We start from the raw sequence: 144179 nt of genomic DNA on the forward strand, positions 1-144179 counted from the left end.
ACATACATCTTTTCTCTTGTTATACATCCTTTTAGTCTTACAGGCCTCTTTTGCTGGGTGGGGAAGCCCTGGGATGCAGCAAAAGAGGTTGCCTTTCAGAAGGTAGTTGTTTTTACAGAGTTCTCCCTGTTCCCTCTGAGCATGGATGCTGGAAAGACTTGGTTCAGTCTTTGACACTAAGCTAATCACAATTTAGTCAACGATTTTGAAGCATTTTCTAATAGTGAAACTTCATTCCTTTAGATGATGGAGCACATTCCACATAGTTCAAATAGATTGTGAACTCTTTAAGTCCAGGCTTGCTGCCTTACCACTTATCACAGTCCTTAATACACTGTAGGAACTCAGTGAATGCCAAATGAAAGAATCAAAGAAGAAAAGCCAAACAAATCTTACTTCTTAAATAAGTTCATTCTTTCAAACTTTTTAGGTACCATACAGATGAAATGTTGAGTCAATTTTTATGTGGCTTTTAAAAAATTCAACTGTTATCAAAGTCCTTTTTATTATTTATCTTTGGACTCACAGAGTAGCACTGGGAAACTGCATGTTGAAATTAATTTTAAAATTTAAATCCAAGTTTCCAATATTCCAGATTTTTCCAAGACTAATAAAAACTTAGTTTATTTTTCTTTTTACAAAAATGTACCACACTCACATTTTTATCATTGGTTTTATTTTTCTTTAAAGAAGAAAAATTAGCTTTTCTTTCAAGAAGTAATAAATGCCAAAGTTTTCCAGATCTATTTCAAACCAGTTCTTCATTCCACCATAATATTATCCCATCCAGTTGACATTCTCAAATATTTTTATGTAGGTTTTTTTTTCTATTTGACATTTCAGCAATAATCTTGAGAAAACTTCTGAAAACTTTTCTCCGTTTTGAATATTATGGATAACTGCTCTTAACTGTGACAGTTTATTAACTGTGTGTTCATTTCCTTAAAATGTTATCTTCTGGTTTGCCTTCCAGTTTGAGAGTTGACAGGTAACAAAACCTTTCGATCAGCATTTTTCTGAAAACTTACAAAAAAGTCAGAGACTCAGTGTCAAGCTCTCTGTTTATTTAATCACGATGAGTGGAAAGGAAGACATATTTTGATTAAGACTGGCTAACCCGATCAATAAAGACCTTGAACTTGTGTAAGTTACTACTGGCTATTCCCAATAATGGTGACAGCCTAAAAGTGAACCTTCAAACCATTAGCACAAAATGAACAACAGATAACCTGGAAAATGAGCTTTTCTCCCTACAAGTATTATTTCAAGTTTGTATACCTACATTGGTATTCTAGATATTCATATTATTCTATCCTTGCTGTTGTCCCTGTTGCTTTTTCCTTTTAAAAATATTTTCTCCAGCTTATCCTTTACATAACTTTATTCCCCAAGTTCCATTAAAAGCACAAATCAGGGAAATCATAGATGGAATAGCCGGCAAGGTATGCCGTTGCAGCTTACCATTTTTGCAGATCCCAATTTTGACAAAGTACTTGAACTTCAAAAGGCAGAGAAGGTCAAGGTGAAGGTGTACTACTTCAGAATCCTCAAGATCTATTGGATATAAAACTTAAACAAACAAGAAATTACTTTCATTGATTAAATGTAGATTGAATTAGGAGGAAAAAATGACAGGCACTACTAAGGTTATGTCTCCCACTCATTGTTTAACTCAGCATGACTGATTCAATCTGCTGAGCCCCAAGGAAGGCCAAAGATGTCACTCATGGACTCCACACAATGCAGGAGCCTTAGAAGAGCAAAATCGAAAAGTTGCACTTTATCCACTCACAGCCTGGAGCCACTGTTCTCATTCGGTCTTACATTAGCAGAACAATGAGCTGCAGCAGGCATTGGGCTGCTCCGCATAATAATTATAGGTATCCCACAGGCAAATCTGTTGTTGCTTTTAAGACTTGACAGAATGTGTCTTGTAGGCATGACCTAGCAGATGGGGACTGTTTCCTTTCATCTTTCACCAAAAGCCACCTAGGTGAAATATATAAAGCATCTTGATAAGGGATATATTTTCTCCTATAGGGGTAGTTTGATTACTATAAGCTGCTCTTCTTGTTCATTCACCTTAAAAATAATTGCCACTCTTGTGGCAGAAGAAGTCAAGTGTAGCCACAGAGACTGGGATAGACCTTTTGCTCCATCCTGCTAATTTGTGTCACCTACTGCACTGCCTTATGTATTGATGGTAGGAAAAAAAAAAAAAAATGAAGCAGAAAATTAAGTCTGAAAGGATTTTTTGTCCTGCTGTCACTTTGTACAACATTTAGTTCAGTTGACATGACACTGTGCCTTTTGTTACATAAAACTGTCACATTGTCCCCTTCTGGTTAGCTGCAGTTGCTGCCCAGATCAATAATAACTGTCAAAACTGTCAAATAATGAAAGGATCCTATGATATGTTGGCTGCAGTGAATGATATTTTTGGCTATCTTTTAAAATGTTACCCAATTAGTTTCAAACACATATTAGAAGTAAAGAAATAAGATGAGCTTTGTAAATGGTATCACAAACTTGAAAATGAGGACTCACTTATGTATATTAGTTGTATATTACTTGACACACTTTTAGTTTTTTAAATGTCACTTTTAGATAGATCATTTTTATATAATGAGAAGTTTAATTCCTAAGCAGAAAAGCAACTCAAAAACCCCAAGCTTCTATCATTTCCCTGTATGTGTAATGGTAGTATTTAGTTATTAGGGGGATAATTTACTCCAGATCTACATACCTATGGAGAAGCTCCTAAAGTATGGTTTGATTGTGGGAAGAAGTTGTCTCTTTGCTGTCATTGTTTTCTATCTGGGTTACTCAGTTATTGCCCTCTTATAGCATTTGTAAGCAGGAAATCAAGCCACAGACAGCTGTAGCAGAATCGATGATCTTAAATATTCCTGGTCAGTCCCTCTAATTGAAAACCACTGGGGAAAGCTCAAGAGTGGTTCCTTAGAAGCTTTGTGTGAACTAAAAAATGTATTTTGTATTTTAGTTAAACTCATCTACTATACTTTATTCTACTCAGAACTAACATCTTTATATCTTTGTGTTTTTAGTCTCTAACCAAGATCCACCCTCCAGGGTTTCATCTCTAACCCCTGAACCACTTATTCCAAGCTTTTCCATAATTTGTTGGTTAGCCTTTGTGTTCAGCATGCTCTCAGTGAACCTCTTTTCAGACCCTTCTAACCATACTGCACACCCTTAATTTTTCAAACTGTCAGAAATATTCAGAATTAATTTCTCTCTCTTACACGTGATGTGACTTAAGGTCCATGATACCTATGTAGGTTTACCTTGAATCTCTGCTTCTATGGCCTATAGAAATCTAACATGCCTTCTGTGTCTACACAGAGTGCTGTGAACTCCCACACAAGCTTATCATTGATGTGGCTCAAATGTAAAACTGAACACCTGAGTTCTCCAAAGAATATATTACTATATAGAAACATTAAGTATCTGGGTAGACTTTATTCGATATATTTTTGATTAAAGGTGATGATATTAAACATTTTCCAGTGTACTTCACATATATTCTCTCACACTGAGTTAGCATTTTCAGGGGTGTTTGTAATTTCCTCAGTTCTGTCTCGTCGCAACAAAAATTAGAAGTGGTGGATGGACCAGTGTTACAGCTCCGTGTTACAGCTCAGTTTTATTTAGAAAGTAAAGAAAAACACATCCTGGAGGCATGAGGGCAGGCCAACTCAAAAGACGGAAGAGAAGAGAAGCCTCTGGCCCACTTTTGACTCCTATTTTTATGTCCCCACCCCCACACCCCCTCCCCAAGCCAGTTCAGTTCAGTTGCTCACTTGTGTCCAACTCTTTGTGACCCCATAAGTCGCAGCACGCCAGGCCTCCCTGTCCATCACCAACTCCCGGAGTTCAAACTCAGGTCCATAGAGTCGGTGATGCCATCCAGCCATCTCATCCTCTGTCATCCCCTTCTCCTCCTGTCCTCAATCCCTCCCAGCATCAGAGTCTTTTCCAATGAGTCAACTCTTTGCATGAGGTGGCCAAAGTATTGGAGTTTCAGCTTTAGCATCAGTCCTTCCAAACAACAGCCAGGACTGATCTCCTTTAGAATGGATTTGTTGGATCTCCTTGCAGTCCAAGGGATTCTCAAGAGTCTTCTCCAACACCACAGTTCAGAAGCATCAATTCTTCAGTGCTCAGCTTTCTTCACAGTCCAACTCTCACATCCATACATGACCACAGGAAAAACTATAGCCTTGACTAGACAGACCTTTGATGACAAACTAATGTCTCTGCTTTTCAATATGCTATCTAGGTTGGTCATAACTTTCCTTCCAAGGAGTAAGCGTCTTTTAATTTAATGGCTGCAATCACCATCTGCAGTGATTTTGGACCCCCCCAAAATGAAGTCTGATACTGTTTTCACTGTTTCCCCAACTATTTGTCATGAAGTGATGGGACCAGATGCCATGATCTTCGTTTTCTGAATGTTGAGCCTTAAGCCAACTTTTTCACCTTCCTCCTTCACTTGCATCAAGAGGCATTTTAGTTCCTCTTCACTTTCTGCCATAAAGGTTGTGTCATCTGCATATCTGCTGCTAAGTCGCTTCATTCATGTCTGACTGTGCGCCATAGACAGCAGCCCACCAGGCTCCCCTATCCCTGGGATTCTCCAGGCAAGAACACTGGAGTGCGTTGCCATTTCCTTCTCCAATGCATGAAAGTGAAAAGTGAAAGTGAAGTTGCTCAGTCGTGCCCAACTCTAAGCAACCCCATGGACTACAGCCCACCAGGTTCCTCCATCCATGGGATTTTCCAGGCAAGAGTACTGGAGTGAGGTGCCATTGCCTTCTCTGCATATCTGAGGTTATTGATATTTCTCCCAGCAATCTTGATTCCAGCTTGTGTTTCTTCCAGTCCAGTGTTTCTCATGATGTACTCTGCATATAAGCTAAGTAAGCAGGGTGACAATATACAGCCTTGACGTTCTCCTTTTCCCGCCCTATGTAAATTGGGCTAGCCAGGAGGGCTGTTTGTTTTACCTGAGGTTCTCACTCTGGTCCTTTGACCTTCTTTTGTTCTATTTTCCCTTCTTTGTCTTTTAGCCACCGCCATTCTGGACTCCTATTTCCTATTCTAACTAGCTAACAGTATCATAGACTCCTGCACAGAAAGGTAACAAGAATGCATTCCCACTATTTACTATTTAGCCCTAAGTATTCCAAAGCTGTGCCATTTTTGGTATTTTAATAAAAATTATTTAAATTTAAAAAATAGAAGTGGCTACTATCTTTCCTATATGAATTTTAGTAATGGGCTTAGAGAAAATATTTCTCTCATTGATGCATTAAATCAATACCTATTCTATAAAATTCTACAAGGCTTCATAAGTACTTACCAGAAAACAAACAAACAAAAATGATATTGGGTATAAGAATGAATAGATAGTCAATTTACCAAAAACATTTAAAACAACCCTTTATATTTATCTGTATGCTTTCGAATATAGTCATATTAGTAAAAATTATAATCCATAAAATTAAAAATTTGCTTTATTTTAAAATAATGCTCTGACAAAATTCCTGTACATTATAAATCATAAACATGCCAATATCCAATTCCATCTAAAGTGAAAGTGAAAGTGAAGTCGCTCAGTCGTGCCCAACTCTTTGTGACCCCATGAATAGTAGCCTGCACCAAGCTCCTCTGTCCATGGGATTTTCAAGGCAAGAGTACTGGAGTGGGTTGCCATTTCCTTCTCCAGGGAATCTTCCCAACCCAGGGATCGAACCCAGGTCTCTCACATTGTAGACACAGACGCTTTACCATCTGAGCCACCAGGGAAGTCCATTCCATTTAAATTTGTTGTTGTAGTAATCTGTATCAGTAGAAATCTTAGCTTGAATCTAGAACTCAGGCATTTGTAGGTTAGTCTGCAGTTTGCTGGGTTATGCTCACTAAAGTTCTGTTTTATGATTGATTGGGGATATTTATGAGTAATAATTTATCATGAAAGCATAGCTAAAGTTGAACTCATGGACAATGCAATATTATTGAAGAAGTTACATAATTTAGAGATTAAAAGCATCTGTTTCTGATTTCTTTCTGGCTCAGCTTTATTGAAATTGTCTACGTCTTAGGATCAGGAATCTACAAGAGAGTAGTAGCAAGGGAAAACTAAGAGTTAATTCAGGGTTATAAACAAAGCAGTGGCAGCATAGATGTCAGGGGCTGCAGCAGAATTTGAACAAAATTATACTAAAAGCAAAATATACCTGATTTTGTTGGAAACAGATAAAACTGTGTTTAGAAGGGAATCTACAGTTTTTTGCGGGGGGAGAGAGCTAATAAAATTAGCAAATCTACAGCTCTACTGATCAAAGAAGTGAGTAAACAAAGGATGGCACACATTGCAATGTCACTTATTTAGAGGGGCCACCACTATAGACTCCAAAGAAACTAAAATAAATTAAGAAAATATTACTATTTACTTCATGTCGACATATTCAACAGTTAAGATGAAATGGACATATTCTTTACAAATGAGCTATCAAAACTGACTCAAGAAAAAGTTGAAGACACAAATAGCCTTACATGCATTAAGCATGTTTGACTCTAGAACAATGGTGGTGTTAAGTGCCCATCAACACCCTGGGCAATGGAACATCTGCATATACCTTTGTAGTCTGCCCTCCATATCCAAGTTTCCACAACTCAGGATTCAACCAACAGCAGATCATGTAGTTCTGTTGCTGATATTTATTGAAAAAACTCCAAGTATATATGGGCCCATGCTGTTAAAGCACATTGTTCAAGAGCCAATTGTAAATTAAAATTGTAATTAAAAGCTTTCGGAAAAGAAAACTGAAGTCTTCAGCAGCTTCACTGGTGAATTCTATCAAATATTTAACATAGAAATAATAGCAATCATGCACAGTTGCTTTTTCAAGGAAAAGGAAGGGTATTTCTCAAATATTTTATGAGCCTGAACTATTCCAACACACACAAAAAAGCAAAAATATAATGAAAAAAGAAATTACAGGCCAATATTCTTGCATAAATGCAAGTAGTCAGAGAAATTTGACAAATAAATATGTACATATTTGTGTATATATATATATATAAATATACCACTTTATTGCTAAGCGGAATGTATTCCAAGAATGTAAGATTGAGATTCAAAAATCAGTTAATGGAAATCAATGCATTAGCAGAATAAAGGGGGAAAGGGTATGATCATATTTTAGATAAAGCAAAAATATTTGAAATGAATCAACATCCACAATAAAACACTCAAACCAGTAGAAAAAGAACTCCCTGTACCTGTAAAGAAATCCATGAAAATTTACATTAACATCATATTTGATGTCAAAATAAAGAATGCTTTTCTCTAAACACTTGGAACAAGGCAAAGGTTTTTATTCTTCTTCCTTCTATTCAAACTTATACCAAAGTTCCCCAGCCAGTTAAGTAGGACAAGTAAAGAAAATAGGTATATAAATTTGAAAAAAAAGGAGTAAAATTTTCTAAATTCACTGATAACATGATTGTATATGTGGAAAATCCTAAGGCATCTAATAAAATAATCTCTTAGAACTTGTTACTGGATTTTTTTTGATAATACATTGTACCTTCCTTTTGGAGGGAGAAAATTTTTTTTATAATGCAGTTGATTTATGTTTTGTGGGAAAATATTTTATTTCTACTTTTTCTTTATATTAAAGAAAGAAAATACATTTTATTGGTGTTGGTAATGAGAGCATAGACTTCAGTGAGAACCCATCATTTGTATCTGTTCTGACATTTTGGAACAGTCCTTCAACATTTGAAAAACTGTCTCTGTATTTAAAAATCCTTCATTATTCATGTAGAGTAAAAAGAATCACTGTATTTACAGACTTCATTGTCATTTGATATTTTCACCTGCCAGGTGAATCAGAGGAAGACTTTGATTTTAAATATATATATGTATTGAGCCGTTAAGCAGAGAATGAGGTATCCATCTCTTGACACTGGTTACAGCAGATACTAAGTAAAGAAAGGCTGTGGAAGCTTCCAGACACTACCTAAGGCAGAATGGTTTCGGTGCTAGAGGCAGTAACAGATTCCTGGTTCTGACAGATGCTTCATGTGTGATTGGTGAGACTTTCACCAGAATTAACAGTTAAGCTCTGAACTATGATGAAAGTTTGGATTGGCTGAGTCACTGACTTTATTACTTACCTAAACCAGGCATCTTGCAGTGCAGCCACAGCTCCAACCCATCTGCCACACCTCTCTGGGAGCGTCAGATCTCATTTCACTCTGCACGTTAGCATTAGATCCATGAAAACTCAAAAGCTGACCTTTGTTTCTTTCTTCCCTGCTTTTATGCTGTATACCCCTGCCAAGAGGTAGTAAGCATATATAACCTCTTGCAATGGCCCAATTGATGAGTGTAGGGTGAATATAAACAAATTGGAAAGAGCAATACACATTCATTTAAGGACTGAAAATTAGCCTTGCCTGTTCACATGTTTATATATTTGTTCCACATAAGCAAACTACACACCCTTTTCCCAGCATCCATAAAATACAAATATTTATTTAAAAACAACTCCCCAAACCATAAGTGAGTATAAAGAAATAAATTGCTTAAACCATATTTTCTGCATATAGGAAAAATAATACAGAAAATTAATTTTTCTGTCTCAATTGCTTAGTAATTTAAAAACATCAAATAACTCTTGGATCACAGCCCAAAATAAACTGATTATAGACTCTTAAAAAATCACTAACAATGAGAATTCTAAGTTTCTAAGTTGTAGCCAAAATGGTATCCTTTATAATAGAAAAATTTTCCATTTTGGGGAGCACTCCAAGTCTCAGTTGGACTTCAATATATTTTTGGGAAGCTTTTAATCATGTGGTTTCTTCTTTAAAGGAAATTAATCTCCATTTATATTTGTGGAAATCCTAATTCTAAAAGTTACCTCCTGTGTTCATAAAGGTCTAACGTTAGGATATAAATTGGCTTTTCCACGTTATTGTCTCAGAGCTGGCCATGAGCATGCTCTGTCACTCTGCTGCTCCCAGCTGTAATTAGATAATAGTGAAAGGCAAGTCCCCATAATCCTGAATTTCCCTGAAGTAATCAAATTCTGTATTTTTATCACATAATGAACAACCTCTCAGTAGCTTTTCCATGTACTCGGTTTTTCTCTGGGAAATGTTTTGCTCTGCCGAAACATTTGCTCTACCAAACTGTCGAAGCACAGATTACAGGAACACTGAGAAACCACTTCTCTTACGTCCAAAAGCAGTTCCTGATGGCTGAATGGTTTCTGTGAACAAATGACTTGTGATCAATATGTACGTTTTCCAACACTTTTTTTTAACCCATTGAATATTCCCTATGCATCATAAACTGAGTTTCTCTTCAGTAAAATGATCCAGAAACCGATCCAAGTTAATGGCAGACCTCACATGCCCTTTGTGCTGGTGCACAACCTGCATCAGAGGCCACTTTGAAGCTCTCCTGCTAGTCCTTGCTAGTCCTCCCTGATTCAAGAAAGATGTGTTCTTGGTCTTTTCAGCCAAATTCCTTGTGAAGGTGTAACTGGTTCTGGGATCCAGGCTTAGGCATCCTTCTAACTGTCACTGCAGAGTGTAGAGAAGACCAATCTGGTTTTTTAAAACAAGAAATGTGGTTTTCTTATACTGTGTAATATAGAATAAGCAACATGAGATGTTGCACATACAATTTCAAGGAGTAAATTTTAGTTTTATGGGTTATTCTTTGGAAATTTTAACTCTTCTACTGGAATCTTAGAAACTAGTATTCTCTATAGAGGGCATTGTGACAGACACTAGAAAAGCAAAAATACAAATTATTGAGTTAGGAGAGGCTTACCTTTGAGATTTATTTTCAAAAATATCTTCTTCTGATGGATCTTTCAAATTTTGTGAAATACAAGAGAAGGGAATGATGGAGAACGACTTGGTTGGATGGCATTATTGACTCAATGGACATGAGTTTGAGCAAACTCCAGGAGATGGTGAAGGACAGAGAACCCTGGTGTGCTGCAGTCCATGGGATAGCAAAGAGTCAGACATGAGTGAGAGAATGAACAACAAAGGCCCCTTATTATGTGGGCTACAGGAGTAGCCCACGGAGCATTCATGCTGAGTGCAGGAATCTGTCACTCTGGCCTTTACAACTTTCACTCATGTTTCTGGTTCCATGACCTGGAATATGCACTGGAATCTTTTTCACTCAGTTCTAACATATATCAGTGACATAAGGGACAGAGTCCCTGGAGAAGGAAATGGCAACCCACTCCAGTATTCTTGTCTGGAGGATCCCATGGAGAGAGGAGCCTGGTGGGCTACAGTCCTTGGGGTCTCAAAAGAGTTGGACCCAATTGAGAGACTAACACACAAGGGACAGAGTTAACTGTATAACCCTTTCTATTGTAATTTTTAGTTTCAAGATCACACTGCCCCTGAATTTTTCTCTTAACTGACTTTTGAAATTCATCATATCATCACTTCAGTTCAGTTCAGTTCAGTCACTCAGTCGTGTCCGACTCTTTGTGACCCCATGAATCGCAGCACGCCAGGCTTCCCTGTCCATCACCAACTCCTGGAGTTCACTCAGACTCACATCCATTGAATCAGTGATGCCATCCAGCCATCTCATCCTCTGTCGTCCCCTTCTCCTTCTGCCCCCAATCGCTCCCAGCATCAAAGTCTTTTCCAATGAGTCAACTCTTCGCATATTCTTCACATATAGTTTTAGTTTTCCTTACAGTCTGATGGATTCATTCACTCCTCACATTGGCAGGCTCTACTAAGGAGAATGAGGCGGGTAGGGTGGGGGAATTGAGGGAGTGTGAAAGGGAAAGCTTGAAGGTGACAGATCCCTGGCATCTGTGTGTTGGTTGTTAGTTACACTTTGAGTCTACTTCAGTTTGCTTAGTAATATTCATTGATCTAAAGTTTGCCATAAAATTTTCTAGTGGGGTTATGTTTCATAGGTATACTTATCAGAAAATTCACAGACTTAATGCAAGAAAAAATTGCTTAATTCTACCAGGTAGAAAATTGCATAATTCTACCAGTATGCTTAGTTAAATAGAATGAAACAAAAAGTATAGGAAGGTTGAGAATCATTTCAGTCTTACATAAGCACAAAGTTTCTATCTTAAATAAGTGATAAAATAACCCCCCAAAAGACAATACCTATATATTTCTATGTTTTAAATAAAAATCCTATTTTATGTCAGTTCTGCTATGAACTATGTCATTTATGACAGAATATTTCCAAGACATTATTACATTGACAAGAAAAACGGGTCACAGACTAGGTCTTTTTCCTTGATACAGCAATTGTGTTTGAAATGTACTAACGTTCTCTTGGTCTGGGTTTTTATTTAGGATTGCTTTTCTTTCTGATTACCAAATGGAATTATGAATTTTCTAGAACATACTATGTGTATCTATCCTATACACAGCTGGATCTTCTGTGCTTGCTCTATAGGCTGCAGAACAATAAGAATCTTGACACACTATTAAATACATTTTTATATCCAGTCTCGTTTTCTGACTGAACCAACCAACTTCCCTTGGTCATTAATTTCTAAATGAGAACAGCTTGTATAGCACTGGGTTTAGTAATGCTGGCCTGAAAACTACCCTATAACCTAATTCTCTACAACAAAACTTTCTAAAACCCCAGTGCTTAAGCTACTAGAGCACTTCATGTGAGGGAATGCATCTGGTCGGTAGCAAGTTTCCAATGAACTCAATTTGATCTCAGCAGGTTTTTCTGGTGGTCTTTGCAGGGAATTAGATATTAATTATAATATGACATTGTGTGACTTTTTATACTATCTAAATTTATGTGAAAGATTTCCTTTTCCATACATATGGTTGTATCTTTTTAAGTTTTACTGCTGCACAGGATATTAATTAGTACAATTCATCAACCGTTTCCCCTGCTGTGTTTATCTATTCCCAGGCCCGTACCACGATTTGATAGTCAATACTTGTAATATAGTTTGAAATTTTTTAACTGTTCTTATCAAGCCAAAAAAAATTGTCTCATCAGTTTTTCCCTTTTATCCTTCCACAAGCAGCTTGTTAAATTTTTTTGACTGCTTATCATTTATTATTATTATTATTTTTTTACTTTACAATATTGTATTGGTTTTGCCACACATCAACAAGAATCCACCACGAGTGTACACATGTTCCCCATCCTGAACCCCCCTCCCACCTCCCTCCTTGTACCATCCCTCTGGGTCATCCCAGTGCACCAGCCCCAAGAGAGCAAAAGAGACACAGATGTATAGAACAGTCTTTCGGACTCTGTGGGAGAGAGAGAGGGTGAGATGATTTGGGAGAATGGCATTGAAACATGTATAATATCATATGAAATGAATCACCAGTCCAGGTTCGATGCAGGATACAGCTTGTTAAATTTTAAGCAAAGTTCTTTTCTGATTTTGATTCAGGTTGTACTAAATTTAGATAAATTTGGAGAAAATAGTTTGATAATGGTAAATCTTTCTATCTAGGAACCAATTTATATTTTTATAATTCTATTTATGTATTTAGGGATGGGCTTGGGAAGGAGAAAGCTTTCAATATCATCTCTTTCAAGACTGAGTAAAGGTGTAGAGAAGAGGAAATCAAGAAAAACATAAAGGTTGCACAATATGTTTTTAAAATAAACTGTGTATTTATTTATTAAGGGTCCATTTGTATAAACCACATATTTTGGATAAATATATATAGAGATAGGTGAATTTTACTAACATGCTAATTATAATTTGTTTAAGGGTAGTAAAAATAATTAAGGAAATTTTAGATTTTTACTTGTAGGTTTTAAATTTCAGAAATTTTTAAAATATCAGAGTATTTTATATAATAAAGAACTATAAACTATTTTATATCATAGCATATTATGATTTTAATAACTATTAATATTTTAAAACAAAATTTAATCATTTGGTTTATTCTATTTTTATTTTTTATACAAGTCTAAATTAAGATAGTTTTACTTTTTCCAATTACATATAGACATCTACTAACACAATAATGCATTTCACCTCATTCAATTTTTAATATTGAAAATCATTTAATGATTTTTTAATACTGAAGCATTTCTACATTCTTGACCTAAGATAAACTGCATTTGGTTATTATAGTTCATTATTTTATGCAATGATAGATATTAGTTACTATATTTTACTCATGAAATTTGTACTGATATTCATAATTTGCATTACTTTTTAAAATATCATACTTACCTCTACAGATTGCCAGCCAGTCAAAAAGTCAAAAAATAGTTCCATCTGTTTTACTGGATGAGTAATGTTTCAATAATAATAGATTTATATCTTTTTTTTCAAAGTTTACTAAAATTCACCAGTAAAATATATCTGTCCTGGCACCCTTTTAAGATGTATACACTTGACTGTTTCAATATCATCAAAAAGACAGCCGCATTCATTTTCTCCCTATTTCTTAAAGAAATTTTGATCACTCAGTTTTTTGGAAAAGAGACAGTCTAGTTTGATGGTTGTCGAATTGGACATCTCTGGAGGATATTTGAAAATGTGTACAGGTGTTTTTAAGTTTTATAATGACCAAGTAGACCCACTAGATATTAATGATGGATTGCAAGTATGATGAACACCATCCAATATACAGAAAAGTCTTAAACACACACATATACACAAAAGCCCCAAACAATTATCACACTCCAAATTGCACATTTTGAGAAATATAGTCCTATATTAATGCAAATTCATTGTTGTAGTGTTTCACACATTATTTTATACACTTAACTATATAGATTTTATTTTTAATTCTTTATATGTGTCATTTTTAATGTTTTTGCTTTGATTCTTCAAAAATCTTTCAAAACTTACAAAAGGTTTGTTAATGGCATTTGTACTTTTGAAATCAGTCCTGGGTGTTCATTGGAAGGACTGATGTTGAAGCTGAAACTCCAATATTTTGGCCACCTGCTGTGAAGAGCTGACTCATTTGAAAAGACTCTGATGCTGGGAAAGACTGCGGGCAGGAGGAGAAGGGGACGACAGAGAGTGAGATGGTTGGATGGCATCACTGACTTAATGGACATAGGTTTGAGCGAACTCCGGGAGCTGGTGAGGGACAGGGAGGCCTGGCATGCTGCGATTCACGGGGTCGCAAAGAGTCGGACATGACTAAGCGAGTGAACTGAACTGAATCTGAAACAGATTTTGGTTAATATCCTAGTTCTTCCTCCACTCTACTAGCAATTTTTACTTTGGAATAACAAACACATGATATCAGTATCAGAACCAGGACACTGATGAAGATATTACCTGTTAAGTTTAGCCCCATATCACCAGCTTTATATTTACTTATTTGAATGTGTGTTGGTGTGTGTGTATGTGTATTTAGTTCTATGCACTGTTATCATATATGTACAATTGTGTGACTACCACTATAATCAAGATATAGAACAGTTCCATCATAAGTAGCTACAATCACCCCTATCCCTCCATTCATTTCAAACCAACTACTGGCAACCATTAAGCTATTCTCTATCTTTATTCTTTTGTCATTTCAAAATTGCCACATAAATGAAATTACGTGATTTACAGTTGATTTTTATTTATTTATTTTTTTAATTTTAAAATCTTTAATTCTTACATGTGTTCCCAAATATGAACCCCCCTCCCACCGCCCTCCCCATAACATCTCTCTGGGTCATCCCCATGCACCAGCCCCAAGCATGCTGTATCCTGCGTCAGACATAGACTGGCGATTCAATTCTTACATGATAGTATACATGATAGAATGCCATTCTCCCAAATCATCCCACCCTCTCCCTCTCCCTCTGAGTCCAAAAGTCCGTTATACACAGCTGTGTCTTTTTTCCTGTCTTGCATACAGGGTCGTCATTGCCATCTTTCTAAATTCCATATATATGTGTTAGTATACTGTATTGGTGTTTTTCTTTCTGGCTTACTTCACTCTGTATAATCGGCTCCAGTTTCATCCATCTCATCAGAACTGATTCAAATGAATTCTTTTTAATGGCTGAGTAATACTCCATTGTGTATATGTACCACTGCTTTCTTATCCATTCATCTGCTGATGGACATCTAGGTTGTTTCCATGTCCTGGCTATTATAAACAGTGCTGCAGTGAACATTGGGGTACATGTGTCTCTTTCAATTCTGGTTTCCTCGGTGTGTATGCCCAGCAGTGGGATTGCTGGGTCATAAGGGAGTTCTGTTTGCAATTTTTTAAGGAATCTCCACACTGTTCTCCATAGTGGCTGTACTAGTTTGCATTCCCACCAACAGTGTAGGAGGGTTCCCTTTTCTCCACACCCTCTCCAGCATTTATTGCTTGCAGATTTTTGGATCGCAGCCATTCTGACTGGTGTGAAGTGGTACCTCATTGTGGTTTTGATTTGCATTTCTCTGATAATGAGTGATGTTGAGCATCTTTTCATGTGTTTGTTAGCCATCCGTAGGTCTTCTTTGGAGAAATGTCTATTTAGTTCTTTGGCCCATTTTTTGATTAGGTCGTTTATTTTTCTGGAATTGAGCTGCATAAGTTGCTTGTATATTTTTGAGATTAGTTGTTTGTCAGTTGCTTCATTTGCTATTATTTTCTCCCATTCAGAAGGCTGTCTTTTCACCTTGCTTATATTTTCCTTTGTTGTGCAGAAGCTTTTAATTTTAATTAGATCCCATTTGTTTATTTTTGCTTTTATTTCCAGAATTCTGCTGGGAAACTGGTCAACCACTTGTAAAAGAATGAAACTAGATCACTTTCTAACACTGCACACAAAAATAAACTCAAAATGGATTAAAGATCTAAATGTAAGACCAGAAACTATAAAACTCCTAGAGGAGAACATAGGCAAAACACTCTCAGACGTAAATCACAGCAGGATCCTCTATGATCCACCTTACAGTTGATTTTTAACAACATTGATTTGAACTGCATGAACCCATGTAACACAGTTTTTTTTTCAGTAATAAATACAACAGTATTATACCATCTGAAGCTAGTTGAATCCACAGATAAGGAGCCTTTATACAGAAGCTCAGATATGGAGAAACTGGTGTATATAGGGAGGTCTGACTATAAGTTATATGTGGATTTTCCAATGTGTAGAAAAATAAGCCTGCTTTATTCAAGGGTCAACTCTATTTGTATTGGTTTTTGGTATATCATTCATATGGTATTGGCCTTATTTTTCATTCAGCAAAATTCCCTTGAAATCTATGTGAGTTGTTCTATCAATAGTTCATTCCTTTACATCGCTAAGTAGTATATTTCATGAAAGGAATGTATATAATTTTGTTTAACCATTCACATATTGATGGAATTGATGGTTTAAAGTTTTTACTATATGAATAAAGCCACTCTGAATATTCATGTGCATATTTCTGTGTTGTCTTGTCTTTGAGATAAATGATTAAGTGTGCAATCTCTGGGTGGTAACATAAGGGAGTGTGTATAAATAAGGAACTATAATATTCTTTCCAAAACTAGATATAACATTTTTCATTCCTATCAGTGATATTTAAGTGATTCATTTTTTCCTGCCTTCTTGATAGCATTTGGTGCTATCATTAGTGTTTGCCTTAGTAGTCTCTATCTTTTAGAGAGTTTTGGTCTACGGCAACATTGAGTGGGTTTTACAAAGATTTTTCATACACACTGTTCTGCACAGGCACAGCCTCCCCTATTATCAATATCCTTCACCAGAATGGTACATTTTTTCATGTGATGAAGGTACACAGATGCGTCATTGTCACCCTAAGTCCGTAATTTACATTAGGGTTCACTCTCGGTGGTGTTAATTCTATGGGCTTCGACAAACGTATACATGTGTAATCACCATTACATGTACCCTATAGAATAGTTTCTCTGCCCTAAATATCCTGTGTGTTTCACATATTCTCCTGCTCCCCTCTAATCTCTGGCAACCACTGTTTTTTTCACTCTCTTCATGTGTGTGTGTTAGTTGCTCAATTGTGTCCAACTCTTTGCAACCCCATGGACTGTAGCCCATCAGGTTCCTCTGTCCATGGAATTCTTCAAGCAGAAATACTGGAGTGGGTTGCCATTTCCGTCTCCAGGGGATCTTCCCAAGCCAGGGATCGAATCTGGATTTCCTCCATTGCAGGCCGATTCTTTACCATCTAAGCCACCAGGGGTGTCCTTCTTTTTCCAGAATGTCATAGATTTTGAATCATAAACAGTGTGTAGCATTTTAAGATTGGCTTCCTTCCCTAAGTAATTTGCATCTAAGTTTACTCTATGTCAGTTTATAACTTGATAGCTCATTTGCTGTGAGTAAAGAATGATAGTCCATTGGCTGGCTGTACCACAGTTTGTTTATGCACTTACCTAGGGAAAGACTGTCATTTTCTTCCTAGTTTTGGCAATTATGAATAAAGGAGCTATAAATATCCATGTACAGATTTTGTAGGGGTGAGTTTCAACTCCTTTGGGTAAACACCAAAATGTGCCACTCCTGTTTCATATGTTCAGAGTGTGATTAATTTTGTAAGAAACTACCAAACACTTTAACAAAAGTGTTCCATCATTTTACATTTCCACCAGGAGTGAGTGAGAATTCCTGTTGCTTCATATGCTTCCTAAAGTGTGGTGTTGTCAGAGTTCTACATTTTGACCATTCTAATAGGAATGACAACAGCAATAGGAATGTAGTCTTATCTCATTGTTATCTTAATTTGCAGTTTCCTGATGATATACAATGTAGAGTATCTTTTCAGGTGCTTATTTGATATCACTCTATCTTCTTTGGTGAGGTACATGTTCAGATATTTGGCCCACTTTTTACTTGAATTGTTTTTATTTTTACTTTTGAATTTTAAGGGTTCTTTGTTCATTTTGAAAAATAATTTGCTGTTATTCAGTCCCTAAGTTGTGTCCAACTCCCTGCAACCCCATGAACTGCAGCATACCAGGCTTCCATGTCCTTCACTATCTCCTTGAGTTTCTCAAACTCATGTCTATTGAGTCGGTAATATTATCTAACTATCTCATCCTCTGCCTCTTCCTTTTCCTCTTGCCCTCAATCTTTCCCAGGATAAAGGTCTTTCACAATGAGTCAGTTCTTCCCAACAGGTGGCCAAAGTATTTGAACTTCAGCTTCAGCATCAGTCATGTACAGATGTGAGAGTTGGACTGTAAAGAAAGCTGAGCACTGAGGAATTGCTGCTTTTGAACTGTGGAGTTGGAGAAGACTCTTGAGAGTCCCTTGGAATGCAAGGAGATCCAACCAGTCCATCCTAAAGGAAATCAGTCCTGAATATTCATTGGAATGACCGATGCTGAAGCTGAAACTCCAATACTTTGGCCACCTGATGCAAAGAGCCAACTCTTTAGAAAAGACCCTGATGCTGGGAAAGATTGAAGGCAGGAGGAGAGGGGGACAACAGAGGTGGTTGGATGGCATCACTGACTCAATGGACATGAGTTTCAGTAAGCTCCAGGAGTTCATGATGGACAGGTAAGCCTGGAGTACTGCAGTCCATGGGGTTGCAGAGTCAAACACGACTGAGCGACTGAATCGAACTGAACTCATGAGGCTGGATGCCATAATTTTAGTTTTTTGAATGTTGAGTTTTAAGCCAGCTTTTTCACTCTCCTCTTTCACCTTCATCAAGAGGCTCTTTAGTTCCTCTTCACTTTCAGTTTCTTATTAGATATGCTTTTGCAACAGTTTTATCCCAGTACATGGCTAGCATTTTTGATCTCTTGACTATGTTTTGCAGAGGAGAAACTTTTAAATTAATAAAGTTCATTGTATCAGATCTTTTTTTTTTTAACGGATTGTGCTTTTGGTTTATTTAAGAAATCATTGCCAAACTCAAGATCATCTACATTTCTCCAATGTAATCTTCTAAAAGTTTGCTCTTTTGAATTTACATAGGTCTGTTGTCCATTTTGAGATTTTGTGTGTGTGTGTCTGTCTGTCTGCCTGTTTGTGAGAGGGGTTTCTCAGATGGCGCTAGTGGTAAAGAACCTGCCTGCCAATGCAGGAGGCAGAAGAGATGCACATTGAATCCCTGGGTTGTGAAAACCCCCTGGAGGAGGGCACAGCAACCCATTCCTGTACTTATTCTTTCCAGGAAAATTCCATAGACAGACAGCCTGGTGGGATACGGTCCATAGGGTCACAAAGAGTTGGACACAAATGAAGTAACTTAGCACGCATGCACTTGTATGAAGGGTGCAAGATCTCTGTCTCGGTTCATTTTTTAGGCACTTGAATGTATAGTTTTTCCAGCACCACTGCTTGAAAAGACTATCTTTTCTCCTTTAATGTCTTTGCTCCTTCATCAAAGATCAGTTGACTATATTTGTGTGTGATCCATTTATCTATTTCCCTATTCTGCCACCAATATAGCTATGTAGTAAGTCTTGAAGTTGAACAGTGTTAGTAATTCAACAATATTCTTCTTCAATATTGTATCGAATATTCTGGAGTTTTTTCTCTCCATATAAACTTTAGAATCAGTTTGTCACTGTCCACAGAATAAGTTACTGGGATTTTGATTGTAATTGTGTTGAGTCTACATTTCAAGTTGGAAAAACCTGACATTCTAATGATACTGAGTCAAAATTAACATGAAATAGCTCTTCATTTATTTAATTCTTCTTTGATTTCTTTCACCAGAGTTTTGTAGTTTTCCTCATATAGATTTGTTTGCAATATACATTTACAACTAATCCAAATCCACTTACAATGCTATATGGCTTTATCAGTTCAGTTAGTTCAGTTCAGTCACTCAGTTGTGTCTGACTCTTTGCAACCCCATGAATTGCAGCACGCCAAGCCTCCCTGTCCATCACCAACTCCCAGTGTTCACTCAGACTCGCGTTCATTGAGTCAGTGATGCCATCCAGCCATCTCATCCTCGGTCGTCCCCTTCTCCTCCTGCCCACAATCCCTCCCAGCATCAAAGTCTTTTCCAATGAGTCAACTCTTCGCATGAGGTGGCCAAAGTACTGGAGTTTCAGCTTTAGCATCATTCCTTCCAAAGAAATCCCAGGACTGATCTCCTTCAGAATGGACTGGTTGGATCTCCTTGCAGTCCAAGGGACTCTCAAGAATCTTCTCCAACACCACAGTTCAAAAGCATCAATTCTTCAGTGCTCAGCCTTCTTCACAGTCCAACTCTCACATCCATACATGACTACTGGAAAAACCATAGCCTTGACTAGACGGGCCTTAGTCGGCAAAGTAATGTCTCTGCTTTTGAATATGCTATCTAGGTTGGTCATAACTTTCCTTCCAAGGAGTAAGCGTCTTTTAATTTCATGACTGCAGTCACCATCTGCAGTGATTTTGGAGCCCCCAAAAATAAAGTCTGACACTGTTTCCACTGTTTCTCCCTCTATTTCCCATGGAGTGATAGGACCAGATGCCATGATCTTCGTTTTCTGAATGTTGAGCTTTAAGCCAACTTTTTCACTCTCCTCTTTCACTTTCATCAAGAGGCTTTTGATAATGAAATTTCCTATAGTGACAAAATGATCATAATTTTTCCATCATGCCCTTTTTATCACTGCTGTCGTTCACTTCACTTGTATGTAAATGTGTATAAATATATTGCAACTAATATTATTTTGAAAGACTGTTAAATGTTGGCTCAATTAGGAATAAAAAAATAAAAGTACTCTTTTACCTTCACCTATTCCTTCTCTGATGTTGTTCATTTATGTAGATCCTAATATCTAACCTATACCATTATCCTTATTTCTAAGGAATTTGCTTTTGAGACTTTTTTACAATGTACATCTACTTGCAACAAATTGCCTCAGTTTTTCTTTATCTGAGAAGCTCTTTATTTTTCCTTCACTTCTGAAAGATAATTTTCCAGGATAAAGAATACTAGGTTAATGGGGTTTTCTCTTAACATTTTAAATATTTCACTGCACTTTTTTCTCACTTGCATGTTCTCTCAGAAGTCAGGATTCCCTGATAGCTCAGAGGGTAAAGAATCCAACTGCAATGCAGGAGACAAAGGAGATGAGGATAGAATCCCTGGGTTGGAAAGATCCCTGGGAGGAGGAAATGGCAACCCACTCCAGTATTCTTGACTGAAAAATCCCATGGAGAGAGAAGTCTGGTGGGCTGCAGTCCAAAGGGGTTCAAAGAGTCAGACATGACTGAGTAACTAAACAAGAATGTTTTAAGCAATCTGAGAAGTCAGACAGATATAGTTTACCTTGTTCCTTTACAGAGAAGGTGTATTTTTCCTCTGACTTTTTTCAAAATTCTTTTTTTATCTTTGATTTTCTGAAGTTAGGATATAATACAGAGAAGGTGATGGCATCCCACTCCAGTACTCTTGCCTGGAAAATCCCATGGATGGAGGAGCCTGGTAGGCTGCGGTCCATGGGGTCGCGAAGAGTCGGACATGAGTGAGCGACTTCACTTTCACTTTTCACTTTCATGCATTGGAGAAGGAAATGGCAACCCACTCTATTGTTCTTGCCTGGAGAATCCCAGGGATGGAGGAGCCTGGTGGGCTGCCATCTATGGGGTCGCACAGAGTCGGACACAACTGAAGCGACTTAGCAGCAGCAGCAGCAGCAGCAACAGTAGCAGCAGAAGGATATAATATGCCTAGGGTTTTTTTTTTTTTTTTCCCTGCATTTACCCTCCTTGATGTTCTCTGCACTTCCTGGATCTTTAGTTTGGTGTCTGACATTGTCAGGCAAATTCTGTCATTATTATTTCAAATATTTATTTTGTTCCTTTTTTTCCTTTCTTCTACTTATGATATCCATATTAGCATATGTCACATTTTTTGTAGGTGGTGTACTACAAAAAAAATAGAGGATGGATAGTGGAAGAAGACAGTCACAAGTTATCAGCTACAATCAAATGGCTAGTTAGAGAAACAAGAATAGTAATTGTCATGAATATTTCTTCCTTGCTTTGTGTTGAGTGCATGTGTGTAACAATTATCTATTTTTTTCTCTTAACCTTTTATTATATAAGATGCACTAACTTTACATTATAGCATTTACTCATCATTGGTTTTACTTCACAGTATTTAACTTACAGGATATTAAAGGAAAAAATTAACAGCACCCAAGGACTCTTGCCTTCTCTTCTGGGGAGTTAGTGAATTTTCAGATGCATGAGGATAGTTGTATCATGTTCGGTGGAAGTATGACCTTATTATTATCTTAATTTGGATATTAAGTAAGGTGTCAGGGGATGTATATGAATGTCGAATTGTTTACCGGGGGGCAGGTTGAAATGGTTACATTTATGTATTAACTTGGCCTGGCTATGGTGCCCAGTTGTTTATCCAACATTAGTATAGAAATTGCTGTGATGGTACTTAAAAAAAAAAATGTAATTAACATTTAAATCAGTAGACTTGAGTAATCAGGCCCACAACTGCCTGGTCCCTGCTTCCCTTGCTAGGTGAGGCCATTTTTTAATACCTCCTATCTTCAGAAATATCAAACAGAGGCTTGTGTTCACTTTTGCCCCCAAATTAGGAAGATCTTGTGATAGGTCCCCAAGGATTCTGTCAACACATTTTGCAAGAATAAAACCACTTGATGGAAGTGACTCACTTGAAAAGACCCTGAGGCTGGGAAAGACTGAAGGCAGGAGGAGAAGGGAATGACAGAGGATGGGATGGTTGGATGGCATAACTGACTCAATGGATATGAGTTGAGCAAGCTCTGAGAGATGGTGAAGAACAGGGAAGCCTGGAGTGCTACAGTCCATGGGTTCACAAAGAGTCAGAAAAAACTGAGTGACTGAAGTGAACCGAACTGATGGAATTATAGAGTCAGCAATTCAGAAAACACCCAGTTAGGAAACAAGAATTCAGTCTCTAACTGTTGTAGTCAGCAGCTTCTAGGCGTGATGTTATGCAGGTCTCTCTGGCCTCTTTTCTTGGCTTAGAGACATTTCTCACAAGGCCTGTTACTCTCAACTCACTCACTCCTGCTATGGTGCTTTTTTGCTTGTCTTAAATGTAGACTTGAGAGTAACTGGGTGGTAACTGATGACACTAAGTTTGACTTTCTTGCCTCATAGTAAACCTCAACTGAAACATTTTCTCTTGACTATAACTATATTTGTCATGCAGAAAAGTTAGTACCCCCTACTTCAGTTTTAAGGTTTATCTTAATTCAATGACAAAGAAAGTAATCTCATCCAACATCTTTGTACACTCTAGAGTATTTTGTAAATTATCGGTATGGGATTATTTTGACAGTCTTCAAAAGCTTTTCTAAACATGTATTTTATTTAGTTTAGTTTTCATTATAGACTTTTGAAGCTTACATTTCAGCTAAAGTTAACTAATTCTATTGTTAGAATCACCCCTATGGTTTTGCCCTTTTATATATAATTCCCCAAAATGAATGTTTCCAATCTTCTTGTCTCCTTTTCATGCCATTACTGTGTCTCACACTACCCACACCTTGAGACTCTAAAACTTACCCATAGAAAGTATATGTTCTTCTAGTATAATTGAAAAGTGAAAGTGAAGTTGCTCAGTCATGTCCGACTCTTTGTGACCCCATGGACTGTAGCCTACAACGCTCCTCCATCCATGGGATTTTCCAGGCAAGAGTACTAGAGTGGGGTGCCATTTCCTTCTCCAGAGGATCTTCCCAACCCAGGGATCAAACCTGGGTCTCCCACATTGTAGGCAGATGCTTTACCATCTGAGCCACCAGGGAAGTTTTATAAGTATAAGGTCTTCTAGTATAAGGTCTGCTAAATAGCTTCATTTGTGTCCAACTCTTTGTGATTCTATGGGCTGTAGCCCACCAGGCTGTCTGTCCATGGGATTCTCTAGGCAAGAATACTGGAGTGGGTTGCTGTGACCTCTTCCAGGGGATCTTCCCAACCCAGGGATGGAAGCCCACCAGGCTCTCTGTCCATGGGATTCTCCTGGCAAGAATACAGGAGTGGGTTATGGTGCCCTCCTCCAGCTAGTATAAGGCAGTGTCAACTCAGCATACAAAACTCCAAAGTAAATTAAGAAGATAAAAAGTAGGAAATATTTTCATTTTTCGTATGTGCTCTTAACAAAATTCAATTTCTTCTTTGTTTCCTAAATAAATTGTTTGATAATTTGTCCATAAATTTCAGATATTATTGGCAGTAAAATGGTTTTCTTCCCTGCAGAAAGGGAAAGCCATTGAGCATGATTTATTTAAAAATAATATTTTATTGTTTACATTTGTGCCTACATGTATGCATATAGATATCTGAGGAAAAGTTAGAAATAATAAATGAGCAAATTAAAGTGAAATAAGCCATAACTGCATTACTTTACTAGTATGAATTATTAATGGAGATTACTGTTGATGGTGATATAACTATTTCCATATTTTATTTAAAAAAGAACTATACCAGTCATCTTTCTTTGCAAATATTTTTTATTTAGTTTTAATAACATATTTGGAATCCAATTTTAATATAATTAATTGACTTTAGAATACTATATTTTTAAATAACTTTAGTATATTCAGTGGCCTAGAAGTAACAGAGTATACATACTTGATCTTCTGCTTTGGAGCAATTTGTTTATTGTTTCTAGTATATAAAAATTTACATTAGAAATTCTCATTGTATTAACATTTTAAACTATATCCTTACTCTAGTTATAGAATAATGTACAAAAATAGAATAATACAGTGAAATGCTACTTACCATTAATTTTGTTTTGAATTTATTGCCATTTGCAGGAGGTATGTAGATATGGGGACTTCCCAGGTGGCACTAGTGCTAAAGAACCCGTCTGCCAATACAGGAGGTGCAGGAGACCCAGGTTCAATACCTGGGTCCAGAAGATCCTCCTGGAGGAGGGCATGGCAATCCATTTCAATGTTCTTGCCTAGAGAATCCCATGGACAGAGGAGCCTGGTGGGCTACAGTCCATAGGGCCACAAAGAGTCAGACACAACTGTAGTGATTTAGCACACACTCACCTACTGTATGCATGCACATAGATATGGACAGTGCTATTGCCTGAGTTCCCAAAATGAAGGCAAGATAATGACTACATGAGAACCAACATAACCTCACTGGGTTAGATCTTTGAGGAAGCCAAGGGAAGATGGGAAATACAGAGAAGATGGATGGGGAAAGAATGTTGGAGATCATATACATTTAAGAAATGGAAAAGAAATGGCAAGCAGATGAAAAAGAATCTCAAGAAGAATGAGATAGTGTACTTTTTGTAAAGTGAAAATAGTTTCAAGAAGGTTGTGAGCAATAGTTTGAATGATATATGAACAAATATCAAGAAACTGTAAGTACACCATAATTTATTCACTAAAGATTTTTTTTTTTAATTTCAAGAAGTGTTTCTTAAAAGCCAATTTTGTTAGGCATTATGAGCATGAACACAGATCAGTTAAATATATCTTCTTCTCTCAAGAAGTTTAGGGTTTAGCCATTCCTATTAAAATAAGAATGCAATCAATTTTAATATAAATAGGAAGGCAAATGTAGCAAAACAGTGACACTATTACATAATCAAGGAGTTCTGAGAGCAAAGGAAAAATGAGATGGTTGGATGGCATCACCGACTCAATGGACATGAGTTTGAGTAAACTCTGGGAGCTGGTGATGGACAGGGAAGACTGGCGTGCTGCAGTCTATGGGGTTGTACACGACTGAGTGACTGAACTGAACTGAACTGAACTGATGATAAACATTATTAATTATTTTGAATAAATGTTTGGTATAGGGTTAAGTGGAAAATCATGGGTAGATGAGCTGATAAATGTTGCTTCAAAATTTTACATGTTCTCAACCACAAGTTAATATCTAATTTTTTCAGTTATATGGATTCAGGCAAGTAGACAAATATTTTAATTTTTATTAAGCTATATAGATTTTCAATATTATTCTACAATTCAAGCATTAAAAATGAAAATTTTGAGGATAATTTACAAACTTTGAATACCAAATTTAAAAAAATGAGTCCCACTAACTTTGTTATTCATCTTAAAATTTAATAATGAAGTGATAGACCAAGATCCTCTGTCTCCAATATTATAAATCAACTATACTTCAGTTGGAGCAGGAAATGGCAACCCACTCAGTATTCTTGCCTGGAGTATCCCAGGGATGGAGAAGCCTAGTGGGCTGCCGTTGGACACGACTGAAGCGACTTAGCAGCAGCAGCATACTTCAATTAAAAAACAAAGCAGAACTAAGAAGAATATGAAGAAAGTAACCATATTGTCAAATTGAATAAAGGCAATACAATTAGAAAAGAAAAAGAGAAGATTTTGTATCTCTGTAAAAGGAGGTGACAACAAAATGAAGCACTGAAGCTGGATGCTGTAGAGATTAGCTGTAAAATTTGCAGTCTCAACATTTAGCCTGTCAGCCTGTTGGTCCAACAGCACAATTCTTACCAAATTAATTACAGTGAAAGAACAGAATGTGTAAGATTCTTAAAATAAAGAAAATGAGATTCTTTCAAATGTGTTTTCTTTCCGTATCTGCAAAATGGTTCTGAATTCAGATATCCACACATAATTTTGTAGCTCTTTGCTCTACAGGGCAGCCATTCGTTATGTAAAGGAAAACATAATGCTTAGGGCATGAGTGTCAGTTTTGGAGATGATGGAAATTTCTCGTAGACCAAGGTAATTATGGGCTTCTCTAGCAGCTCAGTTGGTAAAGAATCTGCCTGCAGTGCAGGAGACCTGGGTTTGAATCCTTGGTAGGGAAGATTTCCCTGGAGAAGAAAATGGCAACCCACTCCAGTATTCTGGGAAATCCCATGGAGAGAGGACCCTGGCAGGCTACATTCCATGGGGTTTCAAGAGTCGGACATGACTTGGTGACTAAACAAACTAGGTAAGCATGTTATAATGGAATTCTGTGTCTACAGCAAAACTCTTATAAAATAACTGTGGATAATGAGTTAACAAATTCACTTGTCAATGTCTTTTTTTCATGCTCTTCAATTAATGTAGTAAGGAAAAAATTAACACAATAATTTCCTAAAAATTAAACATCTGGATTCCCATACAGTGCCTATGTAGGACTGCATAAAGAGTTCATCCCCAAAAGAAATTATGGCATCCTCAAGACAATGTTTAGCCCTCTATTGTACCAGTGATAAAGGATTTAATACGTACAGAATTTCGGAGTGTTTCTCTTTGATCTTCCGCATATGCACATGTCCAATACGCATATGACGCATATGAAAATGAAAGCAAAATGGTGCACAAGACAATGAAAGCAAAGGTCACACTTCTAAACTAGGGTTTCTCAACAGCAGTGCTAAGGACACTTTGGGTTGAATAGCTCTTTGTTTTATGGTATTATCCTGTGCATTGCTAGATATGGTCTCTAACCACTAGATCTCAGGAGCCCTCTGTTCCCTAATCATGACAACCAAAGTGTTTCCAGAGATGTCCATTGATCAAAATCAGAGACCATTACTCTCTGTTGAGAACCTCTGATTTAACCTATTATCTCTTAAAATCAAAATAGCAAGGGCTAGTAAAAGTAACACTCCTAAAGAGAGGATTCATCGTTAAATTACTTATGCTAACCATTTTAAGAGACTTTTCTATTGATTTGGAATGCTATATCTTATCATTTTTGTGATGGAAATATATTTTCACATTAGTCAAGCAATTTGCATACAAAGAGGGAGATAAATGTTGACAGATTTGCCTCCATTTGCCCCAGTTCTCAGAGAAGGCAATGGCACCCCACTCCAGTACTCTTGCCTGGAAAATCCCATGGATGGAGGAGCCTGGTAGGCTGCAATCCATGGGATCGTAAAGAGTTGGACAAGACTGAGCAACTTCACTTTCACTTTTCACTTTCATGCATTAGAGAGGAAATGGTAACCCACTCCAGTATTCTTGCCTGGAGAATCCCAGGGACCGGGGAGCCTGGTGGGCTGCCATCTATGGGGTCGTACAGAGTCGGACACGACTGAAGTGACTTAGCAGCAGCAGCAGCAGCAGCCCCAGTTCTATAATAAAAGTAGAATTAAAATAGTCTAATCAATTCTAGCTCAAAAGTCTTCCACCAGGTGAAGTTTACAGTAGGTTTTTAAACATTTTTAATTTAATTAACTAATTTATTTTTGGCTGTACTGGGTCTTCATTGCTGTGTGTGGGATTTCTCTAGTTGTGGTGAGCAGATGCTATTCCCTGAGAAAGTTGCAGTGCATGAGCTTCTCATTGTGGTGGCTTCTCTTGTTGCAGAGCACAGCTCTACAGTTACAGACTTCAGTAGTTGCAGCAGGTGGGCTCAGAAGCTCAAAGCATACACACACACACACACACACACACACTGGACAGAAGGGGAGGGTATTTACATATGTTTATTAAATTCTCACTTTAAAATATGTATTACTCTATGCTATTGGAATAAAGAAATTTTTAAAAATTTGCATTCATAAGTTAAATCCTTCAAAAATTTTAAGCAACTATACCATTAACTGCTGTTTAGTTCACTGAGTCATGTCCACCTCTTTTGTGAACCCATGGGCTGTAGCCTGCCAGGCTCCTCTGTCAGGGATTTCCCAGGCAAGAATACTGGAGAGGGTTGCCATGCCCTCCTTTAGGGGATCTTCCAGACCCAGAGATTGAACCAATGTCTCTTACTCATTGGCAGGCAGGTTTTTACCACTAGTGCACCTGGGATGCCCAATGTCCTCTATCAGCCCCATCAAAAATCTTTTTAATTCATTTACATTCCCTCATTCATAAAACACTTTTTGAGGTTTGGAAAATGTTACTTGACTTTGTTGCTACTCTCACCATGGGATTTAAAGTGAAGTTTTTATTTTTGCAGTCTTAGAAAATTGAGGGACGATATCTGAGTGAAGGGCTCTTCTATTGCCTGTTGGACAGCTAAATGCTTCTTCAGTATTTCTAATACAGGTGTAGCTGTCAAAAATCTCATTCCTTGATATTTAAATGTGCACTTTCATTACCCTTCTTCTGATAGATTCTTACCCTTTTATAACTTAGATTTTATTTACATTATATATATACATATATATATATATATAGTATTCACTTATGCTTTATCTAACAGCAGGAGAGCTTTCTTCAACCTTTAAGGTCAAAGTACAATTCAGAACACATCCATCCAAGATACCTAGGAGGTGTGACATTTTACTCCAAATACACAGGAAATTGATGAGAAAAAGATATATTTTATAAACTCAATAGCAGCATACACTTTTGAGAATAAATGACCTATATCTATTGCTTTGCAACTGAAAACCAATGAGAGAATACATAACATTTTGGTATGATGTTCCAAAAGGCAGGATAAATTATATTTTTAATTTTTAAATTAGATAAACAGTTTCATAAGCAGAAATTTTGATTATAAAAATATCATTACTGTGGTTTATCTATAACATTGTATTTTAGATTTTCACAGATTGCAGTCTTCTTGCCAGTGAATAATGTGTTGACCTTTATTCCAATGTTATATTTTTACATGCAGAAGCCCAATGGTCTCCCTTGTGACCTGCTTCTAGTAGTGTTTATAATACAAATGCTATGTATGTAACGTATGATTGTAACAAGACATATATTTTACACACATTTGATTGTGATCACATTGTGATTGTGTGTGTGATTGTGATTGCATTCTGAAATTTAATTCTTTATCCAAATCAATAGTTTTTCATTTTTTACCAATGTATAATTCCTAAGGAACCCTTTCAAGAACATATTTTAAACATCCATGTTAATGACTAGAAGCATACCTGCACACTGAATTCACATGGATTTAAACAAAAAGGAAATACTAATAAAATAGATTCCCTCCCACACAGATTTATGCTATCTAAATACACAAGAGGGAATTAGCACAATATATTCTGTTTATAAATAGAAATTTAAGCAATTAAGTAATGGCTTACAGAATAGGATGCTGTATTCAGGAAATATTTGGGGGAATGTCTTTGACATGCTAAGATATATAAACTATATCATGGCTCAGGAATATTTAGAATATTTCAGATGCTAGAAATGACATAGCCTTTGTGTATGGTATGCCTACAGTACAATTTAGACCACCATTTGTCCTCAAGTAGGTCTATTTAAAGTATAATTGACTGCCCTAGCAATTATTGTGAATAGCAGCTGTCTGCTGGTAAAAAGGCATATATATAATGAGGGAGAAAGGATCAAATACATGCAATAGAAAAGAAAAGCATAAAGAAAATATCTATATGAGGTATTTTAGCCCAGATTTTATACTTGAAAGGGACAAGGCCTATTAGGCATTTCCAATTAGGGACTATAAAAAAGTGAATGAAAGTACTCATCTATTTATGAAAAGCAGCTGGGACTCCCTAAATCCAAAACTGGCAAAAGTTTATTTGTTCTAAAATTGTCACAGCTTACAGCATTTCATTTATTTTCATTAGCTATGTTAGGTTTTGTGAAAACCTTTCTTGTATCATGTACCTTCTGCAACACACAAAAACACCTTGCTTTGTTTTTCTCCTAAATAGCTACATAATTAGATGGATTATTTCATGTGTCTGTGCCTGTGTTTGCTGAAGAGAACAAGCCAGATAAATTAGCACTTAGCAGAACTCACAATAGCACATAATATGCCCTTGTGTTTCATATAAAGCTTTATTTGTCATTCACGGCTGGTTGGCAAAACTGACTTTGCTTTTGAAAATGACAGGTGGTACTCTGGTGAGCTCTGTGTGGAAAAAGAAACAACCTTCACCAAGACAGTTTCTGTCAATAGCTTCCATGATTTCCTATTCAATCTGGGTTTGTGTTTCTTCTAAAGTTCTGTTTCATTTGCATCTCTTAGGTCCGGCCTCACCAAGGCTCTTTCATAATTGGGATTCTCTACCACAAGGCAGGAAAGGCTGGCTTCCTTTCCTCTCTGCAGGCCTGATTAAAAGACAGGTGAAGTTCAGTATATTTCAATAAGCCTCAACATTCCATGTCAGGAATCAATAGCCCTCCTTCTTTTTTTAGGGGTTATTAAATTGCAGCTGTAACATTAGCCTTCTTTATCTAATTGATTGTCTTTTCACAGGGCTAAGAAAATCAATAGCAGTCAATGGTACTGCCCTGTTTTTACCTAATAGATGTTTTCTCCTAATTGGCTGCCTGGGTGGCTTCACAGAGCTCAGTATGTTTTCAGAAGTCCACAGTATGTTGCAACCCTTGTAAACTATTTTACCCTGTGCAACAGTTATTGATTTTATAATGAAATCTAGAAAAATCAATAGCAATCAGGTATATAGATCAGGATTCCTAGGTACCTTATGACAAAGGGCAAACTCACTTTGCTATCACTTCAAACTGTGATCCAATTAAACGTGTCCTTAAAACATTACATTTTCCAAAGACTTTGATCAAAGTCACTTGATTTGCTAGCCAAGACCTGGTTCAAAAACCAAGAATGAAAATGTGTAATTAAAAACTAGCATAGCAGTTTTTTAATGGACTGTTTCCCTACAAAATAAATTGAAATCATTAAAGGTAAAATCATGAATTTGCTGGGGGAATGTGACCTATCAAAAGTCACTGTACACATGATATGATCAGCTATACTCATTTCCTGAAACTATAGTGTATAATAATGTATATTTTCCTTATAATTCTCAAGAAATGAATATAGCTAACTGTATCATATGTACAATTCTAAAATGTGCTTGGTAGACTTGCCTAATTCTTTACATTTAATAGTAAGCAGTATTTTACCAATATGGGAGAAGCACCATTATTTTCCCATTGGTCCTCCATCACTGAATCTGTTCAAATTCCATCTGTGAATGCTATTAGATTTTTGCCATTGAATCTAATTTGAACCCGTACCTGTGTAAATAAGAAAATGCTGTAAATCAATGTAAGCTATAATCAGATAATGAAATTCTTAGAAACAACCATTCCCTCTTTAAAAAAAAACCTCAATTTAAGAGATATGAATATTATTTATGGCTTTTAAAATTTTAATTTCTTTCCTGAGAGAAATAAATGGTTTTTGCTTCCAAAAATCAAGAAGAGTAAGATTCCCTTACATCTGTGTTTTTCATTTGCTTTGCTATTGCTGACTTCTGTTGTTTATTGCTCACTTTTATATTGCTTAATTTTGGAATCATCATGTTTCTTGATATCTTGAATTCTAGACTGGTTATGTTTCTCAGATATATTCTTGTTGCTCATTTTTATTCCACCTCTTTGTGAGATTTACATGTTGCATCCTTAAATCCCGTTGTCTTGATTCCTACCTAATAATAAAACCAAGAGTAAAAAGTCAGAAATTTCCACTTAAAGCTTGCCATTTTGTAAACAAGTCTTTCCTCTTGTTATGACGACAAGCTGGACAGTGTTGTTTTTCAAACTAGAATCACAGGCTACAAGGCAGTTTTCTAACACTTTCCAGATTAGCATGCGTGCAGCTTAGTCTTTATCATTCTTCAGTGAATTGACATGCCCTGCTGAAGTGTCGTGCCATTTAATATGCCTAAGCATGATGGGGATGACAGTTCTGTAGCTGTGACAGTCAACCCATGTGTGTGGAGCTGTCTCCAGCTCTGAAATCACGTATCTTCTGTATATGTCGATTTGACCTCAGCTCCACCAGTTCTTTCTCTATTATCTGGCAAATGAATAGATAAAGAAATCACATTATAAATTTAACGCCATTCACAACAATCGTACATTCACATGTACTATTCCTGAAGAAACTGGAGTCAAGAAAAGATCAAGTATAGATCTTTTTTTATTTCGCTAAGCATTGTAGAATGGGGGCAGGGATGGAGGGTGGGAAAGAACATTGAAGATAATGATACCTTTTTCAAGCCTAACAAAGACAAATGTCAAAGAAAGGAACTAAAATGTCAACCAGACATTGTCAATAGTGTCCACGTGCCTCAGAACATAATGCCAGTTTGCCTAGTTTAAAGAGTAAATCAGTGTCCTTCCTTGCTTTACAGCACAGATTAAATAGTGGTGAAATAAACAATGTTAGTTTCCTATTCTCTCCTCCTCTGTGGTGGCCTCCCCTCCAATCTCAGACACTTAGCTCCTTGGAACTATCCTCTCTCCTCTCTCCTATTTATAATTCTCAGGGCAGAGCATAATAAAAAACTAATTCATGTTAAGTATGAATGACTGATAAAGTTAAATATATTACCTCTCCTAAGCCCAGCAACTTGATTTTTTAGGATTTTTTTGGTGTGGATCATTATTGCAGTCTTTATTGAATTTGTTAAAATTTTGCTTCAGTTTTATGTTTTGTTTTTTTTGCCAGGGTGCAAGTAGGATCTTAGCTCTCCAACCAGAGATTGAATCCACACTTCTACCCTGGCTTTGGAAGTCGAGGTCTTAACCACTGGACTGCCAGGGAAGTTCCTTCAGCAACTTTTAATATGGATCAAAACTAGATACTAAGAGTATAAATCATTAGTACTGAAACATTTGATCACTGATAAGGTTCCCTGTTGGCTCAGACAGTAAGGAATCCTCCTGCAATGCAGGAGACATGAGTTCAATCCCTGGATTTTGAAGATCCCCTGTAAGAAGAAATGGCAACCCACTCCAGTATTCTTACCTGGAAAATTCCATGAACAGAAGAGCCTGGCGGGCTGCAGTCTATTGGGTCAGACACAACTGAGCAACTGAGCATGCACATAGGGCCTGGAATATTTTTAGACTCATTTTATGCAAAGTAGTAAGTTCTCATAGCATTTTTGAACTAAGTAAGAACATAATATGTCTGTATTCAGCAGGCTACAGTCACGGATAATAGGAGTGCATAAGTATAAACTAAAATATGTAAAGTTGAGTTATGTATTACCAAGGATGTTGTTTCATTGGTACAGATATCATAGCCACTTACAAATGTGCAAAATGATTTTTGCTTGAAAAAATTTCTGATTTGGTTATTGAGCTAGTTAGAGCCTTACACATCATCAAATGCACTAAAGTTTATGAGCAAATAAATTAATTTAATTATCCTAGTTTTCCTCTTCATTGTGATAAGTAATCAACAATGAAATTTCTTGTAGCAACAAAAAGAAAATTCCGTGTGCTCAGAGTATTTTGCCATTAAAGGCTTTAGCTACCTACCCCTTTGGTATTTCTTTCATTTGGGCATGTTGTATTCAATGAATCAAATGTATTTACCTTTTATCCCAAAGTGGATCTTATTGTCTTTTAAACAGAAGCACTACAAAATCTAAATGGATTAAATATAATAATATATGTACACTTACATTATACATATGTGTGTATGCATATATAGTATGTTTATATATATGTACAAATATTCTTATATTCACTATGAAGTGAAAAGGGAAATTGTGAGTCTCTCAGTCGTATCCAACTCTCTGTGACTCCACGGACTGTAGCCCACCAGGCTCCTCTGTCCATGGAATTCTCCAGGCAAGAATACTGAAGTGGGTTGCCATTCCCTTCTCTAGGGGATCTTTCCAACCAGGGATCGAACCTGGGTCTCCCACATTGCAGGCAGATTCTTTACCATCTGAGTCATATATATATATATATATATATATGAGTCCCTGGTGGCTCAGAGGTATATATATTTATACAATAGTTGTTGGGACTATTCATGTCAGACAGATTTTTTAAAAAGTTTGTTCCCCAACATTTCCACTGAAGAGCTGATTTTTTTAAAAATGGCATTATCAAGATATAAAATTATGTTCACAGTACAGCTGCTGCTTCTCCATCTCTTTCTCCTTCATTAGCATCATCACTGTCATAGTTTTATAAGTCCGATGTGATAATAGTTTTAATGATAAAGATGGTGACTTTGTGGCTTATTTCATTTGAAGAGCCATGGTTTTCTTTTTATGCACTTTTTCACATCTCAGTTATCTCAACTCAAGACCTCTTTAGATATCCAAATATAAAATATTTGTATCAGAGAGCAGAAGTAAATGAAGGGAAACACTCATCCTTTTTCTTTCTTCGAGTACCTTTTTTCAGATTGGCAACAAATATACTGAATTTTAATCCAAATAATTTCAACAGTTTTTTGATTCCTTTTTTTAAAAAAATTTTCTCCAAATAACAACCAATGAACCATTGCTCTTAAGCTTTTATGGCATTTTATTTTCAAGTTGGAGAAAAGAAAGGTAGCTTTAAACAAAGCAGTTTCGTAAGTTTAAATGACAATCTTACATTTAAATTCTTGCATGACAGATCAAAAAATGTAAAGATTCAGTCATTTCATTGTATTTCCAAAACAGGATATATATTATGCTTTTATCAGAAACATGAATTACTGAGTATCAGGCAAATATTCCCTGGTTTCTGGCTGATCCTAATCTAGAAGAGGAACAGGCACCAGAGTCACTCTGTGTAAACAAGGTCACAAGAGATGACCAGAAAAGGACAAGGTGCGCAGCCAAGGAGATGAAGGAAGTATTTTAAGTGAAAGACCTCTTGCTCCCTCCATGGAAGCTAAGTTAAAAGCTGCATGTTCTGTTTGGATTGCCTTCTCCTCTGCCTTCATATACTGTGCTAGATGAAAGCCATAAGTAATCTGAAGAAGATAATCATTAGAAAATCATGTTTATTATACTGAGAACTGAGAGGAAGAACTTGTCAAGAATGAACATGAACAAGGGATTTATCTGTGATCTCTGCAAATAAGCCAGATGATTTAGGAACTGAGACAAAATGATGACAGTGTAGAGGCTAAATTCTAACCTCTGCAGGCTGGATTGTCACAGGTTATTGAAAAACCTATTGGCATCAGCACAGTCTGTCTTGAGTTGGAAATAGTTACTAAATACAGGTCTTTCTTTGACAACATAATGAGCCATAATTGTTACAACACCTGGACTTCACAGGAAAATTAGAGTAGCCTTATGCAGTATCAATCCTGAAGTGGGTGCTCATGATTTTTAAATATTGCTTAGATTTTTGGATCCAAAAGAATTATAGATCATCTGTTCAGTGGGTTTATCAAATGAAAACGTGTTTGATCATGGCCCTTATCATGAATATAGGGAGCATATTAAAATCATGAAAATAATTTCTTCCAACACATTTATTTATGTTCTGCTTATGTCACAAAGGGAACTAATTTCATAAGAAATGAACAGCTCTATTGCAATGCCAGCTGTGATAGAGACAGTTTTTGACACTGTGTTGATGCTGTGCCTGTGTTGAAAATTCATCAAATGCTTCATGGGAAAACTGACATTGAGAGATGTCATCAAGTAAATGAAGATTTTAAAACTCTCCCACATTCTCTGAAGAATCATTTTAATTTTTTAGTGATTTAATTCAATGTATACCAAAAAGTCTGACATGTAAAGACTATGTGGAATAAAATGGAATGTTCTATAGAAATGGAAAAGAAAAGCCAACTCTACTTCCAGTGGGAACGTGATTGCTACCCAGCCTTCAATCCCTACCAAATCTATTCTTCCTTGGTCCTCTAGGGATCAGGATAAAGGGGGAGAAATAGAGAGTGTAGGAATGGTGTGGGAGGTCAGAGCAGGATAATATTATGCTGGGGTAAAATGAAGTCCCCTCTAAGTTCTTACTTCTTGAGGGCAACCATTCTGCCTTAACAACCTCAGCAACTGATGTTTACCAGGGTATTCGTATAATGTACTGCTGCTGCTAAGTCGCTTTAGTCATGTCCGACTCTGTGTGACCCCGTAAATGGCAGCCCACCAGGCGCCCCCATCCCTGGGATTCTCCAGGCAAGAACACTGGAGTGGGTTGCCATTTCCTTCTCCAATGCATAAGGGTGAAAAGAAAAAGTGAAGTCGCTCAATTGCGTCTGACTCTTAGCAACGCCATGGACTGCAGCCTACCAGGCTCCTCCGTCCATGGGATTTTCCAGGCAAGAGTACTGGAGTGGGATGCCATTGCCTTCTTCGAATGTACTGCTACCTTAATGCAATTCAAATGTTCAATATGTGTGGTGTTTGGGTGAACTATTTGGGGGGATTCACTGCTGCTGCTGCTGCTGCTGCTGCTAAGTCGCTTCAGTCGTGTCCGACTCTGTGCAACCCCATAGAAGGCAGCCCACCAGGCTCCTCTGTCCCTGGGATTCTCCAGGCAAGAATACTGGAGTGGGTTGCCATTTCACTAGAGCTGATGTACTCACACATTTAACATACATGTGCAGCATGCTTGAGTTCCAGGTGTTCTTCTAGTACTGGATGGGACAAAGTCCCTGCCCTCACAAATTTTACATGGTAGAAGGTTAATATGAAAAAGAATATTATCATTATTAACCCATTCTCACTGTTTAATGATCATGAGCACATCAGTAGTCTCTACCTCAGTTTTAGAATTTATGGCATGAGACCTTTTTTCTGGTCAATTTCAATGCATATTATTTAAATAAGTGTTATTAATATATGTTGGTATAATTATACATGCTGATATATAATATATGTTCACATAGTACTAGACTGGTAGCTAATGATCATAAGCCAACCACCCTGCTATAAATTCAGACGACTTTTTCTATTGTCATTATAACTATTATAGTCAGACTTGCAAATATAAAATTATATTAAATTTCTCTCCATCTTCAATATCCCAAAGTCATCAAGAACTGCTATTTATTTCTGTGAATTTACATTTTTTAGTTTCAGTTCAGTTGCTCAGTCATGTCTGACTCTTGCGACCCCACTGATTACAGCACAGCAGGCTTCTCTGTCCATCACCAACTCCCAGATCTTGCTCAAATTCATGTCCAATGAATCACCATCCAGCCATCTTTTTATATTCTTTTACCTGCCCAATTTTGAAGTAAATATCCATTTCAAACTTAATAAATTACTTCACTAAATTTCAAGCATTTCCTTACTGTCTTCAGAAATGCCAAATGATTTCCTAAACATATTTTTCTTCATACTTAATGTAAACTAAAGATTCTCTTGATGAAAGTGAAAGAAGAGAGTGAAAAAGTTGGCTTAAAGCTCAACGTTCAGAAAACTAAGATCATGGCATCTGGTCCCATCACTTCATGGGAAATAGATGGGGAAACAGTGGAAACAGGGTCAGACTTTATTTTTTTCAACTCTAAAATCACTGCAGATGGTGATTGCAGCCATGAAATTAAAAGATGCTTAGTCCTTAAAAGGAAATTTATGACCAACTTAGATAGCATATTGAAAAGCAGAGATATTACTTTGCCAACAAAGGTCTGTCTAGTCAAAGCTATGGTTTTTCCAGTGGTCATGTATGGATGTGAGAGTTGGACTGTGAAGAAAGCTGAGCTCTGAAGAATTGATGCTTTTGAACTGTGTGTTGGAGAAGACTCTTGAGAGTCCCTTGGACTACAAGGAGATCCAACCAGTCCATCCTAACGGAGATCAGTCCTGGGTGTTCTTTGGAAGGACTGATGCTGAAGCTGAAACTCCAATACTTTGGCCACCTCATGCAAAGAGTTGACTCATTGGAAAAGACCCTGATGCTAGGAGGGATTGGAGGCAGGAGGAGAAGGGGATGACAGAGGATGAGATGGGTGGATGGCATCATCAACTCGATGGACATGAGTTTGAGTGAACTCCAGGAGTTGGTGATGGACAGGGAGGCCTGGCGTGCTGTGATCCCTGGGGTCGCAAAGAGTCGGATACAACTGAGCAACTGAACTGAACTTAACTGAACTGAATGACTGAGAATAATGGCTTGCAACATGCAACCACCAATTAGTATGAACTAGTGCCTGGCATAGGATAGGATATTCAAGTTAAAAAAAAAAAAAATTTGTATAGCTTCCAGTTCAATATGGTGGAGTGTGCTCTTCTCCACTTACCAAAGCACCCAAATCACAACTAGCTGTTGAGCAACCACTGACAGGAGGATGCTGGAACCCACCAAAGATACCTCACATCCAAAGACAAAGAAGAAGCCATAGCAAGATGGTAGAAGGGGCACAATCATGATAAAATCAAATCCTATACCCTCCCAGTGGGCAAACCACAAACTGGAGAATAAGAATGCCAAAGAAGTTCTCCCACTGTTGTGAAGGTTCTGAGCTCCATGTCAGAAAGGAACTGGGAAATCCCCAGAGGATCTGACCTTGAAGGCCTGCGGGATTTGATTATAGGACTTCCATAGGACTGGGAGATATCGAGACTCCACCCTTGGAAGGCACAAACAAAATCTTGCATGCACCAAGACACAGGAGAAAGGAGCAGTGACCCCAGAGGAGACTGAATCAAAACTACCTGCTAGTGTTGGAGGGTGTCCTATGGAGGAGATGTTAGCTGAAAACTTCTCTAACATGGGAAAAGAAGTACTCAACCAAGTCCAGAAAGCACAGAGACTCCCAGGCAGGATAAACCCAAGGAAGAACACACCAAGACACATAGTAATCAAACCGACCAAAATTAAAGACAAAGATAAAATATTAAAAGTAACAAGGGAAAAATGACAAACAACATACAAGGGAACATCCCATCAGGTTATCAGCAAGAAACGCTACAAGAAACTCTATCAATAGAAACTCTACAAGCAAGAAGGGAATCGCATGATATATTTGAAATTATGAAAGGGAAGAACCTATAGCCAAGAATACTCTACCCAGCAAGACTCTCCTTCAGATTTGATGGAGAAATCAAAACCTTTTCAGACAAACAAAAGTTAAGAGAATTCAGCACCACCAAACCAGCTTTACAATATATTCTAAAGGAATTTCTCTAGGTAGGAAGCAAAGAGAAGGAAAAGACCAAAGAAAAAAAACCGCAAACAATTAAGAAAATGGTAATAGGATCATAAAAATCAATGATTACCTTAAATGTAAATGGATTAACTGTACCAACCAAAAGACATAGACTGGCTGGGTGAATGAACACATACGCATGAATGCATTTCCACTTACCATATCACTTTGCTTGACCCCCCAAATCATATGCAATTATTTTATATTGTTAGGTTAATCATCTTCCCATTAATACTCACAATTGTAATTATCTTTCATTTTTTGCCTGGCTATTAATTTTGAAAACTGATAAACATCTTTTACTATTGCAAAAAAAAAAAAAAAACTATAAAAATGAACTATGTTTTAGCCTAAATGACACTTCTGTAGAAAAGAATTTTTTTTAATTTTTACAAGTAGATCAGGAACCCTTGTTACATGTTTCTGAATTACTCAGTACCAGTCAGTTCAGAAGAATTTTTTTTTAATTTTTACAAGTAGATCAGGAACCCTTGTTACATGTTTCTAAATTATTCAGTATCAGTCAGCTCAGTTCTGTTCAGTTGCTCAGTCGTGTCTGACTCTTTGCAACCCCATGAATTGCAGCACGCCAGGCCTCCCTGTCCATCACCAACTCCAGGAGTTCACCCAAATTCACGTGCATCGAGTCAGTGATGCCATCCAGCCATCTTATCCTCTGTCATCCCCTTCTTCTCCTGCCCCCAATCCCTCCCATCATCAGGGTCTTTTCCAATGAGTCAACTCTTCTCATGAGGTGGCCAAAGTATTGGAGTTTCAGCCTAAGCATCAGTCCTTCCAATGAACACCCAGGACTGGTCTCCTTTAGGATGGACTGGTTGGATCTCTTTGCAGTCCAAGGGACTCGTATAGTACTGAGTAATTCAGTACTGAGTAATATCAATTATTCATATTGATTCATATTGGAGCTTCCCAGGTAGCACTAGTGGTAAAGAACCTTCCTGCCAATGCAGGAGACGTAAAAGACCCAGGTTCAATCCCTGGGTTGGGAAGATCCCCTAGAGGAGAGTATGGTAACCCATTCCAGTATTCTTGCCTGAAGAATCCCATGGACAGAGGAATCTGGTGGGCTACAGTCCATAGGGTCGCAAAGAGTCTGACACAACTGAAGCGAATTAGCATGCATGCATTACTCACATTACTCAAGACTTCTACTTGGCTGTGAAGGCAAAGATATCTGCCTTGTTTACTGTTGTATCCTCAATATCTACCATAGTATGTTATATTGAATGCATTCATTTAAACTTTTTGTCTGACTAATAGACAGATTGAGTAAAAAGACAATATGCCTTCCCTGGCTCTATCACAAAGTATTTATATGAACTAAGAAAATTGAATTGATTTTCCAAGCCACTTTTCTAATCTGTAAAATTATGAGGATTTGAAAAAAAATTGAATATATTAAGTCTTAGTTTCATTTAATATGTAAATGTTTATATTTATTTATAAATTTTATATCTTATATGTAAAGGTTTCATATATAAATTAATATATGACTACTAAATTATAAAATTCACTGAATCAAAAAACCAGTGATATAAGTATACTGAGAACAGATATTTTAGAACCAGATGCTATAATTTCTGTTATTTTCTAAACACAAAGTTTATGTAAGTTTGTTATAAAAAATGTAAGAAATGGAAATGTTCCTCATGTGAAAGTGTCTCAGTCATGTCTGACTGTTTGCAACCCCATGGACTATACAGTTCATGGAATTCTCCAGACCAGAATACTGGAGAGGGTTGCCATGCCCTTCTGCAGGGGATCTTCCCAGACCAGGGATCGAACCCAGGTCTCCCACATTGCAGAGGATTCTTAACCAATGAGCCACCAGGGAAGCCCAAGAATACTGGAGTGGGTAGCCTATCCCTTCTTCAGGGGATCTTCCCAAATCAGGAACCAAACCAGGGTCTCCTGCATTGCAGACAGATTCTTTACCAGCTGAGCTATTAGGGAAGCTATTCCTAGTAGATACTAGGGAAGCATATTCCTCATGCCCCATCCTTAATTCCTAGAGAATAATATCATGAATGATTGTGTCTGTTACACCCTTTGTGAGCCATCTCTTCAAACGAAATAGACCAAAATGCTATAATAGAATTTTTAAAAAATAGTTCAATATATTTTAATAGCAAATGCAGCACAGAAGGCAGAAAACATTAAAAACATGTACTTGTATGTAGAACAACCCAGAAAACTATAGTGAATGGATGGAATCTATTTATAATTAAAATCTGAGGCAATTTTCTTTCCTCCTTCTAGTAGTTTTGAATTTTTTGAAAAACTGCAGTCCTCTAACTCAAAGATTTCTTGTGTTTTGTAAAACTTTATCATACATTTTTTGCTAACACCTATGTACTCTTCCACCAAATTTCTTTACTCATCTATGTGTACAGGATAGAATATTAAATATGTTTAAAATATCTTTAAGTTTTCAAAATTACTGTAAAGGCATATGCTAATAAGTTGTTTGCCTTTTGCTTAATTTAATTCATATTTTAAAATCATATCAGCAATTCTTTTATGATCCTTTCACTTAAACTCTTCTTTTTGAGTTTTCATACTTTTTTTTCCTGTTTTCAGTGTTTATCAACTTTTCCTATACTTGCCAGTGCCAGAGCTCTTACTTCACTGTGGGAGATTCAGCTCATGATCAGTAACTGACTATGTCAGGTCATGACTTTATTACCAGAAGAATTTATCTCAGAAAATAAAAAAATGTCTTTCAAAACACCAGTTTTATCCACAATACCTATTATTTGGCCACCACATGGAAACATTTCTCAGAGACACAATTTGAATGATATTACTTAATAAATATATGGAAAAGCAATCATGTAAAAGAAAAAAATTAGGAGCATTTCCAGGCAAGAAATCTCTTCCACTTATGATAAAGGATAATAATTTTGTAGGATAAATCTATAGTTATTTTCTAATTATGGGAAAATATAGCATATAGATTATGGAAAATAGTACATAATAAACACTCAATAAATAATATTAAGTACATAATATTACTATTATTAAGATTTTTATTGATATTCAGAAAATGGAAGATTTTATCTTATATAACAAACTCCATAATTCTAAACTAGTTTTAAAAGGGTGTGGTTTCTAATGACAAATGAGTATGTGACTTTAACAAATACCCATAAGAAAGGTAGAGGACCCAAGTACCTAAAATTGTGGGTGTCCCGCTATGCCAGTGTTCTCTGAGTAACAGAGCCCAAGAAGGGATTAGCTGTGCAAGTGATACATTGAGGCAATGGCCAATGAAAGGTAAAACAAGAAGTAGGAATAGATGAGAAGAGCCTCAGAATACAGTGCCAGCCTGGTCCCTTTAAGGAGAGAAACTAAGGCAAGGTAGGATTAAGTAGGAAAAGCCTCAGTGCCAGCACAGTTCTGATTTGAAGAGTCTGGGCCAGGCAGATAAGAGGCCATTAAGCAAAGCTTGCTATTATGAATTAGTCAAATTAACCCTTATTAAGTGGAGTACAGGTGCTGGATGATGAGTCGGGGTTCAACGACAAAGTACAAATATGAGCTGAAGCAGTGAAGTTTATTATTCACAGGTCCTAGTGAAAGTACCTGGTCCACTCAATGGGCCACACTGTAGTACAAGGCAGAGAGGCAAATAGAGAGAAGCAGGACCTGGGGCACATACGTTTATTAGGGCCTTGGGGTGGAGTGCTTGGAGTGCTTTAGGGTTCCATACCTAAGGCTGGATTTGTTGTTCCGTCACTCAGGCATGTCTGACTCTTTGCCACCCATGGACTGCAGCATGCCAGGCTTCCGTGTCCTTCACCATCTCCCAGAGCTTGCTCAAACTCATGTCCATTGAGTCGGTGATGCCATCCAACCATCTTGTCTTGTCATCCCCTTCTCCTCCTGCCTTCTGTCTTTCCCAGCCTCAGGGTCTTTTCTAATGAGTCAGATGGTCAACTTAAAATAGCTGAGGGAATTCCCTGGTGGTTCAGTGATTAGAACTCAGGACTTTCACTGCTATGCGGCCCAGGTCCAATCACTGGTCAAAGAACTTAAACTGAGGGGTGCAGCAAAAAAAGAAAAAAAAGGTGCTGGGATTTTGGTAAGTTCCATGGGCTCTCAGAGGCATGTAAGTGAAGGTTTTGGGAGGCAGGAGAGATTTGATTACAAGAAATTTGGGTGAAGTGATATTTGGAACTTCATTGTTGTTCAGTTTCCCAGTCATATCCAACTGTTTGCCACCCCATGTACAGCAGCATATCAGCCTCTCTGTGCCTCACCATACCCAGAAGTTTGTCCAAGTTTATATCCATTGGAATTTACGTTTGCTTATGACTGTCAAGATCTCTTGAGGGCATGAACTTTTATGAGGGGAATAGTGTAAGTTTCGGAGAAAGCAATGGCAACCCACTCCAGTACTCTTGCCTGGAAAATCCCATGGATGAAGGAGCCTGGTAGGCTGAGTCCACGGGGTTGCTAAGAGTTGGGCACGACTTCACTTCACTTTTCACTTTCATGCATTGGAGAAGGAAATGGCAACCCACTCCAGTGTTCTTGCCTGGAGAATCCCAGGGACAGAGGAGCCTAGTGGGCTGCCATCTATGGGGTTACACAGAGTCAGACACGACTGAAGCCACTTAGCAGCAGCAGTGTAATTTTAAAGTCGCTGTAGGTTGTTTGGCCCAACAAAATGTTGGATGCCAAAGGAGCAATGCCATGGAATATCTTAGCTAAATTCTCGACACTTGCCTATAAGAGGGGAATAAGAAGTAAGTAAGTGTTAGTCGTTCAATTATGTCCGACTCTGCGACTCCATGGACTGTAGCCCACAAGGCTCCTCTGTCCATGTAATTCATCAGGCAAGAATATTGGAATGGATTGACATTTCCTTCTCCAGGGGATCTTCCTGACGCAATGATCAAACCCACGTCTCCTGTATTGCAGGTATATTCTTTACCACCTACACCATCAGGGAAGCCATAAGATGGGGTCCAGGTCAAACAGGAATTTCTGGCTCTAGTACTTCTTGCTGTAATTCACTCATTGAATGGGTGAAGCATAGGGTAGCATCCCCGATTCAATGGACATGAACTTGGGCAAACTCTGGAAGAGAGTTAGGGACAGGGAGGCCTGGTGTGCCGCAGTCCACGGGGTCTCAGTCACACACAACTTAATGACTGAACAACAGCAGCAACACAGGGTAACTGTGGCCTTGGTTGACCACCTTCATACCTCAAAAAAGGTCGCAGCTAAAGGTTGTCAGCCAACTGTGCTCCTTGCAGAGGGTTCTTTTGAAGGGAGCTCTGAGTGGGAGACTTCATAGCTGCCTCATCCCAAGAGAATTTCTTTGGCAACATCTAAATTAAGAAAGCAAACATATTTATTTGTTAACACGTTAAGCTGTAAACAGTTGATTTTCAATTCAAAGTATTGGAGTAATTTGAAACCATAGGAAAGGCACGAAACAAACATTGCAAAGAATGTTTCAACTTTGCCAATATCTTTAATTTCATCTCTCCTTTCAAGACACTATTTTTCTCTCTGACCAGCTTACCTAATTCTCTTTGGGGAGTGTAGTAAGTTCTATCCTTCTTCAAGTCTTCATTAGGCAACTCCATCTTCCCTGAAAACATGCTTTCACAGCCTTTCCATCACTGAAATGCCCCCCAACTTTGTAGTACTCCTACTTTGAATGAACTTTTGTCATACAAAAACAAGTTACAAATTGAAAACAAAGTAAAAATTCTAATGAGATTGTACTGCAAAACATTAAGGCACCCATGGATGATGTTTTGCTGAAATCTGATCATTGTTTACAAGGGAGTATCATCCTTCCTGTTTCCTTGCATTCTGGCATACTATTTTACAGGGTGTCACATACTGCTTTCACGCCCTTATCACTTTTTCCTATTTGATATCTTGCAAAACTTTCTTTTGTACAATGTGTTGAATGAGTTGTTTGGCCTTCCTTCATGTAATCACTTCATCTCAGGTCTTTAAACAAATAATATGAATAAAATAATAGTAAATCCCAATTTGATTGAAAATAAAAATGTTAACACAAAAATTGACAACTGTTATACGGTCATTAACTGAATAAAGTACAATGTTTATATATTTTATCATCAGCATTTCTACATTTCAGAAGTTTAATATCATCAATATTAGATGAATAAAATAATTTTAAATACATGGATAAACATCTATATATATCTGTTGATATAATCATAAATATACTGTCATATACCTCCTGCTGCTGCTGCTGCTGCTGCTAAGTCGCTTCAGTTGTGTCCGACTTTGTGTGAGCCCATAGGCGGCAGCCCACCAGGCTCCCCCGTCCCTGGGATTCTCTAGGCAAGAACACTGGAGTGGGTTGCCATTGCCTTCTCCGGTCATATACCTACTTGCCTCTAATTTTGCCTCATTAACTCAGCTGGAATAGCACTGCTTTCTTTTCGATTTTAGTATTTGTTGCCTGCATTAGGTAAGCAGCTTGTGTATAGTGCCTTCTTTTTGAAGTCTCACCAAGACTGATAAATCCAAATGTTTCTGTAGCTTAGAAGTCAGAACACCCTAAGCTGTATCCTGATTTTACAACTTATCTGTATTACATTAATATTTTATATTCAGCTATCTAGAGATTAAAAGTATTGGTAGCTAGAAGAGATTTTTGAAAGTATCTATTTCTGCCACTTCATTTTATAATAATATACCATTGATGGATCACATAGTTAATATTAACAAAGGAGAAATTTCTTTTATTATACACAGGAACCACAGGTGAAAGTAAATAGTTCAAGGAATTAACAACTTTTTATCTAACTTAAGCTTTTTTTTTTAATCTTTGTAGAGAAAGTTTGTTCCCAAAAATGTGATGTCATTTGAGTCAAGCTGTGCTTATTTTCTGAGTACTACTTCCACTGTAAAAGTCGGTGAGAAAGTGTCTGTAACTTAGATTAAAAACTCATTGTCTCTTATGGTAGGTGAAAGATCACAGTTATTGCATCCAAAAGGATGTACTAAGTCACTTCAGTTGTGTCCAACTCTGTGACCCTATGGACCGTGGTCAACCAGGCTCTTTTGTCTATGGGATTCTCCAGGCAAGAATTCTGGAGTGGGTAGCCTTGCTCTCCCCTAGGGGATCTTCCTGAGCCAGGTATCGAACCTGATTAGTAGGCAGGTTTTTTACCACTATTGCCACCTGGGAAGAAGATGGGCAAATGTATAAATTACATTTTTCTCTTGATTTCTGGTGTTCTTTTCTTTGGTATAAATGGGAGGAAAACCATATGATCAAATTGATTTGCTTGAAATCTAGAATATAAATACTTGAGTGATTGAAAAAGTAAATCAAAAATAAAGATAACAAAGAATGTTTTGTATGGCCTGCCAAATTCCAAATATTTGCTAATACTGAACAAGTAATTGTTTAACTGAAAATATCGGCAGGCTGTTTTTTAATATCACTGGGAAACAGACATTTGAAAGAATTGAACAGAAAATAATTGATGAAAAGTTGTGTGTTGTACACACTTAGCATGTTAATGTAGTCTCCAGAAAACTTCATGTTATTGTACAGATCATACCTGTTATGAAACAGGAAGAAAGAATATCTATTCTTCTCCTCTTTTGCTGTTTTTCCTATAACAAGGCCAACTGTAGAAGAATCGTGTGCTGCCAGTGTGCCTGCCAAGTTTTAATTGAAATGTTGTGATAAATTTCCCTGCCAGGTCAGATGTTATTTTCTGGTTAAGGAGGGTCAAGCTGGTCTCTTAAAGAACCACTTTTGATTTTTATAGTGTCCAGTGATTTGTTCCTGGAAGTTGATTTACCGCAGATCTGACCTCTGCCCTCTCAGTTGACCTCTGCCAACGTGTTCAAGTCTCCAGTTCACCTAGGGCCACTAGTAGAAAAAAGTATTTTATTAAACTGGGTTTCTCATTTTATTAGTGTGAAAATAGGCTTTTGCTAATCAATAAAACAGGAAGCATTCACTTTATTGCTTTAGACTAGAGACTAAAGGTCATTTAACATAAATAGAATGAGGCACAAAACAAAGCAAGCAGTAAATATTTGATGACTCAGCATAAACAACTTGGTTAACACAAATATCATCTGCTCTCTTGAGTGCATGCATGAGGTTAATAAAAATATTGAAATTGTTGACATTTAGGACAATTAAATGTATGGCAAAACCAATACAGTACTGTAAAGTAAAATGAAGTAAAAATAAAAATTAAAAAAAAATTCTGAATGATAATCCTTACAAGTGATTAATTTTAAACTACAGCTTTGGTTTGATGGTTGAAACCATATCTCCCAAGTTTCTGCATAAGGGTTGGCATAATACCAGTGTTTATACAGAAGGCGACTTCTTTTTCACAAGTTCAGAGCACTTTATTGTCATAAAAGTTATAAAACTGTCTTTAAAGAAAGAGTGGATTTTGGAGAAGGATAGTAAACTACATAGCAAGAAAGACAAAGAAAAATGGCAATAACTTTGCCATTCCGTTAATGAAAACCTTGTGGAAGGGACATGAGGAATCAAAGAAGGTGTATTCATTATCTTTGTCTTGCTGGAGCATTGCTAAAGTTGTCTGAAGGTTTAGAATTACATGCCTTGGAACTCTGTGAAGATCCTCTAGAGGGGTGGGATGGAGGGGTGGGAAGGATACTCAAGAGGGAGGGGATATATGTATGCTAACGGTTGATGCACCTTGTTGTATAGCAGAAAATAACACAACTTTGTAAAGCAGTTATCCTCCAATTTTAAATATATATTAATTATTTAATTAAAAATAATCAAATGCCTCAATCTTATCGCCTGGCTTTGCAAGCCTTGCAAGTTTCCACTGTTCTTTTCCAAGCCTGTATCTCCTTTTTTTTTTTTAATTAGAGGCTAATTACAATATTGTGGTGGGTTTTGCCATACATTCACATGAATCAGCCATGGTATACATGTGTTCTCCATCCTGAACTTCCCTCCCACCTCCCTCCCCATCTCATCCCTCAGGGTCATCCCAGTGCACCAGCCCTAAGAACCCTGTCTCATGCATCAAACCTGGACTGGGGATCTATTTCACATATGATAATATACATGTTTCAACGCTATTCTCTCAAATCATCCCACCCTCGCCTTTTCCCACAGAGTCTAAAAGTCTGTTCTTTACATCTGTGTCTCTTTCAATGTCTGGCATATACAGTCATCATTACCATCTTTCTAAATTCCATAAGTATGCATTAATATACTATATTGGTGTTTTTCTTTCTGACTTACTTTGTTCTGTATAATAGGCTCCAGTTTCATCCACCTCATTAGAACTGATTCAAATGTATTCTTTTTAATGGCTGAGTAATAGTCCATTGTGTATAGGTACCACAGGTTTCTTATCCATTCGTCTGCTGATGGATATCTAGGTTGCTTCCCATGTCCTGGCTATTTTAAACAGTGCTGTGATGAACACTGAGGAACACGTTTCTCTTTCAGTCCTGTTTTCCTCAGTGTGTATGGCCAGCAGTGGGATTGCTGGGTTGCATGGCAGTTCTATTTCCAGTTTTTAAGGAGTCTCCACAGTGTTCTCCATAGTCCAACCCTGAATCTTAAACACGTCTGAATCTTAGTAATATTTATAGTCTTTCATTAATACTCTAAAATTTACTTATATTATTTGAACAGCAGCTTTACTTTTACCATTTAAAGACAGTATATTTAAGTCATTTACATGACATACCACTGTATATAAATGTTAATGTATTGACCATTTTTGTCTATATTTCCAATGTCTTATCAATATTCTTTGGTATATTTCATTGAAATATCATGTCTTTCTATGACAAAGGTTTTAACCTATGTGACAAAAATAAAAGGATGATTGAATCTATATACAAAGGCTTTCTTTCAACAGTGGACAGGAGTTTCTGATAAAAATCTTAGGTATTTTAGACAAAATTATTAAATATTATGATTGCTCTTAAGCAAATGATTAAGATGATTTCAGAATACATATAATTTGGAATTCAAATTTGAAGAATTACTGCCTTTGAATTTTGGATTATATGAGCTAATGTATAAAAAAGTATAAAGCACTTTATATGTGTAATTTTTATTATTTCTTGGCGGATTTTATCGAGGATGCTTACTTACTAAGTTAAATGTAATGCTTGCTTTCATTACCTAAAACTGCAATATGTGGCCTTCAATGCTCTAGGTATTTATGTAAATTATTGACGGCCATAAAAAACTCAGAAAAGTTCTCTATACAAAACTATAATAGTGAATAAAGTACTGTGTCAGACTAATCTTTTTATCATAAAAGACAAGTCAGACATTTGTCTTTATAATGGAAGAGCAGCATTTTACAATCAGTGGTCCCTGGTCATTCAGAAAAGATCAGTCTTAGAGATGTCAGGCATGCAAATTCTATAAAATTAATAGCCATGAAATTAAAGAAATAGATTCTGTGGCTCTACATGAAGGGGCACGTAATTTGCATTAATTTTTGTTTTCAAGCAGCTATTTAAGTACAATGTCATTACAGCTCTGGCATGTATTAGAAGAGAGACCATAACAATGAAAAGGATGACTTTCATTTTTATTTCCTTCAGACTGTGAGTTGGGGTTGGAGACCTAGGGAAACAGGAGTTAGGAGAGAATTTGGGATCATGAGGAGTGTTTTGTGCCCAGGTGACAAAGTATGAATGAGAATTGTAAAAGTATCCTTTCTGTCCATGTCCGTAGGGAATCCACTAAAACTTTAGTGACATTGAAGGCCACTTGGGATCTTAGAATAGCAGTAACAGTGGAGAGTCCCTTTCAGGTAGGTTTGCTAATTTATGTGAAATAGAGTAAACCTAAGAAGGAAGGAAAATACACGGAAAGTGTCATGTGGCAATTGCAGTGGTCATACTGGGGACCGATCATCTTATAAGCAAATGTGAAGGTATATTTAACGTCTCTCAGAAAATCATGAGGAGATGCAGAGCATTTGGAGCATAATCGTGGTATTGTGGATTGTTTGTTGTTCTTTAGTTGTTAAGTCTCGTCTGACTCTTTGCAACCCCATGGACTGTAGCCACCAGGCTCCTCTGTCCATGGGGTTTCCCAGGCAAGAATACTGGAATGGGTTGCTGTTTCCTTCTCTAGGGTAGCTTGCTGACCCAGGGATGAAATACGTGTCTTCTGCATTGCAAGCGAATTCTTTACTGTTTGAGCCACCAGGGAAGCACCGTATTGTGTGCAGGTAGTGATTATTAAAAACAACATTTAAATCCACAGGCATGTAAAGCCTCAACTTGAGAGGATCTCAAAAGACCGTAAGTATCAGGTAATAAGAACAAATCATAACACAGTCACTATTATAAGGGCTGCTGCTGCTGCTGCTGCTGCTGCTGTTGTCGTTTCAGTTGTGTCCGACTCTGTGCGACCCCATAGATTGCAGCCCACAAGGCTCCCCCGTCCCTGGGATTCTCCAGGCAAGAACACTGGAGTGGGTTGCCATTTCTTCTCCAATGCATGAAAATGAAAAGTGAAAGTGAAGTCGCTCAGTCGTATCCAACTCTTAGTGACCCCATGGACTGCAGCCTTCCAGGCTCCTCTGCCCATGGGATTTTCCAGGCAAGAGTACTGGAGTGGGGTGCCATTGCCTTCTCTGAATTATAAGGACTATACACTCATAAATAACTCATAAATCCACATAACAACCGTATTGAAGCATTAATAAGTAACTAAGTAAATGGTGGATTTGTGATTCAAACTTAGGTAGTTCACGTTCTGAAGTTGTCCTATACATCCCTACACACCTCATTTTTTAGATGAGGATATGAATAAAAAGTTCAAGTTACTTAACCAAGCACACAGAGTTAGCTAGCACAAAGCTCGGATACGAACCCAGATCATTCTGACTTCAAATTCAGTGCTCTTAATCATCCCGTTATCTTAAAGTGTGTGAGGAATGTCTGGAGTAGTGAAGATTCTGAGATTCAGAGCTTTTCTCTATTCTTATTAGCTAACAGGGTTTCTACTAGAGGAGAGTGTTATGAGCTGTCTGCACATATTTACCAAGTCAGCTATGATTAAGCCCACTCTAAGATTCTTAATATCTTAAATACCTGGCTGCCTCAAAAGAAATTGGGCTTCCCTGGTGGTTGGGACAGTAAAGAATCCACCTGCAAAGCAGGAGACCCAGGTTCAATCCCTAGGTCAGGAAGATACCTGGAGAAGGAAGTGGCACCCACTCCAGCATTCTTGCTTGGAAAATGCCACGGACAGGGGAACCTAGTGGGCTACAGTCCATGGGGTAGCAAAGAAGCAGACAGGACTGAATGACTAAAGCGTTCGAAAGTAATTTAGTCCAAGTCAGCTACTGGAACGACTATTGCCTGAGAGCCTGCTATGTATCAAGTACCATGCTAAGCATATGTATATGCTTATGTGTATACATATATATATATATACACACACACACTGTGGCTGTTAGCCCTTGCAATTATGCTGATAAAAATGTGTTGTTAACTTATTAAATTTATTTCCATATGAATAAAACAAATTTGAGAAGTCTAACTCACCTAAGCCTAGCCAACTGACAAGGAGCAAACTAGGGCTATCTAAGGATATCATTAATTCTACATCACCCTCTGTTTTATGCTCAGATCCATTCAATCAGCTATATGTTCTTTGGTTTTATGGACATAGATAGGTCTTCTATAGTGGAGTCTTGTCTGAACTTTATTTTGTCTGCCCTCTTATTTACCTGTGTTCTTGGTTGAGTTTCATATGTAATCAATGACAATGGGAATGAAAAAGATTAAAACAAAACAACAAATGCATACTAATACCTATATGTACATATCTGTGTATATATACACTATATATGTATAATATTCTTGTTAAAATGCTTCTTGTGTGCTTCTTACATCTCAAGGTAGATCACAAAGGCCAGTGAAATAGCTCTTATGTTTTAACTCTTATTTATTTATTAAGGAAGCTATAAACATCAATGTGCTTTCAAATTTTTGTATTTCTCACCTATCTTCATATTTCTCACCTGTCTTTATGTACATTGTCCCTTGGCTTATAAATTAATGAACTACCATTTAAAATCATGTCTTTTTTTTTTTTCCTATTTGATGTTTTAGCAGATGCCACCTGTCTCCAGAGGACAGGTTGTTTGTTGTTTTTAGGGCACTATACAGGGTACAGCATGGATAAACACAGTGGTTGGAGTCTAATTACTTGAGCTCTTTATGGAGGTGGGTCATCTCACAGCACAATGTTCAACAGGACAAAGTCAGGCCAACTGTCTTTTACAGCATCAGCTGCCGCCCTGAGTTTGGTGTTTTGCCACTGACACCAAGTCTTCTTTGTTTATCAGGTAATTAACAGTAGTGATGTCTTGCTGCTTAGCTTTGTTCCTGAACCAAGGCTCCTTCTTTGCAGATTTGGGAGGACTCCTAGTCCTAGGTTGGTGGTTTGACTGTCATAAGCACCAGAAGGCAATTCTAGGCTTAATTACCTCCCTGTTTTGTTCTTTACATTAGGCAATAAACATCCAGTCTAAAGGCAATTTGTGGGAGAGAGGAGAAAGAGAAAGGAGGGGTGCCTTCTCTCATGACAATGCATTCATCAAATAAACTAACTTAAAAATGTTTTGACCTTGAGTTCTTAAACATTATTGTAATTCCACATCTTATAAGGAAAAGCATTTTAAAGAAAGTTATTCAAATAAAACAAACCCTACAGATAGGTAGTCTGTTTATGAAATATGAGGGAATTCAATTACCTATGAATGGATGAATGGCTTTTTTCCCCTCTCTTTGTCTGGTCATCATTGTTACTGTGGATTTCTTTAACAAAAGATAGCAAAATAAACAGAAATGTCTCCGATGAACTGTGAGCCTGCATTTAAGTGGTATATCTATGGGAGTGTGCTCTGGGATGTATTTAGTATAGCTATGATTTTTTTTAACAGTACATTATTGAATTTTTAGCAAAGTCACACTAGAAAAAAGAAATTACTACATCAGAATGAACAAAGATCTAGAAAAGCACCACATGTAGCTTTTTTTCTTACAAAAAGCTGGATTGCTTATTTCCTTAGACATCTTAAATAAAATTTGTGATAATTTTGGTTAAATTCTGTTGATTACAAACAAATTCATGTGGAAATTATATATACTCATTTGAGTGATTTTTTAATCACAGTTACTATTAATTTTCAGCCTTTTTTAGTGTAGAAACATTATTTTAAAATAATCATTAGTATGTAATATTTGCTAGTAACTTTCAGTACTCATTAGTGATATTTGAAACATTTCAAATTCCAACATCCTAAAACTGTAGAGGTAATTTTATTAATTATAAGCTGTAATTTATTATCCATACTATTTTTGCTAGATAACTCTTGTGGATAAATGATTAACCATTTAAAATGAAGTTTTTTACTTCCATGTTTATAAAGCACTTAATTATTCTACAAGGTGTTCCCTATTTTGGTCTATTTTCCATTTAATAGGATATCTGGATTAAATTATAGATTCTGCACATAGTAGACAATATTCAGTGTATATTTCAAATAGTGAAATAATTTTCCACCAAATTTAACAAACCTTGTATGGAAAGATTTATATGGAAAGGAAGAGCATGTGTATAGAAATGTGAATTTTGGGGGTGGTTTCTAAAGAAATTTTGCACCAAATATATTCAGTGTTGCGAAATTCCTCCATTACTAGCAACTAGAAATGTTCCTATTTTTTACTAACGTTCCTCAGATTTGTATGGATGGGATATGTTTCATAATGATGATACGTATCACCATCCTAATGATAATACATTGCCTTCTCCCTGATACAAAAAGCAAGAAAATCATGGTTTTCTTTGGCATATAAGTAGTCTTTTCCATTTTAACTTCAACTTGAAAAATAAGTTTTACTTGCTGTTTTTACATGTGTATAGAAAAGAGAATATTTTAAACAATATCCAACTTACTACATACAAAATAACAGAAATATGTCAGACTTTCATTGCATCTATAATTTATCAAAAGGCTATAGTAAGTTTGCTGGGAATATTTACATTGAGAAAAGGGAAATTTTTTTCCACTAAATTTACTATTATTGAGTTAACATCTTTAACATTTATCCTACTGAAAGTAAAATTGATTATATTGTTCAAGCGGAATAGTGGAATATGACATATTATCAGGTAATTTTGAAACCTGTAAATATGACATGACATTGATAATCTTCTAGAATATATCTGTAGAACTCTTGACATTTAAGGGTTCTTTTTCTTTTTTAATATAAATATTTTCTGTAACCTTGAGGTTTGTAGAGGAACCAACAAGCCCTTCACACCAGTGTTTCATATTTGCTTCACACAGGCAATAAGTGTAAAGGGCTTAGACTGAATTGGCTCTTAATAAATCATAGTCATTTTACTATGATTCATATCGTAATGTTTATTATTTTATTTGTGCAAAGAGGAACATTATAATTGTTTTCGGGCATGTGTTGTCAACTGGGGAAAAATAGTTTCATGTCTAGGAAAATGTGACTATTTCTCTTGGAAAATAACATCAATATCACTATGATTCTGGATGACTGCAAAGGGAAAATGTACCTGCTTTACTCCTAGACTCCTCCCACTTTTCTTCCAGTGAGATGCTTTTTACTTTACTTCCAATGTTTACTTTCTACACTCTAAACCACAAACCAGTGCCAGGGATGGTAAAGGATGCCACAGTTTATTAACTAAGAATACAATGCAAGAAAGAGTCCCTAAATGCATTTCGACCTTAGGCGAGCTTTTCTTTTCCCAAAAACAAACTATTCTGGCAGTCAAATATTTAATGAAACAATAACAATAGGCAAGTAAGCTGATGTTTCTTTTCTGTGGGATGGAACTATTTAGACAGACTTGGTGACTTCATCTGAACATCTGTAGACATGTGCTTTGTTGATTTGAACAGTAAGGGTATATTCACACACACACAAAACCCAACTAGAATATTCATAGTACTATTTTAATATTTTTTAAAAGTAGGATTAAAGTTTAAACTCAAATAAGTTCTTGATAACCAGCAAATGTTAAGCAGATGATTTGTACACTGATCTTTTTTTTTTTTTTTTTTTTGGCAATTCAACACCAAATTGCTTTTACATTTTCTTTACAGACCATGGAAGAGAAAGGAAGTAATAATAACAATAATGATGATGATAATCCATTTTGACCATCTTATTATTTTCCCCTTATTCATTTGGGAGCTACAGTGAAGTCTTAACCACTGCATAAATACTTATTTAGTAAAAGGAAACAGAATATATTTTCCCTCGGACTCTCTGCATTGATATATTGAAATAGGAGGGAAGAGGAAAAATAAGGTCCATAATGCTTCATTAGTTAATTGTGCAGAGTACAGCTCTTTAGGGGTAAACAAGTGAAGGACATTTGCTGAATGGCCCATCCTCGTCACGCATATTATGGCCTAATGATGCTAGTAATGGTAGGAGGCTCCTGGAGAGTCATCTGTCAAATTAGCACATTGAATTATTTATTGCCTCAGAGTAAAATTGTTGAAAGGTAGCAGCTGAGACATAGTTTTTATAAATCTAAAATTCAGGGGGAAAAAACTAAAAAAAAAAAAAAAACTTGCCCATCTGCTTTGTAGGTGGATTTGTTTTTTAACACTTGCATTTATGAACACAATAGTCCTTATTGGATAAAGAGATCATTTCTACCTTAAAATCTCTTATGTAGTGGGTGTGTGTATGTGTGTGTGCACATGAAATTCTGTGTATTCTGTGCTATTACTTATAGTATAATAGCCTAAAATTCAAGACAGTTGTATTTTTTTTAGCCTTCATAACTCATTTCCACTACATCACCTATGTAAAGCATAAGACAAAATGCCAATCTTTACTAGGCTCTGTGTCTGAAGTCTAAAATGGAGGGCATGGTTCTTCACTTCCAGTTCTCAAAACTGTTCATATTTCTAATCTTGCACAGTGTTAGATAAAAGTCTGTCTTCCTAGCATTTAGAGAAGATAAATCTGTGTTCAATTCTATGAAACAAGAGAGTAAGTATGATAAGGGACATAAATATGGAGAAAGTAAGCATTTGAAGGCCTGAAAAAGCTAATAAGTTGAGGCCTTTCAAAAATATTTTATTATTTATTCAGTATTTATTTAGTGAATGTGGGCAATATCTTCCGAAAATAAACATTATAAATAAACTCACTTACCAAGGTCTTCCACTGACCAGTGAAGATTCACTGTTCTGGAAGGAGGATAAACAAAATTTTACTGGTTCTTTATGGCTGCTATTATCTTTTTATTTCTTAGTTTTTAAATTCTTTTTCTGAATTAGGAGCTCTCCAGGTGGCTCAGTGATAGAGTCTGCCTGGCAACGCGAGAGATGCAGAAGACACGGGTTCAGTCCCTGGGATGGGAGATTCCCCTGAGGAGATCATGGGGATCCACTCCAGTACTCTTGCCTGGAGAACTGAATGGATAGAGGAGCCTGGCGGGCTACAGTCCATGGGGCTGTGAAGAGTCAGACATGACTGAGTGAGCAAGCATACACGCAACCTGAATTAGACAACTCCTGGGCAAAGGCTGAAAGTTTTGATGATAAAATACACCACTAATGTCAGAGAAGCAGAGCTACACTATAAGCATTTGGTGTCAAAGTAATAACTGAATGACCTCAAAGAGACTAAAATTGAAATCACTGTGTGCAATTGAAGATATATGTACAGGCATGGTCCACTCCAGTATTCTTGCCTGACAATCCCGTGGACAGAGGAGCATGGCAGGCTACAGTCTATAGGGTAGCAAGAGTCAGACAAGATTTAGTGACTAAACCACTACCATCCTTTTTTGGTTAGAAATAGCTCCAGTTTATTCTAGTGATGTTCTGGTATCCTGAGAGACTGGGACCTGCCACCTTCTGGGTCAGCCAGTCTTTCATTTTGTGAGGAATCAATGAGAAGCTCTCATTGGTTCAGGGTCTTGAGATATACCTGGGCTATAAATGGGCAGAGGATAAAACATGTACAGAGTCATCCTGAAAGATAAACAGCCAGGAATATATATATTCCTATAATATATAAAAGAAGATTTCCCCTTGAACACTGTAGACTACTTAAGGCATGTTAGACACTGCCTCTTGAATCCAGGCAAGAAATGGGAAAGATATTTGCTAAGATAATAGTGGCAATAATTGAAATAAGGAGGTAGATTTAGCTGAAGAATCTTTAGGTAAAAATTAAGTAATGTTATGTATATGTTGTTACTCAGTCATGTCTGACTCTTTGTGACCCCATAGACTGTAGCCCACCAGGCTCCTCTGTCTATCGGATTCACTAGGCAAGAATGCTGGAGAGGATAGCCATTTCCTTCACCAGGGGATCTTCCTAACCCAGGGATCAAAGCCAGGTGTCTGGCATTGCAGAGAGATTCTTTACTGTCTGAGCCACCAAGGAAGATGCACTATACAAATTCTTAAAAAAAAAAAAAAGTATACATTCTTATTTTCATCGTAACACCACTGTCCCACCCACAAACATCACGTGACAAACACACGTGGAGGGGTTGGTAAAAAACGAAGGAAAAAATTGAACTATTGATCTAAGTACTATAACCTCTGTCCTAGGAGAACAGTGATGTTATTAATAAAGGAAAAAAGTCACTAGGGGAAGGTGAAGTTTTATAATGAAGATATTAAGATTCCATTATGGCAATTTTGATTTTTAGACATGAATAAGATTTCAAACAGAAATGTCCAGAAAGTTATCAAAAAGTAGAAATGTAACTCAAAGCGGAGTGAAGGAAAAATTTGCAGATTAAAATTAGAAATGACATTGATACAGAAAAGAAATCATGGGGATAGCTAAATCTGTTATTCAATGTATTTTGGCCAGCACAAGCATAGTTTGCCAGTATATTTTGCTTTGTTTTCAGAATGCAGGTATCACATTGAGCCAGTACTGTTCTTATTACAGCAACAATTTTCTGATCAAGGTCTTGTGTTTCCTGTTACTGTTGCAATTTCAATTCTTTTCCTTTCAGCTCCCAATTCTGAAATTTTCTTTTATTGCCTCTCCTCCTTTGTGTGTCTGTGTGTCTACCATGGCCAAAGGTCTTCATTAATTTTCTACTTATCTTTCAACCTCTCAAAGGAACAGTGAAATTTAAAATATTTATTGTGTGTTTTAGGATCCTAAGCATTTTTTATGTATTACCTATTTTAATTTTAAAAATTAAGAGGAAATTGTTAGTTTGTGGGAAACTCGTCCTTAGCAAAGTTAAAGACCCTTCCCAAGTCACAGTGTTAATGAACCCAGGTCTGTGTATTTCCAAAGTCTTGATTTTGTTCTTTTGTTACTTCTTTATCACATTGTCTCCTGCCTAGACATTTCTCTACATAGACACAACTGTACTATTATTTCTGGCATCTCAGCTTTTTATTCTCATTCCTAATCATTATCCTTAATCTTTTACTTCCCATTTTTCTTTCTCTTTCATTGAGCTCTTATTCTGGACCTTCTCCTCTTGTTGGCAGCCTTCCTCATTCTGTGGCTTGGTACCCTTAAATCTTCTCTTTGTCTTTTCTTATACTGATCTACTAAAATGCCATCAAGCTATATTAACTCACTAATAGTTAAAATACGTTTACCTTTAAAGCTGACAGCAGCATTGTAAGTAGGCTTAAAATCACCCTTCTTTCACCAACACTCGAAAGACAGAACTGAAGTCTCTTGCTTATGTTACAAAAGGCCACAGGGTAACAGTTGAATGAAGAATATAATTTCAGTTGCTTGCCATTTTTTCCAGAGAAATCACCAACAGTTCTGCTGCTCATACGAATACATATTAAATTTCATTATTCTTCTTCTAAACCATGTACTTGTAATATGTAGTTCACAAAATAATTTAAAGATGAAAAGTTTATAAAGATTAGAACTGCTGCAAGAAGTCAGATACATATTTAAAAATAGTGTTTTTTTTTCTCTTTTTAGAATCATTTTCTACTACAAATCCAATGTGAAAGTTGGATTGATCATGATGGGAAACCCAGCTGATACCCACTTGACATTTGAGAAAATTGAATCTCCTCTGTTGCACCCCAACCAGCTTGTGAGAGTGACCCCAGAATAAGAACTAGTGGCAGCCAAGGGTTGACTGCTCATGGTTAGCTCTCTTTGGAGGATGACTGAAATAATTTCATATCTAGGTGCCTTTCTTGAAATGACTGTAGGAAGGTTTTATAGACAAACTGGGGTTTTAGTTTTTAAGGTCTACAATTTTAAACAAGCTGTTTTTACGTATACTCTTAAGACCTAAGGAAGTGGTGTTGGCACTCCAGTAGGTGGCAATCTTTCCTCAGAATATATGTCAAAGCTGGGTCCCAGTTCAGGCTTGGGATGTGCTGTTTGCCTAAATTAACACCATGGGTATTGTTTCTAAAAGTTCAAAACTCCAACAAAAGGGAATTCTTCTCCATATATATTAGAATGCATTCTATGCTGTTACAGAACTAAATTTTAGTGACTCTTGTTCATCAAACTAAAACTAAGTTAGGAATTCTTTGGCCTTTATGTTATTTTTTCTTGTCATTAGTAATATAAGGGTAGCTACATTCATATAACATCTCTTTCATCCTTCTCAAATAACTCAGTACTATGTAGCAGAAACTGTTCTTTGCCAAAGATCTATTTATGCCACTTTCCACAGAGTAAATAAGAGCTATAAAATGTCAATACGACTGCAGTATTTTTTAAGGTAAAATATTTAAATGATTTTGTGGACTACATCTGATTCTCCACCATCTCCATTCCACCTATTAAGGAATTTAGACTTTAAGGTTTTGAAAAGACTTGTACAAAATAGCAAATGTGTTTCTCAGTGGGATATTTAAAAAGATTTTATGAGGAAAGACAAAAGCACCTTATCCGAACGTCTTATCTCAGAGAGAAAATTTACAAGAATATTTTGCTATGCTATAACATTATATTTTTTTGTAAAATGTTCTGATGATGTGTAATACAATTATTACTGCTGTCATTCTAAGATTTGAACACCGTTCTTCCTAGCTACCACAGAATAGACTAGCTGCAATCTTCAATCTTTTCACCCTTTTATTTGTTTGTTTATTTTACTTATTTTTAAATAAATCCCGTATTTTATTTTAGGTAATTCTTTTGAATTTGGCAGTTAGTTTCATAAATACTAATATGATAACACTACTACTATGCAGTCATATGTAGCTCTTTTTGACTTTTGTGTCAAGAAGGAATTGTGTTTGCCAGTTTCCTTGATGTTTATGTGGGTGTGACTCACTTTCACATAGAAATGAGTGTGGAAGTGACATATGTCACTTCTGAGCAGAAACATAGTGAGAGTTTGCCAAAAGTGAGAATTTGTGACTTCCAGATTGTGACTTCTCTGTCAAGCTTCAGTCATTTAGTGAAGTCAAAGCAGAAGGCTGACCCTAATTCACCACAACAGATACATAGTGTGATAGAGGAATAGGTCTTTAACAACCTGGGCTGCTGAAATTTGAGATTTATTTTTAGCTTTGCGTAACTTAGCCTGACTTGTGCGCATGCTCAGTCTCTCAGTCATGTCCGACTCTTTGCGACCCAATGGATGGTAGCCCACCAGGCATTTCTGTCAGCAGATTTTTTTCAGGTAAGAATACTGGTGTGGGTAGCTGTTCCCTCCTCCAGGCTATCTTCCTGACCTAGGGATCAAACCGAGTCTCCTGCAGAAGCAGGCAGATTCTTTACTGCTGAGCCATCAAGGAAATCCCTTATCCTAACACCATTAAAAGGAATTAAGGGCTTCCCAGGTGGCGCTAGTGGTAAAGAATCTGCCTGCCAATGCAGGAGACAGAAGAGACCTGGGTTTCATCCTCGAGTTGGGAAAATCACCTTGAGGAGGAAATGGCAATCGCTCCAGTGTTCTTGCCTGGAGAATCCCAGGGACGGGGGAGCCTGGTGGGCTATAGTCCATGGGGTTGCAAAGCATCGACATGACTGAGCATGTGAGCACAAAAGGAATTAAATTTAGTAGTGTGGAATAGATGACATTATAGTAAACCATGTATTCTGTTTAACTCTCCCCTTCTAGGACAAGAAAATATGTAATGGCCACATAGACAACATCTACCTTGAGAGTATATACTTATGCACTAAAATTATCTCACATTGTCAACATGTTCTCCTAATATGGGGGAGGTAATTGATTCCCCATTTTCCCTCCCATGTAGGCAAAATTTGGACCCCTGTAGAATTAAGCAACATTCTTATTTTCTCAGTAGGTTTGAGAATCTTCTAGAAGATGGTATCCCAGATGAGTTTTAGAAAACCAGAGGTTTAATTGAAAATATAAAGTTAAACTTTAAGATTAAATTTGATAAGAGATGATTATAATTAGAACATAGAAATATAATTAGAACATACAAATGCATGTTAGCTATTTACCAAGCCTTACCTCTACTTCAGGATTTTCAGGTACTTCAATATTTGTGGTAGGTTTCCAAAAATAGAATGTAGCACAGCTGCCAAAGTCAAAGGCCTAATAATTTCTAGGAAATGTGATCTTAATATGACTTGTGTTCAAACAAAAATAATATTTCATATAAAAATAGTTATGTATTTAACCTTCACAGAGGAAAATTTCCTTCATAATCATTTCCTTTTGTAAGCATATCTCTGAAGGAATCACAGAAAAATTTGTAAATTATTTTCTTGATTTTATTTTAACACATCCATGATTGGCCCTAAATATCATACCCTCACTCATTCTCATTCTAATATGTTTCCTGATTGGGAGATGTGAGGAATTGAGCTTAATTCCTTGGAAATTATACAGCATCCTGTATTATAGCTTTGGTCTGCTTTGAGTACCTATATTCCATCCTCCATTTATCAGGACATCATTCAAAGCTTCCCTCATGATTTCTCTGTCTGGTTAATATTTAATGATATACTTTCTCATCTATTCAACAATTGCTTATTGCATAGGCCAGACTCTATGTTAAGCACCAGAGTATAACTTTAAAGGATGTATGATTCTTATTGTGAAAAATGTCATATTTTAAATCAGAGAATACAGATGACTTCAATATACTATCAAAAATAAGATATCTTCATATGCTTTAGATACCAAAACAATTAAGCTGTTAATGGAATTTTAGAGAATGATCAGAAGTGCAGAATTTGCAAGGTTTATTTGATATTTGGAGAACTACGTGTGATGTGCTGTGGTTCAAAATTACCCAGGGAGATTCAGGATATAGGACTTAACCTAAAAATATTTATTTGATGTAAAACAAATACAAGTTTGCTTGAAAAGAAATACTTGATACAATTAAAGATAGAAAATAACTAAAGAATTTTGAATTTAACCTAGTAATATGTGCTGTGAATATTGACTACAAATGGTCCAAATAAGAATCCGATTGGAATAGTAAGGTGGAGAGAAGGTACCATAGTGGAGGTAAGGTAGGGAAATAAACGTCTATTAATCACGTAGATTTTTTTTAGACACTCTGGTTGTATTTTACACATATTATTTTATCATTTTTTCTGTTCATGACAAGCCACTCAAGTAGGCATCATAAATTCTCATTTCACAAACATGCTCAAAGGGCTCTTGGATCACACACACACAAAAAGAAATTCTTAAAATTATGAACACAAACAGTTTTCAGAAAATAAATTTTATAACAATCTGTTTTTACTTATGATATAGTTATTATTTGCTTTTAGAAGTTTTGCTCTTCTTGTAAACTTGCTGTAACTATGGTATTAAATTGTTTCAGTGAAAAGAAGTAAGCACTATGTATTTCTCTGAAAATAAAACATTTTTATAAAAGTGGTAACAAATAGTTAAGCATGTTTGAGGAAATACTTGTAGCTTTAAATTAACCTAAACAGACTTTGAAGGGCAGAAATAGAAGTTACTTTCTTAAATGTACCCCTTAATCTGAAAGTGAGTATTTATGAGAAAACAACTCACTGTCATTTTTTTCTCCATTCTATTTTTTTCCCTAGCTAACATATCTAGCTATCATAGTCAGTATGACAGGAAAAATTACTGTTAAATATCTGACATTATTTAGTACAATATAAAAATGGTTCTCTAATAAATTACTGTTGTTGTTCAATTACTAAGTCCTGTCTGACTCTTTGAGACCCCATGGACTGCAGCATGCCAGGATTCCTTGTCCTTCACCATCTCCCAGAGTTTGCTCAAACTCATGTCCATTGAGTCAGTGATGCCATCCAACCATCTCATCCCCTGTTACTTGCTTCTCCTCCTGCCCTCAATGTTTCCTAGAATCAGGGTCTTTTCCAGTGAGCTGGCTCTTTGCATCAGGTGGCCAAAGTACTGAAGCTTCAGCTTCAGCATCAGTCCTTCCAATGAATATTCAGGGTTGATTTCCTATAGGATTAACTGATTTGATTTCTTTGCTTTCCAAGGAACTCTCAAGAGTCTTCTCTAGCACCTAATAAATACTCACCTAAAAACTCTTCCTCTTGTTTTTTTTCAACAATATCACAGATGTATCAACAACTATCAGAAAGCCTCTTGATACTCTTAGACCTTAATATTGGGCAGTATGATGGCTCCTCCCATTTTCTTGGTTTCAGTTTTTACCATTCTCATTCACTGTCCCTAAGGGTTTCAGTTTTTACCATTCTCATTCACTGTCACTAAGGGCTTCAGTTTTTACCATTCTCCTTCACTGTCCTAATTTTAGCCTGTGCACTGAAATCACATATAGTCAATACATTCCCCATATCCACCCAAACTTTGACCATGGGTTCAGTCCACCCTCTTGCATTGACATTTTTTACTGACTTTTAGTTAATGAATCACTAAAGTTGTTCTACCATAATTTGTACACACTTATCAAAATTTCATGATATGCACATGTAAAATGGCTGACTGACAGAATAGCCTTCAAAAGGCATTATTAAGTGAAAGTTAAGGCTATCTACCGGAGAAGGCAATGGCACCCCACTCTAGTACTCTTGCCTGGAAAATACCACGGATGGAGGAGCCTGGTGGGCTGCAGTCCATGGAGTTGCTAAGAGTCGGACACGACTGAGAGACTTCACTTTCATTTTTCACTTTCATGCATTGGAGAAGGAAATGGCAACCCACTCCAGTGTTCTTGCCTGGAGAATCCCAGGACGGGGGAGCCTGGTGGGCTGCCATCTATGGGGTCGCACAGAGTCAGACGTGACTGAAGTGACTTAGCAGCAGCAGCAGCAGCATCAGAGGGATAAACAGCAAACAAGTGTGTAGTGGCAGTAGCACCCTTCAAGCTTAGTTGTCATGATCGATGATCACCAAACTATCCCAGCTAAGGTGAAGCTGCTGCTGCTGCTGCTGCTAAGTTGCTTCAGTCGTGTCTGACTCTGTGCGACCCCACAAACAGCAGCCCACCAGGCTCCCCCATCCCTGGGATTCTCCAGGCAAGAATACTGGAGTGGGTTGCCATTTCCTTCTCCAATGCATGAAATTGAAAAGTGAAAGTGAAGTCGCTAAGTCGTGTCCGACTCTTAGCGACCCCATGGACTGCAGCCTACCAGGCTCCTCCATCCATGGATTTTCCAGGCAAGAGTACTAGAGTGAGGTGCCATTGCCTTCTACTTCTCAAGTATTCTTTCTCTGGCAGTGAACGCCCTGAACAGTCAATAAACTCCAGAAGTTCAGATGCAGCCTCTGTCCACTTGAAGGAGGATAAAATAAGGTATTCCCCTTCAAGGACAGGCACTATACCCAGTGCTTAAAGGTCTATTTGACATTACTGGCAAGTCTTGCCTGTACAAGTGTCTGTTTTTACACAGTCATGCATGGGTGTTTGTGGTGCCTAATTAGTCACTGGAGAATGCTCTCAGGCCATTTCATGCCCAGGCATCTGAAAGAAGAGCCACACAAATCCAGATATTAAAATTGCTCATTAAAAATATTATACAAATCAAAAACCTGACATTTAAACAATTCCCTCTGATTTATACTTCAACAACAAATTTTGTTGGTGATGTTCAGTCACTTAGTCACATCCTACTTTTTGTGACCCCTGTCCTTCACCTTCTCCTGGAGCTTGCTGAAACTCATGTCCATCAAGTCGGTGATGCCATCCAACCATCTCATCCACTGTCATCCCCTTCTCCTGCCTTTAATCTTTCCCAGCAACAGGGTTTCTCCAATGACTCAGCTCTTCTCATCAGGTAGCCAAAATATTGTAGCTTCAGCTTCAGCATCAGTCCTTCCAATGAATATTCAGGGTTGATTTCCTTTATGATTGATTGGGGGCTCTCAAGAGTCCTAGGGACTCTCAAGAGTTCTTAGCACCACAGTTCGAAAGCATCAATACTTCGGCGCTCAGCCTATTGTCCAGCTCTCACATCCATACATTACTACTGGACAAACCAAAGCTTTGACTATATGGACCTTTGTAGGCAAAGTAATGTCTCTGTTTTTTAATATGCTGTCTAGGTTTGTCATTGCTTTTCTTCCAAGGAGCAAGTGTCTTTTAATTGCATGGCTGCAGTCACCATCCACAAGCAGTCATCGTCCACAACAAATTTAACACTGATAATTATTGCACAAACTCTCTCCCTTCAAAATATGAAACAAACAGCAACCAAAACACTATGTTATAATGGATTACCCTCATTACATTTAAATATTAAAATAGTTTATTGCTAATAAATGCAAATTTAAATGGTTCATTTGAATTAATTTAAAATCAACTCAAGAATACTATTGAACGTAGACCTTGAAGTGCTAAAGGCCGTAAAGCAGATATTATAATATTGCTCCAAGACATCTTGACTGTAGTAAGCTATACCATGTGTGCCTGTGCTTTATTCCACTCAGCCAAAGGAAAGATTTGGCAACCTAATGCAAAAAAACTAACTCATTGGAAAAGACCCTGATGCTGGGAAAGATGGAGGCAGAAGTAGACAACAGAGAATGAGATGGTTGGATGGCATCACTGACTCAATGGACGTGGGTTTGAGCAAGCTCCGGCAGTTGGCGATGGAGAGGGAAGCCTGGCTTGCTGCAGTCTGTGGGGTCACAAAGAGTCAGACATGACTGAGTCACTGAACTGGACTGAAAGAACCCCAGCTCCTGGTGGAAAATAAATGCACAAAACATTTTTTTTTTTCAGTTTTTTACTGAATAAGGGATTCTTTAAATTTTATATTACTTTATAATTTTCATTTCATACACATGATTTTATGCAATCACAAAATAACCCTTTTCTTTCCCCTATGACTATATCACCCCTCTCCTCCTTCCCTCTCCCCACTGGTAATCACTAGTTTGTTCTCTATATCTTGTGAGTCAATTTTTACCAGCTGAAAATCACTGATTTTATTTATTAATAAGAGTTAATATTTAATCATCATAAAACATTTATTCATTTTTGAAATTTTTTGATAAAAATGTAAATTATCAATGCCATGAAGTTGAAAATTTCTAACCATCAACATATTGAAATAGCAAAATGAATTTCTGTTTATAGTTAAGAATCAGACTTAAGCTAGTTTTAATACAGTTTGTAGAATGGGTATGTCTATAATCCTACTCTAATAATTTGTTATAGTAGCTTGATGTACTAAGAGAGCAGATAAAGAACATCTGACATTATTTTAATAGGCTATTATCATCATTCATTCAGTAAATATGTATTGAGTGGTTATTAATTACAAGTCCTAATAGGAAAAGGAGTACATCAAGGCTGTATATTGTCACCCTGCTTATTTAACTTCTATGCAGAGTACATCATGAGAAACGCTGGATTGGAAGAAACACAAACTGGAATCAAGATTGCTGGGAGAAATATCAATAACCTCAGATATGCAGATGACACCACCCTTATGGCAGAAAGTGAAGAGGAACTAAAAAGCTTCTTGATGAAAGTGAAAGTAGAGAGTGAAAAAGTTGGCTTAAAGCTCAACATTCAGAAAACGAAGATCATGGCATCTGGTCCCATCACTTCATGGGAAATAGATGGGGAAACAGTGGAAACAGTGTCAGACTTTATTTTGGGGGGCTCCAAAATCACTGCAGATGGTGACTGCAGCCATGAAATTAAAAGATGCTTACTCCTTGGAAGAAAAGTTATGACCAACCTAGATAGCATATTCAAAAGCAGAGACATTACTTTGCCAACAAAGGTCCGTCTAGTCAAGGCTATGGTTTTTCCTGTGGTCATGTATGGATGTGAGAGTTGGACTGTGAAGAAGGCTGAGTGCTGAAGAATTGATGCTTTTGAACTGTGGTGTTGGAGAAGACTCTTGAGAGTCCCTTGGACTGCAAGGAGATCCAACCAGTCCATTCTGAAGGAGATCAGCCCTGGGATTTCTTTGGAAGGAATGATGCTGAAGCTGAAACTCCAGTACTTTGGCCACCTCATGCGAAGAGCTGACTCATTGGAAAAGACTCTGATGCTGGGAGGGATTGGGGGCAGGAGGAGAAGGGGACGACAGAGGATGAGATGGCTGGACAGCATCACTGACTCGATGGACGTGAGTCTGAGTGAACTCCGGGAGTTGGTGATGGACAGGGAGGCCTGGCCTGCTGCGATTCATGGGGTCGCAAAGAGTTGGACATTACTGAGCGACTCAACCGAACTGAATGAGACCTAGACTAAACATTTACCAAATCCTTAAGGAGGAAGCTGTTTCTCTGAAAGAATTATGGTTTGGGTAGACATAAAATAAGTTTAATAAATATATTCCTGATTGTAATCTGTGGCCAACAGGCTATAATGAGAACTGAAGACATCTGAGGGCTTCCTGGGGTTTTTTGGTATTTGAATTGGAATTCATATTGATAAATCTCATATAAAAATCTGGTTTTCTGGCTTCTTTTGAAACATTAAAAATGGCCATAAACAGGAGTTGAAGAGCTGGCCATGTACTCTCAAAATTTCAACACTCGCTATACTTTCTAATACCTAGCCGATCATACACATTTATGTCATAGACTTGGCCCCCTGACATGCCTGAGTTTTAGATCTTTTGTTTTAGATTCTTTCACAAAGATAGAATGAACTATGCCTGACTCTGGTTGTGTGTCTCCTCTCAGTCAGTGACCTCATGGAATTTTTCTGTCTCTTCTCCCATCCCAGTGCTTGTTCATATATCCCCAGGTCTGAAGAAATATGTCTGTTCACCACTTAATCATAAGTCTGATCACATTTTATTTTATAACTAGAACAAATTGAGGGTATTATCAATAAGTTCATTGTATATACCAACAAAATTTAAATTTAGGTAATTTTAAAGTTCTATGAATTAAAACTATTAATCAACTATTTTTTGGTAACGATTTTATCTGCATATTTCTTTTGGTGTAAAGATATAGAATCAGTCTCTGGATCAGGTTAAATTGTTTGTCTATCATCTAAAAATTAATCACTGCAGTCTTCTCTTCCTTGTGAAAGGGCTGACCTCAGGAACATAGACTGTTACTTATATCCTAAAATGTCAAAAAAAGTGGGAAGGTACTGTTTCCCCTGAAATGCTCATTTGCAGAATTATTTTATACCTAAAACACAACAAATGAAACTTCATTTCATGAAGGAACAGCTTTTTGTTGTGCTAAAAATTAAGTGCATAATAGTTTGTTAGAATGATCAATAGTAGATAGAGTCAGCCAAAAGACTCAAGAGGGGACGATGATCTAGGCACAGAGTTAGGAAAGAAACCATCTAGAAACACAGCAATCCATATGCAGATGAATCTGGGCAGATGAGTGTGTAGAGTCATATATCAACAAGGTAAATAATATATAGATAGAGTTTTATACATTCAACAACAAAGGGGATAAAAGGAAACAACAATGACCTATGACATAAAAAACAACAACAGGGTGTTAGAAAAAGCAAAGTAGATTGGTGTGCACCTGTGACAACAAAGAAAGGGGACAAGTAAGAGTAGTAATTGAGGAGAGGGTTAAAGGCATGGAGTTCAGACTGACCATCATCGTTTGAATGACAGGGGATCAGCCAAACGGGATATCCAAAAGGTAGGATTTTATCCCAGGCATTCAAGTCACAGACAATAAAGTTGGAGGTGACTCAAAGGAAACTGTGTAACCAAATAGATGGTTGGATCTGAACACTATTTGGTGTGTATTTTTTCCAGAAAGTCACCACCATGTTCACTGAGGTTCCTCTTCTGGATTTTTGGGCTCACCCAATGGATTTACTTCCTTCAGGGCTCACATAAGCACTTCCATCTGATGTTCAGGTTGGTCTTCCAGAGCAGGGATAGCAAAGAGTCTTCATGTTACCAAAAGATCAGGTAGCAGTGAACACTAGGGTAGCATCAAGCACTAGGCTGACAATTCTATGATCCATCACTGACGCCTACTGGGAGCATTGGACTGTGTTATGAGATACAAGAACCTGGTGTCCCTGTCCCAACATTAAAAGGGATTTTCTTTCCATTTGGAAGTATTATCTCCAGTCTATAAAAAGCAAAATTTTAGTATTTTTTTAGGAGAAGTATAAATGACAGAAACACTTTAGACCTCATTATTTAGTCTTGAAGGGTAGAGCTGTTTATCTGATCTTCCATAAGAGCCTAGGGGTGGTTTTCAGTGGCTGAAAATTTCTGAAAATCTAGAAAAAAACTGGGAATAAACCCTTTGGTTTATTTTGGAAACTAAAGCACAGACAGGGAGAGCCTGGGCTCCGAACTTCTTTCCCCGTTTCAAGCTTACCTGTTGCTGGAAGTATAAGAAGAAACATTGAATCTATCTCTAGAGGTCTCTAGTTTTTTAAGATTTTACCAGTTGTGTGTAGTTCTCTTTTGATATAGTATAACCTTTTATCAGGAAAAATACTTAGAGGAAAAAACCTTTAAATTTAACATAAAATCTAATTCTTTTGCTCCTATTGAAGCTTGGAAGACTGGATCTTTATTAGAGTGCATTTCTACAAAGAGATAAACATTTTAAAAAATAAGCATGAATGGAATCCAGGATAAAATGCATCCATTTGTGCAAGAAAATAGCTTTTACTAAAGAAAATGGCACAAATTCATCATATGAAGAAAAATGTCATTTCAAAGCCTATTTCTGAGATCAAAATGTAGAACTTTTTCATACAATATATTAGCTTTTTACCTACTCTAACTCTACAACTTTTTCAAGCCAAAGGGGTTTTACTTTTTTCTTCTTTTTAGTCATTGAAAACATTGGCAATTAATTACTCCTATTAATAGAGAAATTGCCAGAACTAGACTAAAACTGCCTAGGTACAAACATCACATAAAAAGGACCTTTGTCTTTTCATGCACACCAGAGATGCTATACCAAGGAACAATATTACCAAAGTATTTTAATTCATCTTCATATATAACTCAGTACTAAATGCAAATGATTAACTTTCTGAAATAACTCACGTCAGGATAGTTGTTCTGTCTCCCTCATGTGAAATGCAACTCAACATGCCGTGACATACAGCTAATAAAAGGGCATCTGCCACAAGGGACTAAGTACCAAAATCAACAATTTGCATAGTGAACAAGGTTTATATTGTGGCGACTCATGTTGCCTTGTAAGGAACAATGGGATGAACACTCCCTTGTGGCCTCTACTAAGTACTAGACATGTGGCCTTAGAAAAAGAAATCCCCTCTCAGCCCACTTTTCCCCAGTGGTGCTTTGTTGGTTCACAGCAAGGGTTTGACTTCATGGCCTGGTCTCTGTCTGAGAGGAAGTCCAGTTCAATTCAATTTGCATCTCTCTGCCTTTTGGTAATGAAACAGCGTCCATCTGAGCAGGCCCCATGATAATGCAGAGCAGATGGGCAGAGTTTTGTCTAATTAGATTCTGGGCGGCCTGTTTGCTATAGTAAATGTGCATGTATTTGCTTATTTCACACTTATTTCGGTGACAACAGTTTAGTCAAAACAAGACAGAAATGAAAATGGTAGATAGCCTCACTAATAAGCTATTTAATACAAATCAATATTTTTAATTCAATTACTATTTACTCTTGCCTATGTTCCCCCCCCCCCCTTCGAACTTTTTATTTTGTATTAGGGAATAGCTGATGAACAATGTTGCACTATCACCTATTTAATGAGTTGCTTGCAGGCTCTTTGATCTCAAAAGAATAAAAAAATCCCCTTTATAAAAATTATATTTTTAGTTTTTTTTTCCTTATTTCCTTCCATCCTTTTCCTCCCTCCTTCCCTTCATTTCTTTTCCTGTCCAAAGATTATTGGTAAGGTAGCAAGGTTTGTAATACAAATTGTTTTAAAAATCTAATTATATCATTGATTTTTAAAATTCAATACCAAGAAAGTCACCCTATTCTTTATGCACTTGGACTTCTCAAAAGACACATGCAGATATTTTAAAATACACCACAGACTTGTATTTTACATATCTACCCAAGTGATATCCCCATCATTATTACTTGCTGTGGTTTCCTGTGTTCTCTAACTGTTCACTATACAAGCATTCAGGCTGGAAGAGTCCCAGTGGTTAATTTCAGAAATGGGATTTTTCAGATTCCTAGTCTTGACCTTTTTCCCACTAACTCTGCACTTTTTATTTTTCCTAAACTCTTCATATATAGATGCAAGTACAAAGTCTGAGAGATATTACTTTCAGGGTGTCTGGACATCAGAGGTGTGTTATTATCCAATCTGCCTTACCCTTAATCTGTTCACCGATATTTATTTACTACTCTTTTTATTGTAAGTTATGGGATAGGAAAATGAAGTGTTTGCTCTTCATTTACTAAATGATTGTAAACTCATTTCTCATGAAAATAAAATTCCATTGTTAAGAAAAAAAAAGAGGCTAAGAGATATTAGAAATGGTGAAATGGAAAAAAGCTTCTATTTGGGAGGTCATAGTTTGCTTCTTACTCCAGTGATCTCTCCTTGACTAATTGTCCCCTGTGTACCCAATGCCTGAGAACTTTCTCCACCTTCTCAATCAAGTAACTCATAGTATAAATTGAAATCAATGTCTCGCAGAGCTAAAACCACAGTTTTACTTTAAGTAAAAGTCAATCACTTAAAATTATTTCATATTTTCAATAAAAGTTATATATTAAGATTTTAAAAGGGAGAGGAATAAAATCTTCTGAATGAAATCTCACCAAACAGATAGTGCACTACTTGATGTGCTTACAAAGAAATGGCCCATAAGACTAGGAAGTACTCACTGGAAAACCAAGATGTTTATTTTGGATTATGGCTATTGGATCATAAGAGAAGCTGTGTCTCCTGAATACATAGGGCCTGTAATATGAGTCCCATTCTATGGAGTTGCTTATCTGTAAATATTGCTAGGCCCAGTGAGCAGACATCATTAACCAGATGCTGAATGGCAAATGTTCAGCTCACTTCTCCTCGTGATTTCAACAGAGAACAGTAAATAACAGGCTTGGTTCCTACCACAACAGCAAAAAAAAAAAGCACAGTCAGTGCAAAAACGTGTAAAATTGGTTTGGGAATCCAAACAGTCCTTACCTAAATCAAAAAATTGAAAGGCTCTAAAACAATTAAATTGCACTGATAACCCTGGTGAGAAGAAAATGAATCATTTTCTCACCACAGATGCAAGGAAATATATAGGCTAATCACCTTTTGCCCATCAAGGTGAAAAGGAAGAGAGGCCACGTCTCTGAATTTTTTTCCCAGGGTGTATTTCAACATCCACCAACATGAATTTATTGTCTGCCCCTCCTCCTCCTGAGACCTGCTTCCCTTCCATTCTCCTGTATCTTAGTAAACGACACATCCGTTTTGTGTCACACAAACCAGAAACCTTGTAGTCTTCCTTGATAGCTTCACCTCCCTCCCACCTCCTGCCTCTATCACATCACTTATTTCTGTTAACATCCTTCTAAACAGTGCCTGAATCCATTGCTTTTTCTCCTTATTCTCCTCCAGCCCCAGAGGAAGTCTTTGCTGTCTCTCATTCAGAAGAAAATAAAGTCCTAGCCAGCCTCCTCACCCCTTCACCCTCAAATCCCAACATAACACTAATATTTCTCGAATTAAGTATAATCCTGGTTTTTTTTCTGCTTTACAAACTTCACTGGTTCCCCGTGTTGCTGGAATGAAAGATGAAGTCTATGTCATTACCAACAACTTCTGGCACCTTCTCCCTGACTAGTATCTGAGTATCCAACCTTAGCACATTTCTCAACCCTCAGAAGACTGCATAGTCTTGGTTCCCTTTGGTTGCAAACACTGTTCTCTGAACTTCAAAATCTTTTGCTGAATTTCTGGCCTGGGGAGCTCCTGTTAATTTTTAATAGCCATCTAACATAGATTCCGCTCTGCATAATTGGTCTGGATTGTGCCAAGCTTTGTGCTTCTCACATTTCATTATAATTGTTTTATGAGAACAGAGAACCTCCCAGAGGTTCTGAGCACCTGAACAGTGGAGACCATATTGTTTCTTTACTGCAGTCTTGGTGCTTAACTGCAAGGAATATGAAAGAAAAGAGAGAGGCACTCCTTGAATCAATGACTATATGATACCAGCGTCTCCTCTCTAAAGTTTCCTTTCTTTACTAGAATTGCTATTATTTGGTCACCAGGCAAAGAACTATGCAGTTGCCTTGGCAAACATTTCCTCCAGCCCTTCCTCCAAAGATTTTCCTAGCCTCTAGTTCCTTTACAAATTTAAATTCTTAACTCTGATTAAAACTAAACTTTCTCACTTTTGATAAGTCACTCTATTTTCCTGTAAAGAATAAAAAGACTTTGTTCAAATTATTAATAACATCTCAGAAGAGATCACTGATGTTTAATAACCAATCTAAAGTAAAATATGAAATTCTTCTTTTACTTTTAAAGATATAGATTTCATTTTACTTGGTGCATGATAGAGAAAAGGAGACATTTTCTTCTGGTCAGAGGGAAATTCTCCATTCAAGGAAACTGCCTCTCAGTTGTTCCTGATATTCAACCCATATCCCATGACTTTCTCTCCATATCACCTCAACCACCAGTTACTGGTGGTTTTCTTATACAGATCTATAAAAAAAGATCTTTTCTTATCTTTCAGGGAACCAATATGCACTGTGGGTAGCTAATTTACCCCTTCTAGACTATTCTCCTCCCAAATTAAGTAAAATAATGCTACTACAAAATTAATTAAACTCCTTAATATCAACAAATAAACACTAAACTCCTTAGCCTACCCTGGGAACCCTTCCCTGATCTTTCATTCATCCAACATTTCAACTTCACCTCCTACTATTACATGTAAATATAAATATATTTGATACAGCTCCCTCCTAGAACTACTGTTGACAAGATCATTTATCCTCTTTCACATATTTCCCACCTTCACTCTTCTTTATTTATGCCATCCACTCATTTTAACCAGAGAGCCTCTTGGATCATTATTTTTAAATAACTGAGATGTAATTCATGTACCATAAAATTCACTCTTTTACATGTAACATTTAGTGTTTATTAGTATATTCACAAGGTTATGTAATCATCACTGCTATCTAATTCTAGAATATTTTTATCACTAAAAAACAAAACACCTGTACTCATTCCCAATCACTGCTCACCCTCTCTTCCCACAAATTTACTTTCTGTTTCTATGGTTTTGCCTAGGCATGGACATGGCCTTTGTGTCTGATTTCTTTTACTTAGAATGTTTTTAAAGTTTATCCGTGTTGTGGTGTATATTGGTACTTCGTTTCTGTGTATGGCTGAATATTCTGTTGTATGGATAGACTGCATATTTTTTATCAGTTCATCACTTAATGGACTTTTGGGTTGCTTACACTTTTTGTCTATTATGAATAATGCTAATATAAACATTATGTACAAGTTTTTTTTTAAACATAATATGTTATAATATATATAATATACATATATATATAATATATATAATATTTCTGTCCTCTTGGATGTATACTTAGGGGTAGAATGCTGAGTTATGTGTTAAGTCTCTTTTTCTTTTTTTGAGGAACTTACAAGCTGTTTTCAAAAGTGGCTATCCTATTTTATAGTCCATTGGCAATTTCTATATATACTTGCTAACACTTTTTATTATTTATCTATTTTATTTAGACATTCTAGTAGGTAAGAGGTGATGTCACTATGGCTTTGATTTGCATTTCCCAAATAACTAAAATATTGAGCATTTTTTTGTGTGCTTGATGGTCATCTGTATATCTTCTTCAGAGTTCTTAGTTCAGAGACCCTAGATATGTGATTTGTAAATATCTTCTCCCATTCCATGGGTTATCATTTCATGTTCTTGGTGGTGTGCTTGAAGCTCAAAACCCCTTCTGTATCTTATCAATTAAAATTATGCTTATTCTTCAGGATTATTTTTAAATTCAATACATTTTTTGATAGTCTTGTTCAGTTCAGTTCAGTTCAGTTACTCAGTTGTGGTCGACTCTCTGTGATCCCAAGAACTGCAGCATGCCAGGCCTCCCTGTCCCGTCACCAACTCCTGGAGTCCACCCAAAATCATGTCCATTGTGTCAGTGATGCCATCCAACCATCTCATCCTCTGTCATCCCCTTCTTCTGCCCTCACTCTTTCCCAGCATCAGGGTCTTTTCCAATGAGTCAGCTCTCCGCATCAAAGTACTGGAGTTTCAGCTTCAACATCAGTACCTCCGGTGAACACCCAGGACTGATCTCCTTTAGGATGGACTGGTTGATCTTGAAGTCCAAGGGACTCTCAAGAGTCTTCTCCAACACCACACTTCAAAAGCATCAATTCTTCAGCACTCAGCTTTCTTCACAGTCCAACTCTCACATCCATACATGACTACTGGAAAAACCATAGCCTTGACTAGATTGACCTTTGTTGGCAAAGTAATGTCTCTGCTTTTTAATATGCTGTCTAGGTTAGTCATAACTTTCCTTCCAAGGAGCAAGCATCTTTTAACTTCATGGGTGCGGTCACCATCTACAGTGATTTTGGAGCCCAAAAAAATAAAGTCTGACACTGTTTCCACTGATTCCCCATCTATTTCCCATGAAGTGATGGGATCGGATGCCATGATCTTCGTTTTCTGAATATTGAGCTTTAAGCCCAATATTTTTCACTCTTATTTCACTTTCATCAAGAGGCTCTTTAGTTCTTCTTCACTTTCTGCCATAAGGTTGGTGTCATCTGCATATCTGAGGTTATTGATATTTCTCACAGCAATCTTGATTCTAGCTTGTGTTTCTTCCAGCCCAGCATTTCTCATGATGTACTTTGCATATAAGTTAAATAAGCAGGGTGACAATATACAGCCTTGACGTACTCCTTTTCCTATTTAGAACCAGTCTGTTGCTGCATGTCCAGTTCTAACTGTTGCTTCCTGACCTGCATATAGATTTCTCAAGAGGCAGGTCAGGTGGTCTGGTATTCCCATCTCTTTCAGAATTTTCCACAGTTTATTGTGATCCACACAGTTAAAGGCTTTGGCATAGTCAGTAAAACAAAAATAGATGTTTTTCTGGAACTCTCTTGTTTTTTGATGATCCATTGGATGTTGGCAATTTGATCTCTGCTTCCTCTGCCTTTTCTAAAACCAGCTTGAACATCTGGAAGTTCATGGTTCACATATTGCTGAAGCCTGGCTTGGAGAGTTTTCAGCATTACTTTACTAGCATTGAGATGAGTGCAATTGTGCGGTAGTTTGAGCATTCTCTGGCATTGCCTTTCTTTGGGATTGGAATGAAAACTGAAATTTTCCAGTTCTGTGGCCACTGCTGAGTTTTCCAAATTTGCTGATATATTAAGTGCAGCACTTTCACAGCATCATCTTTTAGAATTTGAAATAGCTCAACTGGAATTCCATCGCCTCCACTAGCTTTGCTTGTAGTGATGCTTCCTAAGACTCACCTGACCTCACATTCCAGGATGTCCAGCTCTACATGAGTGTGAGTGATCACGCCTTAATGATTATCTGGGTCGTGAAGATCTTTTTTGTACAGTTCTTCTGTGTATTCTTGCCACCTCTTCTTAATATCTTCTGCTTCTGTTAGGTCCAGACCATTTCTGTCCTTTATCAAGCCCATCTTTGCATGAAATGTGCCCTTGGTATCTCTAATTTTCTTGAAGAGATCTCTAGCCTTTGCATTCTATTGTTTTCCTCTATTTATTTGCATTGATCGCTGAGGAAACCTTTATTATCTCTCCTTGCTATTCTTTGGGACTCTGCATTCAAGTAGGTATAACTTTCCTTTTCTCCTTTGCTTTTCACTTCTTTTCTTTTCACAGCTATTTGTAAGGCCTCCTCAGACAACCATTTTGCTGTTTTGCATTTCTTTTTTCTTTTTCTTGGGGGTGGTCTTGATCCCTGTCTCCTGTACGGTGTCATAAACCTCCGTTCATAGTTTATCAGGCACTCTATCAGATCTAGTCCCTTAAATCTATTTCTCACTTCCACTGTATAGACATAACGGATTTGATTTAGGTCTTTTTAGTACTCTCTGAAGAAGGCAATAGCACTCCACTCCGGTACTTTTGCCTGGAAAATCCCATGGACCGAGGAGCCCGGTAGGCTACAGTCCATGCGGTCGCTAGAGTCGGACACTACTGAGTGACTTCACTTTCACTTTTCACTTTCATGCATTGGAGAAGGAAATAGCAACCCATTCCAGTGTTCTTGCCTGGAGAATCCCAGGGACGGAGAAGCCTGGTGGGCTGCCATCTATGGGGTCGCACAGAGTTGGACACGACTGAAGCAACTTAGCAGCAGCAGTGGCAGCAGTACTCTCAAATTATATTATCTCTTCATTTTTTTTTTTTTTTGCATGGATATAGCAGTTGGATAATATCTTCTATTGTATTAATAAAGTATTATCTTTAGGAAGTGTCTGTTCTCTACATTTGGATTTTCAAGATCACTGACTGTGTTTTTTAGACTTTATATGCTCCATGGTATCTTTGCTTCTAGCAAGAGCCCCCAAACACATTTCGTGCATTTATTAAAGAAGCAAGGGTCAGTAGAACTGTGACAGCTAGTGTATGTACAGTATAAGTGTAAATGAGTGTGAGGAGCATGTTTAAAATGACTTTCACATGAATAAAATTTTATGGAAACTGCTCTCTCCCAGGGTAAGAATGTCAACATGAGACATTTGTACCTGGATACTCTGAACAAGGGCTTCCCAGGTGGTGCTAATGGTAAAGAACCCGCCTGCCAATTCAGGAGACATAAGAGATGGAGGTTTGATCCCTGGATTGGGAAGATTCCCTGGAGGAGGGCATGGCAACTCACCCCCAGTATTCTTGCCTGGAGAATCCCATGGACAGAGGAGGCTGGTGGGCAACAGTCCATAATGTCACAGAGAGTCACACACAACTAAAGTGACTTAGCATTCACACACAGTAGACAAGAATGCCAACAGGAATTGTATTACCTGATGTTTTTCAGTTTGTTTCTCAGCTAGATTTTTCTTTTAAAGTAAAAACACAGTTAAGAATGTTATATTTATCAGCACACAACACAAACTGGTTTTGGCATGTTTCTAATCATATGTTCCTATAATTGCATTTTCTTCTACTGTTCACAACTAGAAATTTGCTTTCTTTAAATGTGTGTTTTTTAAACCATGAGTTTTTGATTGCTTACTTCTCAGGAAGAAATTAGTATTGGTCTTCTTACCCTTATGACTAGGTAATACTGTACTAATGAAAAACAGAGCTTCTTTATTTATAATGGCCTTGGGGTCAATTATCAATTTATCATCATGTCCTGCAGATTTAAAATAAAAAATGCTGTGCTGTATAACCATTGTACAAAATTGACATTAAGTAGATTCTCTGAGTTTGGACTTAATAAAAAATACAAAGAGTGCTGCCTAAAAGGTTTCTCCAACTATAAATTCTATTAGGTAGCTTTTAATACAAGACAGTAGGAAACTGAACAACTAGATTAGAGAGAATTTTTTTCACCACTGCTCTTTGTCTCATACATGTGAACAGTCATTGGAGGACAGTTTGCTAATTCACAGAAACAATATTTCCTATCTCTATAATAATAATTCAAAAGCTGCCTAAAATTGTCCTTATGTCAATCTCTGTATTGATCTTAAAATATTAACAACCAATGTCAACCTACTTGCATGAGATATTCTGTTAACTTTAAGGAATATATGCATATGATATAAGGAGCAATCATTTTTTGTTTTTTTGTTTTGTTTTGTTTTTTTTGGTCAAAAATAGCCTGTCTTTTACAATTACCAATTAATTCATTGGCTCAGTTGGTAAAGAATCTGCCTGCAATATGGGAGACCCGGGTTCAGTCCCTGGGTGGGGAAGATCCCCTGGAGAAGGGAATGGCTACCCCTTCCAGCATTCTTGCCTGGAGAATCCCATGAACAGAGAAGCCTGGCGGGCTACAGTCCATGAGGTCACAAAGAGTCAGACATGACTGAGCAACTAACACTTCCACTCCACAAACTCAGATCATGTTGAGACTATGCTTCTGGAAGTCTGTGAGATAACATAAAGTTTTATTTTCATTTTCCAAATAGGATGAAAATAACTCTAATTCCCACATATGTATGTTACTGTCCATACTGAGATTCAGGACCTGTTTATGTGAGACTGAGGTCATATCCTGCCCATGCATGTGTTACAGATGCACAACTTAAAGCCACAGACTCAATTAGACAGACATAAAGAAATAGGCAGAAACAGACCTGGAGGTCAATTGTACATTTGTGAGTATGAGGTTGCTTGTAAATTTTCAGTGAAAATATGTCTGCTAAGTTCCATCCAGTGAAAAGTGAGAAAATTCTAGGTATTCGGCTATTAGGTCCCTAGCAGCAGTAAGCCCTATTGCAAGTGCTTCCTACACACATGTGAAGATACTGGTTACTCTGTTGGGCAACATGATTATAGAATAACTCCATCTTCATAGAAAATCCTATTGGATGGTGGTGTTTTGGAAAGCGAGGGATCAATTTCACCTTAAGATCCATTACATTTTTACTGGTCTCACTTATGGAGAGGGACTTGGTTTGGGATTGGCATTGTTATCCCACCAATTTTACACCCTTGTCTGCATCTTATGGTTAGTGTTCTTTGGTGAAAAGAGTAGAAATGAGATATTAAAAAAATAGAGAAATGTAAAGTGAAGGGAAAGGCATGAGGATACAGAGTAGTGATGCCGAAGGACTTTGACCTTTAGTTCAGAAGCTGTGTTTCTTTTAGGAAAAAAAATATTAAATTCACAGAGCCCAGAAGATCCAACATAAAAGTAAAAACAATGTTGAAAATTTTTGTTTGTTAGTTTCAAATGGCTACCAGAGCAGAAATGTTACATATTTTCTTAGTGACTAGTTTCTTACTTATAATTTTTCATATTAAATTAAGCAATAACTTAAGTTAATATGAAAGCATAGGAAATTGAGCTTAGTAGTAGCTCAGCTGGTAAAGAATACATCTGCAATGCGGAACACCTAGGTTCGATCCCTGGGTTGGGAAGATTCCCTAGAGAAGAGCATGGCAATCCACTCTGGTATTCTTGCCTGGAGAATCCCTATGGACAGAAGAGCCTGGTGGGCTACAGTTCACAGGGTCACAAAGAGTTTGACATGACTGAGCAACTAAACACACATAAGAAATTAAAGTGTAAGGAAATTAGTATACCTAGGTAGATGGAAATACATAGCCTTATCATGGGAATATAAATATCAGGTTTCCATACTAATATTTTATGTAATTGGAAGCACTGAAAATATTTGAACATAATTTGTTCTTAGATTCTTTCTAGAATTCAAATTTATTTCTTTTATAACTTTATTTATTTGTATGTCTATTTTTGGCTGCAGTGGCTCTTTGCTGCTGCACATGGGTTTTCTCTAGTTACAGCAAGCCAGGGCTACTGCGGGCTCAATAGTTGTGGTAAATGGGTTTCATTGCTCCTTGGGATGTGGAATCTGCCTGTACCAGGGATTGAACTCATGTCCCCAGCTTTGGCAGGCAGAGTCTTAATGACTGCACCACCAGGGAAGTCCTAGAATTCAATTTCTAATAAGCCAGTTCATAAAGTATATTAATATCAGAGTTTTAAAAAAAAATGTCATTTCTTGAAAAAAATTCTTGTTTCAGAGAACTACTCCTGGAAATGCATGGATTACCATGAACATCTTTGATTATTCGTGAATAGTCACCTGGGAAATTGGTTTAAAGTAAACTTTATTTTATTTGAACTACACAGGTAATGGTCTTTCCCTCATTTGCCAGGAGCAGCCTAGATGGGAAAAGGGTTTTGGTTGTACATATCTATTTCTTTTAATGATTTTTTTTCACCATTTACTTTCAAACTGAGTCCTTTAAAAATAATTATAACAATGTCTGGCTGCCCTAGAGGGAAAGACATTATATATTCTTCAGGAAGGGGATAGCTCTCCTTGAAGCAGACACATTATGCTTTAACCACTTGCAGTCTGGGTCCACATGCAGGCACTGTTAGGCAAAACACACCAACAGGTTGCAGAGACAACGCAGGTTTTCCAGCAGCACCTTCTACTAAGCCCTCCCAAAGCACAGCACACCCCAGGCCCTGTCTGTGCAGTTGATGAATGTACTTCAGGCAGGACTCGGACACGGCTCAGTACAGTTCTCTAAGCGGTGATAAATGACCACCTCTGTGTGAAATGGGTTAGGTGGGAGGGCCACCCTTTGACAAGGCAGAAAATGAAATGATTACTATTGGATTCTATTGACTTGTCTGGTTAGAACAGTTGTGCCTCTTCCTAGAGGTTAATTGGACTTGAACTCAAGAAATTAAGAGGTCAGCGGAGGTCACAGTGACAGCAGGCCTACTTTTAACTTGCTGCTAATAACATTTGGCAGAAGGAGGATGAATCTGGGAATTTTAGTCTGGGTGCAGTTCAATTTCTTTAAGAGTGATGGTTTGTACAAACCTAACTTTGTATCACATATAAACATTCAATGCGGTTTTAATTCCTACCAGGAACTCCTATATTGCTATGAATTTTCTTGAAACAATAACCATTAGAACACTATATATTTCCTTGATATGTGTGTGTATGTGTGTGTGTGTTATAGTATTCTTAGAGAAGTTTTATTTTATTGAAGACTCTCCATCAAGAAATTTGGATGTAAAAAGAGAAGATTCAGAAATGCTTGAAAATGACATTCTGATGTAGCTACAGGGGTCTTTCTTTTCATCCAACACTAAATGCTACCCAGTCTTTATCACGGAAAATGTAAGGAAAGCAGAGAGAAGCATTTTGCAATTCATATGTATTCATATGTAATATAAATGTGTTTATATATATATGTATATATATGTAGTAAGGCATATCCTAATATATTGATGCAAACTATTTCACAAGTATGTTTGCAAGCTTCAGACATGTTGATTGGAGACTATGGTAAAATATTTGAGTTGTTACCACTGCCTGAGAAGAGATCCCAGTTTAGTCTCACAAAACTTATTTCAACTTCTCTGTCCTTTTCTTCGTTACTTTACACTTCAGGGTCCCTTGCTTAAACTGACTCTGGCACTTTCCTGTGTGGTACCAGCCACACCACTGTACCCCAGCCGGAGTGCGGGGCTAAGTTCCCAGGTGGTTTTTGAGGGGGACAATGAGCCACAAGGGAGACTAGAGATAGGACTGGGTAGTGCCGTCCAGATGGTAGCAACAAGGCACATCGCCTAATTAATGGTGCCACTCCAGCAGCTGTGTAACTGGGGCAACTCCGGGGAGGCAGGCAACAGCCCTGGAAGCAGGGGCCACTGAACTTGCTTTCCAGCCTCCAGCACTGTGATCTGTTTGCACCAGTCAGGAACTTGTACCGCATGCCTGAGACCCCCGGGCATAAAGGAGAAAGGCTTCTTTGTCCTGAGGATAAAACAACAGCATGGCTTTGGAGATCATGTACACAGCTCTTTTCCCTCCAGCTTTATTGAGATATAACTGACATATAACCTTAAGTTTAAGGTGTACAACGTGTTGATTTGATACACTGTTATATCACAAATGATTACCAACACAGCCTAAGTTAACACTCTCAACAGGTCACATAATTACTATTTCTTTTTTTGTGGTGAGAACATATAAGATTTACTTTCTCAACAACTTTCAAGTGTAGAATACATTATTGTTAACTCCAGTCTCCATGCTGTGCAGTGTCCCCAGAATATATTCATCTTCTACCTGGAAGTCTGTGGCTCTCTGATCAACATCGACCCATTTTTACCACCACCAAAGTCCCTGGTAATCTCCAGTCTACTCTCAGTTCCTATGCATTTGGCTTTTTAAAAGTGATACCCAATCCATGTATGAATGATATCATGCAACATTTATCTTTCTCTGACATTTCACTTTGCGATATACTCTCCAGTTTCACCCATGTTGCGGCACATGGGAGAAAATACTTGCAGACCAAATATTTGATAAGGGATTGATATAAAGAAATTATAGAGAAATTAATATGTACAATAAATATATAAAGAATTCACACAACTCAATTTAAAAAATAATCCAATTAAATCAGCGGAGGAACTAAAAAGAAATCTTTCCAAAGAAGACACACAAATGGCCAACAAATAGCCCCTTTTTCTAATGAGAAGCTGTATTCCCTTAGATGTTATACCTTCCCAGGAAGAGGATTATCACAGCAAAGCTTTAGGAATACCATCCTATCAAAGGAGTATGGTAGTCTACTAACCAGAGACAGCCACCCACCATAGTCCAAAATCTCATTACCAGCTGACTTAATAAATTATCACATCTCTAAAGCTACCAGAGAACATATGTCAGATATTGATATATGCTAGAAAGGTGAAAATTGTTCTGGGCTAGAAATCAGGAAGTTTGCATTCTTTGCCACTTAACTAAAAATGATCCTAGACAATTCATTGAATTATATTGGTCCCCAATCCCATCTGTAAAAGGAGGGCATTGGTTTCGCTGATCACTAAAAGCCCTGATAGATTTAAAAAACTGGAGGGTCTATAGTAGTGCACAACCTTGGCACACATTAAATTCACCTGGGGAGCTTTAAAGCAAATTAATCTCCAGTGTAGACCTGGGTATTGGCGTGTCTTAAAAATTCCCCAGGTGATTCTAAAGTGTAGGCAGGGTTGTGACCTATGGTTCTATGATATCACCAAATCTAGGTCATGCCTATAATTATAACCCTACTCACATTTATAGGACACTCAATATAGGCACCACATTTGGCATCAATTATCTAAATTATTCGATCATTGCAACTTGCCAGGGATTAGGTATAATTAGCTCCAATTTACAAATGAGGAAACTGAGGCTTATACAGATGAAATAAATCATTCAACGATGCCCAGCTAGAGAGCAAAAGAGCCAGTGGGATTTGAGCCTGAGTTGGATGCCAGAGCCTGTGCTCCTAACTGTGCTGACAGCCTAGGAACATCTTTAGCCCATGTGCGTGTTCAGTCGTTTGCCATTTTGCAACCCCATGGACTGTAGCCCACCAGGTTTCTCTGTCCATGGGATTTTTGAGGCAAGAATACTGGAGTTGGTCGTCACTTCCTACTCCAGGGGATCTTCACAACCCAGGCATCAAACCTGAATCTCTTGAGTCTCCTGCATTGGTAGATGAATTCTTTTACCACTGAACTACCTGGGAAGTCTCTAGCCTGCTTCTCTACTAAGTCAGACAGTATTAAAAGTGAAAGTGAAACTGTTAGTCCTTCAGTAGCGTCCAACTCTTTATGATCCCATGAACTGTAGCCCACCAGGCTCCTCTGTCCATGGAATTCTCCAGGCAAGAATACTGGAGTGGGTTGCCGTCTCCTTCTCCAAGGATCTTCCCTACCCAGGGATCAAACCCAGGTCTCCTACATTGCATTCTTTACCATCTGAGCCATCAGGGAAGCCCCAAGTAGTATCCCAGCTGCAATTTGCAGCTGGCAATATCAATGTCTATGACTATTTTCTCACACCTGTCTATGCTGATGCTTCCAGAGATAACCTCCACCCTCCATTTAAATCCCCAACCTTCAAGCATTCTATCTGGACAACAGCAAAATCTTTCTAGAAGCTGAACAACTAAATGACCAGACCAAAGCATTTTCCTATGAAAAAGGATGTTGTCCTGATAAAATCCTTAGAGTCTCTCATGACAAGGCCAAAAGTATCTAGTGATGTGGTGATCTGGATTCTAGCAGTTCATCAAAGACAGACTGGAACTTGAAGCTTTGGCTTTGTTTCTCAGTCACAGGAGAAAAGTCAGGGTGAATCTTAACTAATCATAAAAACTCCGTACCTCAGCTTCAAACCTATGAAGCCTCATAAAATTAGATTATTTAATTAAAGTGAAAAGAAAGTGAAATGGCTCAGTCGTGTCTGACTCTTTGAGACCCCATGGACTATAGCCTACCAGCCTCCTCAGTCCATAGGATTTTCCAGGCAAGAATACTAGAGTGGGTTGCCATTTCCTTCTCCATATTTAATTAAATGAAAACATATATCAATATAGGCACATTTTGCATTTGAAGGTACAGTGAATGTATTAATTGCATTCCCATTCATTGAAATATGCTTTAAAGGAAAATGTTACAAAATTTTCAGAATAACTTATAATTAAATCATTTATTAAATCATAAATCACTTTCGAGTAAGAACATTTTGATGTTCCAATAGCTGTTTGATACTTTTAAAATATATCTCTAAAGACTTTTGTTTTTGCACAACCAGAAAACTTAAATCATGTCAAGGGTAAAGAAACCTGGACTCACTGATTTCTAGCTTCTTCCACCAGTATCTCCTGAAAGGAATGTTCAAATAGCCTCTTGCTGTTAAAGATCATCAATCCTTCTCAGCTGTGTTGCTGCTCCTGATGCCAGGAGGGTAACCCAACTGCTTTACTAAATCCCAGCTCACTTTAGAGAGAACTGAGAGTTTGCCATCTATTGAGCCTGGATGCAATTCAGAAAGAAAAGCAGCAACTCATATTTGAAGTTAGTCCCAGGTGGGCACGAAGGGATGTTGACACCCATGCCTCAGTGCAGAACTTCCACAAAGGAAAGTGAAAGGTAAATTCCTATCCTTTGAACCATAATGCCTCTAATTTATACTGCAGCCTGTCAACAAAGTATTAACATGCACTTTACCAGGAGGCCTGATTGAAGGTAAGACAACAGGCTACACCTGTCATGCATTTATATATATCTATGTTTTAACCTCAATTTTTAAAAATACAGTTTACCAAAATAAAACTAGTAACTTGAAGGCATGAAGCATGCTTTAAGTGATAAAACTAGCGCATTCATTGCACAAAATTTTTAATTAATTTTTATTAGAGTATAGTTGTTTTCAAAGTTGTGTTAGTTTCTAGGGGACAGCAAAGTGAATCAGCTATACATATATATATAGATATATCCCCTCATTTTTAGATTTCCTTTCCATATAGGTCACCACAGAGCATCAGGTTAGTGTTCCCGGTGTTATACAGAAGGTTCTCATTAGTTATCTATTTTATATGTAGCTATCAATATATAGATTAAATACCTTCCATGTGCCTATCCATGTGCTGGACCCTGGGATAACTACAAAATCACGATGTCCTCCAAGTCTCAAAAGTTCTATTTGGTTAACTGAGACATGTGCACTAATAACTTCTGTCAAATTTTAAAACAGACTACTTGGTCACTGTTTCAGTGAAGCCTTGACCTCTATGCTTTGTTTGTTTAGAATACTGTTCTTTACTGAGAAATCACAAAACTTCACTCATCACCTTGTATCATTAAAACTTTATAAAATGAGAAGGTTTTGGCAATAATATTTGTAGGCTTAAGTTGGGAACTCAGTTATAGTGGTTTTTTGCACTTTGAAGAGACAGTGCAACACCTACCTATGGGTTACTATTGTTTACAGAAAGAGAGATATAGTGATAGAAACAATTTTCTCCTTCTATTTCCTCCCCCTTCTCTCCTTCCCCCACCCTCCAAATTGAGTTCTTGGAGTACAGATTTAGAATTAGGGCACGAAAGTTGTTTAAGAAGAGAAGAATTTGCTTATTTAAGAGCTTTAGCAGAGGGAGAGTGAGATAAAAGAAGTAGAGAGAAAGGCTGGAATGGTGGAATGTTCTGAACTGAGTTTTTGTTTTTGTATAGTCGTTCAGACATGTCCAACTCTCTGCCACCTCATGGACTGCGGCATGGTCAGGCTTCCCTGTCCTTCACTATTTCTGGAGGTTACTCAAACTCATTGAGTTGGTGATGCCACCCACTCATCTTGTCCTCTGCCGTCCCCTTCTCCCCCTGCCTTCAATCTTTCCCAACATCAGGGTCTTTTCCAATGAGTGAGCTCTTCGTATCAGGTGGCCAAAGGGTTCAGTCACTCAGTCAAGTCCAACTCTTTGTAACCTCACGGAATACAGCATACCAAGCTTCTCTGTCCATTATCAATGCCTGGAGCGTGCTCAAACTCATGTCCATTGAGTCGGTGATGCCATGCAACCATCTCATCCTCTACCATCCCCTTCTCCTCCTGCCTTCAATCTTTCCCAGCATCAGGGTCTTTTCCAAGGAGTCATTTCACATCAGGTGGTGAAAGTATTGGAGTTTCAGTTTCAGGATTAGTCCTTCCAATGAATATTCAGGACTGATTTCCTTTAAGATTGACTGGTTTGATCTCCTTGTAGTCCAAGGGACTCTCAAGAGTCTTCTCCAACACCACAGTTCAAAAGCATCAATTCTTTGGTGCTCAGCTTTCTTCACAGTCCAACTCTCACATCCGTACATGACCACTGGAAAAACCATAGCCTTGACTAGACAGACCTTTGTTGGCAACGTAATATTTCTGCTTTTCAATATGTTATCTAGGTTGGTCATAACTTTCCTTCCAAGGAGTAAGCGTCTTTAATTTCATGGCTGCAATCACCATCTGCAGTGAGAGTCTTAGGTAGACTTAATTCTATGAAGTGAAAGGGAGATTTTTTTAAAAATCACATTCACACTATATTAAGACCAGGATTCCTTTATGTAATTAAAAGAGCAGATAAGAGAGATAAATAAGGCTAGGGCAACAAATATATATTTATTTTGTCAAGTGGGTTTCCAGTCAGTCCTTAAAGCTGTTTACCTCAGTAAAGAACTGGCTTACAATTGATCTGATTTTCTGTCAGGGGGATTGTGCTAATGTTAACACAGCTCCACTGGGTCTGGCACATTAAAGCGGCCCCAAAGGGTGAAGGCAGTTACTGAAAGAGAAAGAATAGAAGGGCTTTTAAACTCTCCAGTTTCTAATACAGGTGAGATCATATTGGATGCGGTACAGACATTGCTTTCCCCTGAACAGTGGGGCAATTCAAAGACCCTTATATTTTTGCATCACAAGTACCAAAGAAAATATTTACATTTTAATCCATTGCATTTTAAAGCTTTTTTGTAGACATTTAGAATACAGAAATTTTGTCTGAAGCTGAGTTAAAGAAAAAAAAAATTTAAAGGTAAACATTTATCTCAAAAAATGTTTTCCATTTCATCAGAGATTTAAACAAGAATATCCACAGAGAGTGGAAAGGTAAACCAATGTTTAAAAAACTGAAAAAGTAAGAAAATAGAATAATGACAAAGGTATTTTGTTCCACATATTAATTGATGCTCAGGAGCAATTTCATTCTTGACTGGCTCTTAGATACTCAGAAATTCCTTTTCCTTATATTATTTAGAATTTGATAAAGATTCTGACATTTGGAATATGATTTTGGAGAACAGTAATGAGATTTTTAAGTACCTTGAATGTTTTATTTGAGTGAAAATATTAATTTTTGCCAGTATAGAAGTAAAACCAGAATAAATTCTAGGAGATAAAATATCTGTAGCAATCTAACTAAAAATAGATGATATTATTATATATTATTTAATATTATTTATTCTCTTGGTATAAAAATGACTCCTAAAGTAACATTTTGGAAAATCACATTGTTATAATTCAAATTCACTGTACATAAAAAGCCACTGCAATAGAAACTAAAATGTGCTATTTAATATTAGAAAATATACAGCTTATTTCTTCGATATCACTCTAGTTACATTAGTCAAATTAATTCAGAACACTTTCAGTTCACTTCAGTCACTCAGTCATGTTTGACTCTTTGTGATCTCATGGACTATAGCATGCCAAGTTTCCCTGTCCAGCACCAACTTCCAGAGCTTGCTTAAATTCATGTCCATCAAGTCAGTGATGCCATTCAACCATCTTATCCTCTGTTGTCCTCTTCTCCTCCTGCCTTCAATTTTCCCAGCATCGAGATCTTTTCCAGAGAGTTCAGTTCTTTGCATCAGGTGGCCAAAGTACTGAAGTCGGAGCTTCAGCATCAGCCCTTCCAGTGAGTATTCAGGACTGATTTCCTTTAGGATTGATTGGCTTGATCTCCTTGTAGTCCAAAGGATTCTCAAGAGTCTTCTCCAAGACCACAGTTCAAAAGCATCAATTCTTCAGTGCTCAGCTTTCTTTATAGTCCACCTCTCACATCCATACATGACTACTGGAAAAACCATAGCTTTGACTAGATAGACCTTTGTCTGCGAAGTAATGTCTCTGCTTTTTAATATGCTGCTTAGATTGGTCATAGATTTTCTTCCAAGGAACAAGCGTCCTTTTTTTTTTTTTTGAAGCAAGGAATACAACTTTATTTGGAAAGCTAGGTGTCCTAGAAGATGGCAGGCTAGTGCCCCAGCGTATCATCTTATCTAGGTCTGAATGCCAGTTTCTTTTATAGACAGAAGAGTAGGAGGTGAGGAAAGTGAAAGCGAAAGTGACGTCGCTCAGTCATGTCCTACTCTTTGCGACCCCATGGACTGTAGCCTACCAGGCTCCTCTGTCCATGGGATTTTCCAGGCAAGGGTACTGGAGTGGGCTGCCATTTCCTTCTCCACCAAGGAACAAGTGTCTTTTTATTTCATGGCTGTAATCACTATCTGCAGTGATTTTGGAGCCCAAGAAAATGAAGTCTGTCACTGTTTCCATTGTTTCCCCATCTATTTGCCATGAAGTGATGGGACCAGCTACCATGACCTTCATTTTCTGAATGTTGAGTTTTAAGCCAACTTTTTCACTCTCCTCTTTCATCAAAAGGCTCTTTAGTTCTTCTTTGCTTTCTGCCATAAGAGTGCTGTTATCTGTTTGTCTGAGGTTATTGATATTTCTCCTGTCAGTCTTGATTCTAGTTTGTGCTCCATCCAGCCTGGCATTTTGCATATAAGTTAAATAAGCAGGGTGACAATATACAGCCTTGATGTACTCCTTTCCCAATTTGGAACCAGTCTGCTGTTCCATGTCCAATTCTAACAGTTGCTTCTTGACCTGCATACAGATTTCTCAGGAGGACGGTAAGGTGATTTGGTATCCCCATCTCTTGAAGAATGTTCCACAGTTTGTTGTGATCCACACAGTCAAAGGCTTTGGCATAGTCAATAAAGCAGAAATAGATGTTTTTCTCAAACTCTCCTGCTTTTTTGATGATCTGATGGATGTTGGCGATTTGATCTCTGGTTCCTCTGCCTTTTCTAAATCCAACTTAAACATCTGGAAGTTCATGGTTAACATACCATGAACTTGAAGTCTGGTTTGGAGAATTTTCAACATTACTTGCTAGCATATGAAATGATTACAGTTGTGCAGTAGTTTGAACATTCTTTGGCACTGAGTTTCTTTGTGATTGGAATAAAAACTCACATTTTCCATTCATCGGGCCACTGCTGAGTTTTCCAAATTTGCTGGCATAATGAGTAAAGCACTTTCATAGCATCATCTTTTAGGATTTGAAATAGCTCAACTGGAATTCCATCACCCCCACTAACTTCGTTCATAGTGATGTTACTTAAGGCCCACTTGACTTTGCATTCCAGGATGTCTAGCTCTAGGTGAGGGGTCACACCATCATGGTTATCTGAGTCATAGAGGTGTTTTTCATACAGTTTTTCTGTGTATTCTTGCCACCTCTTCTTACTGTCTTCTGCTTCAGTTAGGTCCATACCGTTTCTGTCCTTTATTGTGCTCATCTTTGCATGAAATGTTCCCTTGGTATCTCTAATTTTCATGAAGAGATCTCTAGTCTTTCCCAGTCTATTGTTTTCCTCTTTTTCTCTGCATTGATCACTGAGGAAGGCTTTTTATCTCTCCTTGCTAGTCTTTGGAACTCTGCATTTGGATGGGTATACCTTTCCTTATCTCCTTTGACTTTAGCTTCTCTTCAGAATACTTTAGGAAAGAACACTTCTCTTCAGAACACTTAGGAAAGTGTTAAATGCACTACTGCTCTAAGCACTTTTAAGAATTAACAAGTTAAACATAGACCAATAAAGCAAAGTAAAGAATTATCTTGAGGTCAAATATATTCCAATAAATAAGACAGTGATAGGGACTTAGAATAATAAGGTAGGTTTCAATGTTAACCAGTCCCCAAGGTCCCTGAGAAGTCCTTTGTTACTCCAGTGAACACAATATTTCCAATACCTAACCAACTAGCTAACAAAATAATGAAAGAAGAAAGGAAGGAAAGGGGTGAAGAAGAAAGGAAATGAAAAGAGAAAAATAAGAAAGGAAGAGGGGATGGACTAGCTCACAGTGTAGAAATAGGCATTCAGTGTATATCAAGCACTCAATAAATCACATCTAGTGTTAAACCGTTGTTGTCAATATCAGAGACTATGAGTTTTAGAAAACTTATATAAGGATCATGAGTTTTCAGCAGCACTACATGAAGATTTTTGCCTTAGGGAGAGTTAAACTGCAAGTCTCCTATGTGTCTTAAACAAAGAATTACTTGAAGAGTCAGGATTAAAAAAGCTGAATGATCCACCAGTGAAGCCAAAGGCCAGGATACAGCTATAGCATGAAGTAGTCCTAATGACACCTCATATGGGTAGGGGAGCAAGGTGGAAACTTCCACACTACCTTCTACCATTCAGTCACAATGGTTAATGTGTTAGTCACACACTAGTGTAAAACTCTTTGTGACCGCATGGACTGTAGCCCATGAGGCTCCTCTGTCCATGGAATTCTCCAGGCAAGAATACTGGAGTGGGTTGCTACTTCCTTCTTCAGGGACAATGGTTAATAGCATAAATTAATTTAAAAATGAGGTAAATAATAAAATCCATCAATAATATAAAAGAAGTGGAGGTGTTAAAACAATAAAAGAAATAGATGGATTTAATACACCCAGGCTGAGAAGGCAATGGCACCCCACTCCAGTACTCTTGCCTGGAAAATCCCATGGATGGAGGAGCCTGATAGGCTGCAGTCCATGGGGTCGCTAAGAGTCGGGCACGGCTGAGCGACTTCACTTTCACTTTTCACTTTCATGCATTGGAGAAGGAAATGGTAACCCACTCCAGTGTTCTTGCCTGGAGAATCCCAGGGACGGCAGAGCCTGGTGGACTGCTGTCTATGAGGTCTCACAGAGTCGGACACGACTGAAGTGACTTAGCAGTTAGCAATACACCCAGGTATTTGGCAGAGTAAAAGAAGCCAATAAAGAAAATGTTATATTATGCATGGTTCATTAAGTGAACATTGCAAAGACAGAAGAAAACAATAGAATGGGAAAGACTAAAGATCTCTTCAGGAAGGCACCTTACCTGCCTCCTGAGAAATATGTATGCAGTTCAAAAAGCAACAGTTAGAACTGGACATGGAACAATGGACAGGTTCTAAACTGGGAAAGGAGTACTTCAACGCTGTATATTGTCACCCTGCTTATTTAACTTCTATGCAGAGTACTTCATGTGAAAGGCCAGGCTGGATGAATCACAAGAAAGAGTCAAGATTGCTGGGAGAAATGTCAATAACTTCAAATGACACCACCCTTATGGCAGAAGGTGAAGAGGAACTAAAGAGCCTCTTGTTGAAAGTGAAAGAGGAGAGTGAAAAAGTTGGTTTAAAATTCAACAATAAAAAACGAAGATCATGGTATGCTATCCCATCACTTCATGGAAAATAGATCAGGAAACAATGGAAACAGTGATAGACTTTATTTTCTGGGGTTCCAAAATCACTGAAAGATGGTGACTGAGGCCATGAAATTAAAAGACACATGCTCCTTGGAAAAAAAGTTTTGAAAAACTTAGACAACATATTAAAAAGCAGAGACATTACTTCGTGGACAAAGGTCTGTCTAGTCAAAGCTATGGTTTTTCCAGTAGTCATGTACAGATGTTCCAGTTGGGTCCTAAAGAAACTGAACAATGAAGGACTGATGCTTTTGAAATGTGGTGTTTGAGAAGACTCTTGAGAGTCCCTTGGACTGCAAGGAGAGCAAACCAGTCAATCCCAAAGGAAATCAGTCCTGAATATTCACTGGAAGGACTGATGCTAAAGTTGAAGCTCCAGCAACTTTGGCCACTGATGCGAAGAACTGACTCTTTGGAAAAGACCCTGATGCTCAAAAAGATTGAAAACAGGAGGAGAAGGGAAAAACAGAGGGTGAGATGGTTGGATGGCACCACCAACTCGATGGACATGATTTTGAGCATGCCCTGGGAGTTGGTGATGGACAGGAAAACCTGGCATGCTGCAGTCCATGGGGTTGCAAAGAGTTGGCACAACTGAACAGCTGAACTGAACATTTTATATAAAAATTATCTTAGTGACAAAGTTATAGATGGATAACAGAGTAGTAGTTGCCAGAGACTAGGAATGGCGAGGTGGAGATTGGTGTAGTATACAAGAGTCTCTTTGTGGTGACCAAGTGGTTCTATGTCTCAAGCATGGTGGTAGTTCATGAATCTATACATGCAACAATATATCATAGAACTAGCTCATATGGAATTACACATATATGCACACACATTAGTGCCTAAAAACTCCTAAAATCTGAAAGTCCATAGTCTTGTTAGTAATGTTGTGTTAATGTCAATTTTATGGTTTTGATATTGTATTCTAGTTATATAAGGTGTTACCATTGAAGGAAATTTGTTGAAAGGTTTATGAGGACCTCAGTACTATGCTTTCAACTTGCTCTGAGAATCTAATTATTTCAAAATAGGGAGTTTAAAATTTTAAACACACAAAAAGACTGAGGCAATAATCACAAAAGGCCTAAAATAAAACATAAAATTCTTAATAATTATATAGTTCAGTCGTTCAGGCATGTCTGACTCTTTGCAACCCCATGGACTGCCACACGCCAGGCTTCCCTGTCTATCACCAACTCCTGGAACATACTCAGACTCATGCCCATTGAGGCAGTGATGCCATCCAACCATCTCATCCTCTGTCATCCGCTTCTCCTACTGCCTTCAATCTTTCCCAGCTTCGGGGTGTTTTCCACTGAGTCAGTTCTTCACATCAGGTGGCCAAAGTATTTTAGCTTCAACTCTTCAACTTCAGCATCAGTCCTTCTAAAGAATATTTAGGACTGATTTCTTTTAGGATTGACTGATTTGATCTCCTAGATGTCCAAGGAACTCTCAAGATTCTTCTCCAACACCGCAGTTGAAAGGCATCAATCCTTTGGTGCTCAGCTTTCTTTATTGTCCAACTCTCACATCCATACATAACTACTGGAAAAACCATAGCTTTGCCTATATGGGCTTTTGTCAGTAAAGTTAATGTCTCTGCTTTTTAATATGCTGTCTAGATTTGTCAATCAGGACTTAAAATGAGGCAGTAACAGAGTAAGTGAAGAGACATACCTCTGGTTGATAGTTGAGGAAAAAACCAATTCTAGGTATAGAATACCAGGAATACCTAGTACCCTTCTCTGCCCCTGCTACACACATATACACAGACTACCTATTTTTTACAAATATTGAAAAATCATTCACTTAACTCATATTCACTAAATATATTTTTTATTATCCATGTTCTCTGTCATGTCCAACTCTTTACAACCCCAAGGACTGTAGCCTGCCAGTCTCCTTTTCCCATGGAATTTTCCAGGCAAGAATATTGGAGTGGGTAGCCATTTTCTACTGCAGGGGATCTTCCCGACCCAAGGATCAAACCCACATCTCTTGCGTCTCTTGGGTCTCCTGCGTCTCCTGCGTTGGCAGATGGATTCTTTACCGCTGTGCCACTTTGGAAGCCCTTATTATAGGCTACATACTGTTTTTTTGTATTAATAACTTCCCAGAAGTGATAAGAAAACTGAATAATAACTGAAACAAAACCAAACATATGTTTCTACAAGGTTTGAATTAATAAAATAAAATAAACATCACCATGCAACTGATCCAGTGTGCTGTCTCTGGTATTGGCTCCGAGGGGCATGATGTGGCTGCTGTTTTAAGCTTGAAGTTTGGTGAATGTCTCAGAAATCCACTAGATTTCTGTAATAAACTTCATGATTATGAGACCAGGTTCAACAAAGCTGGTCTATAAAATATTAACCTAACCCAGGAAAAGAATAGGGTCATTATGTTTTCTATGTAGGAGATATAAGGAAAGACCTATTAATTTAGAACCTAAAAGTATATATATTTGAGGAAAGAACATCAGAAAAAAACAGCTAACATACCTACAGTATCCCGAAATACTGTTTCCAGCTTTCAGCTCTAGATCCCAGATTGATTTGTGCCTGCTGGGCTACTTTGTTTCCTTTCTTTGTCATGATAAATAAATTGTCCCACTATATTTGAAATACATCTATATTTTTAGACTATAGCTTGTCATCTTTTAGAGATGCATTTCATGATCTTATTCCTTACTAGAAACACAGAAATCATTATTAGATTTTAATAATTCCAATCATTCAGGGGTCAGTGTCACCAAAGTTAGCAGACTATAGCAAACGGAGAAGAAATTTGAGAAAACAACTGCCCCAATATATGCTCAATATAAAAAGAATTATTTTTCTCCTTTGTACAAAATTGTAAACCAAGTTTATTTAATTACAAAGACTTCCATTTTGTCTAGTATTAGAAGACATTGTCTTGTCTTTGGCAACCCAAGTCTCTAATGTAAGTTCTCTTTAATATGGATGTTTACCAAGGTTTTCATCAAAATGGACAGTTTCATATGCATGGAAACAGTAAAACAACTTGTATTTTGGTAGCTGATCTTCCAAGATGTCCTTACAGTTAATCATTTCTCCCAGTATTTGTGCCACTGAATAGTTTATTCTCCTTGAATCTGGCTGGTGCTGTGACATACTTACAGCTAGTATAGTCCAACAGAAATTACTCTGTATGATTATAAAGACTGCATATAAGGAGCCTTGCAACTTTTGCCCTGATTTCTCTGGATACTCACTCAGGAAGCCAACAGCCATGTAAGATGTTGCTCTACCATGATACCACCAGCTTCTGAGGAAATAAAGGTGATCTTGTGGACACACAGATCCCCAGGCAATACCTAACTTTTCCAGCCATCCTGGCCCAAGTACCAGATATGAAAAAAAGAAGATATCTGAGTCATCTAGCCACGTGACTGAACCAATACTTTAATTGCAATCTCCTGAGAATATCGCAGAATTGACCAGCTGTGTCCTGTCAAGGCACAGAATTGTGAGAGAAAAGAGTAAATTGTTATTTTAAGCCACTGAATTTTGTGATGCTTTATGGTACAGCAATGGATAACCGGAATATTTATTCATTGGGAAAACGGGTTTGTTGTCTTTACTCAAACATTTGCCACCTGCTACTTCATGAAAAGTTTAAGTACAGAGGGGTGAATTTTGCTTGTATCAGTTTTAAGAGTGAAATATTTTATGCACATGTATAAACAACTACTCCCCCATGTCTTTTTGACTCTCAAACAGTTTCATTTCTCATTTGATGAGCATTTTAATTCTGGCAGAAATACAAAAGTGATTTCAAAAATTTCTTTCTCTTGTTTCTGAAAAAAAAAAAATACGTGGGGTCATTCCCATAGAGGCAGGCCTTGGACGAAATTGACTTTCCACTCAAAATGTATCCAAACCTTCGATTTTTACTAAGAAGCCTATCTTTCTTGAAACATTTAGTTTCTCTTATTTTCCATGCTTGTGGTAGCAGTTGGCTTACTTATCAGGACCATTTACGTCATTTGATTACTGAATAAAGGAAGTAAACACAGATATTTGACTGGTAATGATATGCCAGGCACTGCAGTAGGGGCTGGGAATGGAACAGTAAACAGGGTGGACTTGGTCCCTAACTATCTGGAGCTTATAGATTAGTGGAAATGACCATCAGTTTCCAGATTTTCTCTCGTCATGGACCTCGTCTTTTTTAAAGAAAGTTTTCTCATGGTGCACCTACACAAGAAGACATAACATTCCACTTGGGAAAAAGTGAAGTCCAAACAATGTAATGAGTATTTTTGTTCTAAAAACTTAGTACATAGAAATAATACACATAAATTTAAAGAAAAGTGAACTAATATGTTAGTTAAGTGAACTAATATTTTAGTTCACTCTTGAATAACCACAAGTACTTAGTAATGCTGTTGGGCTTTGCACAAGTTCTCAAACATTGGAATCATATTGGACACCACCAATCTCATTTCCTGATTTACACTGATTTATACACAGTGCTTTCTTATTATTGTAGGAAACGCTGAAAACTCAGCTTGGTAAAGACATGATGACATCATATCTACTAGCACCATCTCATACAGAAACCATGAACTTATCTTGGGCTTATAGTTCACAGAGTTCCAACAGGTATCAAGCATCACTGTGCTTCTTTCAAACTTTCAAAGTTTTTGAATTTTAAATATCCTGAGGTATTCCTGTGAGTTTACTGCAGTGCCCCGGTGAACTTGAGTGTGCAGTTTGGGAACTTAAGACAAAGAATACAGAATAATACACAGTTGATCCTTGAACAAACAAGGTCTGAACTATACAGGTCCACTTACACACAGATTTTAATACTAGAGTACTAATACTGGTCAGTGGGTCAGTGGTTGATTGTATCGCAGATGAGTAGGAAATGGATGGAGGGCTGACTATAAATTATATATAATTAATCCCTGCCCCAATTCCCTGGAGACTCAGTGGTCAAGAATCCACCTGCCAGTGCAAAAGGTTGGGTTAAATCCCTGGGTCAGCAATGTCCCTTGAAGAAGGAAATGACAACCTACCAGTATCCCTGCCTGAAAAGTTCCATGAACAGAGGAGCCTGGTAGGCTACAGATCCATGGGATCACACAAGAATCAGACATGACTTAGTGACTAAACAACAACAGAAATCCTTGCTCCACTTGATTCAAGGCTCAACTGTAGCCTGAAATGGATCTGGGAGACTGCACGGATTCCCCTCACAAACTTGGCATAAGAGAGTTGCCAGATTAAAGTTTGACGTGTATTTGCTTCATCAAAATAATAATATGGCAAAGTTTGTCAATACTCAAGCATTTGTGAATGGGCAAAATCTTATTTCATTTATGAAATGTAATGATTCATTATATATAAGTAGAGTCTGAAGTTAAATGATTAATTAGATACGATAGGAGTTATAAATGCAAACAAAGGTTATATAAAGTGCATAGAATACAAATTTCTCCACTGGATTTAGGATATTTTGTCTTTTGAACATGAAAAGTGAAAAACTTTTCCTTGATTTTTCAAAGAGTGATTGTTATTGTGGAAATTGAAGTCCTGACTGAGCAGATATGGTACACAGAAAAAAGAACTTTTGCAATCCATTTACTATATAATATATAGATTATAAAGTGTTTTATGCTTCCCTGGTGGCTCTGATGGTAAAGAATCTTCCTGCAAGGCAGGAGACCTGGGTTCGATCCCTGGGTGGGGAAGATACCCTGGAGAAGGTAATGGCAACTCACTCCAGTATTCTTGCCTGCAGAAATTCCATACACAGAGTTGCGAAGAGCTGGACATGACTTAGCAACTAACATTATTCAAAATATCAGTTCAATTCAGTTGTTCAGTCATGTCTGACTCTTGCAACTCCATGAACTGCAGCACACCAGGCTTCCCTGTCCATCAGCAACTAGCAGAGTTTGCTCAAATTCATGTCCATCAAATTGGTGATGCCATCCAACTATCTTATCTTCTGTTGTGCCCTTCTACTCCTGCCTTCAATCTTTCCCAGCATCGGGGTCTTTTCCAATGAGTCGATTCTTTATAACAGGTGGCCAAAATATTGGCGCTTCAGCTTTAGTATCAGTCCTTTAAATGAATATTCCGGACTGATTTCCTTTAGGACTGACTGGTTTGAGCTCCTTGCTCCGAAAGATAGCTCAGGTTTTATCTGCAATATGAAATATAAGGATTTGGTTATTATGCTAAAAGTAATTAGATGTACAGAAATCTCAGGACAAAGTTCTTTAAGTATATTTATATTATATCATTTAATGATATAAATCTTGAAGAATTTAGTCTACAAAATATCAAATTAAACCAGCTTATATTTCAAGAGCACTTATTTCGTATCAGGCTTTTAAAATGTACTCAGAGCCAACAACACATTTACTATTGTTAACCAACTGAATTGTCTAGAGCAGAAATTGACCATTGCCAACCTTTTGGCCATGTCCGCTTTTCCTTCTTGTATGCTTGGCCTTGAATGAATCAGCTGGGGCTATGTCGGGAGTATGGCTTTAAAGGGATAGTAAGTTCACTATTCTGTTTGTCACTTTCTCACCACGCCCTGTTTTATTATACCTGAATTATTTAACTGATTCATAATTCATGCCTGGCCAGTAAACTTCTAAGTTTGTGGATCATGATACAAGACAGTTGATTTATTCAGTTCAGTTCAGTTCAGTCACTCAGTCATGTCCGATTCTTTGTGACCCCATGGACCACAGCACACCAGGCCTCCCTGTCCATCACCAACTCCTGGACTTCACCCAAACTCATGTCCATTGAGTCGGTGATGCCATCCAACCATTTCATGCTCTGTCGTCCCCTTCTCTTCCTGCCCTCAATCTTTCCCAGCTTATTCAGGTAATGTCTAAATCATAAGGATAACTGCAAAATGGCAATAAATGTTTTATATAAGGCAAATATATTCTTAGTTTACCAATACACTTGTAAGTCAGATTTTTTTTTTTTTTTTTTTTTGCCTCTGGAAGAAATGCAAAAAAAAAAAAAAAAATTCATTAGCCTCTTTAATCACAGGTAAGTTCTATAACCTCAACTCGCCATATAAAGTCTGGGGTGGGAGCTTTTTAGGTAAGTAATTAATAAGTAGAGATCATATAGAAAGACTAGTGAAAAACCTGAATTTACTGTGGAAATCTAAAAACAGCTAGAGGCAAATATCATTTTTCCAGTATTGTTTTAAAATTATTTAATTTGTGGATTAAATAAAATAAATAAGGATAGAAAACTCAAATGACTAAGAGGAAATAAAAGCACCTCATCTTTTCCCTCGATGAAGCTTATCATCCATTTTAAGTACAATGTAGAATGTGTTAATTCTTATATTTACTTATCTTTGTATTGTTATTTCTTTTAATTTCAAAAACAATTTGAGGTGATTTTTAAAATTAAGTACAATGTAGAGCTAGGTTATTAAAATGCAGAAAGAGAGCACAAGGGATTAAGCATCCTAGTTGATTCAAAATTTATTTGTCTACTATATTTAAAAGTAAATCTGTTAATATCAAAAATAAGAAATCATATATATCTATAGATACTTGGTAAACAATTATGTCTGTGATAGGATAGATACAACTTTTTCTAAACAATTCTACATAACTTCAAACATAAATATAACATGTGATGCATTATTTACAATGAGGTTTGGCTGTTTATTAAAAAACAAAATAATGATAATTTAAACAAGCATGATAGGCAAAATTCTAAGATGTGCATAATATTTCAATCCCTAATACATGTTCTCTGTAAAGAACACTTGAATGTGGGACTATGAGTGTAATGCATTTCAATTTCATGGTTAAGTTGTACTATATGACAAAGGTGAAAGGATTTTGCAGGTGTCATTAAGGTCCCAAATCAATTGACTTTGAGTTAATTAAGGGAGATTATTCTGGGTGGGCCTGACCTCAACAGATGAGCCAGCACTTAAAAGGGACTGCACCCTTGCTAAAAGAAGAGATTTGAGTCACCACACCATGGAACCTCCTGCTGGAATTGAAGAAGTAGACTACCATGTTATGAGAGGGCCTATGGAGAAAATCATGGTGGAGAAAAGACTCTGATGCTGGGAAAGATTGAAGGCAAGAGGAGAAGCGGGTGGCAGAGAATGGGATGGTTAGATAGCATCACTGACTCAATAGACATGAGTTTGGGCAAACTCTGGGAGATAGGGGAGGGCATGGAAGCCTGGCATGCTGCAGTCCATGGGGTCACAAAGAGTCCGACAAGACATCAATAACAACAATGGAGAAACCCGAGTGGCAAACACCTGCAGGGAACCTCTAAGATCTGGAGCCACCCTCACCTGATGACTACACAAAAATGTGAACTTCAGTCCTACAGTCACCATGAACTGAATTCTGCCAACCAAGGAGCTTGGAAGAGGCCTCAACACATATGAGACTGCAGTTCTAGTTGATTAATGCCATCTGTGAAGTAAAGGTGGGCATTGTTTAAAGTCACTAACAGTCACTAAATTTAACATGCATCACATGTTAAATTGTTATGTAGCAATAAAAGTTGAATTTTTATTGACCAAAATTCAATATTGAACAACAAGATAGACTTTTATTTCTCTTACATATGAAAGCAGCCCAGACATGTATAATGTAGGATTAATATGTTTTCTGAATTATTAAGATTCAAGCAGCCTATCACATTGTTGGCCTTTAATTTTATTTTACATCAAGGCTATGGTTTTTCCTGTGGTCATGTATGGATGTGAGAGTTGGACTGTGAAGAAAGCTGAGCACTGAAGAACTGATGCTTTTGAACTGTGATGTTGGAGAAGACTCTTGAGAATCCCTTGGACTGCAAGAAGATCCAACCAGTCCATTCTGAAGGAGATCAGCCCTGGGATTTCTTTGGAAGGAATGATGCGAAAGCTGAAACTCCAGTACTTTGGCCACCTCATGCGAAGAGTTGACTCACTGGAAAAGACTCTGATGCTGGGAGGGATTGGGGGCAGGAGAAGGGGACAACAGAGGATGAGATGGCTGGATGGCATCACTAACTCAATGGACATGAGTCTGAGTGAACTCCGGGAGTTGGTGATGGACAGGGAGGCCTGGCCTGCTGCGATTCATGGGGTCGCAAAGAGTCGGACACGACTAAGCGACTGAACTGAAGATGCAAAATTGTGGCTGAAAATCTAGCAATCATATCTACAAGTAAAGAAAAGGAAGAAAGAAATGGTCCATCCCCCTTTAATTCCAGGATCCCAGAACACCTATGCTTTTATATTTTGGCCAACATTAACCTACACAGCCATACCAGTTTCATACATGGTTGAGTAAAGGAAGGATGTTGACAATTGAGAAAAGCAAAAAAGCTAGCATGTCATTAGACTGTCCCTTCCTTTTAAACGAAAGTTATCTTAAGGGACTAGATTACAATAAAGTTGAGATTATTCTGTTTTATTTTTGGAAAAGAGATCCATGTGTTGAACAAATTAAATTATAAAGAAACTCAGACTTTGGAACAAATTATAGTTCCATAATTTATTATGTAGCTTGGGAGACTTGCATAGCTTCTCCAGTTGGTTTTATAATCTGTAAAATTTAGGCAATTATTCCAATGCATAGGCACTGCTGGGAAGAAAACACAAACTGGTGTAGGAGATGAAGGTGCCAGTTGTGAGATATACTGCAGTATGGAATCTGCATTCACTTGCTAAGGAGGTTGGGTCATGAACTGCATTAGTGAGAAATATTATTTTTACCACGTAAAGAGTTTTACATCAGCTTTAGCATTTGGGCAAATATGTAATTGAAATCACAGATTACCACAATGCTTAACATGGATAGGTGTTTTTCATCTATCATCTTGTCCACAATTTAACTAAACATCACAGGAAAATGAAATGGAACTCCAGTAGACTTGTCAAAGATGAATTGGTTCCCAGAAGTATCTCCATATGACTGAACAAAATAATTTATTTCATAAAACCACCTAGCATAGCCAATTAAATATCAAAGAATATCTTTGAAGAATAGTGAATTACATTAAATTGATATGCACTTACACTGTTGATGATTAACCACAAATTTCTGCTGCTACTTAAGGTTGCTCTTGTTTGGATGTAGTCAACCTGCTCTGTTAACAAAGAGGTCCAAGTTTCCTATTTGCTAGATCTGGTATACATTCATCTATTTTCCAATTACATGGTGTGCATTTTGTTTACTGAGAAGGTTAAAGTGAAGTCAGTGTTTGGGGTTGAAGGCACAGTCTTATTTTCTTCAGATAAGGTATTTAAATCACCAGTTTTATTTGTCAAAGAAATCTTTTCTTTGTACTCTGATTTTAGCTACGGTACCAGGAGGTAGGCTTGAAATGTATTAATAGACTGAAAATTATGATAGCTGTATGATCAGACTTGGGATAGTTCTTTAAGTGAAATCAAGATCTAATGAGAGATTTTTTGAACGCTACAAATGTATATACTCCCACATAACAATTTCATTATTATTCTCAATCACTTGCTATACAAGATAACATACAGCACAGTGATCAGAATTGGAGCGACTGTAAACAAAGCTTGATTCTCTCTCATACAAGATACACGATTAAATGATTTAGTCTTACAATGTTGTTGAGATGACAGGTGATGTTTTGAGGGGATATGCATGCACGCATGCTAAGTCGCTTCAGTAGTGTCTGACTGTTTGCATTCCCATGGGCTGTAGACTTCCAGGCTCCTCTCTGTCCGCGGGATTCTCCAGGCAAGAATACTGGAGTGAGTTGCCCTGGTCTCCTCCAGGCGATCTTCCAACCAGGGATCAAACCCACGATTCTTGCTTTTCCTGCATTGGTAGGTGTATCCTTTACCACTAGTGCCACTTGGGAAGCCCTTTGCAGGAATACGACAGCACTAATTGGTCCTATACATTTTGGTTAAAGTGTGTGCAAATTGGAAGTATTTTTGTTGGAGAGATATATATATATCTCCAACAAAAACATATATATGATATATATATAAGTGTGTGTATATGTCTCTATGTAAATACATAGATATAAAAAATATATATTTCCATATATACAAGCATATACCCTATACATCTACGTATCTCTGTGTGTAGTACATATATTTACATTTCAAGGATACTAGCAGTAGTAAATTTCCTTATAACAAAGCCAAATAGAAATTTTAAGAAATCTATATACATTCATGTTCCTCGAGAAAGGAATGGCAACCCGCTCCAGTATTCTTGCCTGGGAGATCCCATGGACAGAGGAGTCTGGTGGGCTACAGTCCTTGGGGTTGCAAAAGTCAGACACTATTGAGCAACTAACATTAACTAATATTCTTATTAATTTTAAACTTTATTTATTTTTGGCTGCAGTGGATATTTATTGCTGTGTGAGGGCTTTCTCTAGTTGCTGTGAGTGGGGGCTACTCTTCATTGTGGTGTGCAGGCTTCTCGTTGCTGTGGTTTCTCTTGTTATGGAGAACAGGCTCTAGGCACACAGACCAGTGGTTGTGGTGCATAAGCTTAGTTGCTCACAGCATGTGGGATCTTCCCAGACCAGGGATCAAACTTGTGTCCCTTGCATTGGCAGGTGGATTCTTAACCACTGGACCACCAGGAAAGTCCTATGTTCTTATTAATTATTTTCCCAGTTTATACTTGTGTAAGACATATAAACATTAGAGATATATACAAGAAAAAGCAAACATCATTGAAAAATAATTCAACAACAAAAAATGTTCACCTTGTAATATAAAGTAAATATGTGGAGAAATATCTTGGTTGAGATTGTTAAATCCATTAAGATCAGTTTTAAAAACCCACAGATTTGCTTAAAGACATCAGGTGATTGTGGAAAATTGAAAATGAAGTGTCACAATCTTTTTTTTTTTCATTTTTTTTATCATGCCTTATCTTTGTTAAGGTAACGGAACTATAATAATTTAAAATTTGTAAATTTTCTGATTATAATTTGTTAATAATTTGCTTCCTTAATGATTATAATTTTGAGCCATTCAAACACCAGCTTTATAGAAAACCCTTTTTAAAAAAGAAAAAATATTCCTGAATTATAAATAATTGAGCTCTATTATTGTCTGTGCGTGGGCCAGGGAGTAGGAGAAAGTGGAGTAGTTAGCCTTAATTATCTGGATAATTTATTTCTGTCAACTCAGCCTTGGTGCCCTTTCCTTTCAAAACTGAAAAGTTATATTAGAAATTATAGTCCGTCTTAAAGGAACTATAACATTAGAGATGACATTTCAGCACATTTGTGGATAAGTTATTTTCACTATGTCACCTCTCCCTGTGATAGTTGCGCAGCACTCCTATCCTAGGATGGAGATTGAGAGAGTAGATGACAGGAGGGTCAGGGGACTCTTCGCTCTCACTCAAAGCCTCCTACCATTGCCATCTGCAATCAGATTGTTAGCATGTCAGCTCAGTCTGTCAGAATCCCTCGAGTGCTGCTCAGCCAGCAAAGAGAAAACACCTCCTGTATTGGCTGTGGACGTCCCTTAACAACACCCAGTCACTCAGTCATGCAGCCTAAATGGGGCAGCAGACAGCACCTTCACACCAGTGTACGATAACTGAGCTTCCCATCGATGTGTCTTGACCTTATAAGAAGGCATAGCAAAGGGCCAGGGTGAAGAGCCCAGAAAGGCTTGATTGCTACTAACCTTCTCTTGTCTCTTAAAAATGGCAGCTTCTTTCACTCCAGTCAGTCAGAAATAAATGTAATAAAACAATCTTTACTCAGAAAAATCAGTAAGCCATTTCTTTTATGCAGTGATGAAATACAACCACTAGATGACACCAAGAGATAGTTTCTATATGTCTGATTAATATCCCACACTCAGTTGCCTGTTCGAAGGTAACACCCTTGTTAAGATTTTCTTTGAGATCACAGATGTAGGCCAATTAAATGAGCTGAATTTTTAGAATTGCCTTGCCTTAAAATGATCAATTGGAGAAGGCAATGGCACCCCACTCCAGTACTCTTGCCTGGAAAATCCCATGGATGGAGGAGCCTGGTAGGCTGCAGTCCATGGGGTTGCTACAAATCAGGCACAACTGAGCAACTTCACTTTCACTTTTCACTTTCATGCATTGGAGAAGGACATGGCAACCCATTCCAGTGTTCTTGCCTGGAGAATCCCAGGGACAGGCGAGCCTGGTGGGCTGCCGTCCATAGAGTTGCACAGAGTCGGGCACGACTGAAGTGACTTAGCAGCAGCAGCAGTAGCAGTAGCAGTAAAATGATCAATTGTCATCTAATCAACAAAACCAAACAAAAAATAATGACAACAACCAAAACATTGGATGTGGGGTCATTAGGACATCCAACCTTACAGATTGCAACTTTTGCTTCTTGCTGTACACATCATTAATGAAGTGTTTGAGAGGAGGCATTACTGTAACTGTGATTTTGGAGAGATTCTCCCAGCATTTCTTAAAATCTTCTAAAGGACTTAAAATTCTGTTCTAATACTTCTCTCCAGTCTACATTTTATTATTCAAATCTCAGGAGTATGCATGTTTACATGTGTTAAGCCACTTCAGTCATGTTCAACTCTATGACCCTATGGACTCTAGCCCTCCAGGCTCCTCTGTCCATGGGATTCTCTGGGCAAGAATACTGGAGTGGGTTGCCATGCCCTTCTCCAGAGGTCTTCCTGACCCAGGGAATGAACCCAGGTCTCCACATTGCAAGCAGATTATTTACTGTCTGAACCACTAGGGAAGCCGTGGCTGCAAACAATTGACTTGCTTATATTATACATTCATGTCAGAAGAGGAAAGAAACTATAAATACTAATAAGTTTGTACTCTCAGATGATTATCTATATTTCTTTCAAAAAACAACTGATGTTCCACCATAGATTTGGTGTGGTCATAGTTCCTGGCCAAATTAGTGTTATGTGTATCCTGGGAACAGGTCTAAGCTTTAAGACAGTAGTTTCTCCATATTGTAGAATACTGTTTTAGTAGCAGGCTATCTACATAATAAAAGTTGCATATGAACTTCAAAATCTGATGTCTTTACCAGTAAAAATCTTTAGAAGCGCAAGATTATAAAGAAACAGTTAATATTACTTAATAATTTAACAAGTATTGCTTGAAACTTCTTGAGTAGTTTTGAACACACAATTGATTTTAGTATGTTGCATTGCCACATGGTAAATTAAATTGCATATTTTTCACAAAAGATATTTATTATTAGAAACAGACTGTATATTTTTTATGTAATGAGATAACAATTGTTCTTAATCCCCAAAGTAACATTTGAAACATATAGCAATTAATAAGAAGTCAATGTGTCAAAATTAACAGAACACAAGGTCATACTCATGTACTGAATATTAGTTTGGTATAAAATATGCTCATCCATAAATTCACAAACCTAAAATGCCAAGGAAAAGCAAATACAACCTCACTTTGAAATAACTCATTTTTTTAAACCCAGAAACTCTATTCTGATTATTCAGTACATCCTTTCTGTTTCCTTTATGAATTTTGAACCACTACATATCTGATTTTCATGGTATTTTTTTGGGGGGGGGGGGGTGGTTCTGAAATTATGGCAAGGTTTTTAAAATTTAAATTGCACTCATATTTTGAAATTAATATACTGAGACATATTGTGCATCGAGTATTTCATTGAAAAATGTTGACTAATTTGCATAGGAAACATTGGTACCTATATAACTTTCCTATTTTTTTTTCTTATTTTCATAAATGGAAAAACTTAGGAGAGACCCACTTAAAAGCTTGGTTTGTTGCCAACACTAAGAATGTTAAGTTTTATGTTAACATAAATTTTATGTGCATAATTTTCATTAGAATTTCTTTGAAATTCAAGAATATAGGAAATGAGTCACTCAGAAATATTTGACTTTCAGAAGAAATTTTTATTCTATTTATATTCATTTCATTTCATTGGAATATATGGGTGAGAGAAAGCTCTTACACTTTTACACCAACTACTTATTCTCCTTATGGTTCTATTGACTTATATCTTCCCTGTCAAATTGACTATATAACTTGCCATTTTTGAGAAAAAATATGGATTTCAAGTTCATCCATAAAATAAAAAAGACACACACAGAGAAACACTTCATTCTAACATGTACTGAATGTCCTATAAATTGCATATAGAGTAATATGATTTTGTAATGCCATGACGTGTTAACTCTTCTTTTGTGTGAGAATTCCTGGAGTAGTGGGTGTTATCTTCCAAATCCCTATAATAGCAGTTATACAGAGACATGGCAATGGAAAGAAAAAGTAGTTTGAGACTGTGTAATTCACAGATGAAATGGGTACATTAAATATAAAATATTAAGCTTAATTGAGAGTTTTTGTTTGTCATCATTTATTCTCATATGTCCTAACCTCTGCAATCACTTAAGCAGAGATATTTGGTCATTTCATTCTATTTATGGAAAACTTTGAATTATTACGTATCAGAGTTTTAGAGGGAGATCTCACAAAAGCAGCTTAAAAATAATTTGGCTGTCTAATTTATTTTTCTTTTTATTTATTTATTTTTCTGATAGAGATATTTTCTTTATTTTTTCTCTCCATTTACAGGTGCAGAATTAAAGAACACGTTCGCTCACTATATTATTGATGCACTTAAGTGGAGTGTTCCAAAGCATGTAATTACCGTGTAGGCTTATGGCCCTGAAGTAGCCGGGGATAGTGGTGCTGCATATCCATGATTTGAAGGACATACAGTGATGATTATAGAGGCAGTACTCTACATCCATTCTAGCCCTTTTGTGTTTAGCTGGTTGTCATGGCAAATAATTGGATAGAATTTAAGCCACTTTCTTCCAAGTGGGAAATTCATAATTTTACCCTTCACCTAATTTTGTAGATACTTTTAAAGAATCTTAAAGTTTCTTCAGGAATGACGTAGAGCAGTGTGGGAAAAATTTTCTCATATAGTGGGCATCTCAGAAATTAGGCTGCTTCTGTTTTAGAGGGGTAAAGATGCCAATTTCTGTTTGCATCAGTTTGTTTCCTTTTCTCTTAACTAAGCCACAGACTGATAAAATGAGACCAATGTAGTTTACTTTGACAGCTTCTGAGAGAAAAGGAAAAAAAGGGTAAAAATTTGAAATCATATTAGACTGTAGCTAAAAAGACACTGTGACTACAGTTGTATCTGGGAAAGGCTGAGGCCTTTGCAAAACATGGCTGATGGAGAAAATTATAAATAGTAATGATTTAAGTTAATAGCATGATTGGGTTTCCATGAGACAGAGAGTCAGAATTAATTCACCCAAAGGGTATATAAGTTAAGTAATAATGATGTATTTTATTCATTACCTTCTATTTAATTACATAGGGGCTTCCCTGGTAGCTCAGCTGGTAAAGGATCTGTCTGCAATGCAGGAGACCCCAGTTCGATTCCTGGGTCAGGAAGATCCACTGGGGAAGGGATAGGCTACCCACTCCAGTATTCTTGGGCTTCCCTTGTGGCTCAGCTGGTAAAGAATCTGACTGAAATGTGGATAAAATATTTTAATGTATATTTATTACATTATATCCTCCTTTTTAAATTGTAAAATAGTTATAATAGAAAATTTAGATTTGAAAGATGTTCATCAAATTCAGTTCAATATTCTCTAAGTCATTTAACCTTTACTTAATGAGCACCTATATAATGCCAGCTACCTGTCAGTTATTGAGAATATGATAAACTTTTAAAAATGACCAAATAAATACACTTCTGCCATCAAGAAGTTTATAATGTAGAAGAAATGTGAAATATGGAAGACTATGCCTAAGAGAATTGTAGCCATCTTAGTTGGGCAACTATTTGTCTACCACACTAGACTCCAAGTCTAAGTTCCCAGCACTATCATCCTTTGGACAAGAAGGCCCCTCTGTCAAAATTGTTTGTTGTTTAATTGCCATGTTACCTAAACTCTCTTACTTTTAAAGTATGTAAATGCTAAATCCAGTGATGGAGAGTACAAAAGTGTGCAATCCCAGAGGATTTGAAGTGTTCCTTTAAGGCTGGAATTCCTATCTGTGCACAGAATTGTTTACTAAAGATAACATAGCAGATCATTGCCACAAAGAAAGTTTTATTTTACAGTGGCTATTCTTTTTCAGATTCTTTTCCATTAAAAGATATTGAATGTAATTTCCTGTGCTATATAGTAAGTCCTGTTGTTTATCTATGTTATACATAGTAGTGTGTCTTGAACATTTTTAATAGGCTGTTCTCCTGTCTTCTGACTTCCATAGTTTCTGATAAGAAATTAGCTGTTAATCTTATTGAGTTTTTATAAGTTATGAGTTCCTTCTCACTTGGAGCTTTCAAGATTCTCTCTTTGGCTTTTAACCATTTGATTATGAGGTGTCTAATTGTGAATCTTCTTGTGTATATATTATACATGGAATTCACTGAGATTCTTATATGTTGTAGATTAGTATTTTTCATCACATTTAGAAAGATTTCAGCACTGTTTCTTCTTTTGTTTTGGTCCTTTTCTCCCTCTGGTGTCCTTTAGTTCTCAATTATATGTTTGCTGTGTCTTTGATGGGGTATCAATGTCTCTAAGACAGTGTTTACTTTTCTTTTGGGAATATACTGCATGGGGCTCCCATGTCCCAGAAATGTCTTTTTCCACCCTCTGACACTAGTCCCCTGTTGCGAGTCAGGTCAAGGGGCCTAGACCCTCTAATCTGTCTTTCTCTTGTGAGACCATGGTCCCAAGTAATTATAGGTCCTATTTTTCATTGCCATCTTTGTCTTACAGTATTTTAAATTCCTCCAAACTAAGATTAATTAGGCAGACTTGTTTGACTTGTTTCGGGCTTTTAATGTTGGCAGAACTTCAGGGGCTTCCGTTGACCCATACAACTTCCAAGAGTGCTAGATTAAGACATTTATTTTGACCGCATTGATGTTTGCTTTATTCATCCCATTTCTTAATAACCATTTAAAGATTTCCATGCTGTTGGGAAGAGTCCTCTGACTTACTCCTTTATCTAACCTCTTTATTTTGTTCATTATCTTATAAGTCATTCTAACCTTCTTTGCTATCTATTGTTTCGCACAACTTTCCCCTTTGGAAGTGGACTTGAGATCCAGTATTAAGATCTACTTCCATATTTTATTTGCTCTAGTTTTAACTTTACCCATTGATGAGGGCCCTGAGATTAAAACTTGTAAGCTCAGCTGGTCAGGATCCAAGCTTGGCCCAGTCAGAATTTGCCATAATGATTTTTAATTATTTTATTTTAACTTTACCCATTGATAATCTGAGGTTGAGGGCTATAACTTGGACCAGTCAGAATCCAAATTTGACCCAACATTCTCCCTTGCTTGAATTTTGGCAATTTTCAGTTATTAATAACCAAGGAATTGCATATTTATTTTTTGTTTTAAATTTCTTTATGTAACCAGTGAACCAACACATCAGAAGCTTTATCATTTTAAAGTAAAAGTAGCTTTCATGTCCATTAACTGAGCAAAACACAGCTTTACTTAACATGAGTGACACTGACCATTCAAAATTTCCTCAGCCCCAATTTTATTCTACCTTTTTTGTTTTTCTAAACCACACATGTAGGATGAATCAGTTGAATCAGGATTATGCTAGAGAACTTCTAATCCTGGTACCAACTACCCAGAGTTAATCAAACTGCAGAATTTGAGGACATCATCCTCCAGACTGCCAAGTTTTCCCAAAACATTTGACACCAACTGCAGGTTGAAGCTGTTCTCCAAATCACTTAAGTTTTGTTAATTGCTAGAAGTCCTCACAGAACTTACTAAAAGCTGTAACACTCACAATTATGCTTTGCTGTTTCATATGTATTGCCACATATCGATGCCAGAAGGTTAATGTGTTTAGACAACAACAGAGCTTCATGTTTGGAACCCTCCCATACTCTGCCTTATTTATCTTTCTTTTGGTTGAATAAGGCAGAGTATGGGAAGGTTCCAAACATGAAGGTCTTTTGTTGCCTAAACACATTAACCTTCTGGCATTGATATGTGGCAATACATATGAAACATTGTAACAGAGATTCATTGTTGGAAATTTTATTGGAACTTCATTATATACTCATGACATGATACTTGGTTGGACTCAAAGTCTCCAGACCAGCTAATACTGCATGACCCAAGCTTTCCCTCCTTACCCACAGAGTTGGGTTCTGGTGCGGCCAGTACCACCCTAAGACCTGGTGTGACCAGCCTCTGCTTGAAACTGTGACCCTTCTAGCAGAGTTGACACTGGTTACCTCCCAGTCACTGAGGGCAAAGGACAGGCCTCTCTTTGGACAAATTCTTTACTATATACACTTGACAGGTCAGTAATGACAAATATTAGGGAATGAGACTTGAAGGAGCGCCAACCTTATTCTGCACTCTGATGGCTGCCTTGCTGCTGTTTTCCACTGTGATTATAAAATGATAATTTTCAAGGCTGTCCCCTGGAGCTGAGGTGGAGATTGAGAAGAGGTCAAGTTAAAATATCAGAAAAGTCACTGTTTTTACTGAGATTTTCTGCTCTTTATTTTTTCATTCATTTATTTTTGAATTGCTATAAGCCTTTGATTAATTTCCAGAGTACTAAAAGAGTCAATTCTGATAATTTTGCCATTTTTCATTGGTTTTATGGAGGAGAAAATTTTCTGAGGTCCTTATTCTATCATTCACTGATGTCATTCCCTCAGCATACTTTTCTGAATGAAGGTTTGTCGGAACATAGCCATTCTCATCTGTTCACACATCATCATCAGTGGCTGATTTCCCACTTCAGGGAGAAAGTGGGTAGCTGCAACAGAGACCTTCTGGCCCACAGAGCCTAAAACAGCCTGAAATTTATACTACCCTTTAAAGAAGATTTTGGCAGCTTTGGTTCTTGTATGGATGTTACTCTGTGTGTTTGCATATATGTGCACATAGATATTCCATAGTCCATAGCCCTGTATCCCAAATATATCACTAGGTTCTCAGAATCCTGGGGAAAAATGTTAGTGATATATTACAAAAATTTATTGAAACAACATTGAGCTATACAGTTCTTTTCCCTGTTGCTATTTCTCATTGTTTTTGAACATAAAAAGGAAAGAAAGAGTTAAAATAAAAGCTACATCAAATCTTATACTACAAAGCCTCTTTAAAAATCTAGGCTTTACCATCTTTTACTTTTTTATTGATTTTTTCCATTTACCATTTATCAGTTTCATAACAGAAAAGTGAGAGACTGTTATTCTCCTGTATATGGTAGAGTTAAAAATAAACATCTTAAATACTATTCCCTACCTAATAAAAGTTACATTTTTATGGAAATTGCATTGATCAGTTATATTATTTACTTTTAAAATTTTATATTTGCTTATGTAAAATTTTGAGAAAAGTGATTCATTTATTCAACAAGTATTTCTTTACATGCTCATCACTGCTTGGTTATTTTAAATAGAAATTCTTTAGCTTGAGCAAGTCCCCTCTCTTCTCATTATGGCTGCCCTCTCAGCTGTGGTGAACACACATATCTGATGGAGCTTTAGATTCACTGAACTTCTGTTAAGCTCCCTAATGAAGAAATAAACCATGTTCTACAAGAGTAGTAAAGTAGAGATTTAAAAGGGTAAAAATAAAGTCAGGTAATACAGGTTTGAATTGCCAAACAAAATTTCATGTGCAGAAAGAAGCTGCGCATCTGATTCTGAAATTAACAAGATCTCCAACCTGCTTGCATGATTGAGTCTTTTAATTTATTGAATAGAGAGTAGGCATTGCCTTTGAAGTTCTGTTATGATGAATTATCCACCAGAATAATTCTGAACCAAGATTTGACATTTGTGTCAAAATATACAACATTATCTCTGCTTATATACCACTTTGGCAGCAGCTAAAGGAAATTATTTACTACTTTTTTGAAAACTTTTACCAGAATAACAACAAAATTTGAAACTTTAGAAAATTAGATTTTATTGGAAAAACACATAAACTCAGGATATAAATCCCTTGGGAAACAAGGATTGTAAGAGTATCTAGTCACCTAAAAAGCTGCTATTAGTGATTATTGATATCAATGTAAATTTCTATGTGTGTTTACTACTCTATGTTCCCAAAACTCTTGATCAATTTTGTATTGGGCCTCTCAAATGTAGACCCAGAAAGGTCGCACAATATTTTGTATGAGATCCTCTGGGGACAACCAGATGTTCTTTTTGCCTTGGAGTAGCATGGAAATATTTGCAACAAAAATTTAATTCAGTGTTGCTTTCCCCTATACTTCTGTATTTATCAGAGACTGAAAATTATCACCCCTTACTATAATTTGTACATACACACACACATACACCCACACACATGCTATCAAATTCTGGTTTCAGAGCAAAATAAAATGAAATTTGATTAGTCGGCATACCCCTCTTCTGAGTTACCCCCTCCTTCACTTGCCTCCAACAGCAGAGGTAATTATAAATAAGTTCACTATACTTTATCACTTGACTTTTATCTGTCAAAATGTTGTTTTAAAAAGTATATGCCTGCTGTTTTTAAGTCTTTCTGTATCCCAGTCAAGGTCTTTGTGCACAAAATGTTACAGTTGTGCCTTTTTCCCTTGCTACCTGGGACAGAAGGAGAAGGTAGGTAACCGTCTGTGAGCTAACAGAGAACTTCAATAGCTCCCATAGAAAGAACCTGTAGGGAGTTTGTATTTTTGGCCATGAATCCAGGGCTTTCATTTTAAGTTTCAGGGTGCGTCATGCAGTTGAGCACTGATTGAATGGGGGCACTGGAGGCTCTGGGGCTCAAGCTGTGACATTTTTCTGAGCCTGAAGGCTGCTCACAGTTATTACTGCACAGGCCTTGCTGACTGCTACTTCAGGGGACGCAGGGAGAAGGAGGTTGTGCTTCCGAGTGTGGGTGGTCGAATAAACTCTTTTAACAGCAGCAGTTGGTCTATTTAGCCTGAAAAAGAGACCACCAGCAGCCCCCAAAGTGCTAAAAAAAATTACAATCAATTTCAAAAATATATATTATATTACATAAAAGACTGTAAGAGCAAGTGCTGAGCATTGCTCCACAGAATTACCAGCTGCTAAATGAGGCAGTCACATGCAGCCAAGCGGGATTTATCCTGTAACCTAGAGAACTGCCAGCTCTCCTACCATTCTACCCTTCTCTCAGGGGAAAGAGAAGAAAGAAAAGAAACCTAAATAAAACAAAAAATTACAGCAGAATGCAAAAACCCAAGCAAGTTTAGAGAATATGGGTTGAAGGGAACTACCGAAATGTAGCAGTCTTGGAACTTAGACTTTAGCTGTATTTACGATACGTTTTTAACGGGATTGTTAAGGCTCATATGCTTGTCATACATTTAGATAGTGTTGAAGGACTAGCTTACTTCTTCAAATTCATTTAGGGTGTTGGTTGTCAGTATTGTTCTTTAACATTGGTGTTAACTCAATTTTGGATTTTCTCAAAGTTTTAAAAGCCCTAAACTGTGTCCTTTACTTCTATATTTAATTTAAGACATTCCTAGAATTTTTTTATTTGCTAATTGTTGTGTAATGCATAAAAGATACTTCAGCCATACTAAATTCAGCACTCAGCTTTTTAAATTCAAGCAATTCAAAAATTTAAAAATATGATATGTACTTTATAAATTTTTAATCAGGATTCCTAAATGAGTATTAAGCACCGACTGTATATATTTGTAATATAATGAAATGAATAGGACTAATTTTCTGCCTTGAAGACTTCATAAGACTATAAACTCCAAGAGGGAGGGACCATGTCTGGCTGATTCACTCTGACAGTCAGAATCAACACTGATGCCTGGCACACATCAAGTTCATGATGTCCTGTGAATTAATGAGTTGATGTTGGAGAGGAAGCAAGAATTTAAACAATATATTACATTATGGCAAATGCCAATCTAATTTCTATTAAAAATTATGACCATGGACACAATTACCAAGTCTGTATAGATTTCTGCTAGAACTTTTCCTCTACATTTAATTTACTTCAATTGAACACTTCAAGCAAATTACATTTCATCCAGAAGACCCACCAGACAATCAAGCACCCTGATGAGCACAAGATACATTCTGCCCAAAGCAGTCTGCTCGAAACCAACTCTTGCTGCCCAAGTTTAAAGTACCTTTTAACAATGAAAATTTAACTTTTTCAAACATCACCTGAATATTCTCCTCTTATAACCTAGCCAGCAATGGTTTTGTAGGATCAAAATAGTGAAAAGACAGTTTCTTTAATCACAACTGTAACACTGAACTTGTGAATGAATGCAGAGCCCTGTTGAAAAGGAAACCAAAGAAAGAAATTAACTGAGTGAGAGACCAGAAGTAGGTTTGTTAATCTGATGTCCATGTGAGGGCTCTTCCCTACTTAAAGAACTCTATTAAGGCATGCTAGAAAATGTGTTACATACACTTTGGAAGTTGTGTTGGTTTCTAAATGATCACTCTTTTGAGTTTTAAACAAATTTTACTGGCAATTAATTGCAAGCCACTCTTTCTGAGTTTGCCAGTCAACCTACCTATCTGTTTGGTAAAATAGGGCAATAGTTGCTATCTAAAAGACTCTGATGCTGGGAGGGATTGGGGGCAGGAGGAGAAGGGGACGACAGAGGATGAAATGGCTGGACGGCATCACTGACTCGATGGACGTGAGTCTGAGTGAACTCCGGGAGTTGGTGATGAACAGGGAGGCCTGGTGTGCTGCGGTTCATGGGGTCACAAAGAGTCGGACACGACTGAGCAACTGAACTGACCTGAACAGATTTTATTGTTAAATCTATTTGCAGGAATAAAGATGGTCTTTAGTATTTTTGGATCTATGATGCAAACGTTCTTATCCAAATTAATAATTAAACTAAATCTAAATAACTATGTGTTTTTAAAATTAAATTATCACCATATTTAATTCTGAGATTCCATGTACATTATTTTATAATCAGCCTAATTTTTAAACAGATATTTGAGCACTTTGTTTTTAGTCACCTTGTGTCAAATCATCTTATAATTTAAGAAATTTATTTAGTACATAAATAAATGTTGAAACAGTCTCAGAAACTTATTTCCTTAGTTTGGTGGACTTCTAATCTCTTTTAAGTATCTGACCCTTTTATTTAATGGAAATCTTATATATTTTCAACAACAACAATAACAATAATAAAATACCATAATAAAATCTCTATGGTTGAAATAGGTTGGGATTCGGAACAGAAAATTCCCATCCATCCAATTGTGTGAAGTTTACATTCTCTCCATAGTTCGAAAACAGATCCAACAAGACCCCTATAGAAGACTTTGGTTATATACAAAGCACTGGTCAAGGAAGAGCTGCTTCATTGTCTACTGTCTCTAGGTTTGTTAACTATTCTTTGTGTCTTCTTGATCATGAGGTTCCATAGGTCACTCAGGTGAAAGTCAACTTTTCACCAATCAGTGTCAGAACACCTAGACAGCATTTTGTTAGTGTTCTCCAAAACCACTCAATGATTCAATGACAGTTATTTTATTGTGCTGACCCCTCACCACACAGAGAATAGACTCATTCAGATGTCAAGTGCATGCTGACAAAGGCCAGCTTAGTTGAGAGTGGTTGTGCTTTAAACCCCTTTAAACAGATTTATCCCTCTATCAGATGTGAATGTTTAAGTGTTTTTGAACAAGTATTATAAAAACAGCTATTGTAACAAACATTTAATTGGGTAAAGTTTAATTTTTTTCAAGGTTGATCTAAGTAGCTAGTGTTTTTTTTTATTAAATGTACAAAGCAATTTTTTTTCAAATCAGTAGCATTTCTCATTTTCAAGATGACTCTGCGATGATAGAGAGTAAAATTAATTGAGCACTAACCATATCACACAATAGCTGTTCAGTTCCTTTCTGATTATTAAAAAAAAAAAAAAGAAACATATACCATTTGTCTCCATTTAGTATATATTAAATAATTTTCTAGAAAGAAGTAGGTGTATTTTTTTTGTTTTCTGTGTCAAAGACCAAGAGAGGCTTCTCAGACAATGAATTATGAAGAAAGGCTCACAAATAAAAAATAATTGTGTCAGTTTAGAAGTGAGATAATTTTTCAGATTTGAATAGGTAAATCTTGACAAAAGGAAGAAAAATTGATAAACTAGAGAATTCTCAAGATGTTTTACTGACGGATCTTACATAGGTTTTTCCAAGGTATTTTACTTATAATTAGAGTAATTAATGTGGCTTAGTTTGAAATTAGTCATTTTCCCAGTCTTTCCCTTTTCCAATTATTATTCTAATAATAATGCCTGAATAAGGCGCTTCCCTTTAGTTTTTTGGAATCTTTTTCCAATGATGTTTTATTTATCTAGCTGGGCAAATTCATTCTTGCTGATGCTTATGTCTATCATCCAAATAAATTTGTGTCTATTATTTATTGTTATAGGCTCATTTGCTTCTCTGTGTTTCATCACTGCATTCAGTTCAGTTCAGTCACTCAATCGTGTCCTACTCTTTGCAACCCTGTGAACCGCAGCATGCCAGGCCTCCCTGTCCATCACCAACCCCCAGAGTTTACCCAAACTCATGTCCATTGAGTGGGTGATGCCATCTAACCATCTCATCCTCCATTGTCCCCTTCTCCTCCTGCCTTCAATCTATCCCAGCATCAGGGTCTTTTCAAAAGAGTCAGCTCTCTGCATCAGGGGGCCAAATATTGGAGTTTCAGCTTTCAACATCAGTCCTTCCAATGAACACCCAGGACTGATTTCCTTTACGATGGACTGGTTGGATGTCCTTGCAGTCCAAGGGACTCTCAAGAGTCTTCTCCAACACCACAGTTCAAAAGCATCAATTCTTCTGCACTCAGCTTTCTTTATAGTCCAACTCTCACATCCATACACAACTACTGGAAAAACCATAGCCTTGACTAGACAGGCCTTTGTTGGCAAAGTAATGTCTCTACTTTTTAATATGCTGTCTAGGTTAGTCATAACTTTCCTCCCAAGGAGTAAGCATCTTTTAATTTCATGGCTGCAGTCACCATCTGCAGTGATTTTGGAGCCCCCCCAAAATAAAATCAGCCACTGTTTCCACTGTTTCCCCATCTATTTGCCATGAAGTGATGGGACCAGATGCCATGATCTAAGTTTTCTGAATGTTGAGCTTTGAGTCAACTTTTTCACTCTCCTCTTTCACTTTCATCAAGAGGCTCTTTAGTTCTTCACTTTCTGCCATAAGAGTGGTGTCATCTGGATATCTGAGGTTATTGATATTTCTCCTGGCAACCTTGATTCCAGCTTATGCTTCATCCAGCCCAGCGTTTCTCATGATGCATGCATCATTGTATGCATCGTATGAAAAACACATGTAATAGTAAAATTATTTTATTTCTGGCATTTTCTATTAAGATTTGTGATGAAAGAACTAGAAACGCTCCATCTTTTTCTTATCAGGAAATTCTACACTATCTGGAAAATATTTAATCTCATTTTCAATCTCAATTCAATGTCACTTAAATGTCAAAGCATCACCACTCTTCTACTCCTCCATCTCTACTGTTCATCACATTTTTAATGTTTTCTGAAAATTACTAAGTGCTAGAAAGTTAAAGGCACAGGACATATCCATGTGTTAGATGGAAACCATGAACTATTAATTTATCTCCTGGCTTACATTTGAGATTTACGATAACATATGAGGACAACAGATAATAATCTTAGTAGGGAAATAATAATACTGATTAAAATATAAAATACATTCACTGGCTAATAGACAATACACTGAGGTTATAGAGCCTTGTGATTATCCAGCTAGTGATTATCTAACTGGGTTCCAATTCTATTTCTGCCTCATTTTAGCTATGTTACTTTGAATAAATTATTTAAAGTCTCTGTGCCTAGTTTCTTCATCCTTCAAAAGAGGATAATGATGATGCTTCTCTCCAAGGAGTGTGATGAGGCTGAATTAAGTTAATATAAGAAATAAATTCAGAACTATGATTGGAACTTAGTAAGTGCTATGTGCTTGCTTGCTATTAATAGTTTTAAATGTTATGTAAAGTAAATTGGCATTAGAATTTGCTGGTTATCTCTGAAACATTCAAACTGAAATGTTATTTTAGGACATATATATGCCTGAGCATATATACGTATTTTAAATATTTCTCAAGGAAAAACTTGAAGCCCATATTGTCAGTCAATAAATGAATGATGCATGCTTGCCAAGTCAGTTCAGTTGTGTCTGACTTTTTCTGATCCTACAAACTGTAGCCCTTCAGGCTCCTCTGGCTGTGGAATTCTCCAGGCAAGAATACAGGAGTGAGGTTGCCATGCCCTCCTCCAGGGTATCTTCCCAACCCAGGGATGGAAACTGTGTCTCTTCTGTCTCCTGCATTGGCAGAGGGTTCTTTCATGCCACCTGGGAAGCCCCAAGTGAATGGTAAGAAGAGGTTAAGTGAAAGTGATATTTGCTTAATCGTGTCTGACTCTTTGTGACCACATGAACTGTAGCCCACCAGGCTCCTCTGTCCTTGGAATTCTCAAGGCAAGAATACTGGAGTGAGTTGCCATTCCCTTCTCCAGGGGATCTTCCCAACACAAGGATTGAACCTGGATCTCCCACATTGCAAGCAAATTCTTTACCATCTGAGTCACCAGGGAAGAGGGTAAGATCTGAGTATTTGCTAATGAGGAAAGAAAGAAGAAAAGAGATCAAGGAGTTGAGGTGTGGAGTGGAGTGAAGATTTAGGACAATTTAGCTACTTTGTTCGGAGAGGGCAATGGCACCCCACTCCAGTGCTCTTGCCTGGAGAATCCCATGGACGGAGGAGCCTGGTAGGCTGCAGTCCATGGGGTCACAAAGAGTCGGCCACAACTGAAGCGACTTAGCAGCAGCAGCAGCAGCAGCTACTTTGTTATAATAAATCAGAGGTCAGGGAAGTTTTTTTTATAAAGCTTTATATATTTTTATAAAGCTAAATATATTTTAGAAAGCTGTATATATTTACTATCCTGATAGTAAATGTTCAAGGTTTTGTAGACCTGAAGGTCTCTGTCCCAAGTACACAATTCTGCCTCTATAAAGAGAGAGCTGCCATTGACAATATGTAAATAAGTGAGCATGGTTATGTTTCCATAAAACTTTATTTACAAAACCAGAGCAGTCTGACTGGACTTGCAAACTGTAGTATACTGGCCCTGTAGTAGATCACTGGGTGTTCACAACAGGGGTCAAGCCTTTTCTCTCTTCTCATTGCCCTTGACCAGGTATTTTGAATACCTGCAGGGATTCTTGGGCATTTCCAGTTTGGAAGTTCAAGCAAATAATCAAAAGTTATACAGAACCCTGAGAAGGAATTCAAATAGATACAAATATATCTGATAAAAATATGTCAGATCCTTGAAGAAAATATCAGATATCCACATAGATTATCTTCTATCACTTTGAGTTTAGTAATGATAAATGGTAATCTAAGATTAAATTCCCTTACAAGACTGAGAAAGAATCAGATACAACTTCACTAAATGTCCAAGTAATATGATTCAATAATTATATATATAATTTACTAAAATCTTAAATATGCTATGATGATTATATATTTATTTTACAACCAGTTTGTATGTGTGTAATTTCCAAGTGTAGTTTGCAAAAGTCTAAACTTTATTACTCTGCGTTATTGCTTTCTTTGTTTACATATATTTAGCTTCTTAGATGCCTCTTTGGCAACTATTAGACTACTTTTTCACAGACTATTCTGATATCTTAAATAGGATATATATTCTTTAAAATAATAGTCTTCATGTCATTTGTTCTATTCCATCTGTCTCTTGAAATCTGAAATTAGCTGCATAATTCAATATAGCAAATACTCCATCTAGCAAAGATTGTAGAGACAGTCAATGAAACTAAACTAGCTACATTAGACATGATGAGTAAAATGTTTTGAGAATCTGTAGCTCTCCTTTCCATGAACACAACTCAAGTGATTATGATTTGGCCTATTTTTTTTCTTCCTGAGTGCAATGGAAGCATTCGTCAAAGTAGAGCTACCCTCACATTAACGGGAAAATGTTCACATAACATCAGGTGGAAAAGGGCCAGGGAATACATTTTAGTCTTTGGGGAAGAGGCAAATATGTGAAGGCCAATTTTATTCCTTAAATGATGTTATCTGTGATATTATTACTCTTAAGCATTTAGTGAGTGCCAACAACATAGATACTCAGAGGACCTCATCAGTGCTGATGGAAGTATTTTGTTATGAAAAATAACTCCTACTTGATGCATTGGTATATGACATTCTTCTTGACAAAAACAAAAAACAAGTGACTCGGGAAGTTCTCCCAAAGCTGATGCATTGCTAATGAGTTTCCTCCAGGATAAAACTGACCAAAAGTGTAATACCAGTAAAATACATTCAATGGCTGCATCTTTCATATTGCTTTCTTTCTTAGCGTTTCTCATTTCCCTCAGTCCATTTTTCTCATGTATGTGCAGGCACATATGCTCCATTTTTCTCTTTCTTCCATGTATTATTTCTCTTTCTCTTCACCTTCCATGTATTATCTCTGACCTGCTCCAAAGGAACTCTTAAACTTTATTCTCACCTACATTTACTCTTCTCATGTTCTTTTAGAATTCCTTAAATTTGGCAATACAGAAAGAAAAAAAAAAATGTGATTAATATGGGGTTAGCTAGTTGAGAAGTGTTATCTCTGTTGACTCAATTCCAAATAAATATTCATCTTTTCAACTGAAATATGCAATACAAAGGGCCATTAAAAATTTTGTTGGGTTTATAATGTACACTTTTAGAAATTCATATTCTTTTAATATTGTTCTTCATATGTAGAATTATAGATATTTTTGACAAAGCACAATGAATATTTAGTTGTAATTCTTAGGTCAGAATATAAATGTATTACTCACAGTGATAATCAAACACATTAGAAACAAAGACCTATTTTTACTTACTGTATTCTGTCATAATCCAGCTGGGATCAAATTGTGTGCTGTTGTTTTTCTTCAAACACATGATGTAAGAATTATTTTTACATTACTTTCTTTTAACCTAAAAATCCTAGAAATATTCAAAATTTCCTCTCCCTTTTCCCTTTTGACCTTGGCGCTCCATTTAAAAATCCTCATCTCTGTGACCCCTATCAACCCCTCAGTCAGTGACCGAGATGTCACAGAACTCACCAAAGCTGATCTCTTTTCTCTAAGGAGACAGCTGTTCATTTCTTACAATCTTTTGCCCCAAGCACTGACAACTAGAAAACTTGCTTCTAAAGTGGTTACAAATGTGGATCCAGCTGGTGACTCCTTTTCAACAATGAAGGTTACTATGAGCCCCATGGTAGCAGTTAGAATGGAAACCACTCTCTTATGGTACTTTCAGCTCCATATGCTGGCCCTTCACCCCTTATTCTGGGCCCAGCCCTGGCCCTCAAGCCTATGCCTACCATCCAGGTTAGTACATGTCTGTATGAATGTTTATCTCTTTGTCTCACTCTCTCAGTCTTCTTCATATATACCAAGGCAGAAAATTTTTTTAAGTTACATTATTATTAAATTTTTTTCCCTAGGATTTCTGAGCTACTCAATTGCAGTTTATCTTAGGTTTCAGCTTACCTGTTTCACGCTGGAAAAAGAATTTGATGAGATCCCAATTCTCTAGTAAAATTTTAATAAATTCATTTACTATAATATTTAACATAAACGTACCTTCTAGCAAAATGAGTGAATGGCAATTGAAAGCAAGGTAATACAATTAAAGTTTTAACAAGTGTTTTACATTGCACAGTAAAAGATGTTTGTCTTTCATAAAATTTGAATAAAAATTAATGAGCTTAAACCAGCTTCAACTTAGCAATTAATGAGTCAATTTTTATTTTAGATCAGTTTACCTGTATCCAAAAATGCCATTATTTCATTTTCACATATATTTACCATCTTCTATTTTTTTATTCTGTAATTCATCAGAGTTGTAACTTTTATAAATTCTTAGGGAAAAAAATTTTCTTCCTAGCTGAATTTTTTTATTATCAGAGAATCATGCAACTAGTTGAAACAGATTTAATTTTGTTTATTTAGAAACTATGATAATTGTTAATTTTTATTTGAAGAACCAGCAAAGGAAACTAAAAATGTGCCATATATTCTCCAGAATTGAAAATGATGTTTTGAAAATGATGATTTTTAAAATATAAATAATTGAAGCTGAAATATTTGAAACTTTGCTTTACAGTTCAAATAACACAAATAAAAACAATATAGACTATATAAAGTTTTTTAATCATTAGACAAATAATTTTTGAAGTTCAAAATATCAAAGCTTAGTTACAATTATGCATTTTTCTTTTAGTTGATTTCAAAGTGTTCAGTTCATTACATTATACATGAAAGAAATCTAGATATATATATACATATATGCATATAAAGTATATGCGCATACACATCAAAAGAGATACCACATTAATTTTATTTTCACTTTAAATATACATATTGAGAAAAAGAATGAAAGCAAATTCAGTTATCATTCTCAAAGCAATTTCAAAAGCTAACTAATTGAAATTTCTACCTATATGATTAGTGGAAATGAGAAAATATAGTGGATGAAAACTTGAAATTGGTTTAATGTTATAATAACAGACTATACTTCAGCAAAGGCAACTTAATCTCTATATTGTTAGAAATTTTTGATTTGTACTTTTCTTCCTTTTAAACTCCTAAACCAAAAATTGTATGTGTTCTACTGTGGCTGAAAAAGGTAATACAGTGTGTTCAAGACAGGTGCTGCTTGCAGCATTTATGTAAACACTTTAGCACATTTCTGACCCAGCATGACCTGGTCAAGTAGTTCATCCTACTACTAATAAGGAAATAATAAGGAATGTGTCAGAGCCAAGTTCATTCAGATATAGCAAAATTCAGAACAGATTATGAAAATGTTAGCCACTGGTAATTGATCACAAAAATTGCTGGAGAAGTTGACCTACTGTGAAGGATATTGGCAGAATCATTTACTGCTGATAGACCTTGTTTAGACCCTTATTGAGATAAAACTTAATAGAATACTAGATGGCATAGAACTTTATCTTTTCTCTTCTAATGTTTGATGATATCACAAACTTCTGATTTTGCGACTTTAGTAACTGAGTCTTGCCATACATCGTCTCAATAGAAAAGTTAAGAACAAACTATGCTCATGAAATAACATTTTTGTTTTCTTTTTTGACCTTTTGTGTCTTGGTTCGATTTGTTTCTTTTGTTTTGTTTACATTATGTCTTGCTGGACTTTACAAATTCTTGACATGTTAGTGAATTTTGAAAGTATAGATCTCATTGAAAGAAATTCTGAAATACAAGTGGTAGAACAGCCATTTTTAATTGTAAAGATGTTGAAGTCAAAATAATATTTTCACTTTTCCCTCCAGAATGAATACACAAACATTTATACATATATGTATGTATGCATATAGATGTATGTTCACATATATCTGTGTGTTATATACATATATGAAACTATATATGTATATGGGTAACATATGTAACTATGCCTTAATCAGGCTGACAAATGTCATAAATAATTTGAAGCAACGGTATTTTTCAATATTTACAGTAGTAAGTAAAACTGAATTAACACATATAGAAAGATATGAAGTTTCATATTTTTTCATTTTTATTGATTAGAGAAGAAATATATGAAATGCTTAGAAAATTCAGAAAACTATCAATAGCAAATTTAGATCATAATACCAAATCCAATTTTATACATTTTAGTATCTTACCTTAGAGTCTATTTTAAAACTACATAAAGTTTTTTTTTTTTTTTTTGCCAACAAAGGTCTGTCTAGTCAAAGCTATGGTTTTTCCAGTAGTCATGTATGGATGGGAGAGTTGGACCATAAAGAAAGCTGAGTGCTAAAGAACTGATGCTTTTGAACCGTGGTGTTGGAGAAGACTCTTAAGAGTCCCTGGACTGCAAAGATCAAACTAGTCAATCCTAAAGGAAATCAGTCCTGACTATTCATTTGAAGGACTATTGCTGAAGCTGAAACTCCAATACTTTGGTCAGTTCAGTTCAGTTCAGTCACTCAGACATGTCTGACTCTTGGCGACACCAAGAATCGCAGCACGCCAGGCCTCCTTGTCCATCACCAACTCCCGGAGTTCACCCAGACTCACATCCATCGAGTCCCTGATGCCATCCAGCCATCTCATCCTCTGTAATCCCCTTCTCCCCCTGCCCCCAATCCCTCCCAGCATCAAAGTCTTTCCCATTGAGTCAACTCTTCGCATGAGGTGGCCAAAGTACTGGAGTTTCAGCTTTAGCATCATTCCCTCCAAAGAAATCCCAGGGCTGATCTCCTTCAGAATGGACTGGTTGGATCTTCTTGCAGTCCAAGGGACTCTCAAGAGTCTTCTCCAACACCACAGTTCAAAAGCATCAACTCTTCGGCGCTCAGCCTTCTTCACAGTCCAACTTTCACATCCATACATGACTACTGGAAAAACCATAGCCTTGACTAGATGGACCTTAGTCAGCAAAGTAATATCTCTGCTTTTGAATATGCTATCTAGGTTGCTCATAACTTTTCTTCCAAGGAGTAAGAGTCTTTTAATTTCATGGCTGCAGTCACCATCGGCAGTGATTTTGGAGCCCCAAAAAAATAAAGTCTGACACTGTTTCCATTTTTTCCCCATCTATTTCCCATGAAGTGATGGGACCAGATGCCATGATCTTTGTTTTCTGAATGTTGAGCTTTAAGCCAACTTTTTCACTCTCCTCTTTCACTTTCATCAAGAGGCTTTTAGTTCTTCACTTTCTGCCATAAGGGTGGTGGTCATCTGCATATCTGAAGTTACTGATATTTCTCCTGGCAATCTTGATTCCAGCTTGTGTTTCTTCCAGTCCAGCGTTTCTCATGATGTACTCTGCATAGAAGTTAAATAAGCAGGGTGACAATATACAGCCTTGACGTACTACTTTCCTATTTGGAACTAGTCTTTTGTTCCATGTCCAGTTCTAACTGTTGCTTCCTGACCTGCATACAGATTTCTCAAGAGGCAGGAATTTTCCACAGTTTATTGTGATCCACACAGTTAAAGGCTTTGGCATAGTCAATAAAGCAGAATAATTTGGTCACCTGATATGAAAAACTGACTTATTGGAAAAGACACTGATGCTGGAAAAGACTGAACACAGGAGAAGGGGATGAAAGAGGATGAGATCGTTAGATGGCATCACCAACTCAATGGACATAAGTTTGAGCAAGCTCCGGGAGTTGGTGATGGACAGGGAAGCCTGGCGTGCTGCAGTCCATGGAGTTGCAGAGTTGGACACGACTGAGTGACTGAACTGAACTGAAATGAAAATACTTTTGCAAATTTGAGTTACTATAGTACATAGTTTTGTCTCCTGATTTTTAACTTAAAGCTTTTATTGTCCTTTGCATTTAAACGTATTTCAAAAAAACTTTGGTTTTTCGTACTGTTCATGGGGGTCTTGCAGCAAGAAAACTTTATCTCTAACAATATCTTTTTTTCAATATCAAATTATTTTCCTTGGATACATTCTCAGAAGTGTTTTCATTAGACTATGAGGGCAAGGATTTTTTAAGATTTCTAATGCATATTATCTAATTTCCAGTCAGAAAAATGTCATGTCTCTGACCAAAGGCATCAAGAGAGAGCAGTCTCCCTGAGTGCTTGGCCGTTTTTTGTGTATTAATAGAAAATGGTCAACTTATGTTGTATTTCACAGCTATTGGTTATTAGTGAGAATGAATATTGGTCCACCTGTTATTGCCATTTGTATTTCCCAAATATTATGTATTCTTTAACTACTTTGTATCATAGGTTAGAGATTTCTATCCTAGTAGGAACTTGTTTCATATTAAGGTGTTGACCTCATTAAATATCACATTCTTTTCCATTTCTTTTGTACTTAAAATATGTCCTCCTTCAATTAAAAAAATTAAAATATTCAGTTGTTTCCTTTCAAAGACTCTGATGCTGGGAGGGATTGGGGGCAGGAGGAGAAGGGGACAACAAAGGATGAGATAGCTGGATGGCATCACCGACTCGATAGACATGAGTTTGAGTAAACTCCTGGAGTTGGTGATGGACAGGGAGTCCTGGCGTGCTACGATTCATGGGGTCACAAAGAGTCGGACACGACTGAGCAACTGAATTGACTAACTGTACTGAATATAGATGGACTTACAGGGCGTTATTCATACATCTCCTTGTATCATAGGTCAGATTTTTTACAGATGGCAATGGGATATTTGTTGAAAAATATCATCTATATTAAATGTTCTCTCTTTAAAATTTATCCTAATCATATATTTGTTTATAAAGTGGTATCAATGTTTTAAAATGTACATTCAATTTTTGTTATTGATAGCTTTGCTTTTTAATATATCATGTGATATTAATATCATAAAAACTAATTTAAATTTTAATATCATAATATTTCATATTTACATTATGAAATATAGTAAGCTCTAAAATGTTATTCTTTTAAAGAAAAATAGCCTTAAAATGTATTTTAAGCTACGCCTATCTCTTTAAGCCTTTCTTCCTTGGGTATATTTGACAAAAACCACAAGGCAACAGTGAACATTGAGCACCAGTAACATCCCTAATTTGGGGGCCATGCAGTATGAACAATGCTATAGTTAAATTTTGTCCACTTTCATGTAGGAATCTCTAAACTGATCATTGTAAACCAATGATAGCAAAATTTAATATCTGTTTTATGTCTGTCAAACTAATAAAGTGAAAGTCACTCAGTCATGTCCAGCTCTTTGAGATGCCATGGACTATACAGTTCATGGAATTCTCCAGGCCAGAATACTGGAGTGGGTAGTCATTAAAATGCATTTAACTCATGTTTTAAGAGACTACAGATGTTCTATTCAGAAATTAACCTAGGTGTCCTGCCAGAGTATAATTGCTGTCACTTCAGCTGGGCTGGACCCTCTTGCTTGTCATCCCAGGCCACTTTGACAAGAATAGAGCATGCAAGACACCATTGACATCTCTCCTTCTCAGAGCCCCAGGCCCTGGACAACTGAATAAGTCCTGCTCATTCCCTTAAATTAAGCATCATGGTGGCTCAGGGCTTTTCCAGTGGGCGCTAGCGGTAAAGAACCTGCCTGCCAATGCAGGGACATAAGAGATGCGGGTTTGACCCCTGGGTTGGGAAGATCCCCTGGAGGAAAACATGGCAACCCCACTCCAGTATTCTTGCCTGGGGAATCTAACGGACAGAAGAGCCTGGTGGGCTACAGTTCACAGGGTCACAAAGAGTTGGACACAGCTTTAGCAACTGAGCATGCATACAGGCATGGTGGATCAGACAGTAAAGAATCCACCTGCAAGGCAGGTGACCTAGGTCCAGAATATTCCCTGGAGAAGGGAATGGCTACCCTCTCCAATATTCTTGCCTGGAATATTTCATGGACAGAGGAGCCTTGTGGGCTATCATCAATGGGGTAGCAGTGGGTCAGATGTGACTGAGCAAATAACACTTTTGAGCCCTATTCATGCTTTTCATTTCCCTTGCTGAAAAATTTCATTTAATTTGTTCCACTATTAAGGGCTCTCACAGACAAATGGCTTTGGGAATCTAGTTATTTATTCCCCATTTATTTTCATCATTTTAATATAGATAATAATTAGTTATATAATGAACTTCTGAGTCATTTTCTGGATTATACATAGACATTATAGTAACAAAAGCACTAAATATGTGAAGAGCTTACAGAATTTTATGATGAGTTGTATAGAACCTCAGTGGCCTATTTGGGGAGCTTGAAATATGAATAAAATAAAGGAAATAAAAGGATCCTAAGCTTTAGAATATTCAATGGTCAATACACTTCAGCAGGAATAGGCTATTAAAATCCAGGAAAATCCTAAAATTGTTACACAGAAAAAAGAAGTATCTATATGGAAGAGCTGAAATTTGTACTTAAAAAATTCCCTCTTCCAGATATAACTCTTTCCTGGCCTTTCTCTAGGGCTTCTCTACTTTTACCTCAACACCCCACCCCTCAACCCTTGTTTTACCCTTTCTCCTCCTTGCCCCTTCCATCCTCTTCCTTTTCCTCCACCAAACTTTCCTACATATACACAATCTTGTTGGTCAATATCCACTTACAATGTCTTATAAGATAAATGCAGAAAAAGACCAGCCTTGCTGGCTTTATGGTTTTAAACCTTAGTCAAGATTAGATTCAAATCATCTGAAGACTTTGCTAACCCTCATAAGCAAAGATAAAAATTCACCCAGTTCAGTTCAGTTCAGTTCATTCGCTCAGTCATGTCCGACTCTTTGCGACCCCATGAATTACAGCACTCCATGCCTCCCTATCCATCACCAGCTCCCAGAGTTCATTCAAACTCACATCCATCCAGTCGGTGATGCCATCCAGCCATCTCATCCTCTGTCGTCCCCTTCTCCTCCTGCCTCCAATTCCTCCCAGCATCAGGGTCTTTTCCAATGAGTCAACTCTTCGCATGAGGTGGCCAAAGTACTGGAGTTTCACCTTCAGCATCATTCCTTCCAAAGAACACCCAGGACTGAGCTCCTTTAGAATGGACTGGTTGGATCTCCTTGCAGTCCAAGAGACTCTCAAGAGTCTTCTCCAACACCACAGTTCAAAAGCATCAATTCTTTGGCATTCATCTTTCTTCACAGTCCAACTCTCACATCCATACATGACTACTGGACAAACCATAGCCTTGACTAGACAGACCTTTGTTGGCAAAGTAATATCTCTGCTTTTCAATATACTATCTAGGTTGGTCATAACTTTCCTTCCAAAGAGTAAGCGTCTCTTAATTTCATGGCTGCAGTCACCATCTGCAGTGATTTTGGAGCCCCAAAAAATAAAGTCTGATACTGTTTCCACTGTTTCCCCATCCATTTCCCACAAACTGATGGGACCAGATACCATGATCTTCGTTTTCTGAATGTTGAGTTTTAAGCCAACTTTTTCACTCTCCTCTTTCACTTTCATCAAGAAGCTTTTTAGTTCCTCTTCACTTTCTGCCATAAGGGTGGTGTCATCTGCATATCTGAGGTTATTGATATTTCTCCCAGCAATCTTGAATTTATTATTTTTCTTGGGACATTTTGTCCAAGAGTCTCCTCTTAGGGCCATAAAAGGTCAAAACTTGGTTGCAAAAAATCAGAGTGAATTAATTACTAAAATGATATCAAATACATGAATCAAACTGAAACTTATATAACATTGTAAGTCAACTATACTTCAAAAAAATAAAATTGAAAAATGTGAATCAAAAGTTGGCCAAGGATGGATATAAAGACCATAAAGATAGAGGCAATCTTTGAGCTCTTTCTTGTAAAAATTGATAAAAATCTAGTCCTGTGTACAAGGGGAAAAAATTAATTCATCCCAGATATTAAGCAATCATCTCACTAATACTTTCAGAAAGCATCTCAATTCCAATCAGAGAAAAGTATTACAACTCTCCTATTAACCTTTGTTGTTGACTGTCTTAAATTTAAAATGACAGATTTAGGAAGAAAAATGCAAGAAATAAGGTAGTAGACTTCCTCATCTCTGCCCTGCAAGACCTCACTGAGCATTTTGAAGATACTTTAAATATATATATACACATATATGTATATATATGTATATATATGTTTATATATATACACACACATATATATATATGTACACTAACAAAATCACTCTTCAAGTTTAGCAATTAGGTAAACCTAAAAACAAGGACATCTCCGGGACTACTCTTGGATAACAAAACAAAACAAATTAACAACAACAAACCCCTCCTACCTGTCAATATTGGAAGAACAGGAGACATTGAATAAACAATTGCCCTTCCTTATCTTAAAAGATAAAGAACAAACTTTGTCTGATCTAATGATGAATGATGCCTCCTGTTTGACCTTAAGTTTCCCTTAACGAAATGGAGAAATTCTCATACAATGTCAAGAAGAAAATATTTCATTTCTAGTTCATGTTAGGATTACTGAGCTCTGACAAGTAGCTATAGACAGAAGAAGAACTTTCTATAAGGATAGCAGTTATCTGTTTGAACCATAATGATTTTGGTGCTTTGGAAGCAAAAATGAGGCACTATTACAATTAAAGGTGGCAACCATATCAAAACCCAATTCAGTGTTTTGCTTCATCCAAAGGAATTAGTTATAGTTGGACACGATTGAGCGACTTCACTTTCACTTTTCCCTTTCATGCATTGGAGAAGGAAATGGCACCCCACTCCAGTGTTCTTGCCTGGAGAATCCCAGGGACAGGGGAGCCTGGTGGGCTGCCGTCCATGGGGTCGCACAGAGTCGGACACGACTGAAGCGACTTAGCAGCAGCAGCAGCAAGATCGAAGCACATACTAAAAAACAGATTCAACACAAAAGGGCAATGTTTTAATGAATTATAGTGCTAGATGAGCTGCTTTAAAATACATCTAGACTATCCAACAAGTTCAAAAACCAAAGCCAAAACTAAATCCTGACTGATGCCTTTAGGTCTTGATTCAATGCTAGTTTTCATCACTGAATCCTGAGGGGTGTGGGGAGAAACTTTGGTAAAGATTTTATTCTTTGTTATATTCAGAGTGTCTCTCTGGTGCCATTAAGCATATCTGCTCAAATAGGCTGAAATAAAATCTATGAAAAATGTAGTATGTTATAAACATACTAGGATAGGAAAACTTATCATCCTAAATGGACTTCATTGGTGAAACTTCAATGAGACTGCCCAGATGTCTTTTTTCTTTCTTTCTTTTTTTATAACTATTGACACTCAAATTCCTAAAACAGTTTAAAAGTGAGATAAGAATATAGGCTCAAATTTTAGGCCTGTTTGAATATCTACAAATAAGGTTTATTCTACCCCTGCCTCAAATTGTTATGAATACGCTCTTAATATTATCAATCAAACATTTTCTGATTGGCTAGATGCCTCTTCATGCTCCTTCTGTCCTTTTCTAGATTTTTTAATAATAATAATAAAAAACTTATCTTCACAGAAACACAGAAATTTTAGACCTTACATTTTCTTTCCAGGGAAGAATCTCCTATATGTCTAGCAATAGGAGTGTCAATTTCACTCTGAGAGTAAATCAGAAACTCCATAACAGTAGGTATCACTGCCTTACCATCCTCAGTCTTCAGATAAAACAGAATGAATGAATGGAAAGTCAATACTGAAACTGACAAATTTTGTCAGTAACAAGCCGAAGGCTTTGTCAGTAACTCTCATGGCCATTAGGTCCATCGAACAGGAACTCATAAACTATTTCCACACAAATTAGGCCCAGATATCCCATGAATCTAGAGACCTAACTCCTCTCCTTGATGCAGTCGTTCAGAAGGCTGATCTGACCAAATATTGTAGTGGTTTTGTGTACTATTGGGTCTTCTGTCATAGCTCAGTTGGTGAAGAATCTGCCTGCAATTCAGGAGACCCCGGTTTGATTCCTGGGTTGGGAAGATATCCTGGAGAAGGGAAAGGCTACCCACTCCAGTATTCTGGCCTGGATAATTCCATGGACTGTATAGTCCGTGGGGTCGCAGAGTCAGACACGACTGAGTGACTTTCACTTTCACTTTCTTTCACTTTGATGCACTATATCCAAGCTTATCATTAACAGGTTTGAGTAGCTATTGCCAAAGACAAACCACAGGAAGGACTACACCCATTTCAGCCCAGACACCTGATTTATAGAAAATGGAACCAACATAAAATTAGTCTTGAACCTCACCAGACAGTAAATTCATTTCCCCAAGGAAAATTTCTGGGTATTGGTAACCACAAATGAAATGCTAAAGGAAAAATTCAAGGAATTGATAAATCCTAAACATACATATGATCTCTCATTTATTAGTTTTTATCTCAAAAAATTCAAAGAAAATTTCAAGTTGTGACTAAAAGCATTAACCAAAACTTAAACTTTTTTGGACTTCCCTGGTGGCTCAGACAGTAGAGCATCTGTCTACAATGCGGGAGACCCGGGTTCGATCCCTGGGTTGGGAAGATCCCCTGGAGGAGAAAATGGCAATCCACTCCAGGACTATTGCCTGGAAAATCCCATGGACAGAGGAGCCAGGCAGGCTACAGTCCATGGGGTCACAAAGAGTCAGACACGACTGAGCGACTTCACTTCTTCAAACTTTTATCAGTTGTGGTAAATACATATAACATACAATTTACCATCTTAACCATTTGAAAGTATATAGTTCAGTAGTCTTAAGTATATTCACATTGTTTTGCAGTCAATCTCCAGAACTTTTTCATTTTACAAAACTGTATTTCTATATCCTTTAAACAACAACTCCCCATTTCTTCTGTCCCAGCCCCTGCCAGTCACCATTCTGCTTTTTGTCTTTATGAGTTTGACTAGCTTTTATAAGTGGAGTTGAACAGCATTTGTCTTTTTTGTGACTGGCTTATTTCACTTAGCATAATGTCCTCATTTCATCCATGTTGTAATTGCATCAGATTTTTCTTTTTAAGGCTAAATAATATTCCAATGTATGTATAGACTGCATTTTATCTATTCATCTGTCAGTGGATGAACACAGGCAGTCAACTAGGACTGTCTCAAGCAAACCAGGCTATATCCTCACTGATAAGTGTCCTGGCATCCTCATTGCCTGATATAGTGCCTAATCTACAATAACTACTCATTTTTTGATAAATTAATAAGCAAATGATTCAGTCAAAGCTCTGTATCACTGAATATCCTATTTTATAAAATATACTTTTTCTTTTAGATGCTAGAAGTATCAAACTAATCCAGACCTAGCCCTCTTTCACTCCCATACATAATCCCCATGGGTACTCTTAAGCTCATCTTACCTCCTATACATCCCTCATCTTTGTTCTCCTTCCCTATCCACACCATGACTTACTTTGGATCTTTATTATCTTTGAGATGTACTAACTGAATAGACACCTATCAGTGCTTCCTGCTTCCAGTCTCTCCTCTAAAATTCATCATTCATTCACATTACTGCAGTATGATTTTCCCAAAAATAGTAATCTGATTACAGCATTCCTCTCTTAAATAGCCTTTAATTTTTTACACCTAAGGAATGAAGATCATGAAAATAAAACACCCATGTGGTCCCACATCAACCAAATTTTCCAGTATCCTCCACTTCCTACCACTCTCTCCATGTACACTGTTTAAGCCACACCCAAATTATAATGTGCCACACTTTCTCACTTCCATGCCTTTAAACTGCAGTTCTCTCTGCCTGAATGCCCTTCTCCCAACTACTCCAACTTCCCTCCTCTCCACATCACTCATTCCATCCCCTTCTCCCAGACTCACCTTGGAACAAATCACCTCAATTTCCTTCTCACTCCCACGGTCCTAAAACAAATGAGTGAGAGACAAGGCTAGAAATGTGGCAATGATTTAGTGGACTATTAATACTTAACTCTGGATTTCAGTGAAATTTAAGGCTGCAAAGAACCCTACTAGGTCATCTAGGCCATTTCTCTTCTTCATCAAAGACTGCACCTTCACAGCTAACTAAAATAAATATGTAAATAAATTATACAACCTAAAGGAGCATGTTCATTTTGTAAACCATTCTCAGGAGCTCTTAATGATGTGTAATGAATCTGTTTGCTAAATTATTGTTATAATTCCATAAATTTTTCATCCAGAGATTTAAACTTATCTCCTCCTTTTAATTCATGGAAAGGCTTGAAACGGGCACTGTATATTTTTAACTTGAGGATTTAAATAACTTCGAAGTTCTTGCCTCCGAGTTGAATAATTCCAGATCTTTTAACCTTTTCTTGTAGGTCTTACTTTACAACCAATTCATTATCTTTGTGGCTGTCCTCTGAACCCTCTCCAAGTTTTCACATTCCTTTTAAGATTGGGAGTCTTCTACAGGCTGCAGAATTCCAGGAAGGGTTTGACAAGTTGTCCATTCATTAAGAAGATTACCTCATAGTTCTTACATACTATTTTGTAACATAGCATTAATTTTGCCTTTCCAGCTGTGATGTTTATACTGCTGATTGTGTCAGTTTCTTCTTCATACCTTATTTTTTCCCATTGTTCCCAAATTTAAGCAGTTAAATCCTTTTGTTTGTTTTTATTGAAGTATAGCTGATTTACAGTTTATGTTAGTTTCAGGTATACAGCAAAATGCTTCATATATATATGCACATATATACATTTATGTATATTTGTTATATGTATATTCTTTTTCAGATTCTTTTCCCTTATAAGTTGTCACAAAATATTGCTATAGTTTCCTGTGCCAAAGAGTAGTTACTTATTGATTATCTATCTACTTTATATATGGTAGTGGGTGTTAGTCACTCAGTCTAACTCTTTGTGACCCCATGGACTGTAGCCCACCAGGCTCCTCTGTCCATGGAATTCTCCAGGCAAGAATACTGGAGTGGGTTGCCAGTTCCTTCTCAGGGGGATCTTCCCAACCCAGCGATTGAACCCAGCTCTCCTGCATTGCAGGCAGATTCTTTAGCAACTGAGCCACCATGGTAGCCCATATAGTGATGTGCATATGTTAATCCCAAAGTTCTAATTCATCCCTCTTCCCACCCTTTCTTGTTCTTCTTTCACTTCCATCTTCTTCATCTGTTCTCAATAAAATGTGTTTCAATGAAGCTATATCAATTTATATCTATTTTTTATGTTTGATAAAGTAATATTGAATTTGAAATCTGTCTTCCAAACTTGCCATTTTTAAGTCATTGTTAGTCACTTATTAATTGGGATAATGGACTAATTTAAAATAACAACAACAAAAAAAATTGTACCGGACATTTAATATAGATTACCTCACTTAAAAGTAATGTCAATAGTAGTATTTTTAAAATAAGGAGTTTTATAGTATTCATATTTAATTAGTTATCTTTGCAATGATCTCGTGAGTTACTAGTTTTCATCACCAGGTTACATAAAGGAAAATAAAGGTGCTGAGAGTTAAATAGTTTTACCATTGTCTTGGACAAAAGGGCCAGAAGCATGCTAATGCTTGATTCAAGCATAATTCAACCATGATTTATAATTTACCCCAGACTCTACATTCCTACACAACCACCTAGGCATCCAGAAAACCAAAATCTACTTCGTACTGAAGTTTTGAGGATAAAAAGGTACTTCTTATTCTTTAGGATCTTAAAATTCCAGCATTAAGGGAGAATGGATTTGGATCTCTGGTTGCCCTGGGGGTGGGGGGTAGGGAACTGTGGAGAGAGATAAGTGAAGGGAGAGACAACAGACTGAACACTTCTGTCTGCAAAAGGAATTATTGCACTGCTAGAGGAAAGCTCTGTTCCAGACCTTATTAGCAGAAGGAAGCAAAAGTGATGCCTTACTTTGATAAGATAAGCCAAAGCTTACAAGGATAAGCTGATAACCAGGACAGCTTTAAAATTCCCTGAAGCTTCTATGTTCTTTTGTGAGACTAGGAACTATATTAAGGTTGCATTAAAATAAGCATTTTCTAAAGTTTGCTAGTTAATTAGATAGGTAATTCATTTTTTAATGATATTTCCATTAAGGTTAACATATAAGATGGTGGCAATTATTGTTAGATTTAATTTTCTAAAAGGTATATTTTATATAAAAATTTAATAGAGTAGAACAATCATATAATCTCTGTAATACTAATGGGATACCCTAGGAGTTAATCTAAATGTTGGAAGTATGTACTGAACCAGCCCTGAATTTCCCTTGTTGCACAGCAGAATATGCAAGCTTAGACTTTCAGAACAAAATATAATAAGCCTTTAAATTCACTTCAGATCAAGGAACATTTTCTGAATAGCAATTAAATGAAAGACAGTCTGTTAACAGCTAGCCTTACTCAGGAGCAGAAATTATCAAAAATTTTTCTTTAATTCCATCAGTTTAATGGGAACCATAGAGGAAGCAGAATGCTACTCTTGTTCTGCTGATAAATACAAATTAAGTGAACAGGTTCAGAAGGCTTATATATGTGAAAACGCCTCTAACTCTATTGTAATTCTTTGATATATTCTTATTTGTTATTAATAAATGCCACATTCAATGTTTTTAAGTTATCATAAGACCTTCAGACCTTTTCTTCAGATGATAGCTATAAGGATAGTAATTTTGTCAATTAATTTTGTCAGTTTCTCTTAGCACTTAACTTTTACTCTCTGGTTTAAAATATTATGATCAGTTTCTCAAAACCTCATTGACCGAGTACAGACAATCTTGTTGATTTCTAAAAACAATTTATAATACTGAAATTCTATTTTTTAATCAGCTCATGTATTCTGAACAGTTTGTAGATTCTGTTCTAATTCTAAAATTTACACATATAAATCTGAAAAATGTTAAGAATATTGCCTCCTATAATTAGTGGCAGTATTTTTATTTTTAGCACTATGACTTTGCTTCTAAATAAAAATATTTGTCAAAATACTAGCTAGATTTTTATGACAGTGTATTCTCTCCTCTACCCTTTAAACTCCATATATCCAGACATATGCTCTGAATCCAATCAATCAATAGAAATATAATAAGCATGGAAGTATGCAGGACACTGTGCTGAGTACTGAGCCCAGCTATTAAGGTTGCTTTTCAGATGTATAAGGAATAAGTCCACTATGTGACTATCTGTGGTCTCCATTATGAAACTTTGTCTTGACGCCTGATGGGATGAGTACTTGATTAAATAAACCACAATTCTTTCCACTTTTCCTACTAAAGCTGGGTATTATCAACCTTAATTTTGAATCTGTCTTTAGTATAGCAAATGGTGTTTTTTTCTTATCATAAATTTCATTTATGATAGAAGTTATCCTCTAACAATCTTGTTAATTATATGAAAAACAAAAAAATCTAAAATTTTTCTGTTGATTTCTTCATTTCTTCCTGCATCAATAAATGGTGACAAAACTTAGTCAATATATCTCATAGTTTCAATTCCTGATTTTAAAAAAGCTATATCTCTAATTTGAAATTACTTGATTTTTGTACAGGGAAGAACACTGTTGTATCTTATAGTTGTCTACTCATATTGGTAATGGTTTATTTGGATCCATGTACAAATGGAAAGAATTATCCTATTTATTATTCTCAAATCTTGAAAAAAATTCCTCTCTCTTCAGATTCTAAGGGAAATTATTTTTACCCCATTGGTAATCACAGAAATGAAAATTTAAATAATAATGATGTAATAATAATTTCTGCCTGCAATGCAGGAGACCTGGGTTCAAGCCCTGGGTTGGGATGATCTTCTGGAGAAGGAAATGGCTATCCACTACAGTTTTCTTGCCTGGAGAATCCCATAGACAGAAGAGCCTGGCAGGCTACAGTTGATGGGGTCACAAGAGTCGGACACAACTTAGGAACTAAGCCGCCATTAAATTTTAAATTATTTAAAACAGTCTATGTTCGATACAGGATACAGGATGCTTGGGGCTGGTGCACGGGGATGATCCAGAGAGATGATATGAGGTGGGAGGTGGGAGGGAAGTTCAGGATTGAGAACTCCTGTACACCTGTGGCGGATTCATGTCAATGTATGGCAAAACCAATATAGTATTGTAAAGCAAAATAAAGTAAAAATAAAAATTAAAAAAAAATAATACCTAACATAGGATAAAAATAAGCAATGGAATTGGCATAATAGAATTACTTAAGAGGCAGTAAAGATACTTTTAAAATTTGTGAAGTGAAGTAAAGCAAGAAAGAAAGGTATTTAATCTCAACTTACCAATACAAATATTAAAAATCATGATTCTTATTGCTACTCATAACACTGCTTCACAATTTGAAGAATAAAATAAGTCCAGTCCATATGTGGTTGCCGCTCAGTTCAGTTCAGTCACTCAGTGGTGTCTGACTCCTTGAGACCCCATCAGTTCAGTTCAGTTCAGTCACTCAGTCGTGTCCAACTCTTTGCAACCCCATGAACTGCAGCACGCCAGGCCTTCCTGTCCATCACCAACTGCCGGAGTTCACTCAGATTCATGTCCATCGAGTCAGTGATGCCATCCAGCCACCTCATCCTCTGTCATCCCCTTCTGCTCCTGCACCCAATCCCTCCCAGCATCAGAGTCTTTTCCAATGAGTCAACTCTTTGCATGAGGTGGCCAAAGTACTGGAGTTTCAGCTTTAACATCATTCTTTCCAAAGAAGTCCCAGGGCTGATCTCCTTCAGAATGGACTGAACTGAACTGAACTGATGGGTTCTCAAGGAGTCAGACACCACTGAGCGACTGAACTGAACTGAGCCTTTCCTTACAGCAACCACATATGAACGAAGAGACTTAAAATTATCTTTGTAAATTGATGCAGAATGTACTCTAAAGACTTTCTAAAGACATTACCAGAAATGTCTCCATATTGCATACCATATTATTGTGAATAATGTCAAAATATCAAAATGAATTTCAGCATTCAACAGTTAGGAACTGGTTAAATACTTAGGTGCAACAACCTAATTTTTTTTTGTTTTTTTAGCAGATCAGAACCAATATATATGGAAATACACCAAATTAGAAGCTGATTATTTCTCTATGATTTGATTACTGAGGATTTCTTTTTTTTTTCCTTTTACTTACTTTAATTAACACTCACATACAAAAAACCTTCTCACTCTTAGCTCTACCTAGCTGCTTATTGTTTTTCAGTCACACAGTCCTGTCCAGCTGTTTGTGGCCCCATGGACTGTAGCTCACCAGGCTCCTCTGTCTATGGGATTTCTCAGCAAAAATAATGGAGTCAGTTGCCATTTCCTTCTGGATGGGATCTTTCTTTCTCAGAGACCAAACCCACCTCTCCTGCATTGCAGGCAGATTCTTTACTGCTAGGTCACCAGGAAACTCAATTAGTTCAGTTCAGTGCAGTCACTCAGTCATGTCCGACTCTTTGTTACCCTATGGATTGCAGCATGCCAGGCTTTCCTGTCCATCGCCAACTCCCAGAGCTTGCTCAAATTCATGCACATCAAGCCGGTGATGCCACCCAACATCTCATCCTCCATCGTTCCCTTCTCTTCCTGTCTTCAATCTTTCGCAGCATCAGGGTCTTTTCAAATGAGTCAGTTCTTTGCATCAGGTGGCCAAAATGTTGGTTTCAGCTTCAGCATCAGTCCTTCCAATGAATATTCAGGACTGATTTCCTTTAGGATGGACTGGTTTGATCTCTTTTCAGTCCAAGGGAATCTCAAGAGTCTTCTCCAACACCACAGTTCAAAAGCATCAATTCCTCAGTGCTCAGCTTTCTTTATAGTCCAACTCTCACATTCATATGTGTTCAGTTCAGTTCAGTCCCTCAGTCACGTCCAACTCTTTGTGACCCCATGAATCGCAGCAGGCCAGGCCTCCCTGTCCATCACCAACTCCCGGAGTTCACTCAGACTCACGTCCATCGAGTCAGTGATGCCATCCAGCCATCTCATCCTCTGTTGTCCCCTTCTCCTCCTGCCCCCAATCCCTCCCAGCATCAGAGTCTTTTCCAATAAGTCAACTCTTCGCATGAGGTGGCCAAAGTACTGGAGTTTCAGCTTCAGCATCATTCCTTCCAAAGAAATCCCAGGGCTGATCTCCTTCAGAATGGACTGGTTGGATCTCCTTGCAGTCCAAGGGACTCTCAAGAGTCTTCTCCAACACCACAGTTCAAACGCATCAATTCTTCTGTGCTCAGCCTTCTTCACAGTCCAACTTTCACATCCATACATGACTACTGGAAAAACCATAGCCTTGACTAGAAGGACCTTAGTCGGCAAAGTAATGTCTCTGCTTTTGAATATGCTGTCTAGGTTGATCATAACTTATCCTCCAAGGAGTAAGCGTCTTTTAATTTCATGGCTGCAATCACCATCTGCAGTGATTTTGGAGCCCCAAAAAATAAAGTCTGACACTGTTTCCACTGTTTCCCCATCTATTTCCCATGAAGTGATGGGACCGGATGCCACGATCTTTGTTTTCTGAATGTTGAGCTTTAAGCCAACTTTTTCACTCTCCTCTTTCACTTTCATCAAGAGGCTTTTTAGCTCCTCTTCACTTTCTGCCATAAGGCTGGTGTCATCTGCATATCTGAGGTTATTGATATTTCTCCCAGCAATCTTGATTCCAGCTTGTGCTTCTTCCAGTCCAGCCTTTCTCATGATGTACTCTGCATAGAAGTTAAATAAGCAGGGTAACAATATACAGCCTTGACGTACTCCTTTTCTTATTTGGAACCAGTCTGTTGTTCCATGTCCAGTTCTGACTATTGCTTCCTGACCTGCATACAGATTTCTCAAGAGGCAGGTCAGGTGGTCTGGTATTCCCATCTCTTTCAGAGTTTTCCACAGTTATTGTGATCCACATAGTCAAAGGCTTTGGCATAGTCAATCAAGCAGAAACAGATGTTTTTCTGGAACTCTCTTGCTTTTCCATGATCCAACAGATGTTGGTAATTTGATCTCTGGTTCCTCTGCCTTTTCTAAAACCAGCTTGAACATCAGGAAGCTCGTATTGCTGAAGTCTGGCTTGGAAAATTTTGAGCATTACTTTACTAGCATGTGAGATGAGTGCAATTGTGTGGTAGTTTGAGCATTCTTTGGCATTGCCTTTCTTTGGGATTGGAATGAAAACTAACCTTTACCAATCCTGTGGCCACTGCTGAGTTTTCCAAATTTGCTGGCATATTGAGTGCAGCATTTTAGCAGCATCATTTTTAGGATTTGAAATAGCTCAACTGGAATTCAATCACCCCCACTAGATTTGTTCGTAGTGATGCTTCCTAAAGCCCACTTGACTTTGCATTCCAGGATGTCTAGCTCTAGGTGAGTGATCACACCATCATGATTATCTGGGTCATGAAGATCTTTGGACACTCAATACCTAGCTATATTCCCAGTTACCTTCTACTCTTCTTTTAACTTTATTCTCTTTATTACCTCCTCTATGAAGATCCAGCTTCCCAAATAGTGAATCCTGTACTTGATAGATATCCCTAATAGTTCCTGACTTCCAATATTTTCTATGCTGTAATAATTATTTATATGAATATTTATTCTTCAGATAGACCAGTTTTCTTAAAGACTATTTTCACTTTTGTATCTCTATCACTTTATACATGTCTTACAGTGTCTTGAATATGAATACACTAGGCATAACATTATTTTCAATAAGGATAAACTATCAAGAGTAAAAATCTTGTCAAAATGGAGTTAAGAATGTAATTTTAAAGGTACTTGCTTATAAAATGGGCTTACCTGGTAGCTCAGCTAATAAAGAACCTGCCTGCAATGCGGGAGACCCCAGTTCGATTCCTGAACCAGAAGGTCTGCTGGAGAAGGGATAGGGTACTAACTCCAGTATTCTTGGTCTTTCCTGGTGGCTCAGCTGGTAAAGAATCCACCTGCAATGTGGGAGACCTGGGTTAATAAATCTTTTAAACAACTCTATTAACTTACAGTTTTAAACATAATTATTT

The sequence above is a fragment of the Budorcas taxicolor genome, chromosome 20, assembly GCF_023091745.1.
Source record: "Budorcas taxicolor isolate Tak-1 chromosome 20, Takin1.1, whole genome shotgun sequence".
NCBI classification, from domain to species: Eukaryota; Metazoa; Chordata; class Mammalia; order Artiodactyla; family Bovidae; genus Budorcas; species Budorcas taxicolor.